The following is a 122,090-nucleotide window of genomic DNA, read 5'->3' on the forward strand; positions in this document are numbered from 1 at the left end:
TAATCATTTATAGTTGTTTTTTTTTTTTGTTGTTAATTTTTTTAGTCAATACCGCCCATCCCGAGTCCCGACATGTTTCAACGATCAACTGCCAGTCCGTCAGAGGAGTGCTGCTGATAGCCTGCTGACCGCCTTTGATGGTTCCTTTGAAGTTTCACTTGACTTCCATATATAGTTCCAGCGAGATTCCTTTTGTCTTCTTTTTGAACAGTATGTTAAGTTGTTTTGTTTTTTCAGGGAATCTTTATTTCCTGACATGTTTTGACTGTCAACTGCCAGTCTTTGTCAGAGGAGTTCTGACTTGAAGTGAAACTAATGGCAACAGCAACAGACGAGAATCAAAACCAACCTGAAAAAATACCTATCTATCTTCAGAAGACATTGAGGCTTGGCAAACATTAACATTAACTCATTATTTTCAAAAGGCACCAAGGGCTGGCTCTGCTCTCAAGGTCATATATGCTGTTCTTACTAAGGCTGAATGATTAATTGCAATTAAAGGAGACTTTCTAATCACAAAGGCTGCGATTTTTTGATTTTTTTATTTTTTCTTGTCCTGTCTTGTACTGTCCAGTTAAGTTCAGAGTGTTTAAGAAGTGCAGTCCACATGTTTACATGTTTCATGATATGTGAAGTTAGTTAGATATGTTGAAGAGGTAAAGCCACAGATTGGTTTGCTTTATTTTTGTAATCTGTGCTTTAAAATGGATATTTTCTATTTATTTAACGTTTAAATAAATCTGAAATAGTATATTATGAAACAGATTGATTTATTGCTTGTGTTCATTGAATAATACATGAAAAGAGGCGCTTGAAAAAATAATCGCAAATTAAATTGCAATATTGAGGAAAAAAAAAAAAAAATCGCAATTAGATTATTTTCCAAAATCATTCAGCCCTAATTCTTACGTGTCTGTTTCCTGACAGTGAAACTCAAGTTAACTGGCCCAATTAAATGAAAGGCTGAGGGTCAAAAGTGTAAAAAAGCTTTGTTAAAGCTCTCGCAAAGTAATCTCACGTGATTTCAGCATGACCGTCTAAAGCATATAAAAGTACAATTCATCTATTAACCCTATTTATCATATTTGATATGAGTTTGATAGCCAGTAAAGTAATCAAAATAGGGAAAGATAATGAAACAAAAACGAAACAGAAAAGTGTAAATTGGCGCTACCGTGACAGGGAAATTGGTAAACTCTGAAACGGAATTGAGGAAATTTTGAAAAGCAAATTATAAGCCCCTAACATTGCTCTGATTCTTTTTATTTAATGAGAAATTACTAGCTTGACATGAATTAATATAATAAAAGTAAGAGGATACAGTAGAATCAGCAATGCAATCATCACGAAAGAGGCAAATTCTTTTGACGTCATTGTAAATGAAGCTTGGCAAAGTTAGGGCACACCAAAACAACAACTTGTAACTGTTAGTTGGTAAAAAAAAAAAAAAAAAAAAGGTGAGCAAGATCCGCAGTAACACTTATTATAATGTACTTTCTATTGTATCTACCTCATCTTCCCTGAGATAGGACGGTGAAGTTTCTAGCGTAACATCTCAGCAGCTCAAATAGAAAATGACAACAATCGATAAAAATATATGAAGTAGAAACAGAATAACTGTTACTCAGTAGTGATGTAACGATTAATCGTAAGGCAGTTAAAAATCGATTCATAGGTACCACGGTTCACATCGATGCTCTGAAAATTGAATCGCAGTACTTTTTTTACCCAGCAGAGGGCGCTATATATTAATCCTTCCAGAAGCGGACGTGACGGGCGGAATCTGCTACTATTTTCTTTCTGGCCGCCATTTACTGTTAAACATGCTCATAAATAATTCTTTACTCCTTTAGCACCAAAAGTATATCTGTAATATCACGTGAATATCTGTAAAAGTCATGTCTTTCTATTAACTCTGTCTGCTAGCATAGCTTCTCTTCTTCACTGGTGGAATAACTGCATGCCAACCGACTACTGGCTTACCAGTGCCCTCTGCTGGTCTAAACAAATATCTGACGTAAATACAGTAAAATGACTTTTTTTTTTTTTTTTTTTTTTTAAAGTCCAATTGTTAAGGCACAAAATACATTTTCAGTGGCACTTTTAAAAAGAAAAAGAACTATTACGCAGTTTTGAATTGTTTATTATAGAACCAGAATTTAAATTAATAGGCTTCTTCATTTGTATTATTCCTTTATTTATTTCATTCAAGATTTATTTTTAGTTAAATTGCATCATTTTGAATAGTTTATCAAGGGATTCTTTTGACAATGAAAAATAAAAGGAAAATAGTATAGTATTTTCCCCAAAAAAATAAAGGAATATTTTTCAGTCATTTGTCAACATTCCCATATTGTAAAATAAATCGTGAGAAAATCGTATCGTGAACCCAGAATCGTGAATCGAATCGTATCGGGAGTTGAGTGAATCGTTACATCCCTATTACTCAGACAAAAAAAATTCACTGGGTACCATAAAAGTTAGTTTGTTTCTCATTTTTTGCTTTATTTATATAATAATGAAACAAAATCTTCTTTGCATTATTTATCAATGCCCTTAACGGAGCTGGAAACAGACGTCCGTCGTTACTAGCTCATCCAGTAACCAAAATCAGCTGCTCCTCACTATGTGCTAGTGATAAATAACTAGGACTGAAACATATAGTCAAGGAAACCAACTAAACCAATAAAGAAAATGAGTTGATGCCAATTATCTATCTATGCCTTGTTTCATTTGTGTTAACGTAAACCTCTAGGTCTGATTTTCGTACCTTACTTCCGCTATAGAAGTGTTGTCATGGTTACATGTACTACGTGGGATGCTCCATGAAACTTGGAGAGTGTGAAAAAGCAGCAAAAATTTAAATGTATCCAAGTAAAAAAAAAAAAAAAAAAAAAGAGTGACTGCACTCGACTGATATGAGATTTTTAGGGCCGATATCCAGTGTATCTGCCGATAACCGATATAATGGGGCAAATAAGTATTTAGTCAGCCACCAATTATGCAAGTGCTCCCACTTAAAAAGATGAGAGAGGCCTGTAATTTTCATCATAAGTATTCCTCAACTATGAGAGACAAAATGAGAAAAAAAAATATCCAGAAAATCACATTTCATTGCCATTCAACAATTTCAAGCTTTAACCCAGGTTTAAGAAAAAGTGCAACAGCAACTTCACAGTAGCTTCAATTTTCTGATTAAGAAATCAGATAACTACATATTCTATAACAGGAGTGTGACAATATCTCGATATGGCGATATATCGCGATATTATTTTTTCGCACGATCAATTGTCGAAATGCTCGCGCTAAGTATCGATTTCTTTTTTTTTTGGGATTTAAGATCTATTTTATTATTTTCAAAACCTTTTTCACTAAAATGTGCAGGTAGGTCTTCACAGAAATGTTGTCACTGTTTGTTGAAGGAACCAATATATTGTTTACTGGAATATTTCACTATAATGGTGTAATAATGGTAAGAAAGACCCTATTTTTTTTTTTGTTTACATAAAGCACTATTGGAGATACTTATTTGTTTACATTGGTATGTTGACACTTATTGACAGAAATGTTGCACTAAAATAGTGTCACTGTTCATAGGACACTTTTTAAATGTATTGTCTTTCACATATATAAAATAAAAATTGTATTTTTTTTTCTTGTTATGTCAGATTATCGTAGATTGATTTCTGACCAATATATCGATAATCGCAGTATTGTCATATTGTGAGATAGTCATTATCGTGTATTGTGTCGTGAGGTACCCAGAGGTTTTCATCTCTATTCTATAACATATAACATTACAGTTAAAAAAATAATAAACTCTTTCCTTAGAATCTCAGCATAGTGTGAATTAAACATTAAACATGTCTGTGGCACACATATAGCCTACTCAAAGCGTAAACACATGTAAACAAAAATGGGGCTGGCTCACATCGGAATGCGAAAATGTCCGAAAAAACTGTGGTGGGGAAATAGAAAAATATATATACATTTTTTTTTTTTTTACTCGAATTTGCAAAATAATAATTATCAACAAATTTGATTAATCGATTAAATCGATTTTTTTTGCAGCCCTAGTTCTTTCTTACTATGGATTCTATTTTTTGTTAAGCACTCTGAGATGACTGTTGTGTAAATAAAGCTGAATTGAACTGAACCCTAAGATGCTTCCAATGATTGATTAGCACCTTGCGTGGCAGCTCAGCCCCATTGGTGTGTGAGTGTGAATGGGTGAATGAGCTGATACTGTAAAGTGCTCTCGGACCTCCTCGGTGGTTATAAAGCACTACATAAATCAAGTCCATTTACCATTAAAAGAATTGTTTACGGCCGCCCTGCAAATAACCTTATACAGCCCTATTAGTCAATGGAAAAAATAAACATACTGTAACTGGGCCAGATTTGGTCCAGAAATCAAAAAGGTTGTGATGGGCTTCCAGTTGCTACTTGGAATATGATTACCCAGACACACCTCCTTCAAAAAATGACAAAGCAGCTAATCGATGATAATAGGAGATCATGTCCCTGCTCTCTATTGAGCTGTTAAACTCTCATCAGCAGCAGTTTACTCTAATCTAATCTGACACTTTCAATTAAATATCCTTAGAAGCATTGATTTTAGTGAGACAATCACCTTATGATCCACTGCAAACAAAACACAGGAAGAAGACTTCCCATCAAAGTCAAGGGCAGACTGGACTTAGCAGGAAAGAGAATTGGGCATCCTCAAGTGGTTAGTAATAGATTAAAGCGGAAAAAGATTAGATTGTTGAAAAAGTGGAAGTAGGAGACAAGTGTCCCAAGCGTTAGTGAATTGATGATGGATCAAAGCTGTGTTTGAGGACAGTGGCAGTGCTAATGGAGTTGAGTGGAAGGACAGAAGCAGGAGATGGAGGGTGAGGGTGAGTCCCTCAGGGTTCTCTGCAGGCTTGACAACCACTCGGCTCCAATGAACTGCACGACCTCAGCGCATACCTGCTCGCTATCTCACCAGCTAAGGGCTCGGGGCTCCTGGGAGTGTAAAATTATCTTTCACTTGAGAAATATTTATACTACTCATGCCAGAAAAGATTTTAGCTTCTAACCGTTTTTCTCCTTCAAAGCGTAACACAGAAAACCAAAATTCTACAACTTCTCAGAATCATCGTGTGGCTCAGTGTTGGAGTCTATTAAACAGATGGAAACATTAAAGTCTAATCCCCAATACTTTTTGGACTGAAAAAAAGTGGTTTGGTGAAAGTCAAGAAACAAAATGCATGAAACTGATGAAACGTGTCACAGACTAAAAAAAAAAGCCATTCTAGAAATAATGATCTTAGTTGAACTTATGAAATGCTATGGCAGCTCCAGAGGAGGTCGAACCAAACCACATCTAAACAGGGTGAAAACAAGTTCAAGGCAGAAACCACAAAAAAATGACATTGAATGGAAAACCAACACAGCAACTCAAAGGAGTTTTCAAAAGTGTGGATTTCATTTTATTCCATTGAATGGAATAAAAAGTCATTCGTCACCAGGACTCACAGCGCCATGCTAGGTGGATTAAAAGTAGAAAACAATGTAACACTGTTAATGCAGTACGAGCCGGTCAATGACAATCCAATAATCTTGGTACTCGACTGGATCGGGTGCCAGCGAAGTAAAGGATGCATGAGAGCATGAGCATCGTTGTGCAGAAAACCTCCATCTAAAGCGTTGAAACGGAACAATTCCTGGTGTTGTTTCCACCAGAGAAACCTGAGGGTCTGAGTCTGTTCTCCTTGCATGATTCTGCTTTACATAATTAAACTATTTGTGTGTTTTTTATTTGTGCAAAAGAAAGAAGATTACATGCATTTATTTATTTATTTATTTATTTAAATGCATAATATAAAATGCACAGGTGGGAAAAAATAAACTTAAACAATTACTGGATGTTGTCTGAAAAATATAACATATTCATATTCTCAAAGTCAAAAGCAGGAACATAATAAAGTTTACAGGAAAACAATTCATTTTGTGCTGCAATACAATGCATTTAAAAAATTGATATATGCAGTTAAAACTTAAAGAAATAGAAGTGTGATTGTGGAGTGAGACAAAACCCGTTCATAGAAAAGAAGCCAAATGTGTTTGTACGAATGAAATTTAGAATGTGCGCACAAAAAATAATGAACCGTGCGGACACCGTTCATATGTACAGCATTGTTGATAAATCCCACCTCTTCTGCATGTTTTGGCTCATTTGCATTAGAGCTGGGCGATATATCGAGATTCAATATATATGGAGTTTTCTATTTTGGAGATATAAAAATGTACAATATTGCCTATTTTATAACTTATTTTTGTTATTCGTGGTTTTGGGAGCCCTCATTTGATAAGCTATGGCAGCAATACAGCCACATAGCCAAACTTACCTCAATCTTGTTAAAAGCTTTAATGGCCCCGACTCAGTAGTCATGCAACCAACAATCTGATCTCCAAAGCAGGACTAAGTAGACTTAATAAGTCCTATTGAGCTAATCAAAGTGCTTACTTAAGCAGGCTCCACCCACCAAATCCACATAAGGTTATTAGTGTTGCCCTGAACCATGGGGAATACTAACGCTGCACACTTGTGTTTGAGGGGGTGACTGAGGAGAACACCTTCATGCAGCTCTGGTCTTTGAGAAAGTACCAGATGATGTGGGATCTCACTGATTACACTATCAAGGAATTAATTCCTGCATCAGACTTGGGTGTGTAATCCAATTAGAGCATCATGGAAGACATGAATGGTAATGAGCACAGTCGGCAGCTTCACAAAAACATACAATTAGATTAAGATTTTGCTGTTGGGTTTCTGAAAACTGTAATTATGTCATGCTGAAGTCCACTTAGATTCCTAGATGTTTACTTGGCATCACCTTATACAGCCTTTTCAGATCAAAATCAGTCCAGTGAATCTGTCCGGACATCTATTATTCATTTCTGATGATCACATGCTGAGAGAGAGATACTAAAGAGACTAAGAGGAGTGAGTTTGATAATGAGTTCTAATGAAAACAAAGCTCTTGCTCAGCAGGGTTGTCCTTTCATAGACTGTCTCAAAGTTCAATGTCCTGAAGAAGATTTTTATAAAGTTGAACCCAAAAAAAGTGCAAAGTCCACTGCATCAGTCATTCAGGAGGAACGAGTGTTCATTTAAATGTCATCATAGTTTGTCGATTTTTTCAAGTGCCAACAAGAATATGACTAATTAAAAAAAATAATAATAATACATGTGAATGAAAATTATATCAAAAATATATTGATATTTCCATTTACTGATAAAAAAAATTAACTATAATTTTGTCACTTGGGACAAAATCCAATCAGAACTCATGTGATCATTTGGCGTTATGCATTGATCACATTAAATCTGCTTGTGTGTATTATTTACAAACATTAAAGGGGACATATCATACTAAATCCACTTTTTTAGCCCTTAAATGCATTTTGATGTATATTTAGAGTGTTTAGAAGTACAGAAAAGTTCAAATTAGTCTCTTCAGGTGCTCCGTTGATATCTTTATATTCTGTTTTGGTCATATTTTTCAATCTGTTTCAATTTTTCTATTCTCTATTACGTTTTTTGAACTATTACATCACAGTATTTGCAGCGGAACTGCCAAATTAGTACATCAACTCCAAGCCCAACACTTCGAGCAATCTGCCATTTTTATTTCTCGCTTTTATTTTGTAGTCCAAGCTCAAGGATGCAGAAGTTACGAGAGGACAAGTCAAAATGTTCGGTTGTTGGATGTAGTAACCCACACGCTTCATTACACATTTAATTTAAGTCTAAAGTTTTCATTAGTCATTTCATTTTGCCGTTTTTGTCTCCGAAAAGACTATTAAAATGCATTTCGTGATGTTAGCTTGGCGCTAGCGTTAGCTTGGCGCTACCGTTAGCTTGGCGCTAGCGTTAGCTCGGCGCTAGCGTTAGCTCGGCGCTTGCGTTAGCTCGGCGCTTGTGTTAGCTCACTTGTTAACATCCATATGAAGACGTTGTTCTGCAGGTTCATCTTCATCTCGCTCCGCCGGGTCAGACTCTGGCTCGAACATGTAAGGCTGGATGGACAAAATGGCCGAGCAGGGTGGAGTTGAACCGAGTGTCACCTGAAGAGGAGGCGGGGTATGAAGTGTCTCATTTGCATTTAAAGAGACCGCACCAAAACGAGTTGCTCTCAGAAGCACATCAGAAAAGGGGTAGAAAAGGGGCCTGTGGAGCTATAATAATGAGGAATTCAGACCCAAGCATTGCAGTTCTGCTTTATATAGACCACAACTGTATGATTTATATGTAAAAAGGAAGGATTTAAAAGCATGATATGTCTCCTTTAATACCATCCCAAATCAGGTTGATAAATGTTTTTTTTTTTGTTGTTTTTTTGATACTTTATTTTTATTTCCCTTTTTTTAATGCAACATATAAACACTGATAAAGATGAGAAAACAAAGCAAAACAAAACAACATCAGAGAAAGAACATGCTGGATTGCCTTGTTTGTACAGTTTGTTCCTGCGATAATGTCAATGTGATAGTCCTTATCCTGTCGTTGATGTGTGGACAGTCCATTTCTCTCTCTTTTTGTTCCTCTTCAGTCCTTATCTTATGGGTCAACTGCTCCATGACATATATTTCATTCACAATTTTCAGCCAGTCATCTGTGTTGGTGGATCTGGTTTGTACCATTTTCTTGTAAACTGCTTTTTTTTTTTTTACAAGCTGCTAACAAAATTTTTTAAAAACATCTTCTTTTAACACAACATTCCCCATCATACTGCCAAAGTAAAGTAATTCACATGACTGAGATATGTCATAATCCAGAATTCTGACAATAACCAGGTGAACATCCTCCCAAAATGTTGTAATTTTAGGGCAAAGCCAAAAGACGTGAGAATGATCTACATTTGTTGCCCCACACTTTCTCTAACATGGCTGTGGTACCGACAGGTATTTGTGCTGGATTTTGGGTGTGATTAAAAAATCTAATTAAGTTCTTCCAACAAAATCATCTCCAAACATGCGATGACGTGGTTGACTGTCGTTGTTCTCCAAATATGCAATCATTCATCTTCAGAAATATTCATGTCAAAGTGGTAATTTTTTTATTTATTTCTTTTTTTAAATGCATAAGCGCGTGAATATTTTAGTCGACTATTCTGTGTAACAGCATTAGTCACCTAAAATCTTAATGTCATTTATTAACTATTTATTTCAATTAGTTCGTACCCTCTCACTTTACTCTATGCCACCATGATTACAATGTATGTTTGTATTTCCATATGTATACATATATATATATATATATATATATATACAGGTATATGTTTTGAGTTTGTATTTCTTTTTTGATTTTCAATTAACATTTTGTTCAATATTTTCATATGTCTTTTAATATAGCTATTTGCATACTTTTCCTCATATATCTAAGTTTAGTTGTGCCTTTTGTCTCATGATTTTACAAGTGTTCAATCCTTTGCCCTTATTCTAAATCGTGTGTTTATTGAAAGGGGTGGAGCTCTTGTACCTTTAATGTGTGCTAAATAAACACATGAAAGGAAAATGTAGTTGACTAAAAGTAGTTTATAACTGAAACAGTCCTGATTTCTACATCTGAACACAAACTAAGTTGCATTGTCAGTAATAAATACAATAAAAACACTGCATCAACATTTTCAGTCAGAATTAATAGATCAAAGTTGTTGCACAGATTGTTTCATGGGAACAAAAGTTGCAGAAAGCATGAGTTGTGAGTTTAATGGTGGACCACCTGAGTGACGTCACACACCCAGCACATGTGCTCTGGTTCTGCCCTGCATCCTCTGTCCTCTCCTGTGCATCTACATTCATCCACACACTGCCTGAGCATTAGCATTACCTCTACATTTCCTCACAAACACACCGTCACCAAGTGGTGCAAACCGCGTCTCCCATTGTAAATGAACTGGGATTGTTTCACCTTACCTTATTAGTGGTGCTGTTTCCACTCCACAGCGCAGCTCCTGTGTTTACATCGCGTTCCCAATGGTGGAGCTTAGTGATGGTGGGGGTGGGGGTGGTGTTTCTCCAGGAGATGTTCTCAGAGGGAGGAGGAGATATAAGTATAGGGCTCCAGGCTGCTGTCTCCAAGCAGGATCACAGAAAGCAGCAGGGTCCTCACCGCGGAGCTCCACGGCCATCAGAGAGCCGCAGTTACAGTGTTGGACACCAGGTGGTGTTGTTGCGTTTTTATCACAGAAATGAAATACTGCTGAACGCTTCGGTCTGGAATTTTTCAATAATGTATGTTCAACCTGTGTAGATGGCATGCTTAAGTTGTTTATGAATATATGCCTATGTTTGTGTATAATGTTGATTAAAAAAAATTTCAGTCTAGAATAAATAATATAGAAACTTATTTCTACCACTGGATAAATAAACACTTTGTTTTTTCCCCCTTTTTTAAGGTCCTGATTACGATATAGCTATGATTGTTATCGTAAGATAGACTTATGGTTAAAAATTAATTTTATTTTAGTCTTTTCACTAAAATTGTTTTAGTCAAAATGTAGTTATAATAATAATAATAATAATAATAATAATAATAATAATAATAATATAATAATGGCTTAGATTTATATAGAGCTTTTTTCGAGGAGACAAAGCGTGTACAGAAGTCATTATTCATTCAGTCGCTCACATCAGTCTTACCGATGGTGGTAAGCTACAATGTAGCCACAGCTGCCCTGGGACATACTGACAGAAGCATGGCTCCCATTTCGCACCTATGGACCCTCTGACCACCACCAACATTAATGCACAATTTAAAAACATAATAAATAAATGCACAATTCCTACCCATTCATACAAGGTAAGGTGCCCTGCCCAAGAACACAATGACAGAGCAGGATTCGAACTCCCAACCATTCGGTTATTGGACGACCCATTCTACTACTGAGCCACGGTCACCCACTAAATCTGCTAGAGATCATTTTTATCTTATTTCATTTGTTCTACTGTAATGTGTGCACTTGTAGTTAATCCTTTTAAAGTACCAGTCTTCTACTTAATTATGTACGGTTTCTTTTTTCTTTTTCTTTCTTTGTTTAGTGTTTATTCTTTTCATTTGTAATATTTCTCAAGCATCTGTGACATGAGTAATTTCCCCCTGGGATAAATAACGTACTTCTGATTCTTATTCTGAAAATATACAGCATAAGAGTTGATGGACTTTTTAAAAAAATATTTAATTAGAATTAATCAACCTGATATGGGATGGTATTAATGTTTGTAAATATACACAAAGACAGATTTAATGTGATCAATCGGTAAGACCACGTGATATGTTCTGATTGGATTCTGTCCCGTGTCATAAAAAAATGATAATAAATAAATAATAATAAGACTGAGCTGAGAGTTTCAACATGGCTGCTGCTTGGTTCAAGGGTGTGCAAAGTCAGATTTGTTTGACGCCCCACCCCACGCCCCACCTCCTGAGTCAAAGGACTCAATGATGATGTCATCAGTCCTAGCTTGATGATGTCAACAGTCCTAGCTCTCGTGATGATGTCATCAGTTAGAACATTGGAACATTGGTACTGCCTAGCCAATCACTGCACACCGTAGCCACGTGAGTGCCAGAGCCAGTCACTAGTATCTTTAAAAAAAAAAAAAAAGAATGCTTGGCCCTACCTCTGCATACTCAAGAAGTACTCAATGTACTTTAAAGTACCTTGTAATAAAAATATGCAATATAGCAGGTAAGTGAGTCATTATCCTCTTTATTTGCCTACTGTATTGTATATTTCTATTACAACAAAAGACAACTTCAAGCTGATATCCGGACTTTCTGAGAAATCTATGTTTTTGTTTATGTCATTCTTTTGAAATGCAAAAAAATACCTAACTCGTATTTTACTATGGTCTACGGCCGGTGGTCATTCATATACGTCAGTGTATATAAGTCCCTCCTCCGTCCTACAGATCCCTTATACAAATATAAAATCATTCCACGATCGCCCAGCCAATAGGCTTCAACTTCCTGTAGCAGAGACTGCCAATCATAATTAAAAACTGTGCACAGAAACAAGGCCGCGTGTCACAACAGCAAACAGGTATTACTCTGAGCAGCAAAGGAGGAGCGCTCCGAAACTCTAAAGCTTCAACTAAAAAAGAAAAGAAAACTCTGGGTGCAAAGCTTGCGGATAAACGTCTTAGTGACCGCAACAGAATTTATCTCTGAGCTGTTTTTCAAAGGTGGAGGGACTTGTTGCTTTTAAAAGGATTCTGAACAAACCCTGATGTTCTAATCACACTACCATATGTGTTTTATTAGTGAAAAACAATACTACATGTGTGTTGGTGTGGTAAACACAATCAGAAATCGCTTCGTTGTTATATTATGCGTGTGCACAAACGTAGAGGCGTGGCTTCTGGTAGATTGGCAGGGGGAAGAAGTGGAGCTGTTTAGGGAGGGACATCGAGACGTACGCTTTTGAATTTTCTCGCTTTAAGGGTGATGGCTCAAACCTGGGTCGGATACCTTTTTTCAGTGGGTCGCAGGCAAAATGAAAAAGAACAACTATTTTTTGAGTTAATCATGATTATCTCTTCAAACTACTGACAATAAAAGTATAAGTTTGATATAATTTAGTTAAATAAAATATACTCTAATTCTCAACTTAGAGTATATTTTTATAATCTATATATATATATATATATATATATATATATATTTATATATATATATATATATATATATATATATATAAACTGTGTATACAGTATACATAATGTACATTTAGGAAAATTAGAGTACTAGAGTAGATTAATATAATAGTGACTATTCCTATTTTTTTGCTGCCCTGCTGTAATATTCTGTATTATCTAAACTTCTTTCTTCATATTTTCTATTATTGGTATTGACGTTGATATTTTTCCTCAGTTTGCCTCGTGTCGCTCATTTGAAGGTGATGTCATTTGAGATTCACTGCATTATAAGGGTATATTTAAGTAAATTGCAAGTATTTTTTGTGTATGAAGGTCGGCATAATTTGAGTGATTGAAAATAATAAAATCATTATTTAAATTTGATAATACCAATAATGATGGCATTACCATTATATATACAATATGGCATAAAAGCATTGTGCAAGTTATCCCACTTAAAAAGATGAGAGAGGTCTGTAATTTTCATCATAGGTACACTTAAACTGTGAGAGACAGAATGTGAAACAAAATCCTGGAAATCAGATTGTATGATTTCTAAATAACTTAATTGTAAATTCTTGTGTATAATAAGTATTTGGTTCCTACAAACAAGCAAGAATTCTGGCTCTCACAGACCTGTTACTGAAGCTTTTCTATCCTCCGTTCGTTACCTGTATTAATGGCACTCTCCAACCTCCACCATGGCCAAAACCACCAGGAACATAATTGTACACCTGCAGAAGCCTGGGATGAGCCAATCTACTATAGGTGAGAATTATTGGAGCTATTATTAGAAAATAGAAGAAATACAAGATCAGTGACAATCTCCCTCAACCTGGGGCTCAATGCAAGATCTAACATTATGGGGTACAAATGATCTTGACTAGTGAGGATTTAGCCCAGAACTACACATGGGGAACTGGTCAATGACCTGAAGAGAGCTGTGGCCACAGTAAAAACTATTAGTAACACACTATGTCGTCATGGATTAAAATCCATGTATAATGTATAATAATTCCACAATGAAATAGAAGTGAATTAAAATAATGGTAACCCTATCCATAAAGTAGGACATCATGGTGTAGAAACCTCACCTCATCCATAGAGTTGTTTATATCTCTACCTGTGTGTGCAGGTGATTTTTGCTCTCTACATAACCATTAGATTCAGGCCTTCACACTGTGTCAGTTAAGTTTAAAATGACTAATAAAGGCTCCCAAAGCCACCATGGCTTCTTATGGCATCCTACTGCGTTTGCGCCACTGAATATGTGGGATGTGGAAAACGCACATTCTGCAAAATCAGCCTGTTCATTATATACTTACTTCTTTCTAAGTTGCACTTGGGAAACTCCTGTGTTAAGTGTGGTGACCAAATTCAGCAGTCCCTGTTAAAAATTGATTTGGTGTAAATAGGAAAGACATTTTCCGCCCTACACCAAGCAGAAATATTCATTCACAATCCATTACCTCTGGCCAAAATGTAAAAAAAAGGGCTTTGATCTCATGTTGTTGCTGCATGTGAGCATGCTCATAAATTCATTGGAGAGGTTTTTCTTGCTGAGAGGAAGTTGGGGGGGGAATGTCAACCTGACTTACCATTCATTATTTAAATTGGTATAAAAAATAGCATCGACGCTGATTAGCTAGCTACCCTTTTAATGTCAGCGTGAGCAACAGGGGCAGACATGACATCATAGCACACTGATGTGGCAGACCTCATTAAACACGAATAAGATCATTGATTGGTCGTGGTGGATGTTTACCGCCAAAATAAAAAGAATGTTTCTTTTCAGTCCAAACATTCTATGAACAAAGATGGTTACTGCCAATATTCTTGATATTTTTAGTCAGAGATAATACACCTGCAACCTTTTAAGAGTTTAAGTTTATCATTTAGTGCAATCGGTACAGTATATAACTGAAAAATGTTGACTGACAATTTCAGTTTTTTTAAAAAGCCCAGTTTTTAATGACGTAATCCTGCATTTTTATGTGGATGACAAGCCAAATCATACCAAAATATATTAGTGTTAGCAGATGTCTGGCTACGTGTGGACAGGGCCTGAGTGTGAATCACTTTCACCTACTCTTGTGCAAATGGAACAGACAACAGGTGTAAATGAGCTGTAATTAACAAGACAACCCCAATAAAGGAACGGTTCACTGAGCATTTCTCTGTCCTCATCCTTTCTGGATGATTTTGGACTGATTATGACTTTTGCATTTTGCCAGAGCCTTCACCACTGGAGGTTTAGCATGATGCAGGCTTTACCACCCATAGACGTTGCTCAGGTGCAGGCCAGTCACTCGCTCGCACTGCCAGGCTAGGCTAACAGCTAATAAGCTAGCAGCACTCTTCTATCGCGGCAAAACTCTTCTCCGCAGGTACTTTCATGACCGCTGTCGCCGTGTTTCATTCTGTTCCATTCACTCGTACAGAATGAAGTTGAACTTTTATTTTACATTGGGTCTGACAACATACATGCTACTGCAAACTGCCCTAGACCCAGTCAGTGTCACACACAAATAGGTCCCCCTAGGAACACAACATCAACATTGCTCTTAACACACAGCTCATCCAGGATGGCTATGTCAGTCAACTTAGGGTCAAGAGCATAGAGGAGATACCAGGAGACATGGAGGGGTCATAGGAGGACAACAACCCAGCAGCAGAACCCCTATCTTTTCCATAGAGGGTTTTTATGGCGCGTCAACAAACCGGAAGTCACCAAATTGGAGGTACACAGCAGGTAAACAAAGCAGATCCCGACGTTGAACGAAAGGAAATTGTGAATTATTGCCCTGTTTTTGGCTGTACCAATCGGTCAAAAACTTTTGGAGTTTTATAGACTGCCAAAAGTTAGAACAAATCAGGGAGAAGAATGTCAAAAGTTATTAGAGTAAAGGAGACGCTGGTGGTTAGCGAAGTTAAACCAGGATCTACGTGGCAAAAATCTGGACAACATCCTAATTTGTTCAACCCATTTCTTATCAGGTAAATTAATTGTTGATAGCAGCGGCTCTTAATTAATTTTCTAGTGTGACAATATAAAATGTAATTCATCTCAAGCTACTGCATGTGGCATTATTGATTTAATAGCCTGCTACAGTAGCAACACAGTTCTTCAAATGTAGAGCTAAAATGTGCTGTATTTGTCATTGTATTCAGGGTGAAAAGTCTGACCTTTATCAAAAGGATGATCCAGATTGGTTTAGGGTAAAAACCAGGTAGTTGATATCAGGATATGCAATAGACCGAAGACTCTCCGGGTCGTCATTGATCCAAGACGAGGGAGCCAACTCGTATGGATCTGCACCACCAATAAACCGTAATTTTCAATCATATTAAATTTATAGAGCACTTTTCATATATACAATATAATTCAAAGTGCTTTACATCATTAAAACCTTACATACAATTAAAAAAAATACCCTTACGCGAACAATCCGCACAATGAAATGCAGCTCAGTATTTTCACAAAGACAACAACAAACAGAACATCCACCCTGTCCACCGCACACAGACACAGATAAAATAAGAACAATGGCACATGGCTGGGTACAGAGGATCTAGGTAAGGAGACATCACAAGGAGCCGTCCGCACCAGGAGCAGGACACAGACCGTGGGCAAAGGCCAATGAGACAGAGCCCCCAGCATAGCAAAATGGCAAAAGCCATTTGCCATCAACTGATGGTCACGAGACAGACAGCCCCACTGCAGCCACGGCCCATCACAGCCCCTAGTGCAGAGGGCTCCCCCGAGGAAACACTGGAACAGTAATCTTAAAAAATAAACCGAAAAACTATAAAAAGAACAATCCAAAAACTATAAAAACAACAGAAATGATAACAACCCTAAAACTTCGGACATTTATCCATCACTGTGTTTACTTCCAAGTGCCTCCAATATGGCCCCCAAAACGTGACATAGGTGAAAACCCTCTATTGTGCACTTAAGAACAGGAGGAGAACTGCCAGAGCCTCCAACAGTCACTAGTCCATGTTTCTGCTCAAACTGTCAAACAGATTATTCCGTGTGGGTGGAGCGAGGGCCTGATGTCCACAAGTGGGACCTGTTCTTACACCCCAACTCTGTGCTGGGTGGAACACAAAGATTAGCAGCTTTGCTATTGCGCACTGTGCCCTTCATATATGACAACAGCAAAGGTAAAAGTAACAGATTACATGTACTCACATTACTGTAATTGAGTTGCTTTTATTGGTACTTGTACATTTCTAAATCAGTCATTTTACTTTTACTTCAGTATATTTTAAAATAAGTAAAGTAATTCATTACATTTCTACACCCAACCATTACTGAGTAAATTATAATTTTTTGTTTTAAAATGATCAACAGACTGTGAAACTACAGAAAATGAAATGACCAGACAACAATCGAATGCATCATATTGAAAGTAATGCACCAAAACCGCATTGAATGGTGGTTATTTTCTCAGTTTCAGAGCTCATAAATAGCTATAATATTTAGAGCCTGAGAATGCATTATTATTATTTTTTTAATTGAATTTGTTGTATTTTAAAAAAATACAATTAAAATTTACATTTTGACAAACCTTTTATTTTGTACAGATGCCTTTGTGTAAAATATATTAAGTTCCAATTGTGCAAGATTTGGTCTCTTCCTTTTTAAGTTTATACATAAGATATTTACTGTATACAAGAGCACAGTGGCAAGATGTATTACCAAAAATAAATGCGGAGGGTGAAAATAACTTTTACTTTGAGTACTATTTATTTGATCTACTTTTTACCTGTACTTATTACTTAGTATTATATGTGTGACATACTTCTACTTGAATAGGATATACTGTATCAGTACTCTTTACACCTCAGGGCAGCAGGTTCACGCTGAGCACAGAAAGATCATTTCCAGACACACCATGGAGAAGACTCTGCAGCCTGCAAACATCCTCCAGGATTAATGGTTTGGTGGTGGAGCAGTGATGGTCTGAAGAGGCATTTCTTTGGAGGGCTGCAAAGCTGTCATTTACCCTTCATTTAAATAGGTTAGTCTCCATCACTGTAGCGCCTGCTATCGCAGCAGGTGAATAAACAGTGTGTGCAAAGATTTGTGTGCAAATAATTGTGCAATGTTTTAGAATATCATCCTCATACTGTAGTGGGGAGGTGTTGTATGTGGGCTTAGTTATCTATTATCATCATTAGACCATTTCTCCTTTGATAAAAGACCTTTGGTATTAAAGAGCAGCTGGAGTTATCGGTCTTCTAGCCCACATGCATAGCCACAGGTTTATGGAGGTATTTAGATTGGTTCCTGAAGCTTTCCAATTCTGAAGTTACAAATAGAGCTTGAGCATTGCTCCTAGAGGACAGACCTATCTCTGGAGACCAGCAGCACTCATGGATTCTGCAACCTGCGATGATAAGTCCAAGTTATTTGTCGGGATAAAATAATTAGTTGGCCTTGCTTAGCCAGAAAGCTTCACAGCATAATGTCTCATAAATTATGGTCTTATGAAAACACACAGTGGCATACTGGAGGATTTATAAGCACATAGTGTTAATACCTGCTCAGCAGTCTGTAAAGACACACTGTGTCTTTGGCATTGTTGTGTCTTTATGGAGCTAGGTAGCTCATGCTAGCTGTGCCTGTGGAACTTACAGCCATGGGAGAGACCCCATAATGCAAAAGACTATCTGGTTATGATTATGAGAAAATTTAAAATCATCATAAATAATGACACCATGCACACTCCACCAACAAAAACAAAGATATACTTTTCTTTGAGTGTGGATGCATATAAATTGTATAATTTCACTGTTGATCTATATTCCAACCCTTGACTTCCAACTAACTTGAAATAAGATAAAGCACAGGCCCTGACTGTATGCTCTTCCCTGGCCCTAAAATATCCTTTACATATTAATATTGAAACATTAAATGTTTCCACAAGTACAGAAGACTTTTTTCTGTGGTTTTATCTTCTTATCTTGCTCCTCCATGAGCCTCTACCACTGCAAAGCAGAATACAAGGCTGTGTTCAAAATGTCGTACTAACGTACTACTCATAATAAATCTGATGTCAAAATCAGTATGTAGTGTGTTCCAATAACCAATTAGATAGTATGAAAAGAGTATGTGAGAAATACCCGGATGTATTCTATATCGGGACATTTTTTTTTAATTATACAATAGTCATACTTAGGGATGTAACGATTAATCGTAAGGCAGTTAAAAATCGATTCATAGGTATCACGGTTGATATCGATTTTCTGAAAAATGGATCGCAGTACTTTTTTTAACCAGCACAAGTGTAGGCGGCGGGCGGAGTCTGCTAATACTTTCTTTCTGGCTGCCTTCTACTCTTAAATATGTTAATAAATGATTCATTACCCCTTTAGCACCGAAAGAATATCTGTAATATCACTTGAATATCTGTAAAAGTCACGTTTTTCTATTAGCTCTGTCTGCTAGCATAGCTTCTCTTCTTCACTGCAAGATATCTGCATGCCAACCGACCACTGGGTTACCAGCGCCCTCTGCTGGTAACACAGCATTTTCAGTTGCACTTTTAAAAGAAAAAGAACTATTATGCAGTTTTGCATTGTTTATTTATAGAACCAGAATTTAAATTAATAGGCTTCATTTTCATTTGTATTATTCCTTTATTTATTTCATTCAAGATTTATTTTTAGTTAAATTGCATTGTTTTGAATAGTTTATCAAGGAATTCTTTTGGCAATGAAAAATAAAAGGAAAATAGTACCATAAAATTGTCTACAGTCCCATTTTGTAAAATAAATCGTGAGAGAATCGTATCAGGAACCCAGTATCGTGAATCGAATCGTATCGGGAGTTGAGTGAATCGTTACATCCCTAGTCATACTCATACTTCCCATGATGCATAAAATCGTCCTGTGACCGGCTTCGAGCTAACAATCAAACATCATATTTTCAAAACAAAACCATCTCTTCACGTCTTCCATTAGTTTTTCACACTTTTGGAAATAGGGCTCTTATTTTGAAGTCAACCGGGAGTTTAGTCAGTAGCACAACGGCGGGCCTCCGAAAATCTCAGAAATGTAGGCATGAAATGGGTTTCTGCGAGTTTTATGGATCAAATGATCACATGTTGATATTCTACTTAAAATGCTTTCAGAACTTTCAAAGGTGGCGAATCAATGGTAAGGCAAGGCAAATGTATTTGTATAGCTCAATGTGCTTTACATGATCAAAATGTGCAACAGAAAACATTCAGCAGCTTAAAATCAACATTTAAAATAATTTCAAATAATCAACAAAAATTTCTGTCTCAATCATACGCAGAAGAGAAAATGAGTGCCTTTAACTTAAAATGCTGACTTCAGCGCTGCAACGGAGATATTAAGCCTCAGTGTGCTTCAGATTTTTGTCGTTGTAGGTTCAAAATGCATCTTGGGAAACTTGGAAGTATACTTCAGTGGGAACGGTCATCAGCCTAATCAAACCAAAATATAAACTGTAAGTACTAACTGAGTGTGTAGTATGTTAGTGTGCGATTTCAAACAAAGCCTAGTCAACCTATAGGTGTAAATTGTAAGCTATCATCACCACCTGGGCACTGGATGTATCCAGAAAACCATTTTCTGCCACAATAGGAAACCACAGGGTGGCCTGAGGCACAGGCTGAAATATAGACAGTATGATTCATCACACCTGTTTATATATCAGAGAGATGCTCTTCATAGATGCCTCTATTGCTTTGAATGAGAATGATTGTGTTTCATACTCTGCAGCACAGGCTGATTGTATTCCACCTACAACACTAGAATAAAACAATTTGGTTCACTTAGGCATGGAGCCGGAGGGCCATCTGCTTGTTACCATCCACATGTGTGATGTATGGTGGGAGTAGAGGCCTGCAGGGGATGGGCTCAGTGAACTGGATCATCATACGAGGCTCTGAGCACACTTCCTCTGTTGGCTCACCATGTGGACTCCCAAAGGCAGCAGTAGTGTGTTGCTTTTTAGCACTCAAGTACTCAGGGTTTTTTGTTGCTGTTATCTAAGAATAATTCTAGCTGATTACTAATACAGCGGGAAAATTAATATGGTTGAAATATTGCTGGTAAATTATAAATGGTTGCTTTTTCCGCCCTTATTTATGTCCTCAAACTGAAAAAAGAACTGATAACTGGGATGGCTGTGTTTCATTGTTTTGTTTTCATATTTTGCCCACCCTCTGAAACTGAAGTGTTTGTGCTCTTACTAATCATTGATCACTGTCTAAAGTAATGCATTTTAATCTTTGAGTATATTAGCGCTACAGCATTTGATATCAGTTTGCTGTGGTAATAAAAAAAGTTGCTTATTGTTTTAAAGCTCCCGTGTCATATCTTATGTTGTATTGCCATCCTGCAAATGTTGATTGTTTTGATTGTTTGGATTGTAATTGTTGATGAGATCAGAAGGGGAGCTCAGTTCTAGAATGCTAACCTTTCAGGCTCATAAATCTTAGCATGAGTCAGGAATAAACCTTCTGTTTGAGGGACTCGTTCAACCACATTGGTAACTATGGACCTTATCAGTGACGATCAGTAACATTGTACAAGAATGGCCACATACAGTGCATACCTGTCAGGTATCCCGTTTTGGCCGGGAAACTAATTAAAAGATGGCTTACTAAACTCCGTCACTAGCCTCGCGAGAACTGCCACCTGAAATGGCCTGAGTGACAGTTCTCACAAGATTAGTGCTGACAGCGGCAACAAACCTGGAAACAACTCAGAAAGAGAGATGATGAATGAAGACGTTCTGGTGAAAAAAAACAAAGAACTTGTGTAAATACCTTTGAAAATGTGACAGAGAGTTTATCTTCCTAAAGAGCAGCAGGATGTGACACAGTTACACGTTCTGTTAGATTAATAACTGAGATTTTAACGTCTACCACAGAGGAAGGAACAACGTAAGTCAGTATTAAAAATCAGCCAATCACAAGCTCCACAAATATACACTGCTTTAAAAAGTGTTAAAGAATGTAGTGTCTGTAATAAATGTGTCTAATAAGTCATTAGTGAATACCAGAGAACCACATGAGTGAGCATGAGAAATTATAAGAAAATATGTAATGAAAATAAAATGTTAATGTCTAACTTAAAGACAAGCAATGTGAAATCAACAATAAATATGCAACGTGTTGACTTGTATATAAACTGTAAGTAAATTAAATAAACACATGCTTCATATACACATTTATGTTTTTATTTAGGCTGTTTTATAATTTAAGAAATAGAGCTGGGCGATTTATCGAGATTCAAGATGTATTGAGTTTTCTATTTTGGCGATATAAAAAACTATAATATTTCATATATCATATGAAACAAAATACTAGTTTTAGGAGTTGCTGCTTTTACTTCTCAGAACAACATGTAAAGCTCAGTTAGATGATTAATGAGTGTCACATAATGATCAGCTGTTTGTTAATAAATGAACCTGTGTAGCATTTAGCATCAGCAAATTCAACCTAGAATTGTATTTCTGGTCAGACTTTATTTAATAAAATTATCTACATTTATATCGTATATCACCATTTTGAGAAAATATATTGAGATATGAGTTTTGGTCCATATTGCCCAGCCCTAGTAGGAATGTTCACAGCATTTCAATGACAACAAAGGTAGGACTACCAGATTCTAATCACATAATTGTATTTAGATAGTGGTTGAAAAGTGGGTATTTTAGATTTCTTGTACACTTGTCTTAAAATATAACGGATACTGGATATGACAGTGTAATCTGTCACTTACAGAAAACCTGGCTTAAGCCCTATTCGCACGGGATTAGTTTTACCTAGGGACCACATGTGATTTGTAATAATTGCGAAGAATGCCTGTGATGTTAATCCCCTGCGAAGTAAAAATTCCCCCGTAAATTACCTACTATATTTTGCTGAATTCCAAGGTCCTGTGATAATACTAATCTATCTCTGTGATTTAGACAGAAATCGGGCGGGATCTGAACCGTGATTAGGCGTTGTTTTGTTTCTGGAGACACGGTCTGTGTTTACCTCGTACTGAGATTGATTATGAGCGTATACTGTATGTGTGTGCATGCAATCCTAATCTTAACCCAAACACTAACCTAATCCAATAAACTAATAAAACATGTCCGTTCACTTTGAAAACAAAAATAAACAAAACTGAATTATTATTATTTAGCAAAAATTAATTTTCCGGTAGTGCGCATGCGCATATATGCTCATAATCAATCTCAGTACGAGGTAAACTCAGACCGTGACACCAGGACGCATGTTTATTTACTTTTGGTGAAGAATGGAGGCTGCATTGGAGTGCTTAGAAAACCTTTTGGGTCCCGGGCCAGCAAAATCTTATCGGCCCGTAACGTATGGCAACAAAAAGAGAAGGAGCAATATCAGAAGCAAATGATAGATCACGTTGTGCTTTGCAGTGTGCGGTAAAAATCTTTTTTTTCTCTGTATGTAGCCTTCTATTTAATACAGCTGGCGAGTGCTAGCTGTTTTAACATAAACTCACATACAGTTTCATGTTTTCAGATGTTCAGATTTTTCAGCAAAATCTCAGGCTTTGGTTATCCCGTGCGAATGCGCCACATAAAAAGCAGACGTTGGGGGGGTCATTTATTTATTACATGTGATCCCTAGGTAAAACTAATCCCGTGCGAATAGGGCTTTAGCCTTAAATATCAGAAAACACCTTACCGGAACAATCCGACTTTGAGGGGCGACCAAGACCCAACTTGACAGGGGCTTTACCGCCTCATATATCCATATACAAGAGCTGCATCTGCAGAACAACACCAGACAGACTGTGTTCTGCTTATCGAGGTCTAGGTTGCGAGGGCAAAATCCTCAGCAAAGAAGCCTAGAATTAGCCGAACCATTTTCATACACCATGCATATTTCCCACACTGCCACCTACTCCCCCACTGGATGACGACTGTGCTGGGTTTGTCCTTTGTTGCGTCGCTACTCAAGTTTTTTCATTAAAATGCCAAAATTTATGTTACTATAAGACGGACATGATAATGAAAAATAATTTGCGGAAGCAATATTTAGGGTGTGTTGTTTCATTTAGCATCAACATGAAAAATGGTGACATACAGACTTTGAATGGATTAAGAATTTTTCAACCTTGTGGGGTCGCCAAGAATTCAAATGGGGTTGTCTGAAATGTCGAGTAAATGATTTGAAAAAAATTGTGATTAAAACTATCATTTTAAAAACGCCAAACTGTATTCTATACTTTTACTTTCTTAATGTAAATCTAGTTCATATACTGTAACAATATCTGAGCTTGTGCATCTTTTCACTTTGTGCACTAATCCTGGCTGCTTGTTACACAATATTACAAACGTGATCAAAAATGTATTCTAGAAAACAAGAATATATCTGGTGTCGTCAGAAATTTGGGATAAAATGGGTCATCCACTGCCACAGAGTTTTGTTTCAGTGTCCCACCTTCCTCCATTGCATGTGTTATTAGCTGATGTCATGTCCAAGGTGTAGACGTGTGAGAATATGACATGTAAATCACATTTTTTTGTTTAACGTTCCACAACTCCCTTCCTAAATTTCAACTATGGCACATATAAAACTTTTCAAACCACTGTATCATTCAGTATAGTTTGAAAACAATCTAAGCCAAACAGTCATGATAATATCCCAGACTTTATGTGATAACCCTTGGGACGCTGTGGCACATTATATTCTGAGTAGAGCAACAAACAAAAATAAACCATGGAAGAGTTAGATTAGGCGCGTATAGGAGCATGCGTGTTTTCTCTAATTCCCTCCATCAACACACCACAGGCCATATTTCATTGTGACCCATATCACAGGATGCTCTCAGCTTCAGTTTGCATTATGAGCTGAGCTTTCTGTAACAAAAAGCTTTCTGGTGCAAAAAAGCAGAGCTCAGTGTTTCTGTGATTTATCACAGCAACATCAGATAAGCTCACCTGGAAGATTAAAGAAGCAGTCTGGAAACACTCTAAAAAACAATATTGGGATACCATCAACCAAATGCATAAGTTTAAGCTCTTTTCTACTTTAAAATGTTTTGGAAAATGTTTTAAACTCTTGCAACCTACATCTCCAGTGACTCAGCATATGACAAATGATGTAGATATTAGGTAGTTCTTAAAGAAAATAGATTTCATCCTAAACTGAATTATGCGGCTTCACTTTTCTTCCATGTCATAAATGATTCAGGTGATATTTTAATATTAAAGCATCATGTCTTTATCTCCATTACCTGTGTATTGTTGTGCTATAAGTATCTTATATGTATATTAAAAACACTCCAACAAAGGAAAATATAATTTGAATTTCGAAAAATCGTGATTTTAAAATTATGAATTGTCAGAATGTTTTGTTCTGTGTGCTACTCAGTGCACACTGTGTATGTGCCTATCAGAATAAGCTTTCTGCTTCCTGGGGACCATCATCACCCAGGACCTCTAGTGGGAGCTGAACATCAGCTCCCTCATCAAAGAAGCTTAGCAGAGGATGTACTTCCTGTGGCAGCTGAAGAAGTTCAGTCTGCCAACAAAGATGATGGTGAACTTCTACAGCTCCATCATCCAGTCCATCCTCTGCTCCTCCATTACCATCTGGTACGCTGCAGCTACGGCCAAGGACAAGGCCAGACTGCAGCGTATCATCCACTCTGCAGAGAAGGTCATTGGCTGCAATCTGCCCTCCCTCCAGGACCTGTACGCCTCCAGGATTCTGAGGCGTGCAGGAAAGATTGTGGCCGACCCCTCCTACCACAGACACAAACTGCTTCAATCTTTCCACTCTGGAAGGGGGTTCCAGTCCATCAGGACCAGAACCTCCAGACACAAAAACTGTTTCTTTCCCTCTGCCAGCAGCCTCATGAACACAGCCCTCGTCCCCCTTACCCATTTGCAAAGAGTTTGTGTTGTGTGTCGTGTGTGTACAATCTAGAATTGTAGCCATTTTAAGGACACCAGATGTGTCAGAGCTAGAAACTCCGGTAACCAAGTTAGTTACCAAAATAAAACAATGCCAGTTGCCTGCGAATAACCAGAAAAACCAGAGCCAACAAACACAGGGAAAGGCAGAGAACATACCCATAAACCACCAAGCACTGGTACACTGGGCTAAAATGGCTTCTATCTGCTGTGTTCAATGTCTTCTAAAATATTACACATTGGTTCCACAGGTACTGGGTTCACTTGGATTGTCCAAGTTGTCCATAAGTGTGAACATTTGTTGTCATGGTGAGAATCTTCAGGCTTTGATAGACAGCCGTTGTCTTCAATAAGCAGGTATGGAGGAGGAACGAAGACAATACCTACAGCTTTCAATGCATCAGGCACAGAAATTCCTGCCAAGTGCAGTAAAGCAATAGAATATTATACTATCATTAATGTTGCATCATCATGCAGCGCTCTGATATTCATATGAGGCTCAGTGATGCCAACGGAGAGACATCATTCCTGATTTCACACCCAAATGCCTCTTAAATCAGATTTCCTCTTCCTCTTCAGCAGGATATCAAATGAATATGTGTGAGTGTTCTTGCCTGTCTTCTCCTCCTCTGTTTTTCATTAATTATTCAAAAGGGGTTTGTCTCAGTCCATTAGCCTACCCAGTGATGCTTTATGGTTGGCAGATGGTGCAGCAGCTCTACTCTGACAGTTAAGGGCATCGTTTTCCTCCAACTGTTTAATGTGTAAATATGATTTCAGTCAGCTTGATGCCAGCTCTTATCATCTAAGATCTGCATTGGTGTTCAAGGAGCTTGGAGGACTGTACTGTGTAAGGCTCATCAGTGTTGTTTACTGCAACTTTACTGCTCACCATGGCGTCCTTTTTAGTGCTTGTATGACTTGCCAACTTCTCAGTCTGTTGGGATTTACAGTTCGCACCGTGTCTGTCCTCAGGGAGCCCTTGTTTTTGCTTTAGGGAACTGAATTGTTGCTTTCTTTGGGCACTCTCACCTATTTTTTATTCACATCACATTCTGAGCAGCGCTTCTGGAGTCCAAGGTGAGTAATTATACAAGGTGTGGACAGAACGTGCGTTCTCCTTAAAGGAGAGGCGGGGTACCTTTGCACTCAGAATTGCGCCCACCTTATTCAGCTGTTTCAAACTCCCTCATTATTCTGTGCTGTAAATCAGTAAGATAAATGTTCCTGAGAGGAGAGTTGGAAAGGCGGCGTTCCTCCGTCACATCTTACTCACCCGTCTTGGAAAGAGAACTGATGCGTGGTGTGCATGCAACTCAGGCGTCTGTGTTTGTCTGGAAGGATGTTGCTGCAGCAAACCCCGAACTATAGCGAAAAGCGAACTGCAGCGAACAACAGCAAACTGCAGTGAACCGCGAACTGTGAACAATAGCAAACTGCAGCAAACTGCAGTGAACCGCGAACTATAGCAAATTGCAGCAAACTATAGCGAAGTGCAGCAAACCACGAACTATCGCAAACTACAGCGAACTGCAGCAAACTATAGCAAACTTCAGCGAACCATGAACTGTGAACAACAGCAAACTGCAGCAAACCGCAAACTGTAGCAAACTGCAGCAAACTATAGCGAAGTGCAGCAAACCACGAACTATAGCAAACTACAGCGAACTGCAGCAAACTATAGCAAACTTCAGCGAACCATGAACTGCGAACAACAGCAAACTGCAGCAAACCGCAAACTGTAGCTAACTGCAGCAAACTATAGCGAAGTGCAGCAAACCACGAACTATAGCAAACTACAGCAAACTGCAGCAAACTATAGCAAACTTCAGCGAACCATGAACTGTGAACAACAGCAAACTGCAGCAAACCGCAAACTGTAGCTAACTGCAGCAAACTATAGCGAAGTGCAGCAAACCACGAACTATAGCAAACTACAGCAAACTGCAGCAAACTATAGCAAACTTCAGCGAACCATGAACTGTGAACAACAGCAAACTGCAGCAAACCGCAAACTATACCGAATTGCAGATTTCTTCTGGTGTCAGCGTAGAGCTTTTAATGCTGGTGTTTCCAATGCCCTGGACTTCAGTCAATGTCTTTCTTTCATCAGATGACTAGACGTATTAACATAATCAATAACCCTGATACATGTCGTAATCAATCACCCTGATACATGTAAAGCTCCAACTTCTGTCTCTGCCTCTGTTGTTCTTGTAGTGCTTTTACACCTACAGTTCAGAGTCCAGAAGTGGGGGTGACTGCATTTCTTCATCATTTGTTGGTCTTGTGATCACTGTTCAGCATTTGCTCATGGAGTGATACGCAACATGACTTCCTGGGCCCTTGTTCTCTTCTGTTTCCTGTTTCAAGAAACATTGTCTTCCCCTCTCTGTCGACCCTCTTTTACGATGCTGTGTGTGCGTGACTGTTTACACATTTACCAAGTGCCCAATAATGATTCTACATATGCATTCTGGTTTATAGAATCTGACACTGGCAAGACTGTTTTGAGAAAAAATATTGGCACTTATATCGTATCGACATTTTGACAAAAAATATTGAGGTATGAATTGTGGTCCATACTGCCCAGCTCGATTGAGAGGCGATTTAGAAGCAGCACATGCAATAGTCTGGAGATACTGTATATAACACTGAAAGATTTACTTTCCCTGAAAGGATTGAAATAAATTTATTTATTTTTAATCTGGCAAAAGTGCATTGATTATAAGTCCCCAATGAGTAACAACATTCTTTAGAATCATTAAGTGAGACACCTGGGTAGGGGTTTTTCTATCTTACATTTCAATTGGTGTCGACACTGTTTTATAAATATGAAGAACATTTCCTTCTGCAAGTCACTATCAAGGACTGTATATATTTTTGTGTTGTTTTGTGTATAAAAATGAAAATCACGAAGAAAAGTAAGTGCGCCACTCACGTAACTTAAACTGGTTTCACAGGTTTAAAACGCACCCGATGGTAGAATAGACTTCCTTGTTTGAAGGTGTTTTCCTTGTTCAGATGGAAGCCATGCATCTGCAGTTATAGATGACTGATAGTAGATTACTGACATCTCTAAAATGTTGATTTCTACATATAGGAAAATAATGTCTATTTGAAGGCTAAAACTTTACATATATATATATATATATATATATATATATATATATATATATATATATATATATATATGACTTTGAAACATATCATTTGGTACCAAAGCTTTAACAGTTTAGACATTTTATGGATAGATTTACCAGTTCTATCCAAAGTAGTGTGTGCCATCTGTGAGTTACAAATGAACTCTGTTTGTTGAAAGGACATGGCAAATAAACAGGAGACAGAAACCGTTCATTCATAGACTTATTACATAGTTTATTTAGCGCTTTATTGGTCTGTTTAATGTGTTGGAAATGCTAAATGGGCTCTGCTTTTATAGCTTTATTTGCACAGGCTATATACCTGACCTAATGCCAGTCATTTCTAGCAAAATGAATCTATATTGTTACATAATGTGTGCTAATGCACTATGATGTTCCTTCTGAGGGTTATAGTTCTGAATGTGCTGTTTTTCTAATAGTACATTTGTGCAGAATATATATATATATATATATATATATATATATATATATATATATATATATATATATATATATATATATATATATATAACTTTTGTATGTGAAGATTATTAAATGGTGAAACCAATTATATTTTGTGGAGCAATATTAATTTTATTACAGTTATTATTACTTAGTTGTATGAAACACTACACTGAAACTAAAATGTGTATTAAAATATTATTTAATTTGATGTATTTTAATAGACATTGTGACTCTTTTCTCTGAGATGTATTATGTTATGGGTTTGCTATTATTTTAGTCATAATTAATGTCCTCCTTTGTGGTGTTATGGAAATGGACGCCCTATTTAGATGGTCTCCATTAAATCCTTTAAACCGTTTTCATTTTGTAGCTTGTCTGTATTACACACAGTTAATTTCACACTCAGCAGTAGATAAAGTTTACCTTTTAGTTTCATCAGATGTTTTGAAGTTTAATCAAACGTTAGCTTGCTAGCTAGATAGCTAGTTTCCTTGCCTACTTTAACAATTCTTGTCTGTCTTTAACAATCATAAAAATATGGCGTCAATAAATATTAGCAGAACATTATGAAATGAAGGTAAATATCACCAAAGTACAGATAAAAGATAATACATTTGAAGAGACAATGATCAAGCAGATGCTGCTGAATAATCACAAGAAACTAAAGTTTGTATTTTACATTTAAATAGAGATGTGACCTACAATAAATATATCGATGGCTGGTAGTTGCTGTGGATTTTTCTCAGGCATTGTAATCATTCACCTTAAGAGAATCTATTTTTATTTCTACAACATCCTTTAGAATCTGGCGCTCTAATATCCTGTCAGATTAAATTCCTACTGTAATACTGTAAACTGGATCAAACACTCAGCAGTGTCACTTACTCCTCTTTAAATGCACAATGAAATGGTTGAATTCCTGCTAATGCAAGGACGACGCTGAATGTGCGTGCATGTGTGTCTCAAGGTGGTTTCCATGGAGACCAAAGGCTTTCCTTTAGACAACATTTTGGAAAATACAAGTAATTAATTAAGTAGGTTTATCCAGTCAAATGGATTTAGACTGAAGTGAAAAAAAAAAACATATTTTAGTCATTTATGCAATTATTTCCAGACAATAATGTTTGTTTGAAGATTATTGAGCCGAAAGAACTGAAAACAAGTCATTTCCATTTTGCAGTCAAAGCAATCATTAATTGTAAATTAAAAATATTTTTCTTTATATATATTAAATTTGCATGATTGACATTGACAGACTCTTGTGTCTTGCCATCCCGATTTGACATGTATTTACTACCTGAGCAATGTTTCAAATGATGTATTCTGTATAGGGAATAGGGAGATTATGAGAACGTTAGTCGTGTACTGCTCCTTTAAAAGTATTTCCCTCTTTTCTGTGTGTTTTTAAAAGTTTGGTGTTGTTTGCATAGAAGGCGGGACTCTGCACCGCCCCCCCCCCCCCCCCCCGCCCCCCCCCCCCCCCCACTCTCTCTCTCCCACTCTCTCGGACACTTTTCCCGCTAAAGGCTTAGGTACATTTAGCGCCACTCACAGGCACAGCACGCTCCGCTCCCTCCCCCTGGCCCCGCCCCCTGGTTCTGCTTCTGCCACAGCTGATTAAAGCCATTCACACACAAAGGAGATTGTGATTAGGCTAGCCAAATAGCATCTTTAACAGCGTTACTATAGACACTGTTGTCACTGTGGGAGAAACAGGGAGGAGCAGTCTTCATTTTGACAGAACATTTTATATTAGTTTTTGTTTTTCAAAATGCAACTTAGTTTTTCGGAAAAATTGTCATCAGGACTATATTTCAGTTAAAATCTAGTTTGAGTCACCTAAATGTTGTGAAGATTTTAATCTGCTAAATCTGTTGCACATATAGTCGACTAAGATATAAAGCTTTTTTTTTTTTTTAATTTACAGATAAAATAAACTTCAAAAAGACAACACAAACAAAAACAAATACTACACATGCTCACTCAAAAATGAATAATAATAATAATAATAATAATAATAATAATAATAATAAAAACAGACAAATGCTCCAATTTTGACACAATAAGGCTTGTTAGTTGTAACCTACGTTGTCCAAATAAGATTGCCACATTTTTAGAAAAGTTTTGTATGACTTCTTCAGGCTGTATGTTATTTTTTCTAATGGCACACAATGGTTCATTTCTGTGTGCCATTTGTTTAAAGGCAGGGGGAATCAGACTTCCATGTAACGGCAACGCATTTTCTAGCCACTGCCAGGCCTATTTTAAAAAAAAGTGTTTGGTATTTGTTCAGAGGTTCCATTTTAACAAAATTTCCAATTAGACATAATTCAGGGTCCAGAGGTGTTGAGATCTTGGTCATGGTAGATAGAGTATTACACAAATTTAGTTTATTAGTCCATGAAAATATAAATATATTTTGATATAGTTTTTGTTACAATGTATTAATCATAGTCTAGTTGTTGTCGCAAAAAAGTAGTAAACTATGTCTACATTTTTAGTCAACATAATGAATAAGCCTGCATCCATTTAGTGGCACTACCACCTCTTACTGCTGTATTTCCCTCTTTTATTTTAAAGCTAGATTTTTCCCTTCAGTCCAGTTGTTCCAAGGAATCCTCTCCACACTCCATCACTAATTTCCTCAAAGACAGGGGTGTCAAACTCATTTTAGTTCAGGGGCCAAATATGGAGCAGTTTGATCTCAAGTAGGCCACAGATTTTGTGCAAGAAGTAATTTCAACATTATTGTGCCCTAGTTTACACTTCTATGTATACATAACATACAAAATATGTAAAAAAAAAACCCCACATTATCCAAGCAATAAGTGACAGATATCAGTCCCAACAGGGTCTTCACTTTAAATTTCCTAGATTTTTTGACCAATTTTTATTTAATTAAGAAAAATATGTCATAATTTGAGGAAAATTGAAGGATTCTGTAAGAAATTTGGGTTTTTTCAGCTGTTTCACATTAAGAAATGACTGCAATCGTCCGATATAGGCACCAGGAAATCTGTGAGCACCTGCAAATATTCTTCTGCAGGCCGAATTGGATGCTTCGAAGGGACGAATTTGGCCCCCGGGCCATGAGTTCGACACATGTGCTCTAAGACCAGCGACTCATCCCCTCTACCATAGCATTTCTCCTTACAGAAGCCAGTGTCGGTCGTTAACAAAGTACATGTATTCTATATATATTGCATTGTATATAAGTATATTGTACTTTTTACTTCTCTACATTTCCATGGATGTCCTCATTACCAAGTACTTTTTTCTAAACTTAGACTTCTTACCTTTATTTGTGTAATGTTGTGATAATTGAACAGCTCTTGGTTCATTCTGTGAATAATGGTGATTTAGTTGGTTTGATGTGATCTTATTAAACACTGACCAAAATGTTATGGTAGTTCATGAAACTCCACACAGTTGTACTACAGTACTATAAACATGGAGGCATTTTAAATTACTTGCTATACTTTAGTAATGTTGTGGGCTTGTAGGATATTATTTAGTATGTGGAAACAGCAGCAGAGTGAGATCTCTGTCATAGTGAGCGCGCCTGTTACCCCGCCAACAGCTCAGCAGGCGTGTTCGCGCGTCCGCCCACCAGGGAGAAGCCCAGGCGCGTTACCGAATCCCTCAGCGTTCATTGGCTGTTTACCTAGTGACCCACCCAGTCATCGAGGCGCTGATTGGCTGGACTCACCCAGCTGACCAAGAGCGCCAGAAAACAAGCTTGAGCGGGTCGATGCAGTGGAGAGTCTCTGCGGGGAAGAGCAGCGCCTCATTGGAGCCCCAGAGGACCAGAGAAGAGAGGTGGACAAACACCTATTACTTCTAAAAAAACAAGTAAAAGAAGGTGTTATGTTGGTTAAAGCGAAGTCCGAGCCGTAACAGCGTGAAGGTGGACTGGTGAACTTCATTGATCTGCGCGTTTGCTGCTATTTCCTGCTGATACTGTGGTAAGCTGAGCTAGCCTTAGCTAGGTGGCTAATTACTACTTTATATTAACTTTTTACAATAATCTACCATCTCTGGTGAGTTGTCAACATGGTACGTGGAGTGGAAACAATTGTTAAAGGTGGTTTTTAAAGTAAAACGTTTCTAATCCCACTGTTTAATGAGATTTAGCGCTGGATGGGATTAGGATTTAATTATTAACACTTAATAAAGCTAAGGGTTGGCTGTGTTGACACTCACTTTATCCTAAAAAGTAGACATTCAGTGTGGTGACACAGCAGTTTCGTCTGAGCTAAGTGCTAGTGCAGCGTTTTTCAACCTAGAGGTCGTGACCCCATGTGGGGTCATCTGAAATATCTAGGAATTGATTAAAAGATTTTACTGATTAAAAATGTATTCAATCATTAAATTTTTCTGATATAGATTCATGGATAAGAATATATAGATTTAATATGTAAAATTTTTACAATAAATTATTTGAACGCTAGAAGATGTGGATTTTATTGGTTTTTTTCCTTAATATTATTATTGTGAATTTTACATTTTAATAGCGCTATATAAAATAAGATTGATTGATAGAAGATGAGTTTTGTTGTAATTAGCTGTATATTATATAAATGAAGTTGAATTGAATTAATATTAAATTATTTTTAAAATGAAAACACAACACACAATTTTAAACAACTGTATTCTAAACTATAACAATCTCAAACATGTAGTTCAAATAAAATGCAGTCGGAAAATAGCTACTTAAATAGCGCACTTCGTCACTAATCTTGGCTACGCCGTATCTTTAACATAGCACAACAACCATGTTCAAAAAGTAATTCTAGAAGCAAAAAAATGTCTTTGGGGTTGCCAGAAATGTGTAAAAATGAGGTCGCGACCCAAAACAGGTTGGGAACCATTGGGCTAGTGTGTTAGCCAATGATCAATGTGTCAAATACTGCTACTGGACCTCTATCACATTCATCAGCTAATCAATACTTTTGCTCTCAATGCAGTTGTCCAACATGGAAGTTAAATGCCTCGCACTCAAAGACCTCACAAGTCCCAGGAAAGGTTTCTCGGTGGTGGATCAGATGGAGGACGGAGGCCACAGTGACCACAAGGTGAACAGGGTTAATAATATCACTGCATGGTGGTTGGTTCTGGTGCATGATGAGCGTGTGATCAGGGTGAAGAAGGGGTTGATAAGCATATTTTGATTTCCAAAAACAGGAAACTTGGGTCGACCTCATCATACTCAATTGACTCAATGTTTTCTACTTTGTAATGGCAAAATACAATATAGTAGATAAATAAGTTGTTATTGCCCACAAGGTTTAAAAAATTATTAAAACTAGGGATGTCCTGATACAACTTTTTCACTTTCAATACGATGCCGATATTGCAGCCTTGCGTATTGGTCGATACTGATAACATTCCGATACGATATTGGCATGAATCATGCATACTTTTATTACTTATTTTGTAGTGTGGAATGTTAGAAAAGGGTTGATCAAGTGATGTCACTCAAACAGAGAACAATAGTCAACATTTCAAGTTCACTTCAGTTATTTTCACGGTCAGTATATGGTGGAAACAACTCAGGGTGGGGACAAAAACAACAAAAACTTATCAAAGTGCTTATATTGGAGGTTTTAGATGCAGTCCGATAAAATCCGATATTCGTTTTTTTGACTGATATCAATATCGGCTCAGGACACCCCTAATTATAACTAAGACTTTAAAAAAATGAATGAATGAGTCACTCACCTTTATTATGCATTATGGAAATCTGTCCTTGTAAAAGCTCCTCTATACCTTCTTACTATATCTCAATCATTGAAACAATGAGAAACTGCTGATATTTCGCACCAATTTCTTCACGTGTGAGTAAAATGACCGTAATTACATAATAATAGCTGCAAAGGACAAATCATTAGCTTTCAGAAACTGCTGGAATTTCTTTGATAAAGCAAATATTAGTGGAGTTACGGTCATTTAAATTAATGTGTTAGCCTAGATTTGTAAAATCCGGCCGGATGTTCCAGACAAGATATCAGAAGTGGACATGTCTGGTAAATGTAGACGTATGGACACCCTAAATAAGGGTGGGGCTGGAGTCCCTGTTTACAGACTTTAAGTTGAACCTTATATTGTCAATAATCAGGTTCAACTTAAAGTGTAATTTCCAACCCTTTGAATGTTCTTCCCACTAGGAAAACATCTATAGCGAGAGAAGAAAGTCTACACCTTTAACGTCTGCTGAGTCCATCATCCCTGCCTTCCTGATGAACAGGAAAGGTTCAACCCCTGATGCAGCTCACATCACTCCAATCAAACACACCTGTGCCACTGAGCCGTGGACGCCCACAGCCAACCTGAAGATGCTGATCAGCGCAGCGAGTCCAGACATCCGTGACCGTGAGATTAAGAAGGTGCTGTTTCGACCAATAGAGAATAATAAAGACAATCCAGCAAGTCCAGAGAACGTGATGGAAGACGCAGACGCAGAGGACCACTGTCAGGTGTGTGGAAAGGAGAATTACTGCCCCTGTATGCGTTCTAAAAACAAAAAGTGCTATAAAAAGGTCTGTACACAGTTTGGTTCTGCAAATTCAGTTTTAGTTTTTAATTTGTATATACTAACAATTTTTTTGAAAGAGTTAATGCAGAGTTTGTCAACCTTGGTGTCTGACCCCATGTGGGGTCGCCTGAAATGTCTAATAAAAAATGTTAAAAAAAAAAGACATTAAAATTATTTTAAATTTTAGGTTTTTTTAATTTTAATTAATCTATTTTGCACAATTAAACAATACATAATATCACAGAAATAGATATAACGCACAGGAAGAGGAAGAAAGCTCATACAGCTTAAATCATTATTCTTATTTTTCAAATGAAAATGCCACATTCAGTCTCAATTGTATTTCTATACTTTCACTTCCTGAAATATATATATATATAAATATATTTTAAAAAAAAACTTTCTCAAATATAAATCTAGTTAAAATAAAATACAGTATAAAAATATATGAGCTGGTGAATATTGTCACTTTATGAGTTAATACTGGCTACTTTGTAATTGTAACACATTATAACAAACGTGATCAAAAGTGAATTTTATAGAAAAACAATTCTGGGGGATGCCAAAAATTAGTGATATAAAAATGGGGGCACAACAATAAAAAGTTTGGGAACCACTGAGCTAATCAATCAATGATAATTATTTGATTTTTTTGAATGCATATTAACATAGAGCTATAAATTCTTTATATATATATAATTATTTTAATTAAAGATCTAATCGGTTAAAAACAACACTTCCTAAAACAGGGACGTCCAGTTTGGGGCTCAAGTGATTAGTTTTGGCCTGCTGCCCATATTTGAAATAATTTTAATTTTTTTGATATTTTTTAAAATAATATGTAATACAGTACAGTGATTTATAAGAACACAATCTAAAGTTCAGTTCCAATTACATAATTTTTCATGAGTTTTAAAGGATTGTTCAAGGCAGGGAAGATGTAGTGTTTTGATCTTATAGGCGGGGCATGTTGTGTCCCTGTTTGTTGAATTTATATTGCATGTCATCTAAATGACAACTAATGTGTCTGAAAACATTTAGAAAGAAAAGTGTTCTTCAATTTCAAAACTGCTGTGTTTATTTTGTACAGTTATGTTATTGGCATATTTACATGAATGTTTAGTCCACCATGATCAATGAAAATAATTTGGGCACCCCTGTCTTAGACTGTTAAATATATATGTTTATATATATATATATATGATGCATTGTGTATTAACTGTTATTCTCCACAGTCTGAGGCTGCAGATGAAGAAGAGGCAGAGAAGAAGCCAAGCAGGAAACAGAAGAGTCTTGGTTTGCTGTGTCAGAAGTTTTTGGCCCTCTACCCTGATTACCCTCCTCTGCACATCCCCATCTGGATCTCTTTGGATGAGGTGGCAACTAGTCTGGGTAGGAATCAACGAGATGAGAGAACAAAGTGTTACATTGGCAAAAATTTTCTGAAAAGATCCAACTGGAGGAATGGTGGTGAGATTGATAAATTTATCTTCCGTGTATTAGGAGTGGAGCGGCGGCGCATCTACGACATTGTCAACGTTCTGGAGTCTCTGATGATCGTGGGCCGGATGGCCAAGAATAGCTACATTTGGCACGGACGCCAGCGGCTGGAGGCCAGGCTGCAGGAGCTGCAGAGGAGGGGCCGAGAGGAGGGCTACCACCGCCTGATGGAGCTGGCCCAGTTCAGCATTAGACCCACTGCACTGGTCCATGAGGACGACAGCGGAGAGGGAGACACTGGCAATGGTAACAAATGAGTTCTCTTACATGTTTAAATATTAACTAGGAAGAAGCCTGTTAGATCTCTGGGTCCTAGAAGAGAGATCAGTATCTGTTTCCGTGGTAACAGCCTGTATTTACACTCTTTACATAACCTGTCACCCTAGATGTGTTTGGGGTTTTTTGACAATGAGTGAGTAATAAAAGTTATGACAAAAGAAGCCGTTTACAGAGTGCTTAGAGCACTTGTGTCAAACTAAAGGCCTGGGGGCCAAATCCGTCCCTTTAGAGCATCTAATTCAGCCCGCAGGAGAAAGAAAACATATTGTGTAAATGACAAATTAATTCAGTTGTCGATATCTCAGTTCCTACAAATACACATGGATACAAATTTACCATGCTTGAGTTATATCACATGATGGCAGTCATTTTTTAAATCTCAAATTGATGAAAAAATCCTGCAAATTTTTAAAATAATTCTACTAAATTAAATGACAATTGTTCATAATATCAAGGAAATGTGAGTGGTCACTTAATGATTGGAAATTGTCAGTCTCTTAAATACTTTATATGTAATTTATACCTGGAAGTGCAAACTAGGGCATATTAAACAATGTTGAAATTGCTCTTCTTTCCACCTAAAATCTGTGGCCCACTTGAGATCAAACTGGTCTGTATTTGGCCCCTGAACTAACATGAGTTTGACAGTCCTGGCTTAGAGTCAGCTGCAAACAACACCATCAGTGTATGCTCTAAGGTCTTCAAACTGTGGAGACTGAGTAAGAAGTTCAGAGGAACATAATGTCATGTGGAGATCATTGGGTTAACCATGAAATATGTTTTCAGTGCTAATCTAAAACAGTTACAATTTCTTATTTGTGTGTGTGTGTGGCCTCCAATTTTCCTTTGATTTGAATAAAACAGACAGGATTTAAAAAAAATTAACTTCCTGTAATGGAAAAGACAATATCTGTCTTCTTTTATTTTTGTGTTTTATAATTATTTATTTAAAAATTAAGTGAAAATTGCAAAATAACACAGGTTATACTCTGCTCTCATATGCTTCATTTTCGACAATGTCATGCTATTACACACAAGTTTTCTCTGTACACAGGCAGGTAAAGTGACAGAAGTGGAAAAATCTTGCTATGAAAGAACTTTACCTCCTGAAATAGAAATGTAAATAGCTTAATGACACAGACTAAACCCTCACCTACATGTTTTGGGACGATGCCACACATTTTCACAATATTTTCCATTGTAAACGGGTGGTCTGAATGTCTAGCAAGTGTAGCATAAACAGAAATCTCACATGATTTAAGTACCTGCTTATGCACTTCAGTGGTGTAGAAATGTAAGATAATAAAAAAAAAAAAAAAAGTTAATTCATTCAACCTTACTGAGCATGTTTGGCACAAATTCAGGAAGTTTAATAGCCTGTAATGGCATCTAATTAGGGGGAAGTTGATGAAACCGAAACAAAATGGAAATGGGTAAACTGAAATGAAACATAAAATCAGGCCGTAGAGATGGATCAATCCATGCTTATCGTAGTGACTTGTGTTTTTCCGCAGGCGGAGGAAACAGGAAAGACAAATCCCTGCGCATAATGAGCCAGAAGTTTGTCATGCTTTTCCTGGTGTCCAAAACTCAGACGGTCACTCTGGACGCAGCAGCAAAGATCCTGATCGAGGAGAGCCAGGACTCATCCAGCCACAGCAAGTACAAAAGTGAGAAGACTATCTCTGTTGTTGTTTGGAGTTATTTCTTGTGGTTTGGTTTTCATTTGTTCTGAAAATAAACCTTGCATCTCGTCTACCCAGCTAAGGTGCGACGTCTGTACGATATTGCCAACGTGCTGACCAGCCTGGGGCTCATAAAGAAAGTCCACGTCAGAGAGGAGCGAGGCAGGAAACCAGCCTTCAAGTGGCTCGGCCCAGTGGAATTCAGCACCTCTGGAAATGCTGGTAAAAATCTTTAGTTTTGCACTCCTTGGTCCTCATTTATGAACCGTTTGCACATTCAGATCTGTGCATTCGGCTATATTCACGCAAGCTTCGGTATTTATCAATTCTGACGTGATCGTATGTTGCGATCAGATCTCACGTCAGGTCTGACCTCGTGTACGCAAATCTGAGTGAGTGGATTTATGGTTCAGCATCAAAATCTGACTGAGTCTGAAAATAAAGTATTAAACAAACCTCAGCTGTCATTTAAGCATAAGCAGACATGCATTCAGAACAGATCAAAACGGATTATTAAAATGAATTAAACAAAATAAAATAATTTTTTTTTAAAGCCACACGTGATTACTGATACCACTTTTTTTGGTTTTCCTTTCTAATTGCTAATAAACTTTGCTACTGTCCCAACAGAAGCGTGTGGTTCATCCAGTGCAAACAGGACAGACACACACACAGTGCTGCTATGTTCCGTCTTGGAGAATAAAGTCCTATTTCCTACGTACAGCACATCACGGGGCTGTACGGAGTAAACAGGACTTCATTCATGCTTTTAAATATAAATAGGTCCTTAAACTTTTACAAATGTGCTGCAGTAATTGGTAATGTGATTAATTATAGGTGAAATTGGCTGAAGGCATAATAAATACAGACAAGGGACAACATTGAGTAATTTCAAGGCTTTTTTTTACAGCGTTCCAATCGTTAATTTCTTTTAATGTGATATTTATTGCCTAAAGCTTGCGGACTGAGGCTGATATAAATGACATATCCATGTGTCTCCAGGATATCTATTGTGAACTTGCTCGCAGTGCACACAGGGGGGCAGACTTCACCTGCTCAGTTAGCTGATCCTTTTTCACAGAGTGTTTAAATGAGCTCCTTTAATTCCAGTTTTCTCACAGTCAAAAAGCACATCTTTGTTTTGCTCCTCAGATGTGAGGATGCCAATTTTCATCTTACAAAAACTTCTTCTCTTGTTTGACCTCAGTGGGCAGGGCCTCAGAAACAGGAAAGCATAACATGACAGTGGAATTCTGCTGACACTGGGATTGGTCAGATACGAATGTTTCATGAATCACATGGTTGTCCTGTCGTACGACAAAATGTGCACTCACATTTGCACCCATTTTCACACAAGGTTGATACATGAGGACCAAAGTGTAGGGACAGATGAATCACTTTTATTGGCCAAATCTGGTATAAAGCTTTGCTGAGGTCACTTTTTACTGTCTTCTCATCCTCTGTAGAAAGCACATTGAATGTAGCAGACATCTCTGCGTCTGACCCCACACAAGCAGCAGACAGACAGCTCCCCAAGAAAAAGATGCCCCGTCACGCCTCCTTTAACATCCTTCCCAAATGTCCTCCTGTCATCCAACGGCAGGTCAACTCTGCACCCTGCAGCCCACGGCAGGAAATGAGCGGTAAGATCCAGTCAGCGGAGCAGAGGTTGACAAATGTGTGTTACAGTTAGAAGCTTGTTGGTATTCCACACTGCTGTCTCACACAGTCTTTTCTAGTCCCAGTGCATGCTTTTCATTTCACACTGAGTGCTCCATTTTCTTCCCGCAGGCTAATAATGTCTCTTAGAGTAAAGAGAGTCACTAAGTTCACTGTAGGAGTGAATGTGTGTCCTTGATTCTCTGTTTGATTGATGCAGGGCTGCAGTAAATCATTCCTTTTTAGTAAGAGATTCATTGTTTTTGAGAAATCATATATTTTGCCATCTTCTTGCTTCTTGATCTTATTTAAATCATTTTGATTTAAATTAAAGTTTCATCCCACAATTTGACAATGAACTGAAAAAGGAAAACACAACAACATAAATTTGACTTTATGATAGTGTGCAATGTTTTAACGCCAATATCTGTCAGGGCAGGGTTTTTTTTCAATCTTAGGGTCGGGACTCCATGTGGGGTCGCCAGGAGTTTAGATGGGGTCGCCTGAAACGTCTAGTAATTGAAACAATAAATAATAATGACAGATTTTTAAAATATTAATTTTTTTTAAAAATAAAACACAATCCTAAACAAATGTATTTTATACTTTCACGTTGCCGAATATAAAATAAAATGCAGAGAAAAAAACATCTGAGCTGGCACAACTTGTCACTAATCCTGGCTATTCTGTAATTGTAATACAGTATAACAAACATGATCAAAAATGAATTCTGGAACCACTGTGTTAGCGGCTTGTCCAAACACACATTAATTCAATAACAAATACGGCTTCCTTTAAACATTATGCAAAAATAACAGGACTTTATTTTTAAGTAATTATTGCATGAAAAACTCTAAGTGTTTTATCAATATTTATAGAATAACGTTTAAGAAACACACCCTTATGTAGAGTGCTTTCAGTCTGTGGTTTTCCTTCAGTTCTGGTAGAAAAAAGACTTCCTAACTGTTTTTCTTTCCTCCTGAAGTACATAAACTAAGTTCTAAAGAGGTGCAGTAGTCCCCCATTTTCTGTCCTCTTCTTTTAAAGCTGTTATCCAGAGTTTCTGAGAAATCTATGTTTATGTATAATTCTTTCATAATGCACAAAAATACCTAACTAGTCTTTTACTATGGTCTACTGCCGGTGGTCATTCATATACATTAATGTATATAAGTCCCTTCTTCGTCCTATAGACCCCTATACAAATAGAAAATCACACCACAATCACCCAGCCAATAGGCTTCGACTTCCTGTTTTTGAGACTCAATCAAAGTGAATGCGGAACTGTGCACAGAAACAAGGCCGTGCGTCACAACAGCAAACATGTAAATATGATTTTGTCTCTTACCTCAAAAATATCCATCGCCAAAAGAATAACGATGACCCATAGACCTAATGTATATCAATGTGACCCGATGCAACCTTGTCATGTTCCGCTATGCGTGTGCACAAAAGTAGAGGCGTGGCTTCTGGTAGATTGGCAGAGGCAGAGGAGAAAGTAAAGCAGTTTAGGGTGGGGCATAGTTCGCTTTTGAATTTTCTCTCTTTCTTTTCATCCTCCGGATATCAGCTTTAAGTTAACTTTTGGTAGTGCTCTGCTAACTACTCCATTCTTCGGGTAACCATGACGACCGTTCCAAAGCAGAAGTAAGTATATCGGTGCTTCATTAAAATCAGTCTGGCTGGAGCGCAGCGCCCCGAAAAGCAAACGTGAGACCCAGCAGCTCCGGTAACACTAATAAACCATGCATCAGCTCATTTTGTGCTGTTGTCAGTCACCTGGTTATATTGTAGAGAATGTCCAGGTTTATGAGACGATAAATGTGTTTCTGCATCATTGTTCCCACCATTAGATAAACAGGCAACATTACACCCCCATCTTGATGAACTGGTGTTTCTCTCACGTTAGGAATGACAATCCAACCTGTGGATTACTCCATGAAGACCCAAAGCAACAAGGCCGTGTTTTGCCTGCAGTTGGGAAACAGTGCAAGGTAAGTGGATAACAAAGCACAGACGATGCATACACACTTACATGTTTACTGAAAATATACAACAAAAACAGCACACAGACAAAAAGAGGAACGAGAATATTTGTATTTCATGAGTAAAACGCAAGTGAGGATGCAGGTGCTTAATAAATAATAATGTAACCTTTATTGATCACCGTAGTGAAAGTCTTCTCTGCATTTTTACCCGTTTTCCCGAGGGGGTAGCAGTGGGCTGCCAATTGCGGGTGCTCGGGGAGCAGATGGATTAGGGATAAGGGATTTGCTCAACATTCCACATTGTTGGAATATTGAGCAAATATGAATGAGACTCGAACCAGCGACCCTCTGATTACAAGCCCGCTGTCCTTAACCACTAGGCCACCACTTAGCATTAGCCTAGCAATACCTTAGCATTAGCGTCAGCCTAACATTAGTATAGTATTAGCATTTAACCTAGCACTGGATTAGCCTTTGCCAAGCATTAGCCCTAATCTAGGATTTGCCTAACAACCTCTGTAAAATAATGTTGAATATGTGATGAAATTTGCTGAAATAAGTTGAAGGATCTGAAACAATCTACTGTACCTAAAGTTTAAAAAAATAAAAGTGAGTTGAAAACTGTTAAGGGTTGAATGGTAATCCGTGTACCCTTCACCAGTTTATCTGGATACTATTTGGACCATAACACTGTTTGGTAAAGTTCGCAGATATTCACAAATTCGGACTTCCAGCATCAATAACTCTTTAACGAACATGAACATGGTAGAGGGGTTGTCCTCTGATTGAGAGGTTGGGGGTTCGATCCCAGTCGAGTGTCCTTGGGCAAGACACTGAACCCCTAGTTGCTCCCAGTTGTTGACTAGAGCCTTGCATCGCAGCTCTGTCCCATTGGTGTGTGAATGTGAGTGTGAATGAGCTGATATGTAAAGCACTTTGTGACCTCTGTCTGTGAAAGGTGCTATAGAAATAAACATTACTTACTTACAGAGTAAAAGTCCATCTGTGTGGTGACATTAAAACATGAAGCTCTCGTCAAAGTTTCCTTGTAAATATCCAAATATCACACAAACAGAACCAGATTTAATTTTAAAACAGAAAAAAGCTGCGTGTTTGGTTTTTGTTTTTTTCTGTTTTCCTATTTTTGGTTTTAAATTCCAATTTTTAAAATCCATTTTTTAATTCGGTTTCTGAAACCAAATAACCAAATAACGAAGGGTACACGGGTTAATGGTTTAAATCGGTTGAAGAATGGCTGATGTGGATGAGGAAAATGTAAAATTTTAAAAGTTGAATAGTTAAGCCCATGCATAGCAGAATGGCCAGAAATTATCTGCCCGTTTTGACACCAAACTTGTTTAAATTGGTTGAAAAATGTGGAAGAAGTTTGAGTAAGACAGCAGCAGATTAATAACGATAATAAAGTATACAAACAACAATAGTGAGGGTGCCTCTCTCTCTCTTTTCATTTCCCGAATATCAGCTTTAAGTAAACTTTTGGTAGTGCTCATCTAACTATTCCATTCTTTGAGTAACCATGGCGACCGTTCCAAAGCAGAAGTAAGCTTCATTAAAATCAGTCTTGTTGGAGCCCAGCGCTCCAAAGAGCCAAAGTGAGACCCAGTAGCTCCGGTAACACTAATAAACCATGCATCAACTCATTTTGTGATGTCAGTCACCTGGTTATATTGTAGAGAATTTCCAGGTTTATGAGATGATGAAAGTGTTTCCTGCATCTTCTCTAATTAAAGATGGTTCATAATCTTCAAGCACGTGTTCCACATTCACACATCTTTATTCTTAGGCGTCAAAAATGGTATTTCTTGTCTATTTAAAGTTATTACACGTTGTGGCCACCCGTGTTTTATTCCTGCCTGATCCACAGTGGTTCACACTGTTTGCATTGGCTGGCGTGTAGAGGTGCTGAACGCTGTGATCCAACTAATTTCTGTGTACAGCACAGGAGTCTCTGCCTTTATCCCATGGTTGGTCTGTGGCCAAACCACAGCTGCTTAGTGCCTGACGGCTTTTGAAAGACGTAGGTCGGGGAAAGACGTGAGAACTTGTAAGCGAATATTAGACCTAAAGAGCAGCCAAAAGTGCAGAAAAGGCAGCGGTAGGCCACAACTTTAAGGATGGAGCGTTATGCCTGAAGGGGAATCTGCATATCAGCACACACCACCACAAATAATCCATTTAATATGTCAGCTGTGTGTGGCTATGGTTTGGGAGGTTTTACACCACTTTTCAATCCAAATGCTCAAATTGCATTGAAAAATGAGTTTTTGGAAAAAATATTAGGCAACACAGACGTTTTTTTATAGCATTAAAACACATGAAGTTGTATTAAGTAAGGGTGATAACGTCGATTTGGTGATAAACATTGTGATATTTCATCGTGCGATTATAGCATCGATCTAAAAAATAATCCAAATCAATGTTTTTTAACAGAAAAACCATTAAATTGCGCTAAAATAGGCATAGCACATAAAAATGCCTGGTCACTAGGTGTCAGTAAACCACATCAGACCGTGTTAAACTATCAGAAGTTTATTGCACTTGTTTTTATAAAACATACTGGACACTTTTATAGATGTATGAGGTTACTTTTTTTTTTTTTTTTTTTTAAGAATTTAAGAACATAACAAATTCCGAATCTGTTGTAGAAGCAAAAGTTTGTTTATTTGATAAATGTAACATTTTGATAAACATACCATTTGTTTTTGATATTTGTACTTGAATTATAGTAACTTAGCATTTGATTGTTCTTGCAAGTTTAAAAAAAAAAAGGAAAAAAATGTATTTCATTCCATTTTGTACTTGTAAAAGTGAAATTTTTAATTATTGATATTGCGTTATATCGCTATCTATATTTGTGTTATTTAGTATGGGGACATCTCATATTGTTACATGCAAATCATATCGTCAGATTCATGGCAATGTATTAACAGGTTTGGCCCAAATTAGCCCTATTTAGCACATTGCTTAATCTGATCTCCTTTTCTATTGCAGCATTTCCAGTCAGCCTCATCAGAATTCCATCATTCCCAGCAACAGCTCCAGTGTCCCATCCTCCAACCACCCCGCCCCCCTGACACCCCACCTCTACACCCCAGCCCCTGCTTCCCACTGCTTGGCCTACATGCCCAGCTTTTCCCAGCCGTCTGTGGTGATGCTCTACAGGGCACCAGACAAGCCCAGTGAGAGCCCTGATGGTCGGGCGTCGCCCAGCACAGAGTCTGTGGAGTTGAGGAAGAGGAGAATGGAAGATGATGATCAGGAGGAGAGGCTGCTGGCAAAGAAGGGAAACTGTGGTTTGGAGGAAAGTGATGAGGTAAGGTCAAGCAATAGTAGATATAATTAACTCTTCTTCCTCTAAAATACACATTATTATGTATCTGCACAACGCTGGCGGATTGAGTGACCTCTGTGTGACCTTGAGATCACAATCACAGGGATCTATTAAGTTTAATAAAAAACTGAAAATGAGTAGTGACACTGACTATTGAGAAATGTGTCGCTGGTAATATCCCAGAATCCAGCATTCTTGATCAGTCATACTCTAGGACCCCCATCAGCCCCCTGTGACCATAAACTAGTAAATACTGTTTAAAATTAAGCCATTTCTAGTTGTAGATTTGACATCATTATTAGTTATTATAGTTCCCAAGGTTGTGCCACACATGCTTAATACGATTACTGTACCTGAACTAGTTTTTGTGCCAATGGCCTACATAGTGCAAGATTTTGCATGTTTTAAGGCAAAACAATATGGTGGAAATGCAGGATATTGTCCTAAACATGTAGGTTTCATGCGTCATTTAGCTATTTCCATTTCAGGAGGTGAAGTCTGTCATATCGTGAGATTTCGTAGCAAGATGTTTGGCAAGATTTGACATTTCTGTCTCTGTGGCCACGCGTTTTCAGTGGTAATTATGTGTAAACACGTTAAATTGTGTCAAAACATGCATGTGAGGGTATGTTGTGTTTCATATGGTAATTTCCTCTTGATTTGGTAAAAACAAAACAAACTATAATAGCAATATTGCTGATTCTGTTTCAGGAAAGGAAATCCATAATATATGAAACATGGCTCCTCGCAATTACCCAAAAAACCCGAATGAATACAAACATCTATAATATATTACTTGAAAATGCTTCCATTTTAGGAACTTTAAATTAACAAGCTCTCTAAAAATCAAACAAAAGCTGCAATAAGGAAGATTGCTTTCTTTTAATTACTTTATATGCAGGTAAATAGAAATTCTATTATTAGTAATGGATCAGATTATTGCCTCTTGCTCAATTAACCATTCTATACTTCCTTATTTTATTCATATTTAATGTTTTTTTTTTTTTTTTTTACTTTTTAACTGTGTTACGATTTCTGCCTTTTATAATCTTTTCTTAAATCCTAAACCTTTTAAACCCCCCATGGATGCACAGGTGATGTAAAGTGAGCGTTTTGCTATCGGCACTAATTGTGTTCGTGTTAATTATATAAATAGAAAGATCCCACAGCTGTTAGATCAGTGATGCACATGTTTGAGAGTCATAAACGCTGAGTGCTGACTCTTGTTTCTATAGTTCAGTGTAGATTATTGTTTGCTTCTTCGTTCCAGGTGAGAGCCAGAGCTCAGCGTGAAGCTAACCAGGCTACAGAGACCTCCCTCCCACATGGACTAGCAGGTGTCCCTACCGAGCAGCAGGCCACCAGCCCCAGTAAACAAGCCCAGCCCACCCAGTACCTCTATGTGCCCAATAGTGCAGGTAGGGTTCAAATGTTCAAACAAATTAAAGGTAGATTACAGCAGGTTTGCATTAATGTCACCATAGTGTAACAATGATATTATGTGTTAGCATAGTATTGGAATAAACGGTCAAATCTTTTCATGTCGACACTGAGTCAATAATCACAGCAGAAGTGATTTATAACAGTGTTGTTTACAATTTCAAAATGTTTAAACTGGTAAATGTCTCTGCTTTATGTTGTTGTTTTTAATTTATAAAGTCCTTTGTTCTTCAGGGCTGGACAACTTCAACTTCCTCCTATCAGCCTCTCATCCAGCAGCAGGTTCAGCCCTCCCTCTGGCCCTGCCTTACGTCCTGGTGCCTTCCTCAGCCTTACACCACTACCCCCTGGCAGGCTCTGACGCTCACACCAAACTTAGCTTAAACTTGATGGTGGGGGCGGGGCCTTACAGCCTGCCGTCGTACCTGAGCAGCTCACCTGTTCCTCTGCCGTCCTCTCCAGAGAAGCTTTACAGACCAGCAGGAGGCATCCCACCCTCTCCCTGTGCACTGCAGCACAAGGTCTGCATGAGCACAGCAGAACCTCTGGTAAGAAACACAGCCCAACATTATCAGCCTCTGTGACAACTTGTAGACATGAGTCATCTAAAAGCTGCTGTTATAGTGTGGCCTCATAGATCATTTACTCCAGAAAGAAAGGAAAATGGTTGAAATTGTCATTTAAAAGATGTTTTTACTGTATCTCCAATGTAAACACTCCATTTGTTGACATTTTCTTTCATTTTTATTGTGATCACAAGAAAAGAAGGACAGTGATTCACTTCACTGCATCTCCACATCCCACAATGCAATTACATCTTTTTGGGGAAAATTATCTTAATTTTATTTTGAGTGTTTTTTCGAATATCACGTGTTTCCATTACTAGTTTTTATTAGGCTATTTAGATTTTACGTATTTCCAAGGGTCATGGAAACCCAGCTAATGAAGACCATATATATATATATATATATATATATATGTATAATTTTTTTTGATCAACCTTTGTGTGTGTCTGTTCACAGACTCCTCTCACACCAAAGGAATCTCCAGCTTCTTCTAAGGCTTTCTTCCAGACTCCACGTTCTCTGGCAGGTGCAGCTCCAGTTGCTCGGAAAAGAGGTTCTGCACAGAGAAGGCTGGACATCAGCCACCCTCTACCCAGTTAGACACCGGCAGAAGAACAAGCTCTAATTAACTTTGGTAACTTGAAAAAAAATGCTTTACTCAATATATATTTACTTGCATGTAATAAATGATTAATTTCACTTAAAATCTGTCTGTACACCTTAATACAAACATTAAAACACCACTTTTTAACCTCTGTTATGAGTTTAAATGTGCGTCAGGGTTCATTCATACACACCTTATTTCTGTGGGTAGAAATGGAGCAGTGTAACAGCGCCCTCCTGTGGTAGGAGTGTGCCATGCTCTTAAGTTTAACCACACTTTGATACCCATGCACTGCTGTTCTCTGATTAATCACTATATTTGAGCTTATATAAGTTACTTCCAAGAGCTGTAATGATAGAAAAATGTGGCACAAAATGTGTTGTATGACTGTAGTTGTTAGTTTGTCCCTGGTAAGGTCAGAGAGTTTCTGATCAGCGTTTACAGGAACACGCAGACAATCCTTCTTTTTTAAACATTTCTGAGGAGGAAACGACATGCAGCCTTTGTTTACATCCAGCTCAGTGACTCAGAGGAACAGTTGTGACAATGTGAGACTCTGTTCTGTGCCACTGAAAGACTGGTAACCCTCGGGTACATGTGGCCGTGCCAGGCATGGATGTTGGAGACGTTTCAGAGTACTGTAAGGTTATTTATCTGGAGAAAGTGGACTGTGTATGGAGAATTCTCTCAAACCTGTGTGTGTGCGTGCGTGTGTGTGTGTTCACTAATGTACAGCTTTATGTGTGCACGTCTTTTTTTTAATGTTTCCAAATTGTGATTGTTTTTATCGACATTGTTAAAGCTGCTTTCCAGTTCATGTAATAATGTTACATGAGTGCTACATGTTAAGTAGTTTGCCTAAAGAAAACTTGAAGATGTTCATTGCATTGCAATAACATTTGTTCTGTTTCAATATTAAAATATATTTCTCAATATGTTTTTTATGCATCTTTGGCTCTTTTTAATTCCTCTAGTAATGTCATTAATATGATCAGAATAGTCAGACCTACATACTTCTTTACCTTGACACTTTTCTGGTTAAAATCAAATGTATTCATAATTAATGATCATTCATGTTCTTATTCGTATTACTTCCATATCCATTCATTGTAAATAATAATCTTCAAATACACTTGTCCATTGTGATAGTTTTTTGGCGACATCTGTATAGCTTCAACCTCAGCACATAGGATCATTCAAATTTAATAAACTCAGTTCAATCAATGTTGCCTAAATCGCCCGTTAACTGATTTACAATCGCACACGATGACAAATATAGAATACAACCAATATTTTATTCAATAGTGGCAATAATGCATAAAACAATGAAAAACGTATTAAAAAGGATCCTCAAAGACCATGAATGGAGGTTAAAGAAATCCATATGATTGAAGCGTGTGACTTTAGTCAAATCCAGAATGTACACCCAGTTAGTTATCCTTCACATCTTCACAAACTAAACTCATACCTGTGGTGGTAAGCTACAATGTCGCCACAGCTGCCTTGGGGCATACTGACCAAAGCGTGGCTGCCATTTCGCACCTACGGCCCCTCTGATTGCCACCAACATTAATGCATAATTCACACGAGGCAATGTAGATAAAGTGCCTTGCCCAAGGACACAATGACTTGGATGGAGCGGGATTTGAACCCCCAATCCTTGAGTAATTGGACGATCCACTCAACCACTGAGCCATGATCGAATGCAAAAGCCCAAATTAACAACGAAATCACACAAAAACACAAAATTTGAAATGAATACTCTTTTATTAATACCAAGAGGGGAAATAAACACGTTGCAGCAACACAATAGAATAGCAGACGTAAGAACAAAACTAAATCCCAACATAGGATAACAGTGCAAAATGTACGACTGTAGGACAGACAAATTAGAAGAAAAAAACAGCAGGAAAAACAACTAATGTGCAAATGACAATTGAAGGAATATGTTCTTTTTATTTGGGGTATGAAATGACTCCAAACGCACACTAACTGACAGAACAATACACTAAAAACCTCAGCTGGCTCCTCTCAGCCCTGTGAGGAAAAAGGCATGTACTGTCTATACTACTGGTCATATTTGAACTGGGAACCAGGATAGTTCTCAATAACAAAAAACAAACATTCTAGTTAATCAAGCTCTGCAGATTCTGGCACCGTGTTAATTTTGTCACAGTTACTAATGATGAAACAGGTTTTTTAAAAGAGAGCTCAAACAACGTGGCTGCTGCAACACCAACACGGCTTGAACGTAGTGTGTGTGCACAGCGGGACCAGAAGCCTCCTGCCTGTGGCCCCTCAGCAGAGCTAGAGTTGGTCCCAGCCTGCAGCTCCAAAGGTTCACCTGAGGGAACATGTGCATGTTCATGCTCACATCCATCCTTTGTCACTGGGACATTGTCTTCAGGAGGCTGTTCTTCAGGGTTCTTCATCCTTTGTTCCACATCACTCAGTTGCTGGTGGAGACTTTGAATCTCTAAATCCTTTCCACGCATCTGATCTTTAATTTCCTTGATCTCAGCAACAAGTGAATTGTTTCCTTGAACTAGAACATTGTGATCCTCTTGCAGCTGCTCAATTCCTGAATTAAAGGTTCCCCTCGTGGAGCTTTGCATCAAACGGAGCTCATCCTGAGCTTTTTCATACAGCTCCAATGCAGCTTGTAGTTTTTGCTTTTCTACTTCAAGTTCCAACTCCAATTCTTTATTTTGCCAGTAAAGTTTGTTGAACTCTTTCCTGGTTTTCTCATGTTGGATCTCTAGAGGAAAGGGATTGGTTTGTTCATCCATTTCACTCTGAAGATCATACAGTTCCTTCTTTAGATTTTTAATCACAAAATGTTTTTCGTTGACCTGATCTTTCATTTTCTCCATCACAGCAACAAGTGATGCATTTTCTTCAATTAAATTATTTCTATCTTCTTGTAGCTGCTGATTTATCTCTTCAAAGTTTTCACTCATAGAAGTCAGCACGCTTTCATTTTCTCGGAGCATTTCCACTTGCTTTTTGGAGGCTTCCCCTGCTTTCTTTTCCTCCTTCAGTTCCAACTCCAGATCTCTTATTCGCTCCTGAAGTTTCACAATCTCTTCATTACGTTGCTTCTCAGTTCCAGGCTGTGATGAGACGCTAACGTTTGTAGCATCCGACTGATGCTGGAGATTATACAACTCTTCTCTACAACTCTGGTTCTCATTTTTCAGCATCATCATCTCAACTTTGAATTCAGAAGTTAAATTCTCATACTCTTCTTCATACCAGAGCTTTAAACAAGTTTCGTTTACCAACGCTATCTGAATTTGCATCACTGTATTGTGTACGTTTGGATCCATGTCTGTAGTTTTAACGACTGACTGTACTGACGCTGTCTGAATAAGTTCACTCACTTGTGTGTCGCCTTCCTGCTTTGATATGTGGGACCAAAACTTGCTCCTTTGAAGTTAACTGCTCAGATGTCCTCATCCTCCGATGGAATCCAGGACGTGTAACCACGGCAATTTAATAAGTTATTAAATCATTGAAAACAAAGTTTATATAATTTCATTTTTATATTAAAAACCCTTTAAAACCTGAATCTTTAAATCAGTTGTAAAATACACTAAATCTACTATCTACTTTGTTCTCATCTATTGGTTTCCTTGTTAGGGCTATGGTGTAATTGATAAAAATCTGTTGCTCTTATAATCGTTATCAAATTGTAATTGAGTTTAGATCAATGACTTTGTAATTCCAATTGCCCTAAGAATTGTATAGAAATTATATAATATAATTTAATGCTTAACTGGGGAACCATGTTACAGTTTTATGTCCAGTTCTACACATATGTAGTTAACAGTTATTAAAATGTTTCATATCAGGCTTTCAAACATTTTATCGCTAAAAGAATTTGAAATCTAGATGTAGACAAACACAAAAATGGCTCATTTTTTTATTGATTAGGAAGCTTAATAAGGTAACCAAGGGGGTGTTCCATAAAGTGGGTTAGGTTCAAACTCTGAGTATGAGGGAAACTCTGAGTATCCCATTTTTAAACGCGAGACATGTTCTTCTGAGTATGTTACCATGGCAACATTGTCCGTGAACTAAACCTTGTCACTGGCAGGTTTTATCAAAGAAATCCTGGGTTTCTACCTGGCTCCGCCCACCTGAACACCGTTTCTTAACACTTTATTAAACCTTAACACTTTTCTCTGAAACACATTAGTAACATCACACACCACAGACGTGCTCACATCATTACTAATGTCGTGTTGCTTAATGTTTGTTTTTTTTGTGCAAACAGTTTTTTTTCTAACATTGTGGATACAGATCATTTAGTGAAAGTCACTGAGAGGTTGATTTGCATTAAAAAATCTACTGACGTCTGTAGTAAAGTTCTCTGAATACAAACCTGTGGATAATATAAAGGAGGAGATGATAATTTAAATGAATCCACTTTTAAGGCTCGATTGTTGTTTTATGTTCTTATACAGTTAAATCTGTAGATCACGCTTCTTTGAAGGTATGATGGTGCAGTGAATTGTGACGCTGCTCTTGGAAGTGATGGGTCGCGGGTTTGCGTCCCGCTTTTCTTATGGCATTTTTTAGGACGTCAATATGACTCTGGCGACAATATTACATTCAAAATCAATATAATTGATTCGATATCAAGCGGCAGTCACTGTCTTTATATCCAGTGTAACAGGAGGGCTCTCTATGCAGCCATCCTATGCTGCTTGCCACGTCTCCTCAGACACATTTTATTCATATTATTCACCGCTCGTCACGCCACTAAAGTGATGAAGGGACCAAAAAGTGACTAATTACAGGTGATTTAGGCCACTATTGTCACTGAAGACTGAACGCACATTTAGAACAGGCTCATATTCCTCAAACACCGGCTTATTTCACCATCAGGGTGAATAAATCAATCTCTTCCGTTTGGTTGTCATGGCAGTTTGAGTATTCTCTGATCCATAGATGATGGCTTTTTATCGGGCGCGTGCACGTAAGTAACCCAAGGTTTGCATACTCAGGGTTTATTGACCCACTTCATACCAGCTGTAATGGAATCAGATACCCAGAGTTTCCCATCGCGGGGTATGTTGACCCAGAGTTCATGGATAGCCTCAGAGTTTAACCCTCCTTTATGGAATACCCCTCAAGCGATAGGAAATAAGATCATATTTTTGTTCTCCTTTTTGTATATTCTTGTCATTTGATGTATATTTGCTGTTTCTGTGTATTTCTGCTGTTTTTTGTGTATTCATGTGCTTTTGTATATTTTGTAGTACCTTTGTGTATTTTTCTGTGATTTTGCGTATATTTGCTATTTAGTGTATTTTGGAGTCATTTAGTGCAGTGGTTCCGAATTCAGGGGTCCCGACCCCCTGGGGGTAGTAAGTTGCCGAGTGGGGGTCGCAAGATGATTTCAAGAGTGCTCCTCAAAAGGCGATAACGACAGATTTCCAGTACTCACATTTGCGTTTTTACGAAATCTGGGAGGACCTTAAGGAGTAAGTGTTGGACGGATTGATAATCAATAATATTGATATGGATATATTGATCGATACCAGTGTAAAAAGGTTGATCCTCTAGTTCAGTTTTCTTTTCTGCATTTACTGACTGCTGCACTCTGGGTCAACCCACATGTTTTGTTATAACACGTGTTGTGGCGTGAGGTTTTCGTACACTTTTTATTGAATAAAAATGTGTTTGACAAAGATTATAAGTAAACAGAATGTGTTTCTTTGCTCTTTTCCTTTATGAAAAAGTTTCGTTTACATTTGCTATTAAGTGACTTTTTTTGTTTTGTTACTGGTCTATTGTTTCTGAGCAAAAAGGCTTATTGTGAAAATAAAGTTTTTGGTACTTGTCTCTTAAATATCTGACCCTGTCTTGTTTACTTTAAAACATACATTTATTTTTATTAACTGAATCTTTTTTGAGAATGTATGATTTCAAGTGAAAATTTCCCATTTATTTTGACAGCCAACTCTAACAAGGTACAAAGTCTCAAAAGTCAAAAAGTTTTTTTTTTTTTTTTTTTGAATTCTTTATTCAAAAAGTCATGTCCAGCTTTCCAAAATGAATCCAGTTTGTGACAGTCCCAAAAAGACTGAAGTGGAAGAGACACCTTCTGATCAACAGGATCAAAAACACTGAAGCAGAAATCGTTCCCAATGATGCTTTGATGCTATTTCACTAGCAATCAAAGCGTAATGCGAAGCATTTCCCCTCTTACCAATTCTTTTTAACCTCTTCAGCCCCAACGGACCCTCTCTATGTAAAGAGCAATTAAATACCTGAATAAAAATAAAATACGTGTGCTTACAAGTAGGCAACAAACAATGAACGAAGTCCTTGTAGAATACAAAATAAGTAATTTTATTTACACAAAGTAAAATAGATGTACAAAACAAGTCAAAATATATTAACATTGACTTAAAAAAGGATTGTGGGTTTTCTATTAGAAAGGGCCAAAGCCTGCTGTCTGCTCCATAACCAACACCAGTCCAACCAGTGCTGAGGAGTTCATAATGAGCTGGAGGTTATGGACCATGGACGTAGTCCTGGTCTATGAAGTGAGTCCCTGACTGATCAAGGAAGAAAATCTGCATTAACATCTTCCTCCTTTTTTTCCTGCATAGAAGCATTAAAAATATTTGAATTTATTATTTAATTTGGCAGTCTCCACAATAAGAAAATACAAAAACAAACAATTGTGTAATCCTTAAGCCAAAGTGTGTAGGTTGAAGCAAAGCTTATGCAAACCTACCTTATCACAATAAAACTAAACAAGGCTCTCTAGATAATCACATAAAATATTTAGCTTGTATTACTATTTTAACATATAATCTACACAAGCGTTATATACAGTTTATACATTCACATCAAACATATATACATGAATGTATATATGACATGTTTTTGGTCAAATTGTTACTCTTCTTTCTTATATTTACTAACAATATATGATTTAAAAAGCTTTTTAAACTGGTTTATGTTTTATTTCATCACTTACGCAGTTCCATAATTTAACCCCTGACATTGTTATATTTATCCTTTTGACTGTTGTTCTAGCATTTTTAATCTTGAAATGTAGTTCTTTTAAATTATATTCCCCTTCTCTCTAAAAAAAAAAAAAAAAAAAAAAAAAAACTTTTCTGCAACGCTTTTGGAAATAAACCTTTACTTGTTTTATAAATCATTTGGACAGTTTTGAGTTTGATGAGATCTGGTGTTTTTAACAATAATCCATGTGTGTGTTCTCTTTATCCTGCGTTATGTATCAGTCTGATGGATCTTTTTTACATTATGAATAACGGTTGGATGTTCGTCATGTATGTATTTCCCCAAACTTCTAGATAGTAAATCAAATATGGTAAAACAAGTGTATAATAGTGTGTGCAATGATTTTTGATTAAGTGTGAGCCTTGTTTTGTCCAGGAATAGAAAATATTAATTGTTAATAATAGTTTCATTTATTTATAAACAAATATAAATTCAAGTAAATGGTGTATAATGATATTTCAGGATGGACCAACAGATAATATTGTACATGTTGATGTTTGCATAGAATGAATGAATTGTTACCACATAGTTCAATAGTATTATTACTAGTGTTGTGTTCAAGACCACACTATCCGAGACCAAGACTTGCCCGAGACCAGAATGCACCGAGACCAAGACAAGACCAAGACTTTTGGGAGTCGAGACCGAGTCAAGACCAAGACCGAGACAAGCCGAGACCAAGACCAAGACCAAGACCATAAACATTTTTTTTTCAATTTAAAAAAATATATAAATAAATAAAATTATGGCAAGGTTCAACAGTTAAATAACATCTCTCTTTAATTTTAGTTTATTTTAAATACATTTGACGGACAAAAAAAAAAGGTGCCTGCAAAAAATTAACTAAAATATTAAAACTACTACTGATAAATTCACAATTATTCTACATATTTGAAAACTAGATTTTTATGTCAGCTGAATGTACAGCAAGTGTTTAAAAGCATTTCTGCCAAGAAATAATGATTCTTGATTCTGATTCTTTCAGTTGTTCAGGTTTAACAGGTCACAGATTTCATAAGATATTTTTTTAGTTTGAAAAAGCCTTTACACAGGTTATTTTATTAATTCACTTAGTTGATATAGTTTAATTTGGTTACTGTAATATAACTGGATATTCAATTAACAAAGGTTTCCAACTGTAACTGTAAAAGTGAAACTTTCTGAAATAAAACTACAAACAAGTTGTCATCAGTGTAAAAAACATAGATCTACAGGTAGATGTGAAACTAAATAAAACAAACTCAAACCCCTGGAACAGTCATGTAACAAATTAATCAATAGTTCTTGTTGAGAATTATTATTATTCTGGATACAGTGGAAACAGAAACTATAAAAATAATTATATTGTGAACCTGTTTATATTGTGGGGAACATATTATATACATAATTGGAGTCTAAAGACACACAAAAAAACACCACTTTAAAAAGATAATAGACTAATATAAGACCTCTTTACAGTTATTTGAGTCATTCTGGCTTGTGCAACTCTGCGGCGATGACGCGCTGGTGACGACATAAACCAAGATGGCGGCGGCCCGGACTACAGCCGACATTATGTAATAAAGCCTTAAAAGACATGGATATAATGAAAAGAGAGGATGGACAGAGGCATAAACATGCGGACTTTCACACAGACACACACGGACCTCAGTACACACGGTAAACGGAACAGGCTTCACCGCTCGGCTGGCACTAGGACCCAGAAGCAGAGTAAGTGCGTCCCCTATCCAGCCTTCACAGGCTGTAATATCATCAGTTTATCATTTTACCAGTTATTAGAGCTACTGTCTTTACCAGGGAGATAATATTTATTACTGGTGATTGTTTTCAGGAGTTTTACTGGGATTTTTACCGGTGATTAGTTCATATCTCCCTTGCGCTCCGCGGTCCAAACTGACACCGTAGCCACACACACGTCACTCAGTGACATTTAGGAAGGTTGTGGTCATTATACGGGGTGGATTAAATAATGAATAAAGGATTGTTTTATCCCGTTCTTCTCCGTGTTATCACATTATAAAAAAGTTTAAAAATAGCAGGAATTAGTGCTGGTCTCGAACGATCTTGACGGAAAATCCCGAGTCCGAGACAAGACCAAGTCAAAATGCTTCAGAGTCTGAGACAAGACCAAGACCTTTAAAATTTGGTCTCGAGACCAAGACCGGTCTTGACCACCACAACACTAATTATTACATGATCATTGTGTAACAATAAGTTCTGAATACAGATCAATGAAATATTATTGCTGCTTTCAGGAATATTAAAGTATTGTTATGGTTTCCTAGCTAACCAGCGGCTAACTGGCTAGCCTGCACCACGTTAGACGTAACATTCATAATATGAATGAGGGAATATTGCAGCAAGCGAATATTGTTAGTAGTTTAACAACAGGGTGAAATAAAACTTACCATTATTAACAGTTCTTCAGGGCGAGTTCCTCCGTGGCTGTAGTTCTGTTCGGTCCGTGGGGCTCCGTCCACTTTCCCCTGAATCTCTTCAGACACTCACAGTACCAGGAAACAGTGTTCTCCTCCTCTGACCACTGCTCTGTCTTCTTTCACTCACTTTGGACTCACTTTTAAATGTTTTTTTGTCAGATTTGCGCTAACGTGACCAGCCGCTCGCCAGCTTAGAAAAATGGCTGCTTTTCATTTTTGGAGAACCGTCGATAACCCTGCCTAACACCCACCCACTTCAGAGCTGAGCTGTAGCCCAGAAGCTATGTGGGGCCAGCGTAGCTCTGGTTTTTGGCTCTTGAGAGCTGGAGCTATGTTGGTGGAAACAGAATGGCTTGGAGCCAAAACACGCGCTAGCTTTAAGTTAGCTCCAGCTCCTGCCCGGTGGAAAAGCCCTATCAGTGTTTGATATCACCAATTTCTACAGGCTCTCAGCCTTCCAACGCTGTGTAAAACGTCCTGATTGGTCAAAGCATTGCTGAATAACAACCGTGCATAATGGCTTCAAAGAGTGGAACCAAAAACAGCATTGCGAAGGGCACAGCAGAAACATGAATAAAAAAACGGATGGTGTTTATTTCAAGCCAAATTGCAACATCTCGTGGTCAAACACAAGTCTAACAATGATTAAATAAATTTGACTGACACATTTCAGTTACAAACTTGTTTCTCAACTTGTGGAAGACTTTGGCGCAGTTGTGGCAAAGTGGGCTTCCGCCTGAACTTTTTCGTACAAAAACACGTGTATCTAATGTTTATTATCATCAAACCTGCTGCAGTTGATGTCCATACATTAGTTCAATTATTTCTGCTTGTATAGCCTTTGATAATGAGAATTGACTTTATATTTGATGTAAATCTCTCAGGATTATTTTGGGCGGACTATAGATTTCTGTATTTAAAACATTAATCATTGTCACTCAGTATCACTGAGGGTCCTACTTCAATCTGAACAAAAATTAGCCATGTGGGTCATGTAGAATTATTTATGAGTATGTGATTTTTGGAGAAAAGTGGTTTTTATTTATTTATTTATGCGCTTCCATTGGATGGGAGCGCAGACCCTGTTATGCATGCTTTATTGGTCCCATATTATGAAAAACACATTTTTTCTGATCTCTACATCTATAAACTGGTCCTCCCCGAGCCTGCCAACTCCCACATTGAGGAAAACAAGCAATTCCTGCATGGTCTCTGCAGCCCACCCACTGGTAAATCGGTGCTCCTACAGGCTGTTGAGATTCAGTTCCTGTCCTGACGTAACCAAAGGAGTCATTTTCATAGGCTGTCCTCCTCTGAGTGGTGATAGGAGTCTTTGTGACACAATGCAGTGCAGCGGTTGGACAAAACAGTGGACTATCACCTTGAATGGACTATTGCTGTAATCACTAGATGAGATGACAAGAAAGCGACCTAGCAGCTCCGGTAAGTGTTTGAACTGTTTGAACTCTTCTGCTTTTGCTGTTGCTGCTTCGGCTCTGCAGACATGCTGCTGGTGCACGGCGCACACACTTCATGAGACAGTGTTGTTCTGACACAATCACAGTAGCCGCTTAAATAGCCATGTGTTTTACTGTAATATGCATTTTTTGGGCTGAAAACATAAAGTGTGTCAATAGGAAAAAAAAAAAATTGCTAGTGATCAACTGTTGTGTGGAGTCCGCGTCTATAGACACGCCCACTCAAACAGCCTGGTTTTAGAATTGGTCAGAAAGTAACTTTTCAGAGGGCTAAAACTCCAGAAAACAGGCAAGTTTGTTAAAATAAACCTCAAATACTAGGTTGAGGTTTTTAGAACAAATGAAGATGGATGAAATATAGCATAATATGGGACCTTTAACAACAAATACGAGACAATGACAAGCTGAAAATAGATCTTGGGTAATAAAAACACATCAAAATGTATCTTTGTCTTTATTAACAAGATGGAACTGAAATCTTGGACTAAAATGTTCCAAGATTTCAATTCTGTTCCATCTCTATCTTTAGGTCCGTCACTTCGTACCTCTTCAGTGGTTTTTATTGTGTGATGCCTGGGGAGCATTTACTGTAGGTAGGGTCAAAGGTCAATCTGAAGGAGCCACAGTGGTGATTATGCTCACTCTCTCTGGGTTAAAACCCAGATCCTCTATACCGCTCTGATCACTGGGTCACACATTTCAATAAAACACCAAAATTTTCCAAAGTGCAGAATACACGATTTACACGTGATGCATTTTCATTCTTGAATAATAATCAGAGGAAAATGTGAACCAGACAGTGTGTAGAGTTGAATAATTTCACACAAAATTCTAAATCAAAAGGTCATTTTTCATTTATTTTCTATTTGTGGTTGAACTTTCCTCTTTTGTGCCTTGGCCTCCCTTTGGGTTCCCCTCCCTCTGATGTACTCATGACCAGCAGCTCAACCTGCTATGGTCTGTTTCTTATTATCACTGCTTCTTTTCTGCTACAATAAATTCTTTCTGAATGACACAATAAACTTTCACTGCAGATTCATACTTTTCCACAATATGAAATCTAAGAGCTCTTTCAGCACTGATAGTTTCTTTTCTCTCTGTGTGAAGCATTAGAGCTTTGGAATCCACTGGTGGCTGCAGAGCTGTACACATCTCTTCACACAGAAGCTTTAAACAATGCTAAAACTCTTAGTTTTAGGTTGTAATATAATATACTTTGGTTTTTCATAAAATTCATATTCATAAATTATTTTTGTTTTATAAACACACTTAATTGAAATTGTTCCGCTTCTTCTGACATAATCCTAGTTTCCATGCACAAATTATTACCAAATTTTGCACTAAAGTCCAGTCACATGCCAGATGACCTCAGCTGCAAAAACAATTCAATCATCCTAAAGGTGCCTCGCATTTTTCCTCACCTTTCATTCTTTTGCCCACCTGTTCCAGCCTTTCATACTCTTCTTCACTTCTTTTACTACACACTTTGTTGTTTTTGACTGTTGACCGTAAGTATTTAAAGCTGCAGTATGTAAGTTTTTTTTTTGGTATCATTTGGTCAAAAATCTACCAACAGAACGATCCATTGGCTGTTTTGGGCATTACTATTGGTTGCTGGAGCTGCTCGTCAAAAGTCAATGCGAGTTCACCATCTGAGAGTAGGGAAAGTGCAATGGTGGACATTCCAGCAGAAATCTCTAATGCGGCTTTTGGCACAGCGGTTACCTGGCAAAGCAAGAAGAAAAAGGGAGATCGAGGTGGAGAAGCAACAGAATAAAGGCACAAACGAGTTCAGAAGGAACAGACTCTGTGGAGGTCCCTCTGACCTCGGTATGTACGGTGCACTGCGCACAATCCGCTTTCAGTCTGTGCGCAGTCTGTCAAGGAAAAAAAATGTAATCAATAACAATTGCTTTCTTAGACCAAGCAGAGGGAAAACAATTACATAATCACTCAATTCTGTGGAAAAAATTATGGAGTCATGAAAACAGACAAAAAAAAACACACCATTAGTACTTTGTTGCACCTTGCAGTCTTTAAGGCATGGACTTAACCAGCGACAAACAGTCTTCATAAATCCAGCTCCAACTTCCTCTGATTGCTGTTACTAGATCAGCTTTGCAGGATGGAACCTTGTCATGGACCATTTTCTTCAATTTCCACCACAAATTTTCAATTGGATTGAGAACCGGATTATTGGCAGGCCATGGTAACGACCCTATGTGTCTTTCTTAAAGGAAAATTTTCACAGTTTTTGCTCTATGGAGAGATACATTATCATGTTGATGAATTATGACATCATCCTTAAACATCCTTTCAATTGAGGGAATAAGAAAAGTGTCCAAAATGTTAACATAAACTTGTGCATTTATTGAAGATGTAATGACTGCTATAGTGCCTTTACCTGACATGCAGCCCCATATCATCAGTGACTGTGGAAATGTACTGTACATGTTTTCTTCAGGCAGTCATCTTCATAAATCTCATTGGAACGGCACCAAACAAAAGTTCAAGCATCATCACCTTGCCCAATGCAGATTTGCGATTAATCACTGAATATTACTTTCATCCAGTCATTCATCGTCCATGATTGCTTTTCCTAAGCCCATTGTAACTTTGTTCTAGATGTTAATGATGTTTAGCTTTTCTATATGTGAATTCCATTACCTTTAGGCGGTTTCTTACATTTCGGTCACAGACAATGACTCCAGTTTCCGACCATTTGTTCCTCATTTGTTTTGCTCTGCATTTTCTGTTTACAAGACATATTGCTTTAAGTTTTCTGTCTTGACGCTTTGATGTCTTCCTTGGTCTACCAGTATGCTTGCCTTTTACAACCTTCCCATGTTGTTTGTACTTGGTCCAGATTTTAGACACTGTTGACTGTGAACAACCAGCAACTTTTGCGACATTCCGTGATAATTTACCTTCTTTCAGAAGTTTGATAATCCTCTCCTTTGTTTCAACTGACATCTCTCGTGTTGGAGCCATGGTTCATGTCAATCTGCTTTGTGCAGCAGCTCTCCAAGGTGTGAGCACTCTTTTTAACTGCAGACTAGTGAGCAGATTTAATCTGATGCAGGTGTTAGTTTTGGAAATGGAAATTTACAGGGTGATTCCATCATTTTTTCCTCAGAACTGAATGATTCTATAATTTTTTCCCTCTGCTTGATCTAAGAAAGTAATCGTTAACTCCCACAATTTTTTTTTTTCTTGATTTCTTTTAGTCTTTCTTAAAGCCAGAACGTTGCCATTTTAAATGACTTTAGTTTTGTGGCATGTCTGTGATCTACTTATTTTCTGCAAAATGAAACCACTGAAGGAACATCCTCCAAGACTGGTGATTCCATAACTTTTTACCAGGGGTTGTATAGCTTCACAGGTATTTACAGCAATGTGAATTTCACTCTCATACAAACAGTTGGAGACAATACTAAAAATTACTATTTTTAAACATCAGATTTTCACTTTGGGAGACAAAATCATTGTTGAAAACGAATGATCGACATCTCAATACGGCCTAGAAGCAATTTGTATATTTTTGTGTTAGTAACTGGATTTTTGCCTTTTAGTCAACTAGTCAGTTTAGTCATTTATTGAAGCTACATTGTAATATTTCCATTTGCTAATTAGCTCAGTAAGATAAAGGATGTTTCTTAGTGTTTGAGTTCAAGGCTCATCTTAAAATAAAGAAATACAAAAAGACTTAATCTATCTTTACATTTATTTTAATTATATTTCTCTCTAACTCCTCTTAACTCCACAGAATCAACTTTTTTTTCTGAATAAAGTATATTTTAGGAAATTATTCTCACCATTCACTGAAAAATTGGTTACTTGCCCTTTGGGATTTGTATTTTCATATTTAAGAATTGAATTTTTTTTATAATTGTCCGTTGAAGCACTGAGACTTTTCTGTGTTGCCCTCTATCACTATGTCATGACTCATGACTGGCCCTAAAGTCCAGCTGTTATCACATCATGGGATGAATCGAAACAAGCAGGACAGTGACTCTAAGCAACAGGAACAATGGGCTTTTGAATACATAATACAAACACATGAAACATTTTTCTGCAAACAAATACAAACCCCATTCCAAGGAAGGCAGTATTCAGGGTTAATTTGGTGTTTAAGTATTTCTGTGTTATTGTACATTTGTATTATATTTTACTCGAGGTATGCACTGTACATTTTCTGTTTCTTTTCTATGTTGTAGTGTTTCTTCTTTTCATTCGAAATGTTTCTGGAGCATCTGTAAAAAAGCAATTCCTCCTGGGATCAATAAAGTATGCATTATGGTGCATTATACTAAGATTTATTGTTTTCTTAAGCATGGTCAGGCAAGCAGGGATTCGGCACATAGGTGGTCAGTCCAGGGAGGAAAAGCAAAACCAAGAACAACGGAGCAAGGGTAAACAAGAACAATGTCCAAAAGCAAAAAAAAAACTTGTCGATCCAGGAATTACTGGCATGAAACCGAGCCCAGGTCATAAGTGAATGACGTAGTAAATGTCCCAACACATTTATACACAGCAGTTAATCAATTGCAGCTGGTGACCAATCACCAGCAGCTGAGTCCGAATATATGCTCGGTTTTTGGATAGAGTCCGAAATGGGCCCGTTGGAGGTCCCAGAAGGTCGGTGCTTCCCCCCTTGAACACGTATTTTATTTTGAAAATAATTTGGATATTTTATTTTGTCTATGTACTACTTCCTGTCCCACACGGGCTTATTTTTGTTAACTTGCTGCAGCACAGCTCCAGCATCCAGGAAAAATAGAAGTGCTGCGTATTTGCTGCAGAGGGCTGCAGCATCACTCGGCAGTTATGCAGTGGAAATCCAAGGTAAGTCCGGCGACCTCCCATGAGGCGGCGCAGACGAGGCCGAGGAGCCGGACTCTAGTGGCCGCCCATGAGGCGGTGCAGGCAGGTACAAGGAACTGGGCTCTGGTGGCTTCTCCTGAGGCAGGCCAGATTGGGATGAGGAACTGAGTTCTCACTGAGTGCAGACCAGGGCAGACCCTGAGGAAAGTTCTTGAGTTCTGTTAGCCTCTCCCGAGGAAGACCAGGCAAGACCATAGGACTGGGTTCTGGCGGCCTTCCATGAGGCGGCGCAGATGAAGAGGGCTCTGGCGAGACAGACGGTGACACCTCCGGCGGGCCAAACAAAGGAGACTCCCCTGGCGAGACAGACGGGACCACCTCTGTCGAGACAGATGAAGAAGACTCCGGCAAGCCGGACAAAGGCAGGCCTGGTGCAGGGAGCCGGAATTGGATGACGATGTTGGCGCCCTGGTGCTGGCAGCCGGAACTGGCGGCGACGTTGGCTTAACCTGGAAACTAGGAGATTCAGGAACGCTAGCCTGGAAGCTAAGGGACACAGGGATGCTAGCCTGAAAGCTAGGGGACACAGGGACACTAGCCTGAAAGCTAGGGGACTCAGGGATGCTAGCCTGGAAGCTAGTAGACTCAGGAACGCTAGTCTGGAAAATAGTCGACATGAATTAAGTGAATATTCACTCATACAAATTTCACGGTGGAACGAGACGGAAAACGAGCAAATAAAACTAGTTTCATTCAATGTTCAGTGGAGGTATTAATTGTTGAGGTGGACATGCAGGAGAGCATAATTTGGTGCCACGTTATGAATGACAGAAAGGCAGATCCTGTCTCTCGCAGGTCTTTGAAGATCCTCTCCCTCCGGTGTATCCCGTACATCACATCCTCCAGCAGTGCCAAATAAGCCATTGTGTGTCTTTACGCATTGGAGTGTGTTCCTTTTTATAACAGCTACAGGTGTTGCAGCCAATTGATCAGCAGTTTTGCACAATGATCATGTGATTTTGATTACAATTATTAATATAAAACTGTATTTGTAGGTGCGCGCACGTCACTCACTCCCTGCAGGTGTCAGTATAATTTTTTGCAAATGCATCCTTCAAATAATGTGTTTTGAAATGTTCAACGTGTTCAATTACTTCACACAAATTCTATTAATTTCACAGAGCTGTCATTAATTTCATCCTTCTCCTGTTGGGGGCGGAGTTTCCTGTTTCTTATGATTTTGTGTGTACGGCAGGGTCAGAGCTGCCGTGGAGGTGTGCACATTATCTCACCAGCGTTTATAAATGAGGCCCCGGGTCACAAGTGAATAACGAAGTAAATGTCCCAGCACTAAACTGAACCAAAGCCCCCCTATTGATACACAGCAGTTAATCAGCTGGTGACCGATCACCAGCAGCTGGTGCCCAGCAGAAGAACGCTGCTGGGAGGGAGGCCAAGAGTTCCTGCCTGCCCTCCAAAATAAAACCCCATCCTGACAAGTTTATTGAAGACTTGTGGTTCACCTATTACATCCCATCTCAGGGTTCAAATTCAACTAGTAATGGTTAAGGAAGCTGGCTTGTAATTGGGGGGTCACCGGTTCAAATCCAACTTGGGCCATCACTGTGGGATGTTGAGCAAGTCCTTTAACCCTAACTGCTCATGCTGTACTTCGCTTTGGATAAAAGCATCTGCTCAATGATATTATAAAATTGTAGTAGCAAAAACATATTTTTGAGTTAAAGTCGAACATCCTGTCACTAGATACAAACTTAGAGAAAGAAACCAAAAACATGACACAGGATGGACTGTTTATTCCAGTCTATTGTCCCTTTTCCTGGAATCTTTGACAGGAAGCCTGAGTTCCTTTTTCCTACAGAATTTCATCAGTTTAGCACAAAATCTTTCTCCCGCACACAGATGTGAGCTTGTGTTTTTAAATGAGGTGTAAATACAGTATCTTGTTTTATTGTTAATAATAAAAGAACATGTCATGTTGAAAAAAAAAAAAATCCAAACAGTATGTTAAGATGTCAAAACATAAATTAGACGCATCTTTGGTACAGAGATGTACAGAGAGTTTGAGAGATGGAGTTTTGAACATATATACTGTACATACAATATAAATGTGTGTGTGTGTGTGTATAGTATCTATAGCTATATCCAGTGTTGTGGAGTATCAGATTACACGTAACATTACGTAATCAGATTACAAATTATGCATAACTGTAATCTGTTAAAATTACAGTTTAAATATTTAAATAATTGGATTACAGCTACATTGTTGAAATCAATGAATTACATGACATTACTTCTCTGTTTCACAATGTATTCACTCTCAACATGGCAACGTGATGTATTTCCCAGAAGCCCAAATGTAACTGAAATATTTGCATTTCCTGATGAAAATGCAACATTAGCATTGGTAACCATTAGCATTGATTAGCATAGCTTAGCAATAGAACTAACCTAGCATTAGTACTAACCTAGCATTAGCACTAACCTAGCATTAGCTGAAAATTAGCAATACTGTTGAAAAAAGTTGAAATGGGTTTAAAAAAAAAAAGTTGAAATGAGATTAAAAGGTTCAAATAGTTGAAAAAGGTGGAAATTTGTTAAAAAAAAAGTTGAAAAGGATTGATAAAGTTGAAATAGGTTGAAGGTAGGAGCTGAACATGTTAAAGGTTAAATGGTCAAAATTGGTTGAAGAATGGCTGGGGATGAAGGGCTTGAAATTTCCAATAGAAATGAATGGAAAAGACAAAATGTAATAAGTTCAAAAAGTTTAAAAGTTACAAATTATAAAAGCGAACTTTCTGAATTTATTGATCGCTTATTTGTCAAAATGGGATAAACGGTGTAAGAGGAGTTAATGCAGACGGAAGAAAAATGTATAACAATTTTAGTTTAGATGCTTCTGGCATCCACACTAAATATTACAATGAAAGAAAAAAAAAATCTATTTGCATCACTTAATGTCAATGATGCCGTAAAACCAGCCGTGGGACTCAGACAGACGTGGAACGGGAAGCAGAGCTGAAGCCAAAACTGGTAAGAATGCGTTTGTTGAGAGGATGCATTGAGATAACGACTAAAAAAACTTGCTCTGTCTGGAAATCATTTCCGCTGAAGAGTGAAGTTTTACAAACTTTCTGGATATTTCAACCAGGCAGAACCTCACTGATCACTGTTAGCATGCTAACATTAGCTTTGATACTATGTTGGGTAGCAATGTAATGGTCAGGGCAGAGAATAATTTATCTGTGTTACACGACCGAAGGATGAATCACAACCATGGAATATGTAAGTTACAATATTTAATTAACGAATTGTCTATTGATACATATCAATAAATCCTGGGACTACGGGTATGTTTTCCAGACCTTTTCCACGTACCCATAATGTGCCTGTTTTTTACAATGTGATAGAATGTGCCTGACTCAAGAATCCTTCCTTCTGCTGTTGTGGGTTCGAATCCCACTTTTGTCATATATATGTTTTCATTTTAACATATTTAACACGGCAAATTCCACCTTTTAAAATAAAGTCTTTCAATAAACATTTTAGGGTATTTCCTGGGTTAGGGCTAATATAAAAGGGTTAGCGGGGTAGCTAAAAATAAATGTAAGCTAAAATAAAACTGACGGAAGTTGAAGTCATGTGGTGCACATATGTCACCTAACTTGGCCATTGGGGGGCGTAGCTATAACTATCAATAGCTACGGCCTTTATTTAAATGACAGCTAAATAAACAATTATATTTACAATAGTTCTCTTTATTCTTCTTAACTATGGTCCCATTCATACACTTTAAAAATCCAATTCAATGTGGAAGTAATCCAATCAGATTAGTACTCAGATTGAGTAATGTAAGGGATTACACATTACATTTTTGGGCATTTCATTTGTTATTTTTATCTGATTACATTTTGAAAGTAACCTTCCCAACACGGTTTTTTCTTTACTATAAATACAATAAAAGACAACGAGTAAAACTAAATTAAAATGACATAGCCTGTACTGAGTAGAACTGAGAACAGGTGAAAAAAGGTGGATAATAATAGTTGTTTTTTATAAATACAGGCTGAAGAAGGAGCATTTTTCTCTGAATGCACGCAAACGCAGCAGTGTTTAGTTCACGCCCCCTGGGAAAACACACACACACACACACACACACACACAGTGCAGTAGTCCAGTAGCTGCTCATGTAGCTCTTCTCTCTCTCTCTCTCTGAACCCCGTATTGGATTTAAAACCTTTTCAAACACAACTTAAGGTAACTATGTTTTTTTTCCTGAACCATTTCATCGTGGATACAACTTTACAATAGCGTTTATTTCACTCTTTATGTCGTTATCTTTATATTTCAGTGTGCACACTGTGAAATAACATACATGTTATAACCTGCACGGATAACACACGGTTTGTTTGTGCTGCTCTTTGTAACATTAGTTATTAATCTCCTACCTAATTATAAAACACGTTTATATAGTATTATTATTCATTATAAAGTGTCTTTCTTCATTTAAACACAACAATGTGTGTATGAGTGAAATAAAGTATATATAAGTATTGCATTATTTGAAAAAACAACTCAAATGTACTTGTTGAATGAACTCTTGCGTTTCTTTTGTGTGTAATATTTGAGAAAGGTAACTTTAAGTAATAGGGCTGCACGATTATGGTCAAAATGCTAATCACGTTTGTTTTTTGTTTTTTGTCAATATTGTAATCACAGTTATAATCACAATTAATTATCATGTTAGGAAAACAATCTGTGCTTTTATCACACTACTTTTAAACAAACATGTGTACAGTTCACAGTGCAAAATTAAGTTTTAGCATAATAAAGCTTCAAAAGTATAATGCCTAAAAATAATAACCCAAGAACTTAAAATGTTCCAAAGACTAACAGAATAAATACATTATTACAGAGTGCAGAGCCCGTATTTTAAATATAAATATTGCCAACAATCGGATTCATTTATTCGTGGCAACCAAAATCGTGATCACGATTAAAATTCGATGAATGTGTGCAGCTTTATTTGATTTATGTTGGGCATATAAGCATTTTTGTTTCAGTCTTGTTACATATATTTAAGTTGTGATTGATGTTTTTTTTTAGACTGAAACAAATAAACTGAACATGAAACATTGGCATGTTGTGGTGTAAAGTCTCTGTACATATATTACTTTGCTGTATAATATTTAAGACAAAAAGTAAAATTCCAAGACTGAAAAGTAATAACCAGTTGTGCTCACACAACTGGTTTGTTGTCTACCGTCTGTCCTTAAACACTTGTATCTTTAATCTTGCTTTGCTGACGTCATCTGTGTTGACTGGTATCAGCTGTGAGTGTAAACTATAGTAGGAGTGTGTGAGACAGGGAGAGGCTGGAGCTGTGGTTTATGTGCTAACGTTGTTGACCTCATCCTCACAGTTTGCAGTAGTTTGGGTTAATACTGTAGGGCTGGGTGCCACACATTCACATTCCTCTGGGTATTAGTGACTGTTGCTGAAGCTGACCTTGTTCTGACTGCTCTTTGTGTGTGTGTGGAAGTTCTTTCCTGAAGTCATGCTTTTCATTCTTTCATCTTAGTGGACTTGACGATTAAAAACATCATCTGATGTTCTGTAGAAGAAAAGAACCCAGACTACAGTAGTGATTACATCTTCATGTGAAGAAGGAACATCTTAACAGTTGTCTTTCCTCAGGCTTTACTGGTCTTTATCTATTTCTTCTCAGAAACACACAATGCCAAACTGGGGAGGAGGCAACAAGTGCGCGGCGTGCCGTGGAACAGTTTACCACGCTGAGGAGGTGCAGTGTGATGGAAAGAGCTTCCACAAAAGCTGCTTTCTCTGCAGTGAGTACTTCTGCTCTGGTTGGTCACATGTCACATAAGAAAGATTAGATTTAACACATTTACAAGGATGGACGTTAGAAAGACATGACAAATGGATCTATGTGAATACTATGTTTATGTTTATTTATTGTGGATCCCCATTAGCGCAGTCAAGCTGACGCTATTCTTCCTGGGGTCCAATAAAATAGTTTTGTTAAAATACAGAAAAAGTATCTTTCTCCTATACAATAATTTTACATTTACATCATCAAAACAAAAATCAGTTCATTTTACTAGTAATAAGTAGGGATGGGAATCGAAAACCGGTTCTTTCTGAGAACTGGTTTCCAGTAATCCAATTCCTAGGAATTGTTTGTTTGCTTGTATTTCAATTCCGCTTAGCGGTTTCTCTTATGTTGCAAATACGTAACGATAAACTCCTCCAGGTCCTGTATATTGTGTTTATGCTAGCACCAAGTGAAGCTCCTTCCACCATATGGTTATTTGCTGTCCACCTCAGAGAATCCACCTCCTCCACCCACAGCTGTGCTGTCCTCCGTGCCGTGTCTGTAGTGCCTCTGTTGCTACACTACTCACTTCTGGGTTCTGTACACTCGCGCAAAAGTTGCTTTTTGCACACACCTCGGCGACAGTTTACGTCCTCATAACAAGTAATCAGACATGGGAGACGGACTGGTACTGATCGATGTCTTTAGTTTGCTCTTTCACACTGGTTCACTCACACACACATACACACACACGCACACACACACACACACGACTGATGATGTCACATGTAACAACGGGGACGGCGTCTCTGAAGGTCCATTTATAGAAATGTAAACAAAGGCTAACTAAAGCTTTACCGTTTAAAAACATAACAATAAGTGCAGCTGTACTTTTGGTTAATATGTTCTTTTTACAGAAGAAATCTTTGTTTTCTTGGCAATTCCCATCCCTAGTAATAAGTTTTCTAAAAATCATAAAACATTTTCCCAATGCAAATTCATCAAACACAAACTCCATTTCATTTCCATTTTCAACCATAATACAATACAATACGTTATACATTCTCAAATCGCTGCTATTTTCATAGTTCAGATAGGTTCCTAAAAGCTGATATCAGGAGTTTCTGAGAAATCTATCTTAATGTATCATTTTTTTAAAATGAGAAAATATACCTAACTAGTCTTCAGTGACGTGCCGTGACCACTAGTGTTGGGTAGGCACGTTGCAAATCGAGACCACTAATGACAATTTCATATGTTTCTGCTGGCAAGTGTTAATTCAATTCAATTCAACTTTATTTGTATAAAGCAATTTCCAACAAAGTCATCTCAATGTGCTTATCAAAATATAAAATTCATAATAATAAAGAAAAAACCCAACAAGATCCACATGAACAAGTATTAAGCCATCTAACAAAATCAACATTGTACAACACCATTAAAGAAACAAACAATTATTTATTATAACCTCCATACTCTCCCAACAAGATCTATCTCATGACACGGCAGCGCATCCGTTGTTTGTGTTGGAAACACAGAGAAAATGACAACAACAACTTAGAACATCCTCAGTGAGGAGCATCCACAAAGCCAATCCTTCCTTTTGTACCATTCACTATGGAAAATACCAACAATGTTCTGACCTTACCTTTGCTGAAGGTCTGGTAGCTCAGGTGTTGGTCTCCCATCTTTTAAAAGCTGTCGTTTTTCCTCAAAAATAGTTTATTTATCGTCACTACCGCTGTCATCCTGCCTGTAGTGTAATCCCGCCCAGTAGCTAGATAAAGTAGCAGCAGCGGTCTTGTAATATCAATTCACTAATGCACTGTGAACTTACGTATAGCATTTAGCATCGCGCGGTTATGTCCAAAGGTAGCTCTCTACACTGCCTTTGGACTTAAATGGTTGTCATCTTGGGGACCTGACTGCGCATGCGCAAACATGTAAAACCACGCAATGGGAACAGAGGCAGAGCAGCAATGTGCCTTTGGGAGGGTGGTGTGGCCTCCCTCTGCCTTACAGCGGAGTGAGACTGTGCAGCTGTTCCAGGAAATAGCGCCGTTTAGTAATTTGGGCTATGAAATGCACAAAATGCAGACATTTTCAAACTTATAGGTACTGTAGGCTATTGGAAATGGAAAAATAAATAATTTATAATTATATTATAATTAAAACAAATAATCAAAATATCAATTCACCCTTGGGTAGGCACTGCCTACCTTGCCTACCCTGACGGCACGTCACTGCTAGTCTTTTACTATGGTCTACTGCGGGTGGTCTATCATATACGTCAATGTATATAAGTCCCTCCTTCGTCCTATAGACCCCTATACAAATGGAAACGATCGCCGTGATCACCCAGCCAATAGGCTTTGACTTCATCTTTTCAAGACTGTCAATCAAAGTGAACTGTGCACGGAAACAAGGCCGCGCATCACATCAGCAAATGGGTAAATATGATTTAGGCTCTTGCCTGACCCATAGACCTATATCAATGCGACCTTGTTATGTTCCGCGATGCGCATGCAGAAAAGTAGAGGCGTGGCTTCTGATAGATAGGGAGAGGCAGTGGGAGGAAGTGAGGCTGTTTGGGGGGGGCATCGAGACGTTTCTCAGAAACTCTGGATAGCAGCTTTAATGACACAAATAGAACACTTTCATACATGTATGCCTAGAAGGAACTGTTTTAATAATATTTTAAATACCTTTACATTTTCCACCTGTAATAGTTCCTTTGGCAGTGTGTTCCATGCATGAGTCACTCTATAAGTGAACGTTGGTTGTAGTAGGCATTTCGATTTGGCTTTTGGTAGAATAAACTCCCCTACAGAGGCGTGCCTCGTACTATATACTCATTGCTACATAGCAGGTTTTGATAGAGGATTTGTGGACATTCATAATGTATTTTTAAAGAATGAGAGTAATGAATACATTACTTATTTTTATTTCCGTGGATGTAAGACAGCTTTTGGATATTGTATGTAATCAGGTCTGGTAGCAAAGATAAAGTGAGTGTGAAATAGAAACGAGTAAACATAATACCAGGACTACAGCTTATGAGAATCAAATATAGGACGATTACAGAACGGAGTATCACATTCTCTGAGGACACTTTTCTATACCGCAGCTCAGGACTTCAGAAACACGAATGGAGACTTTCTTTCAGGTATGTGAAACTTTAAACCAGTATCAGACACTGACACAGGCAGGACCATTGTATGAAGAAGCCCAGGGGCACCTCAGACTAAAAAACAGCCTCTGTGTTTAACATGGTCCTCAAAGAAAAAGTGCTTGTATCTTTATTTTTATTTCATTTGTTTTTTTGTTTCCTGCTTAATAACTGGAATCCAGGAAAAGGCAGAAGTTGCAAAAAAGTACTTGTCTTCAGTACTCAAGTAAAAGTATAGATACTTAAATAAAAAATGACTCTGGTAAAAGTATTGAAGTTGCTCCTTTACTTGAGTAAAAGTAAAGAAGTTTGTGCTACTAAATGTACTAAAGGTAAAAAGTAAGACAGGGTTTTTAAACCATCAAATTCCATATTTTATTTATTGAAGAACTTGTAGAAAACTGGGACATGAAAACAAGTTAAGTCTGTTACATTTGAACACCTGGAGAACTTAGCACTCATTATGAATAAAATGTGTTAAGAAAAAAAAAATCAAGTGCAAACACTCAATAAAACTCAGAGCAGCTTTGAGTTTAACATTTTTTAAAACTTGAAAATAGGGCTGGGCGATATATCGAATATACTCGATATATCGCAGCTTGTAGTCTGTGCGGTGTTGAAAATGACCATACCGTTAAACTCGCGGATTTTTTTTTTTTTTTTTTTGATTTTTTTTTTTGATTTTTTTTTTTTTTATAAATATCTTAGTGGCATTATGCACAAAAGGTGCACTTAAATTTAGTGTTGTTTTGAAATGTCATCTTAATGACAACATGCACAAAAGGGCACTATTTGTTTTAAAATATTGTAGTGGCATTATGTACAAAAAGTGCACTTTAATTTTGTGTTTTGAAATGCCATGTGAGTTGCATCCTGCACTAATGTCTTGTTTTGAAATGTCTCTGTGACAATTTTGCACAGAACGTGTTGACAATTTTATGTTTGAGCCACTCACTGTTTAATAAATACAGTTATGTCAACTTTGACTTAGTTGTGACATCCCCTTTTTTGCATGAAAGTTTAAAATTGGCATATATTAATGCAGTATGATCAAGAATGTTTTAATGTAGACATATAGAATCATCATACTGGTGTGATTTTGTGCATCAAAGTGTTAATTCAAGGGTAATGCAAAATATCGAGATATATATCATGTATCGTGACATGGCCTAAAAATATCGCGGTATTTATAAAAGGCCATATCGCCCAGCCCTACTTGAAAATGTTAACGATTAAACTAAAGGACAGAAAAAAACTCAAACTACCAACATTTTGCATATTTTTTACGTTGTGACATAATCTTCGAAGGTCTTCAAAGTAACAAGCTCATTTTTAAAATGTAAGGAGTAGAAAGTACAGATATTTGTTTAAAAAAGTAAGGAGTAAAAGTAGGGCTGGGCAAAAAAAAAAAAAGATTTATCAAATTTGTAGATAAAAACAATTTTTATTTTGCAAAATCGAGTTTAAAAAATAAATTAAACTTTTTCCACAACAGTTTTCTGACTTTTTCGCGTTCTGTCCTTGTGGGTTACCGTAGCGTGATGTGAGCCAGCCCCCTCTTTGTTTACATGTGTTTACCCTTTGAGTAGCTATATGTGTGCCACAGGCATGTTTAATGTTTAATTCACACTATGCTGAGATGCTAAGGGAAGAGTTTATTATTTTTTTAATTGTAATGTTATATGTTATAAAATATGTACTGTGAAGGTGCTGTTGCACTTTTGCTTAAACCTGGGTTAAAGCTTGAAATTGTTGAATGACAGAGCCTCATTTACTTTTTATTTTGGGATTGTTCTATTCATTTTAACTCTTGACGACAATCACAGCAATAAAGTTGCACTTTTGACAATATATCTGATGTCTGCAGTTATTTTTAAGTGCATTGAAATCGAATCGAAACTCATTTTTTTCTTTAAAAAACTGGAGATTTTTTTCTTAGGCAAAATCGTCCAGCCCTAAGTAAAAGTAAAAAGTGAAATGAAAATACTCAAGTAAAGTACAAATAGCAGAAAAACTTAGTCACCTCTGGGAAAAGAATGCTCCTCAAGATGAACATATTAAGGAAAAAGCTGTACTTATTTTTATCTTTAACATAAATGAATAGATAAAATAAATGAAGAATGAGAACTTTTAATGTGAAAGAGGATTTAAACAAATCCTTAGGTTTTGTCATTTAAAACACTTCCAAATTGAATGCGGTGTGTTGTTTTTCTTGGCTCAGAACATTTATTTTTCTTGCTCTCACTGACCACCTCCATGTGTTTTCTCAGTGGTCTGCAGGAAGAGTTTAGACAGCACCACCCTGGCCAGTCACGACCAAGAGATCTACTGCAAGTCATGCTATGGGAAGAAATACGGCCCTAAAGGCTACGGCTACGGCCAGGGGGCCGGTGCTCTCAACATGGACCGTGGAGAGCGACTGGGGATCAAACCTGAAGAGTAAGACCCACTGCTCACAGTAATACAATGAATCCACACAATGACAAGTACAATGAGCTGCACACAACCAGGGGACTGTCACCAACTGTTCCCGCTGACATCACTGCTGTGATGGGATGATGTATGTAGGTCTGAACTGGTGCTGCAGTGCCTCGTGCATCCATTCGTTTAATTCAGGATCATTCATCAGAGGTCGTTACGCAACTGTGTCTGTGAGGTTGGAGAGGTCACTGCTCACTGCTTCATTATCACTAATGATGTTTACTAGTGGTGGCAGCCCACTGTGACAGCATACATTCACCTACCTGAATGTCAAGACCACTCCAATACAGAAATCAAAGTTAACCAGTTCACCATAGCGACATTTTCAAAAGAGAACTAAAGTTAAACACAGGAACTAATTAAAGAAAGTGAGAAAAGATTTGAAATAATCTAATGAGAGTTGTCTCCACAATCATAGAATTGCATTTATATACAAAAACGTAGCCTTAACCCTCACCCTAGCTAATTTCCTAATCCAAGTCCCGGTACGCTCTGTCCGGCTACAACATTTTGCTCAGAATACTATGAAAAAACCACTATAGAGCATAATGATGGTATGAGTCAGTGATAACACACATTTTAAAGAATCTCATTTTGTAAATACGTGGAATGAAACAGTATTTAGTGCCTCCTGAATAGATTTATTACTATGCAGGGTTCCCGTGGATCCTTAAAAGGTCTTACAGGGATCCTCTACTGTTTTTACAAATATGGCCTAAAATCTTTGAAATGTCCTTATTAGAAGATCTATGCCTAACAAAATGCATTATTTTGCACCATATTTTTTTTATTAACTTTTAAAACTGGGATTACTTTATCCTTACTCCGCCATGTTGAAATGACATCATCGGTGATGTGATCAGCTCATTTTAGTCCATTAAGTTCTATAGGAGTTGAAACATTCAGCATCATTTAGCAGCTTTTTCAGTCAAAATGACAACTTGTGCTGCTTTGGGTTGCTCTAAAAATCAGTAAAAGTTTGAAAAAAAGTTGATGTAAACCTCTTTTATTTTTTTTTATGATAAATTAAAACCGTGACCCGAAAAAATCTGTGGCCACAGGGGGCGACAATTCCCACTCTGTTGTTTCATAGATGCCATGAAGAAGAGAAGAAGAGCGCTGTGTGCATGTGAATAAAGGATCCACTGCTGCTCAACGCAGCAGTAGGATCCTGGTTGCCACCATACAAACAACTCAATTACAGTAACACGAGTACTTGTAATCCATTACTTTCACCTCTGCTTTTGTACCGCATAGTTTCAAGTGTAACTACAGTAAACCCTGAGGGTTTGGCTGATGCTGATTTGGGCTGGAAAATCCTAAATGCCTTGCTTATAGGGGGTGCTCCAGTTAAGACACGCCCAGTCACTCTCTAACAGCAGCTCCCGTCAATCAATCGACAGATGCTAGATTTTTTAGGAGGGGCGGGGCCAACAGCTGTGGTTAGTGACGTGAGAAGCCACCAAAACATCACAAACTACCATTGTCAACCAAAAAAATACATTTTTACTACAAAATAAACCCAATTGAAATACTTTGACTAAAATATCAAGAACTGGACGAGTTTAGTTACTGTTTAAGCTTCTACGTCAACCAATTTTAGTTCATAGGTTTCTGCAGGAGTGGGAATATCAGGTGAATGTGGTTTAACACTTAAAAATGAATAAAGTCATTAATGTTACCACGTTGTTTCATTACACACACTGCAAAGACATTGTCCATGAGCTAAAGGGGGGCTGTTAAAAACACATTTAAACAGTATTGAAATGAATTAGATGTGTTTGATTAGCATACAATGTCTAAAATCTGTAAATGTAGATTTGAATGTTACCACTTGGCTATCACTGTCTGACCCAACAGCCTGCAGACTTTTTATAGATCTTTGCCATGCGTTTGCAGTGATTCAGTCTAGCCAGATTAGTTCCCATCTGCTACATCCAAAATCATCCTGTATTTATGATTTGTACTTTATTGGAGTTTTAAACAAGGATAAAACATCCTGTATTTATATGTAAAGCTGGAAAAGTATAACCTCACACTCAGGTGTTCATCTGTACTTGTGTAATAAATAGTTAGGGTCGCAAAGGGACGGAGAGTTTCCGGTAAATATCCATGGGACCAAAAGCTCGGGAATTTTGGGAATATTAAAATATATGGACTTTTCATTGGAATTATTTATTGGAATGAAGTGGAAATATTGAGTAATTTTAAGTAACTCTATCATATCCAAAACTGAAACATTAGCATCCGCACAAAAATAATACCATTCAAAACACATTTCAACACATTTATTTTTGTGTAGATCTTTATCATTATTCATCTCTCTTGTTTTTTATAACTTGCTGGAAGTAATATGATCTTCAACGTAAAAAATATTATTTCAACACCTCAATACCTTTTATGGAACAGAACTTATCATTGGCCAAAACAGCGGCACTGGTACCAATAACTGCTCTTTAAGCAGTTAGTTTTAACTTCATGTATTTGATTGAACGATCACGTGTGTCACGACAAATAAAATGAATATTGAGAAAAATATTTAATATGACTTTAATATGACCTTATTAGATTAAATAACATGACACAACACCCCCTCTAAAACAACAAAAGCGTCCTTTTATTTCTGATATTCTCAAGTGTACGTGCATGAAATCTGGTTGTTTTAAATCAGTGGTTCTCAAACTTTTTTAGCTCTCGTACCCCCATTCTCTTATTTCTGAATCCAAGTACACCCTTATGTCTGACTACAAAATTTTGCTCAGAAAACTGTTTTAAAACAACTACAGAGCATAATGATGGAATGAACGAGTGATAACACACATTTTAAAGAATCTCATTTTGTAAATAAGTGGAAAGAAACAGTATTTTGTGAAGTGGTTCCCAACCTTTTATGGACCGTGACCCCATTTTCTGGTGACCCCAAAGACAGAATTAGTTTTTGATTATGTTTGAGCTCAGATATTTATACTTTTTTTTTTTTTTTTTTACTGTTTTTTAGTTGAACTAGAATTATATTTCACAAAGTGAAATACAGTTATTTAAGTTTGTGTGTTGTTTTAATAATTAAAAAAAATAATAATATTTACAAAAATTCAAGAAATCTATTTGAATTTTTCAGAAATTTCAGGCGACCACATTTAAACTCCAGACGGGGTCCCGATTCCAAGATTGAAAAACACTGATTTAGTGGCTCCTGATTTATTTATAGATTTATTTTTATAGTTTTTATCATTTCTGTTCATCTTGCGCCTGCAGGGTGGAACCAAGACTGACACTTTATTTCTTAATTTTCCTCTCTCTCTCCCTCATGTACCCCCTGTAGTGCCATCGCGTACCCCCATTTGAGAAACAAGTCAAGTTGATGCTGATCATACATTTCATAAAATCCCTGTTTTTCCCCCACTGATAATTCCCATTAATTCCTGATAAATCCCATGAAAAGTTTTCAAGTTTGAAAATTCCCAGACTATAGCAACCATTAGTAATAGTACATGTTAATGCAGAACATATAAACAGGAAAAACCATGTCCTCACACACCTACCAGGATGTTTACTTCCTACCACAGACACCCAGTCAGGTGGGTCTAAATATAAAGGAGTTTTTTTCTGTAAGCAGAAGGATGGAGCTCACCCTGCTCACTGTTGTCCATCATAAAGGCTTTGATCCATGGGCCCCCCTTTGATAAACACTGCTTTGGGGCCTCTGGGTGTCCTGCTTGGGCTGACACAGAAAGAAAGTGACTGAGTTTTGTGTCTATGAGTATATTTTTTTGTTGCATGAGATAATGTCATGGGACATTTTCTTCAAATCTCGGCAACAAGTTAGCTGAAAACTGTTTAATCCAGCGTGTCCGTTTTCATTACTGTGGATGGCAGTGTGCAGTCATGCATTTTTAAAGTTAGTGAATGATTTCTAAACAGAGTCCAGAGGTAAAGGCTGCTTTCCAACTGAATACTTATAAAACGGTTTTTTATCTTATTGTCTGTAACACAAACTTTGAGGTTCAACACAGACAGGATATGATCAACTAAGCTTGACGGCTTTGCCAAACAGTTGATTATATGCTCCATTTGCCCCTTCATCCTCTTTAAAGGACTCCCACTCACAGACCCACCACCAACCCCAACCCATCCAAGTTTGCTCAGAAGTTTGGAGGCTCAGAGAAGTGTGGCCGATGTGGGGACTCCGTCTACGCAGCAGAGAAGATCATGGGAGCGGGCAAGGTGAGATACACCTCAAACTCACACAGCAGATAGTGTCTATGTTGGTTTGTACTAGGACACACTTATCTGCAAACCTTCTAACTTATTTCATACCTACCTATTCTAGACAGTGTATAAAGTCAGTGCTCTACCTGTGCTCTAATGCAGTGGTTCCCAATCTTTGTTGTCCCATGTACCCCCTTTGCATTTTTGTCAAACCCCCTCTTTATATCATAAGTATCGTCTCCATAATTTCAGATGCTTTTTTATATGTGGAACAGCGGGCTCTCATTAACTCCTAAATGTGTCTCAAACATTGGTTTCCTAAGGCTTCATCTACAAATTCAAAACGATGTGCAAAGTGTAATATATTCAAAAAGAATATATCATGCAACTTATATGTCATTACTTCAATAGTAGATAAATAGGGTATTCTTTGTAAAATGTTGGTAATTATTGTCTCCTATTGCCACAAGTGTGATAAAATGACCTCTACAGCGTAAAATAATCCTGTTTAAATAAATTACAAGAAAATATAGTAATTTATTGAGCAATTATACTGGTAGTTTGTGGTAAATTTGTTCCAAAAAAAGCCTAAAAAGGAACTAGGAACATTTCCCAACAGTTTTTAATCATTTGTTAAATCTGTCCGAGTACTGTCTCATGTACCCCGAGGGATACACATACCCCAGTTTGGGAACCACTGCTCTAATGCACAAAAAACGTTACTATAAACAACATTTCTGTTAGTACTACTTTTTTTGCTGGTCTGTGGCCATAAATAGCGTCCATGTGGTCGAACCAATTCCACTTCTGGCAGTTTGCTCCACTCCGACCGTTGTGGTCCGTAATGGAGCGATAGTCTTTCTTGAGTTTTGTCAACTTCTCCCGGCACTGCGGTGGAAGCCGTGATCATCCATTTGTGCAGAAAGCTGCTGGTGTACTCGCTCGTTATGAACACAGCCATCCAGCTCATTCACGGAGTGAACTTTCTTGCTTGCAAACAAAAATAACAATGGCGTCCAGATTCTTCCTCTCTCTGCGTGTGTTGATGATGCAACTAAGAGGATTCTCTGAACCAATCAGTGTCGGCTTTGTGCCTACGTCACATTTTCCCACCCAGGTGGATTTTTCTGGAACGACTGGGAAGCAGGTACTGAAAAAAAGCAGCACCAGGTACCACGGAGCAGATACTGTTTCACAGTTGAAACGGGCCAGAACAAAGTTGAGTAGAGCTGATACCGCTAGTGGAAACATGCCATGAAAGTGTTGTCACAGTTACCTTGAAAAAGTAATCTGACAACTGACTACAGTCTACTATTTTTAAAGAGTAACTTAGATACTTATAATCTTCTAAAAGTAACTAAGTTAGATTACTAAGTTAGTTACATTCAGCAGCTGTGGACAACACCTCTACGCCTCAACATAAAAATGAAAACCGGGTTTGCCAAAACTCACTTTAATGGAAGTGCATTTTTAACAATAACGTCATTAATGTAGCTACCTGACAAACAATTACCGGTACTTGAAAAAAATACATGTTTTTATAAAAAGTAAAATAAAGACAGTCTTATTGACTCACTTAAAGGAGAGACATATCATGCTTTTAAATCCTTCTTTTTTACATATAACTCATACAGTTGTGGTCTATATAAAGTGTAACTGCAATGCTTGGGTCTGAATTCCTCATTATTATAGCTCCACAGGCCCCTTTTCTACCCTTTTCTGATGTGCTTCTGAGAGCAACTTGTTTTAGTGCGGTCTCTTTAAATGCAAATGAGACACTCCATACCCCGCCCCCTCTTCAGGTTGCAGAGGTGACACTCGGTTCAACTCCACCCTGTTCGGCCATTTTTGTAGTTTGATAGAAGAGATACGGCTATGTAGCAGCGCAGAAACTTTTTATTCACACGTTATTTACAAAATGTCAACAACAGAAGACTTGTCCATCCAGCCTTACATGTTCGAGCCAGAGTCTGACCCGGCGGATCGAGATGAAGATGAACCTGCAGAACAACGTCTTCATATGGATGTTAACAAGTGAGCTAACACAAGAGCCGAGCTAACGCTAGCCCAAGCTACCATCACGAATATTGCATTTGAATACAGTCTTTTCAGAGACAAAAACGGCAAAATGAAATGACTAATGAAAACTTTAGACTTAAATTAAATCACGTAGGCCATATCATCAAGGATCTAAAACGAGCACACAGCGCTAACATATGAAGTCTGAAGACGGTGCAACTGCTAATGCTAACAAAACAATGACAGGGACGTCTTATCATCACACTTTTTAGCATTATTTACAGCTTACCGAAGTGCTCTGTTCGTGTCTCCAAAGATAGAAGGAATTGAAACCCTCAATCAGACAAAGTCTTTTGGCAAATCCTTCTTATACTGGTGAAGCCAGTCATCCTTGAAGTGCTTCGCGCACACAAAAATGATCTTACCCACAGATGTGGGTCACATTTTCTGTGAAAAAATAAACAAAACCAGGCACTTTGAAAAGGTTCTGATATAAAAGGTTCTGAAAATACAAATGGCGGATTGCTCGAAGTGTTGGAATGGAGTCGATGTACTAATTTGGCAGTTCCGCTGCAAATACTGTGACGTAATTGTTCAAAAAACGTAATAGAGAAACAATCGAAACAGATTGAAAAAATATGACAAAACAGAATATAAAGATATCAACGGAGCACCTGAAGAGACTAATTTGAACTTTTCTGTGCTTCTGAACACTCTAAATATACAACAAATGCATTTAAGGGCTAAAAAAGTGGATTTAGTATGATATGTAAAGGTGTGTTTTCACACATGCCTCTTTGCTCCGCAACATGCTTCGCTCCTCGGATTCTCCGTCTTTTTGTGATATGTGAAAGGTCACTGGAACTCTGGTGCGGAGCAAACAAGCAAACTCTGGTCCTCTGAAAAATGTAGGTCTCGGTTCGGCTCAAGCGAAGCATGGTGAGGTCTTTATCCATGTGAGAAAGCAACCAGGACCAAACCAGGACTTTACATTGAAGTGCAATTGTATCGGAGCAACCCCGTCAGTGACAGCGTGCTGCTGTGTGCCTGCCGTCACGGTAACAGGCACAAGCACACACTCACAACCCAGTGCTCCAGCAGCAACACACAAATATCCTTCCATCCATTTTCAGAGTCGCTTTGTCAGCACACACAAACACGTCACATTTCCTCACGCTCCTTATGTATATCTCCCACATCATTGATTTATTTCACTCATCTCTGTTTTTCCCAAACTGTTCACATGATCATTGATGGCTGTACATATGACTGCTCTGTTTTATCTGCGTATATATTCTCGTATCTTCACATATTACACATCCTTAGTGCAGGTTGTGGCATCGTGTGATTATGGGTTATTTTTAATTATTATTATTATTATATGTGTGAAAACACTCAAATACTCTTTTTTAAAGAAATTGTAAAATAAAATTAAGAATATGTAACACATGGGTTGTCCTCTTGCTGAAAACGTGACTTGTTGCATTCGTGAGGAAAATAACAAATAGTAACTCAGTGATTTGGATGAAGAACTTAAATCTGTTTAGTGGTTTGTAAATAGTAACACATGAGAATACTCTTTATCTAAAAAAATGTTAGCGGCATCTATGGCTGCTGGTAAACTCAAAATATCTCCCTAGTAGAGCTGGCAGACTGTTTTTAGTGTACTAGTAGTGCTAATAAAACCAAAAGATTTACTAATACTACTAATAGATCTAATGCAAATGAAGTAGGAGGGATTATAACCAAAGCCAGCACTCTGATTGGTTTTAATATTTTTGAAATAGTATTAGTAAACATTTTTAAACATACTAGTTGTACTAGTAAACCAAAAAAACAACTAGTGACACTTTTTGCTACACTAGTAAAGTTTAAAACCACACACAATCAATGATGAATGCAGTGCGGCAGCGCCACCTGTTGTTAAACTACATATAAACACTTAATGTTGAAAACGTCTTATTACATCACATTACAGATTGTCACAAACACATTTAAGCTGAATACTAGTCATTGTACATGAACTTGTAGAAAGGTTGGAGCATAAATCAACATGTGTAATGTGCCGCTGACCTACACCTAACACTGCATGTCATGGTTGAATAATGACCTACAGCTTGTATAGGTTCGCCCTGGTTACTGCAGCTTCCTCCCATGGCTCAAATATGTGTGTTGGGTTAATAATAAAACCTGTGAAGTGCCATGGAGAGTAAATGTGCTGGTGTTAGCTTAGCTGTTAGCTTAACGTCCTGTTCAGGGTGAAGCCCTCACTGCAAAGATAGTTACCCTTACTTTTTCATCTTTAGATCAAGTTAGCCAACAGTTGTGAAGTTTTATCATGTGGCTAAGTTTAGCAAGGAATATATTATGAAGGTAGACATATTGCAAAATGGGAGAGCTTGTAGAATGTGATGTGAGAACTTGAAGGAAAAAAATGAATCCGTGCTGCATCACATTTTGCGAGACGTTGCAGAACAGATTTGTACCTGTAGAAATTTTTTCATACAAGTTCACATTTTTTTCCTTCAAGTTCTCACATCACATTCGACAAGCTCTCCCATACTGCAACATATCTACCTTCATAATATAATGTCCTGGATTTCTGCACTGGATTATTGGAAGGATATTAGTTTTGGGAATTTGGAGTTCAAACTACATATGCACTGTTCTAAGTAACTAACATCCCTAGCAGAAATCAGCTCTTAAACTTTGGAGGTAAAATCACCAGTAACTGGCCTTGATCACATAAGGCTGTGCAGGCAGATGCTGCACACACACTCTGATTGATGGTGGATGATCATTGAAGATTTTATTAAGAAAATGATTGTAGTCGAAGTCATCAGTGAAGCTGTGAGAATTCTGTCTATTTTTATTTGAGATGTTGGGATACGACATGTAAGAAACATCTGCAGGCAACAGCTGTAAAGGGTTCACTGGTTTACAGTGTAAACCCAATACCCTGAACGTCATTTTGCTACTGAGGTTTTAAATGATTCAACTTCTGTTGTCAGCCTTGGCACAAAAACTGCTTCCGCTGTGCGAAATGTGGCAGGAGCCTGGAGTCCACTACACAGACCGAGAAGGATGGAGAGATCTACTGCAAATGTAAGACGCAAACAGAACAACATTCAGCATTACAACAGGACGTCCTCATAGTGAGAGATTACATCAGGCCAAATGCTGGAATTTAGCACACATACTAAGAAATATCAGCTGGCACTCAGAGCCAGAGAGGATTCTCACAATTTATTTACTTAAAGCTGATATCCAGAGTTTCTAAGAAATCTATGTTTATGTATGATTCATTTGAAGTACGAAAAAATACCTAACTTGTTTTTTACTATGGTCTACTGCGGGTGGTCATTCATCCAGACCCCCACGGCTCCAGGAGCCGTGGGGGTCTAAGGGTGGGGGTGGCTACTGCTCGGGGGCGGCGCCTACATCCTGGGTCGCTGGGTGGCGGGGTGCTGCTGTGGGTCGCTACGCCCGCCTGTCTGGGTACCTCGGCTTTGTTCCCTTGGATATCACTAGCACGGTGCCATCCCCCCCCCCCCCCCCCCTTCCCTTTTTGGCTCACTTGGGGGGCCGTGTGGGCCTATATGCGGCGCGTGACCGAGGAGGGGTGGGGCCTTGCCTGTGCGGGGGCCCCCCTGGAGTTGTGCTGGGTGGGTGTGTGGGGGCGCGGCCTGTGGTTCTTGCCCTGGCGGATCCGCGCCGGGGGTGGCTGGTCTGCTGGTAGGGTGCGCCGGGCCCCGTGGGCGCTGTGCCGGGGCGGGGGTTCCCAGGGGGTGGGTCTTTGGTTGGGGCGTCATGGGGCGCGTTCCCCTGCCGTCCGCCCGGGAACTGGCTGCCGTTTGGTGTGGCGCCGCGCTGCCTTTGGCGGGGTGGGGCGGGAGGCCTGGGGCCCGCCGTCCTCCGGGCTGTGCTGGCGTTGGGGAGGGTGTCTCGTGCCGGCGCGTGTGTGGACGGGGGTGGCCTCCGTGGGGAGGGGGGGCTCTGCTGGTGGCACTTGGTGTGGGTTGGAGGAACCTGGCTGGGGGTGCTTGGGTTCGCCCACTTGTCGGTTGGTGGGTGGCGGGATGGCCCTGCTTGGACGGCTGATGGCGTCCTCTCTTGCCGGGGGGGCCGGGGCCGCCTCCCTGTAGAGGGCATTGTATCATGGTGCCCGGCGGGCCTGTGCTGGCCCTGATGCGGGCGCAGGCTTCTCTCCTGCTCAGCCGCTCCCTGTTGCGGCGGGGGGGGGGCGCTTCGAGCTGGTGTGCGGCGGGGGTCGCTTCCTGGACTGCTGGGGGGTGTGACTGGTGCCTGGCCGTGTCTGGGGGGTGGGGGTGCCTGGGGGGGCCGCGGGGCGGGTCTTCGGCCGTGCTGCTCGGCGCATCCCTGGGGTACGCTGTGCCGCGTGCCTGTCTGCGCCATCTACCCTCTCCGGTGGACGGGCCGGGCTCGCACCAGACAGGCCTCCTAAAATAAACACCTCACTTCACTCCCAGCTGGTCTGGCTCACTCACTTGGTGCACCACACACCCATACCCAACCCTTGGGGGGCTGGATGGTGGGGCTGAGGGTGGAGGGTGCCGCCGCCTGTGCTACTGAGTAGTGGCGCGGGGGCGGCATTCCCACCTAAAATTGCCCTACCAATCCCTCCAAATTTAATCGCACCTCTCTGGGCCCTCCCCTTGTGGGGGTGGTGGGGTGGATTTCGGTGGGGGGCCTTGAGGTTGGGGGTTAGGGGCGGTGGCGGAGTGCACTGGCTCCTCGGCTTCTGGCTGCTTTCTCGGGTGTGTATGTGGGGGGCGGTGGCTGCCTCTCGGCTTGGTGTCTTGGTGGCGTCTGCTCGGCCGGGGAGGTTGCCTGGCCTCCCTGGCCCCCGCTCTTTCTGCTATTCTGGCTGCGTCCTCGAGTCCGGGGCGGCGCTTGGGTTTGCAGTGGCAGTTTCTTGCACATACGTCGGTCTACGATGCACTAGCATGCCTTGGAATGTGGGAGAAAACTTGTAGTGGGCTTAACTTTAGACACGTTGATCCAAAATGCCTGATTCAGGTATTACCACTCACACCTTCCCTCTGCCCACAGCCACCACCATTATAGTTAAGCCTCACGTCTACAACTTCACATCTCACTTTACAGTAATCAACTCTTCCCCACCCTTCCATTTCTTTACCTTGAATCGCTCCTCCCTGCTCTCTTCTCCCTTCCCCCCACCCCCTCACCTAGGTGTAACACTGCCCTCTCTTTTTATATTCTCCCTTTAATGAAGTGTTTCTTACCCTTCCTTAGGGAGGGCTGGTGATGGTCACAATTATGCAATAAAATAATGCAATTTATTTAATTACAATAACAAAAAATAAAATAAAAATGCATTGCTGTCTAAAAAAGATTGCACTTGTAGTGTTGACCTTTGACAGCATGTGCAGACAAGAAAAAAAGAAGAAAAAAACTGAAATTCCGGATAGCAGCTTTAACACAAAAACAACTTTAAATGGACAAACTTACCTTAAGTCAGGAAGGGGAGAATAATTTGAGAAAAGTCAAACTATTAATTAATATAAATGGCAGACGTGACACACACAGTTTTAAAATAAACCTGGCATATCACCTTATTCATGTGGTTCCTACATTGACATTATTGCTGCTACTATCTGATGAATGCAGAGTTAATTTTAATGACTAAAATGTTTCACCATAGTTTTTGATGACTAAATTTTTTTATGCGACAATAACTTGATTATGACTAATTAAAAAATACATGTGAACAAAAACTATACAAAAATATATTGATATTTTTGTTAACTAATAAAAACTAAACTATGATTATGTCACATGTAACAAAATCTAATCCAAACTCATGTGGTCTATCTGTCACTGATTTAGTTGACTAAAATCTTAATGTCATTTAGTAGACTACAACAAAACTTAATTTGGTTCCGATGAACAACTTAAGACTAAAACTAAGTCAAAATGTGATGTCCAATGTTCGAAACACAAAATAAACTTTAGCTTCTAACTTTTCACAGTAAGATACAGGTTTTATACTTGTAATGTGATTTGTACTGTTTGATTGTATAAATCAAAACAAGTTAAAAAAAAAATATATATAGATTTTTCGTATTTAATTTTCTTTATCGGCAAAATAGAAAACTGGTTATATCTTGAATCATGATATATTGCCCAGCCCTACAGCACAGTGTGGAAAATGACATACGCAAACCTGAGACATCACATTCCAAACCTCGTGTTACCACAAACAGTGGGTTGATTTCATTTGGAACATCTAGATGTCAACAGTCAGTCACTGCCAGGTGTAGATTCAGGTATAACGAGTGAGAAGTTCAAATGTTGAGGCAAAATAGGTTGTTTTTAACATTTCTTTAGACACAAGCATGTTATGTTAGCATAAACATTAATATGTGTGTGTAACGCATGTTAATAATCTGTCTCTGCAGCATGTTACGCCAAGAACTTTGGACCCAAAGGTTTTGGTTACGGCCAAGGAGCCGGCGCTCTGGTTCACGCTCAGTGATGACTCAGCAGAAACTCAGCCTTCGTTCCAACGTTGTGTTGGACACTGTGCTAGGTGCTCTGAATACAAATAAAACCAACCAAGAACCCACGTGTTGACATTTGACTGCATTTTATTATTAAAGCCATTAAAACTGAACCATGCCCATATGTTTACATCTGAAGCGGAGTTATATGGTGTCTGGAGGTGGGCGGAGAGGCACTGGAGATGATTATGTGCTTTCTTTTTTATTTTCTCTTCCTTGAACTGTCCCACATAGCTGTGAGGTGGGATATTTAGGGTGTGTGTGTGGGGGGGGAGGGGGGGGGGGGGGGGGTTGTGTTTCAGCTTCTGGAAGAACTAGTGACGACAGGGATGGCTTTGAAATCACTGAATCTCATCCTGGATGAGTCTTATGTTCTGTACAAACAGAAAGAATCTCCTGACCAGCACGAGGCATCAGCGTTGGAGAACAACAGGTGACCTCATGGCGCTGAAATGATGCGTAGAGCTGCTGCTGTGGTGGTGGGGATGTCAGTGCTTGGTTACAAAGAGAAACGTAGGATGACATTGTCCTCATGTGATGATGCAAACATGGGATGGGATGGAATGATCCCCCTCCCCCCAATCTTTACAGCTATTGCCTAATGAGATTACAGAATAGAAACTAAAAGGTTGGCATCAGCCTTGGTTCATGTAGTGTCTCTGCTTTACAATTTGTACATCCAGTGCTTCAAACAAACACAGCCATAATATGTTGTAGAAATCAAATGGAATCAAATACAATTTTCCAGGGTGATGAGAACTACAGAATCCACAAGCATGAAACATTGAAAGTTTTTTTTTTTTTTACACACTTGTACAACTGAAGAGTTCATGGCAAGTTTCTCCCACAACACACTTGGATCCCAGAGGAAGTCGACAGAAACAAAGCAACAAAAAAAAAGGACAAAGAAAGGTAACGCAGTAAAGTACTTGCAAATACTTCACATATTTCACTATATACAGAAACGTGGCTGGCCCGGCTCTTCCTGAGCTGGGTACATGCAGTGGGCTTTGCGTTGATGCTTATAGACAGCAGCAGGGACAGTGGGATGTCACTACAAGCTACGCCTCTGTGCCACGCCCTCCACAGCACCTCGGATTAACACTGACCAAAAGAGTACAAAAACATAAGGGCTGAAGGAGGGGGCGTTTATGTACAGATGCACATTCTTTACATTGCAGTCAGTCCCGTGAGTAAGTGATGGGAGTCGTTTCCTCTTCCTCCTTTTTTTTGTATTATTAGGCAGGAGCAAAGCGGTGCTGCTGGGCTTCCTGTTCAGTAAAAAAAAAATGGTAAATGGACTTGATTTATATAGCGCTTTGATGCCTACAATGAGGTAGTCCCAAAGCGCTTTACATATCAGCTCATTCACCCATTCACACACCAATGGGACAGAGCTGCCATGCAAGGCGCCGGTCGACCACTGGGAGCAAGTTAGGGTTCAGTGTCTTGCCCAAGGACACTTCGACACATAGACAGGTATAAACTGGGATTGAACTCCCAGCCTCTCGATCAGAGGACAACCCCTCTACCACCTGAGCCACGGTCGCCCCAAAAACTCAAAAATCAGTGCAATGTTGGAGGCAGACAAAAGACACAGAACACAAATAAGACTTTTCAAGCTCCTACCTACACACACGGATGGAATGAGGCTTTCTTTATAAACTGTTATGGAGCCGCTCTCTGTTAGACTCTGCTCTGAATAAATAGATGCTCGCTGCGCCTGCTTTACAACTGAAAATCTCCAGGCTGAAACAGCTACAGCTACTTCTTTAATATTTGTTTTTTTTATTCCACGTAAAATCCTACTCAACTAAAATGATGTAAAATTTGAAAACCTCTGAAATCCTCGGTGCTAAACATACTTTTATCTATAAATAGTTTTAAAATAAATACACCTGTCATCACATTGTCGGTAGGACACTTTCCATCATTCAAAAGGAGTCCTGAAATGTTTGTTTCCAAGCTTCCTGTGGGGTCAGTAGAGGTGACACTCCACTCCTCAGCGACTCCACCAAAAACTCCTCTTAGCTCCACAAATTCACAGCGGGGCAAAATCAAGACCTTATAACACATTCCCTTATCTCTATTGTACAAACAAGGCTGTGTTTAACAAAAAACAACAACAACGCTGCCACGAGTTCATCTACAGGGCACATCGACGGGGAAACCAATGATTGGATGGAGATGGGAGGGAAGCAGGAAAATTTTTTAAAAAAGAAGAAAAGAAAGGGTGCTGCAGTAACTGCCAGCTTTGTGTGACGGTAACTGTGCAGCGATTGGTCATCTCTCCTGTCCTCTGAGCCAGGCAGCCTCACACCGTCCAATGGGCCGGGAGCAGGAGAGAAGAAGAGGAGATGATACAGCATGATTCTGTAGTGGGGATAACATTAGTAGTAGTAGTAGTAATAGCAGTAGTACGGTGTGGTGTGGCCCTGTGAACAGCATGCTAGTCCCAGCTGATTTGCTCATGTTTGTTTGTTCTAAAGTCATTTGATCAGTGAGGGAGAGGATGGTCCATGATGCACAGCGCTCCCCAACAGCATCACTCAGATGTGGACTTTAGAATGAGGGAGAGGGGGTGGGTGGGTGGGGGCGTTCATCCATCAGCCCACCCACACGCTGCTTCTCTTCAAAAATCCTCCTCCTCCTCTTACACCAGCTGGTAGCCTGAGCCCGACGTCTGGTCGTATTCTATTGTGTACTGCGTGGTCCAGTCTACGCTCACAGGCCGCATCAGGCCACAGCAGCGGATTTCAAAGAAATCTATGAGGTTTCTGAAGCAGCCGTGACTAGAAGAGCAGGAGGAGATGGAGAGAGAGAGAGACGTTAGTCTGACAACACACTCACTGTGCCTTGCTCACATCTTATCATAGTGTGGGTGAATGAAATGATAAGCTAATCTAAATTCCCATTTCCAAAATGTTTGCAAGACTAATTTAGATTAAACTATTTTTAGGTTACTGCACAAAATATTCATTCAATCTAATCATTGCCACTTTTGCCTAATCACTGTGTCGTTTTTTGTTCATTTGACCTACATACAGCATCTTTGGTCTGGTATTAATACTGCGTTCAATTGCATTCGGACACAAGAAAGGTCAGCAATTTTGACCTCTGAGGTAAACATGATTGGCTACAGCAAGCTGATGTTTGTTTTGATATTTTTCGAGGGGCAAAAATGCCTGCTGGGAAAATATATATATGAGCTACTTGAGGGTAAGAAATAGAGAAAAACGTCATATACTGTAGGCATGAATTGAACGCATCAGCGAGGGGAATTCTGCATGTGTCACTGAACCATAGACTGTAGAAAGAATGCATTAAACTATACAGGCAGAGCGCTGTTCAAATGAACAGTGTGGGAATGTAAATGCCACTACAGAATACCAAATGAGACGGCACATTAAAGTAAAAGTTGAGGAGAAAGTGACTGTTATGGCTTGTTCAAAGCAAGGCAGCAATACTTTTCTGAAATTATTGCCAAAAATGTCAACAACTCTCACACGTTGTTTTCTGTAATTGAAAAGCTCACAACCCCCCCCAGATCAGATAGCCCCTGAATTACTGTCAGCTGGAAAATGCAATGAATTTGCTGTATATTTCAATGAAAAAATACAATCAATAAGGTCAAACATCAGAACAAACCAGCAAAATAACAAAAAGCTTGAACAGCTTCAACCACTGAGGGATGACTCAACTACAATGTTAGAGTTTATTACAGTGAACCCAAAAACAATAGAGACTGTTCAGCAGCTGAATCCATCAACGTGTTGCCTTGACACAATACCCTCAAACTTCTTTAAAACTGTTGTAAAGTCAATTGTCACTGATTTGTGTCAGATAATTAACTGCTCATTCCAATCAGGCACCGTACCAAAATCCCTGAAAGTAGCTGCTGTGAAACCGCTGTTAAAAAAGAGAACACTGGATGCCTCTATACTGGCTAACTATAGACCAATCAGCAACCTTCCATTCATGGCCAAGATCATTGAGAAGGTGGTCTTCAACCAACTGAGTCAATTCTTAACATTCTGTCCCATGTGAACATATGTAATTTATTATTTTTTTTAATTAGTTATTCTAGTTTTTGACAATAGAAATGACTAATTTCTAGTCACTACTGTCAAAATGAACATGTTACATTTGGACTGTGATATTATTTGATGTACATGAATCTATGTTGGTTTGCATATTCATGAAATGAATTAACAAATATTTAAATAACTCACGTGTAATTTTTTTGTTTTTTTTAAATTGGTCATTCCAGTTTTTGTCACTATAAAAATTTTTCGTCAACTGTATTTTTTGTCAACAAAATGAACACTGGTGAGGAAGATGTTGTGATGAACAAGTGTGACATTGCTGTTAGAAGGTGACTCACTTAAAGGGGCTCTCGATGGACGTGGCTGTGACTTTAAAGTGCTTGTATCTCCGTGCATTCATCCTCTCGTTGGTGGTGATTCCCAGAGCAGCGATCTGCAGCACACAGTTCAGCTGACAGTTCACAAGCGTTCTGACACAGGTGGAACTTACTCTGATGAAGGCTGAAGGAATACCTGGTAGAGCTGACACATGATGAGCACGGCCACCCACATGAAGTGGAAAATGCTGTTGAGGAACATCCAAAACATCCAGGGGGAGCAGGAGGCGATCTGGGTCAGGTAGAGCCAGAAGCCATCCTTGGCGTAGCTGGTGGCACAGTGGATCCTCCAGTCTGAGAGAGGAGGGACAATAAATACCATGAAACACTCAACTCATGAAAGATGTTTGAAGATTTAAAAAATGTAGAAGGATGAAGAGTTTGTCTTACAGGAGATGCAGCCATAAATCATCCAGCAGATCATGCAGAGTAAGAAGAACAGGTAACCCATGAAGTAACGGTGATTGCCACTTCCTGCAGAGAGGGACCGGGTTGGGGGTCAATTACATTTTTTAATTAGAATTCTGTCTTCAATTATCCATGTACAATTATAAGTTGGCGACCAGCATTTTTTCCAATGACAATTAAAATATAAAAATAATTCTCCTGGAAGTCAATTACAATTACTTTCTCAATTAATCCCAATTACTGAGCTTTTAATAAATAACCGCATAAAACGTAAGCTTCCTCTTGTGTTAACTTTCTGTTAGCATCTCTTATGATAACAGGTTGGTTTGACCCATGTCTTAGTCAGCTGTAAAATCAATATTAAGCCTTTTTTTGTCTGTATACCCCTCGATTTCACTTGATATGAAGCATATTTTAATAACTACATGTGTGTAATGCTGCGTTTACACCGGATGCATCACAAAATGTCCGTACGTCCAGATTACATACAAAGTCAATGGATAGATGCGTCCCAGATGCAAAATCTTTCCTGTGCGACGGTGCGGTGCGATCCGCACGTCAAGTGCGTTGGCCGTACGAGCGCGCTCCTGATTTTCCGCATGAACTGTTTCGCATGACGAAAGCCAATCAGAGTCGTTGACGATGACGTCAGGCCATCAACACGGACACCGGTCTGTTCACCCATTCGACCATGGAGTAGAAGCTTTGTGTGACCACCTGGAGCTGTATGACACGGCCTTTATAACTGGGACCAGACTAGGAAGGATTTAGCGTGGAGGAGAATCAGCGAGGAGGTGGTAGTAGCAGGTAAAAGTTCTCTCTGTAGTTTTCATATTTGAAAGTCAGCACTGAGCTGGCATAGCATGAGCTGCTAATCACACCGGCTTTTTTCACTGATGGTTTATGTTTATGAGAGCAGAAAAAGGAGCGCAGCTCCTCACTTCAGCAGGCAGTGAAACTCACCAAGTTGGATGTGTCGCTGGTGGGTGGGGCTTCGCTTCAGACGTGCGTATGAAGCGAATGGGGACATTTTTGGAACCAGCGGGCCCTGCGGTATGTTTCATGCAGCAGATGCGCCCGGTGCCGCATAAGACACATTCGGTGTGAACGCAGCATAAGCCATAGACCTGTAGCATGGTTCCCCAGTTTTGCATTAACTGTAATTGACAGTTTTTATCAAAATTTAATTTTTACATGAACTCAATTACAGTTCAATTATGATTACAACAGCAACAGATTTTAAAATTACAATTATATTTACATAATAATTGTAATTAATTACAAATTCCGCAATTACAATTATAATTGACCCCAACCCTGGAGAGAGGTCGCATCTTTGAACGCACCTTATTCTACCAAACAACCTTTAATAATGAATGTTCAATAGTGTTTCAATCAAGATTAATAATAGTTTGAATACATGAGTCATAATATTCATATTATTCTGAATTTCTAAATTAGTAAATTGAGTTATCTTTCAGATCTGCATTTTACAGTGTCTGAATAAATCACCTGACACTTGTCAACAGTCTACAGTTAATGTACACATTTAAAGTTTCTACTCCAACTGATGGGAATTTATTTACCAAACTCTAAACAGACAACAGGGTGAGGAAGTCTTTCAACAAATGCAACAATAATCAAACTATCACAAGACAAACCCTACCACAACATTTTAAATGTACATCTAGCACAGTGTTAATTTTTACAGCTAATTTTGATTTAGTTTTAAATCAGTCTTTTGACTGAAATGCAAACTTAGACATCAGGACTATTTCAATTAGTCTAGTTTTTGTCAACTAAATGACATTAAGATTTTAGTCGACTTAATTTGTTGCAGATATAGTCGTATAAAACATCATGCATAAGAGTTTGTGCATTTTTAAAGACTCAATGACCATTGATCAACCTGATATTGGATATTCATGTTTGTAAATACACAGTGTACACAGACCACATGAGTTCTGATAGATTTTGTCTCATGTGACAAAATTATTGTTTAGTTTCTAATTACTAACAATAATATCAACATATTTTGATATAGTTTTTGTTCACATGTATTAGTCAATCTCGTTATTGTCATCTAAGAAAATGTTGATTAAAATGTTAGGTAACAAAATGAAGAGTGATCTTGTGTCTACGGCCATGTGACTCAGCTGTATGTCAGAGCAGGCTCTCGATGAGCGTCATCTACGTACCCACACAGTTTCCCACCCATGGGCAGTGGTGGTCAAACTTAGCAATGCAGCGGTTGCACACAGCGCAGTGTTTAGATCTGATGGGTTTCCGTATCTGAGGACAGCACACAGTGACCAACAAATGTTAGTTTAGTTTGGTTTTGCTTCAAGTAAGAATGAATTGTGAGTACAGGTTTTACCAAGCAGGTGCTGCAGAATATGCTCAGATCCAGGCTGCCGGTCTCTGCCAGCTCCACAATGGTCTGGAGGGAAAAGAAGAGACGTTTTAAGATTCCAAAGGAAGCATGGCTGCCAGTTTTTACATACATAGAAAACATCTTTAATATGTAAACCAGGAGTGGCTTCATTAGATAGTGAGAAGGTTACCTTTTTCTTCTGCTCCTCGGAGGCTTTGATGATTCCAGGATCTGACTTCCAGGACTTGCCAAAGTTGTAGAACAGAGCCAGAGTGTTGGCAAGGAAGGGGAGGTGGACGGTGGCAAAGGGCAGATGTGCAGTGAGGTTAAGGAAAAGGGAGATTGTTTATAGTGGAGATCAAAACTCACTTTTAAGCAGCAATTTACACCCGCTACATTTGTTTGTGAGTAGATGATAATGGATTTATTGATCTCTGAGACCAACATGGTATCTTTGTCTCATGGTTTACTTTGTGATGCCACTGAAGTAAACTAACAGCATCAAACACTCCTGTCTCCTAACCCAGCAAGCTACCAATGCAACAAGGGAAAGGATATCATTCCAGAACCAGTAGAACCAAGTGGCGTACATCCAGAACTTGGTTGCCAGGTAGATTCCTAAAGGCAGGGCGCTGTGCATGGAGTGGTCGAAAAAAGCCCTGCAAGGATAAAAAGAGGAAGAATTAGCTTTCAATCATCATCTGGGATATTCACAAGTATAAAAAAAACACCACAGCTTTTAAATGTCTCGAGTATTTAAAGCAGCAGTTTTTCAATCACAATTTTCTTCATTAATCAAAAATTTCAAAAAACATTTTCTCACTTAAAGGGTTTTTTGTAATAGATAGACAAAATGTGTCAGATACAGTGATTCCATCAACTTTAAGGACAGGGTCTTTAATACTCTTTACGACTGCAGTCATTTAACATCATATAAAAAGTTTGTGCAGACACGCCACATTTAAAAGCTTTTTAGAAACTTTACTTTAAACCACTGCCACACAACAGAAACACACTTTTACTGTCCGACTGCTAATGCACAACAACAACAACTTAAAGAAACCTGCTGCAGCCGGGCAGCAAATAAACAACAGACGCCTGCTTTACAGCTTCACTACACAAGGCTCAAAATGATTATTGCTATTTTTTTTGTGTGAACATTCCAGGAACATCAGTACGTACAAAGCTAACAGGCGCCGATCATAGAAATTAGGGCAGAGATAGGCCACAAAAATCTGTTTGTCTGAGTCCAGGGCCACATTATCAACATTTATGTCGACATTTAGAATAATAACCCATCTGAGTGTTGATACAGGAAAGAACAAAGGGTTTGTGTTACGTGTTTTTGTTGTCTTTTCCATCCATTTTCTGACCCAATAGCTCGTTTTTAGGATGACGGGGCTCTGCTGTTCCCCATCTCCAGCTCTCATTGGGCGCTAGGCGCAAATACAGCCTGGACAGGGCACCAGGTCATCGCAGTGTTTTTTTGTTGTCATTTTGTCTGTTTTTGGAGATATTTTGTGAATTTTTCTCAGTTTTTGTTGTTTTATGTGTTTTTGGAGTCATTTTGTAAAAGTTTCTTCAAATTATCTGTGTTTATTTTATGTTGTTGATTTGTGTGTTTAAGTCATTTTGTAAAATATTCTCTAATTTTGTGTATTTTTTGTTGTCATTTTGTGTTTTTGGAGTCATTTTTAAAATTATTTTTCTATTTTTGTTGGGGGGGGAAGTCATTTTTGGTGTACTTTTGGCCTCATCAAAGTTGCCTTATAACATTGAAGTTGCTGATGGAAATCTCTTGTCAAAAAAATTAATCAATCAGCATGTATACATGTAAAATCTCTTTTAGCAATAGTTCAATAGCTAACAACATTTAGCATGCGTGCGTGCGTGCGAGAGAGAGAGAGAGAGAGAGAGAGAGAGAGAGAGAGAGAGAGAGAGAGAGAGAGAGAGAGAGAGAGAGAGAGAGAGAGAGAGAGAGAGAGAGAGAGAGAGAGAGAGACGGAGACATACTTGGAGAGGAACTGCACAGCAATCCAGACGCCAGCGTACATTAGGCCTTTGATCAGCCAGGAGTCAATGTCCAGGTCGGCAATGAACCCCACAAGCCAGATGACCACAAAGGGTGTTCCCAGCATCACCTTCTGCCTGAACTCCTGCAGGAGGAGGAGGAGAGAGGGGACATTATGGTACATGTGAGTGAAAGGGGCAGACGCTCAGAGATGGGAGACAATAAAAGTCTATCATAAAGCAAACTACATTGCTGACAGGAAACTACTTCAACAGTCCTATACTACCAACAGCGTACATTTACATTCAAATATTACACACAAAGACAATAAGGCTGTTTTTCTCCTTCCTAACCAAAGCACAGCAAATGTAAAAAAAACAGAATATAATGAAAACATCATCTTAAGCAACAACAATATTCTGCAGGTCATCCCAACCTTTTGGCTCTCCTTTTGATACCAGATTCAACCAAAAGACAAAAGTTACAGATTAGTCTACACCAGGGATATTCAACTGCATTTTCACTTTGGACACATTTTAAAATAAACAATTCCAGCTGAGCCAGATGTTTCCTTCTGCCATTAAAGCAAAAATCAGGTGTAAATGTATGTAATAAAATACGCAGGAATTTATTTTCAGAATCAATCATAGAAACACAATCTAAAAAGATTTTAAAGAGAAAAGTCTGTAGAATATTATAATTTGCACAATGTGACTAAAAGTCATTGGAATATTTAGGGAAAAAAGGGACAATAGAAAGTGAACTTTAAAATATCTGGCATTAAATGTTATAGTAAATATACTTTAACCTTATTTGCAAAACTACATAAACATCGTTCTGGTTTATTTATTTATTTTCATGAATACGTATTATTTATTTTCAGAATTATGTTTCAGCATTCTGGTTAAACTAACTGTTTGCTTATTTATTAAAAAGGTTTTAAGTTAAAAAGGACGGTTTCGGTTAAACAACATTCAGCATCATATTTGCACATGAACACCACACACAGAGTGGCCTTCATGTCTGTTGAATATACTAGTAACATTTTTAACAGTCATGATTAAATGTGTTTCTAATCTTTTAATAGACACTGGGCAGGGCCACAACTGGGTTAACAATGGGCCATATGTGTCCTGTGTGCCTCCAGTTGAATATCTGTGGTCTACACTAGAACTACATTTACGGCTTCTACAGTTACAGACATTCATCTGGTTTACCTTCAATAACTAAGAACATCCCAGGAGATGAAGAAGCATGAAGGCACCATCAGAGAATGTTAAACAAGGATACAGAAATATTCAGTAAAACTACTGAAAGGTTTGTCTTGCCTTTTCACAAACAGAAATGTGATAAATGATCAACTTGGAAAAACGTCCACAAAAATCATCCAAAATTCATTACTTTAACTTTAAAATGTAACCAAGTTAAGAGCTTGAAAGGAGATTAAAAAACCAAAATAAAAAAACAGGATTCCAGGTAATTGCGTGCTGTGGTTAGACAAACATAGCTTTGTTCTGTTTTATTGTTGGAAACATGTAGTCTCTGAACAGTCTACTTCCTGTAATAAGGTAACAACCGGCTGCAGAGGGCAAATCACATCATGTTTACTACAGGAAGGCTGAGGAAGTCCACAGAGTGACTCATGAAGTGTCACTGCAGATAACTGTGAATTCATGGATGGTGCTGAAAGATGATTATTGTGGCTGCAGAACGTGTATAAATGCAGCATGTGTCTGCTCTATGATTGTGACCATGTTGCATTGTGCCTGAGCTCAGAGGACAAACTGCTCTGTGACGCACTGAGGAGACGCGAGTGAGGGACTCAATGACATACTGAAAAATATCCACACTAGTGCTGCAGAGATGTTGTCAACGTCCTTGACCAATAACTCATTGGCTGCCAGCCATTTTCAGAACAGAAACCCCCCTCACTGCCAGCCCTTTTAGAGCACTTTAACTGATGTTTAAAGGCCCACAGAATATTTTGTACTACAACAATCTAAAATCTGAAAGAATAGACTACTTTCATCAGAAATTTGCTGAGAAAAAAGAATTTTCTGAAAAAACCTGTCAGTGCCTTTGAAACATTTTTTTTGCTTTAGGGACACCTCAACATTAGTTTCCTCCTATAAAACAACAAAAACAACATTGTGATCGGGCTTTTGATGGCTAAATTAGAGTTGAATGGTTTTCTTAATGTATTTTGGCTGTCCTGTCCTGAACAAGCCCTAATTCTTTAAATGTTTGTTTGTATAAAACTGAAAAATCTTTAAATAAAGTGTTCAAAAAAAAAAAAAAAAAAGATTAGTAATGAAACGGCGAGTGTTTTTAACCCCTCCATGGACGTAGTTGTGTGCCTACCTGCTTTCAGCACAGGCACGTTGTTTGTGCGTCAATATGTTGAATGGGTACACTTATCTTGTGTGTGTGTTTGTATGTGTGTATATTCATGTTTCTGTGTGCGTACCTTGTCCATCTTCAGTTTCTTCAGGTGGGACGGACTGTCATATCCTTTGGCCTGTCGTGCCTCCTGTAAGTGATTGATCATCCACACGTTCTTCCTTTGCTTGGCGAGGTCCAGCGGCGTTTCACCCTAAGAACAACATGCAAACATGCGTCAGACAACTTCTTTGTGCTTATGTACTGGAAACAGTTAACAACATTCATTGTGTCACAGTTTTAACAGCTATTTACCTTAATACCAACATATACAGGTTGTCCTTTTTATATTAATAAATTCCGTGAGTGTTACCTTGATGTTCTGTGCATCTACATTAGCATTAGCGTCGAGCAGCAGGCTGATAACTGTAGTGTTTCCAGCCAGCACAGCCCAGTGCAGCGCTGTGTTCTTGTGGTATTTGTCGCCCAGGTTGACAGAGACGTTGAAGGTGAGAAGCAGCCGAGTGGGATCCACACTGTCCCACAGAGGAAAACACAAAGAGTAGTTAAAAGATATGCTCATAAAACAGTTGGTGTGATCCATTTACAGATTTGTGTCTGTAGATCAATATGCTTTCCTGTGTTAGCACATTGCTGGCTACATGACAGCTCATTTAAATATGTGTGTCTGAATAACAATGTGTGCTGCCTTTGCACTGCTCCAAGGCAGCAGACCGCTGATTTCAGGTGTGCGTTACACTAGAAGAGCCTTAAATAATTAGCCTAACAATATGTAAGTTGTTGACCAAACACACGAAGGTCCTTGATAATCACAAACTATATGTTCCACTTCGAGACAAGCTGTAGATTGCTGACTTGAGTTGAGGAGACACACACCTGTGTGTTCTGTAAGCAGCCCACATCAGGGGAGTCATGCCGTTCTGATCCATCATGTCCACATCCTGGAGAAAAAAAGCAGAAACTGCCAAATGAGAAAAAAACAGGAGACTGTTTTCTACCACCCCTAGTGGCTAAAACAGGTAAGACGATAAGGCTGTTTTTAAAAAACTCCATAGACTGTTTACTGCAGATACTTTTCAGTTACAACAAAATTAGTCTACATTTGTGTCTTACAGCACATAATGGCCACAAATCACATTCACCCCCAAAGTAACTGCACAAAATAAATACAAAAACATATTGAATGACAGGAAAATACACATGACAAAACTAAGCAATAGTATACAAAAATAAAAGGAAAAACACAACTCAAATTGGTCATTATTCTAAATGCTGACATGAATGTTGATAATGTGGCCATCACATTTTTGTGGCCGCCACTGTGATAAAAGTTGACCGTCTTTGCTTCTGATTAAATTTTTTCAAAAGTTAAAACAAAAAAGTGGTTATGATAGGGATGGGCGATAAGAACCAAAACTCATATCTCAATCGTTTTTCTCAGATATATAGAGATATACAATAGAAATCTCGATAATTTTATTTCAAACGAAGTCTGACCAGGAAGACAATTTTGGGTTAAATTTGATGATCAAAATGCCACACAGTCACATTTATTAACAAACAGCTGCACAATATGTGCCACTTTAGTCTTTTTCTATTCTAAAGAACAGCATGCGTGAGTGAGTTCTGTGGTGTGGCTTGTTTAGGGGAAGGTGAGCCATCAAACTGCGCTTTCTATGCTGTTCTGAGTAGTAGTGAAAACAGTGACTCCTAAGAGAAGTATTTCAAAACAAAATAAACTATTAAAAAAAAAATATATATATATATAGACATAGACAATATTGTAATTTTTAAAATTCCCAAAATAGAAAACTCGATATATCTTGAATCTCGATATATTGCCTAGCTTTAGGTTATGGCGTGACTGATTTGTGCCTTTGTTCTAACCAATAAGCTGTATATCCTGAGCTTCTTACCTGTCCTTTAGCAATGAGGTAAGCCACGATGGAGGTGTGGCCGAACTGGGCAGCCAAGTGCACACAGCTGCATCCCTCACCGTCAATCAAAGATGGGTCAGCACCATACTTCATGAGCTGTACCACCATGGATAGATGGCCTTGCCTGGAATAGAGATAAACAAGTGTTGCACAATTTATTGACTTTGCAAAAACTTCAGGAAAAATACAGAAAACACACAAGAGTCATTTTTGTGGTTTATCATAGTCAGAGAGTGGCTGAGGTCCAAGAACCCCAACATACTTTCTATTGAACTGCTATCATGTACGCATTCTCCTCGCTCCACCTTATTCCTGACCAGATACTTTCTAAATATGGGAGCAACCTAAGTAATAAGCATTGCCAGTTTAAAGTGCATTAGCTTCTCGCTTTCAATGACAAGAGCCTTGATCACAGGCTATACATGAAATAGATGTCCCATCTTCCTGATACAACCAGTTAAAATAGCTTCCTTAGTTTTTAAAAAGCATTAACACAACCCAACATGTTTCACAATAAGACATATTGATGAACTGCTACCTATTCTATAGGACAGGAAGCTGTGTCCATAAGGTCATACTAAAAGGTCATGGGTGGGGGTGAGGGTGGTGGATAGACACCAGACTCCTGTGCAACAGCTGTAGTGTTGATACCGTCTGTCAATTCTATGAATAATTCAGCAGCAGAAAGTATCTTGGGACCTTGTCTGAGGGTGTAAAGGTTAAAAAGGGAGGATTTCATCTAATCTGGTATTTTCTAACAGATATCAGCTAATGGTCTCTCATACGACGAAGAACATAATGTGTCATTTTCCCAATAATGATTGTTCAAACACGTGTGATAATAAATAACTTCTAACTGGTGACTAATTTCTGCCTTTTTTGGTGATAAAAATAAGAATAGGTATTCTCTAAATATGACTATCCTCAGAGACGTGGCTATACTTTATTGTGTCCCTTGGTAGGTGTCTGAAATAAAATTCAGGTGGTCATGTGACCACATGACATGACAGCAGTGGTTTCACGATTGTATTAGTGTAAATATCTGATGTGTGTGAAGCAGGAACTAGTGACGCTGTTAAAAGCCAGTCACCAGTTAAAACACTACCCAGTTCAACCAAAACAGCAGAAGTCTTTGGTGGCTTATAGCAATAAACCAACTGACCATGATTTATACATCATTTTCCCAAATTTTGGAGGATTTGTATTTATTTGTGCGTGTGTGTGTGTGTGTGTGTGTGTTACCTGGTGGCCCAATGCAAAGGTGTGGAGTTGAGGTCTCCTCCTAGCTGGTCAACTATGGCTCCCTTCGATATGTAGTATCTGCACAGAAACGATGAGCGTTTAGTTACATCTAAAGATGACTGACCAATGCCATTTAACAATGAGCTAAGCTGAATTACCTCCCAAGATAAGTCATTTCTTTCATGTTAGCATTACATTGTTGTAAATAGAAACTAGTATCATTAGGTGACACCAACTATAACCTAAATAATCTTTTAATATGTCCCTATTCAAAAAAAAAAAAAAAAAAAAAAAAAAAAAAAAACAGGCATTGATTTAGAATTGAAGTCTGTTCCTTATTTAAAACAATTGTTTCCTCTTATTATTAAACACCTTAATAAACAACAATCACTATTTTTTGTGCAATTGATCGTTTGACTATGTTTAAAAAATAAAAATGATCAAATTAATATTTTTCTTTAACTAAGTTCACAAAGGCATGGCTCCCTTTTTAGATCTGTAATCAGGTCTTAAAAGTTCAACCTCACATGGCCCGAACCCGTCTGAACCAGAATAAAGACAATTGTTTTTAAGCCCAAAGCGCTCTAGCCCGACACTATTCAAGTCTGTTCACGCACACAGCTCAAGAATGATTCAAGAACGAGTTCCTGAGGGAATAATTTATTCATTTTCCCAGGCCAGCCTTTGATTCACCTCCTCAACATCCATTTGTATTTTTCTCCTGACCGTTCATTTATCATTTACCAGCATCCGAGCCCAGCCTGAGCATATATAGAAATGAAGACTCATTGACACATCTTTTTTTAATAAGTTATACTCTCGTTATATTCGCTTAAAAAATGTGGTGAATGAAAAGGAAGACAAAAATGATTGATCAGCCAAATTAACACTGACAGCAATTCAGTTGTATGGATGATGCAGCATTTTACAAACCTAAAAAACAATGTCCCTATATATATATATATATATATATATATATATATATATATATATATATAGGGACATCAAAGAGGATGTCTTTATTTACCATATATATATATGGAAAATAAAGACAACCTCTTTGAACTAATTCACTCTTATCTTTTGTACGTTTACCAACAAATTGTAATCTGAAACAAAAATTTAGCTTTCAGATTTTAGACCAACTACTCAGATCAAATTGTCTTATTTGAATTGAACCCACCCATCTAAACCCAAACCTGCAGTCTAGAGTTGTCACCATACCAAAATGAGTAACCACGATACTATACAAGACAAAGTATCACGGTTCCGGGTAATATCGCGACACTGAAGCCTTTTTTATTGTTATTATTTTATGAACGGCAATGTATTTGTACAAGTTAGAAATACTTATTACTTTTAGTGTTGTTTGGTGCATGATAAGAGTACATGAACAAAAGCATATAAGCAATAAAAAACTAATACATTAAGTTAGAATTTACATGGTTGAAATTTAAAAAAATTATTCAGTTTCCTTTGCACATCAATTTGTTTAAATAATATAAATAATCAACTTAGGATAACAAATTCATTGTCTTTAAAAAAAAAAAAAATCTATTTGACAACAATGCTTCTTCTCCAACATAATAAACCATAGAGGATTAAATACAATAAACAGGAACTGATTCCATGAGAAAACTATATTTGTATATCCATTTTCTGGATGACATCACTGGTGATTTATGAGATTGGATGTGATCCCTCCTTTGTATGTATATCATTTGTAAATATTGTTTGTACATTGTAAATATCTTTGTAAATAAAAATAAAAAAAGATTGCTCTGAATCCGTGTGGAAAAACAAACAAAAAAAGTGTTCCCTCCTTTGGCTCCAATAGCTGGTGACAGCGCCTGCACAGTGGATCTCCTATTGCTTTACCGTCTCTGCCTCGTTTAAAGCCAAAATAGTTCCAAATGGGACTTTTGGAGTTTGATTTTTTGAGCAAAATTAGTGATGCCACTGATGACAATGACGACGCAGCAGACTCGCCACTCGGGCCCGGTGCTTCTGCCATGTGTTGTCTCGTGTTTGTGACTGTAAGCCATGCACGCTTCCAGAACTTTAGCTTGTTGTTTGTTTTGAAGCGAGTTTCTGTAGAAGCGGAGCTGTCTTCAGTTCCTTCATGTCGGCAGAAACACGTGAACAGCTAATCAACTAAAGACGGGCGGACCCAGCGTGCAGAAACAGCCTATCATATCTCCGGACGTCACCAGTAACAGGCAAACAGCCAATCATTCAGCAGCTGTGGAGTTCGATTGCCATGTTGGTTTGTTTTCAAGTGAGTAGAGTGCAGTGAGCTTAGAATGTGCAGTGAGAAGCCGGAAGGAGAGTAGAGGCAGCCGCTATGTAGCGGAAACTGACACAGGTAGTATCGTAATCCACGGTAGTACCGTCGTGTAGAATTTCTAGTATAGTAGGAACCGTTACAATTTGGCACCGCAGGGTACCGTGGGTATTGTGCAACTATACTGCAGTCTATGCTTTTTTAGTTGAAATAAATCTAATTAAAGCAGACTCACTTGACCAAGTCTATCCTGTTGTTGATGGCAGCCCAGTGGAGGAGGGTCACGTTTTCCTTGTCTGGTTGCCGGACATCATAGCCCGCCTCCACCAGCTCCCTGCAGCGCTCGAAGATCCCGTACCTGGCAGAGAAGAACATTAGTCTTTTAATACTTAAAAAAACACCAGCCTTTCAAAGTGACAAAGTCTAAATTTGTTCATTCTATGTCGTTTTGAATGAAGGAAAACCAAACTTACAATTAGGAACAAAAACTTATCCTGCAAAGCTAACAAACTCTCCAACTTGGTAACCAACCACTCCTTTGATTCATCACTGAGGAGATACGTTGATGTTGAGCCGTGTTCAGCTGGTTATCTGTCTAACAGTGTGCACAACTCAGCAGTATTTCTACAAATAACTTGGTTTTCAGATAGTTATTAAATGCACAAAAATTGTAAAAATGATGTTTTTCCCTCGTAGAGTATTTTGTGCTTAATTTGAAATGTTTTAGAAAAACCTTGTGTTATAGACTCATTGATGCGGAAACAGTCGTGTCGGAAAATAGTCGGTTGGCAACATTCCTAGTGTTTAAAAAGTCTGTTTATGTTTTCCAAACACTTACTACACATTTACCCACTGTTTAATGGAGAAATACATTGTAAAATGCATGATTTTCTTGCAAAACGTGTGTAGTGATATACCGTAATTTCCCGGCTATAAAGCACACTGTTTTATTAGTTGCATTACAATAATTTAGCAATTTTCTAAGAAAAATCCACACAAATGCCGCAGCCTAACATAGGCCGCACCCTATTGGCTGATGAGGGCTGATACCCTTCAGACAACTCGGCCAATCAGAACGGGCAGGTAGGCGGGCTGCTGTACTCAGGTCACCTTTTACTGGAACCAGACTGATACACCGCTTCGTCCGCTCTTCTTACCGTAAACTACCACGGAGCGATCAGAGCGAGTCAGACTCTGAGTCAGAATACAGACGCGATCACTTCTGAACAAATCCAACGTGGTGATTTGGCAACTTCATGCTGTAATGCTACTATTACAAACTGGCTAACTTTTACTGTAGATGGAACAGAGATCAGAACAGCCTGGATACAGCCTGTATCTAGTCTGTTCTGATCTCTGCTCCGTCTGTCCGTCCTCTTTACAGAAGCTTCTCCATCAGCCTCAGAGTCCAGAGCACCAATTAATCCTGAACAAACCTAACGCGGTGATTTAACAACTGTATGCTGTTTATCTTCCTAATACAAACTGGCTGACTTTTGCTTCATCCACTCACTTGCACTCTCTTTCTCTCTCTCTCTCCGTTGTTATGATGGGGCAGTGTGCATCATGACAAAATGAGTGATCAGAATGATTCAGTGCCAGCCAGAACAATTTAATATTAACAATTTCATTGTTCCACCTGGTCTAATGTGAGACAGCTCAATTTTGTGGCGGCATGAAGCTTATAAAACTAGGATAATTTAGCCATGTTATTGTTTAAGCCGCAGGGGTCAAAGCATGAGAAAAAGGTAGCGGCTTATAGTCTAGAAATTACTGTATTCTGTGTCATAGACATTTCTGTGATTTCCGTCCGTTTTCCATAATTACAGAAAATCTGAGACCATACACAAACACACACTGAGTAAATAAACTAAATATTGGATTCCACTAGTTTATTGAATCTTCTTGTTGAGTTTTCTGAATCTCCTTTCTAAAAGTGGTTCATGTTTTTTATGACGAGCAAATGCGCAGAGACAAACACTCTTGATCCACTCACTGTGTGGCTTTGACAATATCCCAAGTGCTGTAATCGTCCACGTGGCTTTTGCGGCTGACATTCTCGCTGTAACCATGGTTGTAGTGACTCTGGGGTTTGATTTCCTGAGAGAAGATGAGAAATAAGAACACAGAGATACAGATACATTAGTAGAAGAGCTGATTTATTAAATAAACATAAGCAACAAACATGTCTATAAATCTGTATCATGCTGAAAGAGAAGAATCATTTTAAGATGACAGATATTAGCTTCATTAGCTATAGCTTTAAAGCAACTGCAACTGCCTTCTGAACAACAGGAAGTTGAGTCAACAGTAGCACAGATGCGTACCATAGGACCACTTCTGTATCCATTCAAACATCTACTTAAGGGGAATTGAAAATCGAAAGAGAAAAAAACGAGTTCTGGAACAACTGAAGGTCTCCTCTGCGACTTCCATAATGACTGTCTGCTTAGCTTTGAAAAAATGTCACGGAAACCACAATTGGTCTCTATGGTTCACAAAGTGGGGGTCAATCTGATGAACACACGACAAAGCACAATTCAGCCATTTTGATTCTGAGAATTGTCACAGAGCTATGAAGACCAACACGAACAAAGATAGAGGAGGAGGACAACACTGACTACAGATGAGAATACACAAAAAAGGACGGTTCAGAAGAAATCAAGAATGTTTTGACCAGAGAGACATGTAAACCCATGTAAATTTGCGATGGTAAAACAGGGGACGGGACCCGGATAAGCAAACTGCTTCTCTCGTCTCCTTTTTCGGCATGTACAAAAAAGAAAAAAAAAAATGTAAAAAAAAAAAAAAAAAAAAAAGTGAATGTAACCATGTCGGAAATAAACTGAATAAATAAATAAAAAATAAAATAAAAATAAGATCCAATTTTAGACTTCATATATGGCCTTCACAGAACGTACTCTAAATACTTTCTTTGTGTTCACTGACCTTACAAACAGATTATCAGATAAAGTCGTGTTTGATTGCCAAAATAAATTAATGAAAATGAACAAAAGAGACTATTACACAAAATAAAGTATGACCTGATAATCATATTTGGACTATAAGATAGTGGTGCATCTCTACAGAGAACTACCAGGGATGCTGCAATAGTGTATAGTACCAAAACACAATCACTACAGGAGTTCTGTGGAGCATATGCAAATCACATGGATAATATTCAAATGTTAACAACAAAGGGAGGGATTGGGCTTGGAGAAAGATTTAGGGGTCAAGTTAACTCCATTCTCCATAATAGGGGGAAATGCTTTGTCCACATTGTTCACAAAAAAAAGACGACAGATGATCCAGACTTAAATATAGGTAAAGGTTTATAGATAAATATAGGTTTGGAAAGAAGTGGCTATTGCAAATATTGCTATATTTCAGCTGGCATTTTTTTAAACATTATTCTTTCAAATTCAAATCCTTGCCTAATCAATCATTCTAGACATAGACGGTATAGAAATAAAGTGTAAAGACTGAAGACATTCAGAAGGTAAGAACCACATACAAGATGACGTTATGTTCCTCTCACCATATTCTGCAACCCCCACCCAGTGCAAAATAGATATTTCTAATCAGAGGAGAAGGATTAAGCTAAACAATAGAGGACATTTGGAGATGTGAAAGCTTTCTAAACACCCTGTAATTATGTGTACATTTCACTGACCCCATTTGTCAGTTAGTCAGTAGAAAAACTTGTATATGAAGACAGACATTGACGAGTGTTGCCAAAGGACACTTGAAGGTGAAAAGCTTGCATACACTTTAAAACCATTTGTACATGTTGTTGATCTTGTTCACAGACCTGGTGGTCAGTCTACATAGTGTGGTGTTCCGGATGGCTGAGCAGCTGAAATAAAGATTACAGGGGGTTTGGGCCGCTTGACTGAGCTGGTCAGAACCATCATCACCTAATAACCTAGTACCTAGTACCTTCGCCAGTCTACGAGTCCTTAAGTAGAGATAACCTCTGACGCACCGCCCCTTCCTACTAAAACCTTCTCACAGCATTTGTAAATCCAGTAGGGATGTAACGATTCACTCAACTCCCGATACGATTGGATTCACGATACGATTCTCTCACGATTTATTTTACAAAATGGGAATGTAAACAAATATTCCTTTATTCTGTTGGGGGAAAAAAAACTATAAAATAATGTACTATTTTCCTTTTATATTAAATTGTCAAAAGAATCCCTTGATAAACTATTCAAAACAATGCAGTTTAACTAAAATAAAATAAAATAAATATTGAATGAAATAAATAAAGGGATAATATAAATGAAGAAGAAGCCTATTAATTTAAATTCTGGTTCTATAGTAAACAATGCAAAACTACATAATTCCTTTTCTTTTTAAAAGCGCAACTGAAAACGTATTTTGTGTATTTTGTGCAGACGGCGCTGGTACCCCAGTGGTCGGTTGGCATGCAGATATCCTTGCAGTGAAGAAGAGAAGCTATGCTAGCAGACAGAGCTAATAGAAAAACGTGACTTTTACAGATATTCACGTAATATTACAGATATTCTTTCGGTGCTAAAGGGGTAAGGAATCATTTATGAACATGTTTAAGAGTTGATGGTGGCCAGAAAGAAAGTAGTAGCAGATTCCGCCCGCCGCCTACACTTTTAGACGAGAAGGATATATGCTGTTTAAAAAAAGTACTGCGATTCAATTTTCAGAGCATTGATGTGAACTGTGATACCTATGAATCAATTTTTAACTGCCTTACAATTAATCCTTACATCCCTAAAATCCAGTGATAATTATAACCTGTGGCCTCTTGACAATAATGTACCTGCTGACTGGTAAAGACTGGTGGTGGGGGAGGGGCAGTTGTGATGATATTAAACATCTCCATTTTAGGCTGCTCACTGGTTTTTGGTTAGAACATTATCTTGGCTCTCATCACCAGGGCTCTTCAATTGGCCAAATAGCAAATAGCAATGAGGGATGAGTAGAGGTCATGTGTTCTGTGCCAAACAGACTAATGACACTGCTGATTCTCAGTTTCTACCAACTGACAAATCAATTTTTATCATGAAACCAAGCATATAATTCTTCATCCGCTGTGTGTGTGTCAGAAGGCTTTTTGGTTCCTCTGTGCACAGGAAGCTGCGCTGGTCATTTCCTGGCTTGCTCAAGTTGTGGCTCACAATTAGATCAACTTTTAAATTAGAGCCAATTCTGAGGAGCTCATTCAATACAAAAGGCCGAATGGAAATCCACATTAGGAGAAGCAGCTCGGGAGAAATATTAGTTTTATGGAGAGATTAAAAAAAAAGAAGAGTTTAGAAACAACACTAGTGGTGACACTTTAAAATAAGTATCTAATTCTGTGAAGGACAACACTGTCTGCCAGCGTTTTATGCTCTCATGTAATATGTGATTGAAAGCCAAGACATTTATTTCTAAAAATTTTGAGATGGTCAGAAATATTTCTATGTGTCAAGATGGGCCACTCTAGGAGGACACCACCAACTCAGGAAGAGCAACAAAATTACCTGTACTGTTAACGCACACTAAAAAAGTCCTACTCGCACGTATTCCTATTTTCCTAAAGTCAACTCAAAGACTAACAAATAGGCTTTACACCGTTTTGATTGGCTGTATCGAATCGGCCAATATTTTGCATTTTATGTAATTAATGTGATTGGCTGTAATGTCTTGATTTGCCGAACCGATCAATGACTCATTTACGCCGAAGAGTTGTTTGCTTTACGTGACACGGCTTTATTTCACACACATTTGTGCACAAAGTTGAAAACCTATGCACGAACGGCAAAATTGTCTCTCGGAGCAGCTGGGTGCCGGACTTTTTCCCCAGTTTTCTGGCTCTGAAAGCGGGACAGCGACTGCTGTTGGTGTGTTTGTCTGTGTTTGTATGCGTGTGCGCAGTTATTAAAATTGAGAGTCAGAGAGCGGAGCGCTTCCATACCGGACACTTGTGTCCATTTCAGGGCGGTGGTGGACACAGAAGCGTGTGTTTGCGCGCCCCACCTCCACTGTACACCTGAGAGTCTAACTTCGCTCCGGGGGCTGAAGCTATCCTCAGCTTCGGGGTTAACTCTTGCTTCACAGCAGTCATTGAGTATGACATGGGACTCCGGTTTAATTCAACAGCTGCAACGTTTATTTAGCCAATCATTCAACACAGTATACAGCTTAAAATCGATCTGCTCCATTCATAGATGCTCCCTCATTCCGCACATGGTCATGCGACTAGGGCATTCATTCGCATTTAAAGGGCCACGCACCCACACACACACACTGACTACAAATTTTTAAGTCCTGCATGAGAAGTCTTTAACTCTTCCACTCCCTCACAGTCACAAGGCTGCATTTAGGTCCAGAAACAAGGTACCGTTTGATTTTCCGTGAATCTGTATCAGGTAGTACCAAAGGAATTCGGTCGGTACGCAAAAAAACAACAACCTGAATTTATATGATCGGAACGGTGATCGTTATTTTTTAAACTCCCTGATCGTCAAAAAAATCCTGATCGTCTAAAGCCCACTAACGAACTCACTAACCAACACCCCTAAAGCAACACTTGATTGAATCTAGGAGCAACTTCCTTTGATAGAAACGAATGATACCTAACATAATAATTAAACAACACAAAAGCTGTATTAAGTGAACACACACTGTTACTGTATGACAGTCAAGTGCTGCACACACTACACTAACATCTACTGTGTGTCAGCTCTATTCCATTTGCACGCTCATAATATAAGGGACAGCACGTCTGAGCAGTGTTTATTTTGACAGTAAATTTTCATTAAATGCAACTTAAGCTTTAGTCAAAATTGAATCACCAGGACTATTTCAGTTATTTTATTTCAGAATTAAAATGAAACCAGCACACAGAAATCATCCACGCCACAATCAAAGCACACGGAGCACATGCTCAGTGTGTGTCTCCAAGAACATGCTTGGATAATAAATAAAGCTAAGAAGCTGATTTTCATCAAGAACTTCAATGCACTTTGTGTTTTAATGAGAGAACATACTGTATTTAATTTGACTCTCTTCCAGCAACTCAGTCTGTTATATACGGTGGCTGGGAAGTGTCAGGTGAATGCATTTACAGAAACGAACACAAATGCAAACAGGTCACAACACGAATGCAAACCGGCCACAACGGAAGTGTTTCCGACAGACCGGTATTACAGACGGACACGTTTCTGGCAGATGTTTTTAACCCACCAGAACAGTTAAGAACAAGAAGAAGACATCGAAACGCGTAGGAAAGTAAGTGAAAGTTGATTAGGATACTCTGTCCTTCTGTAATACCGGTCCGTCGGAAACACTTCCGTTGTGGCCGGTTTGCATTCGTGTTGTGACCTGTTTGCATTTGTGTTCGTTTCTGTAAATGCATTCACCCGACACTTCCCAGCCACCGTAGTTATAGGCATGTACAACATTATTCAATGTATGAGTGGAGACAAGTTAAACATTTTATTCTTTTATTTTATATTGTGCATTGTTGGAATGTCAGTGCTAAATAAATAGTTAATTTTTTTTATTGGTTTATTCTTTGAAGTATTAATGTTAATTTACACAAATACAATGTTTTAATTTTAGGGAGGTTAGTATATATTCAGTGCCATAAATGCAATGGAACAATGGCAAAGCAAGGCAAGGCAAATTTATTTGTATAGCACATATCATACTCAAGGCAACTCAATGTGCTTTACATGATCAAAACATTCAATTGTTTAAAATCAATAACAACATTTAAAATCATCAGTAAAATCAATTAAAATCATCAGTAAAATCATCATGACATCAACAACATGACTAAAAAATCTCTCTCTCAATCATATGCAGTAGAGAAAAAAAGTGCCTTTAACTTTGATTTAAAAATGTTCACATTGGATGCTGACTTCAGCTCTGCTGGCAGTTTGTTCCACTTCTTTGCAGCATAACAACTAAAAGCAGCATCACCATGTTTACTGTGAGCTCTGGGCTCCACTATCTGACCTGTGTCCATAGATCTGAGAGACCTGCTGGGTTCGTACCTGACTAACATGTCACTGATGTATTCTGGACCAAACCCATTCACAGATTTATAGACCAGCAGCAGAACTTTAAAGTCTATTCTGAGGCTGACTGGGAGCCAGTGTAAAGACTTTAAAACTGGAGTATGGAACAATTTATTTTGGTGATTCGATTTTCGGCCTTAGTTTTCAGTTTCGGCCAATAATTTTCATTTTGAGGGATTCCTAAATTAATGCATTATTTTTTACAGATTTAATTACTGTTTATTAACCGGATAGCGGATGGTATTATTGTTTGTAAATACACAGACAAATATGAAGTGATCAATGCATAAGACCGCATGATCACATGGGTTCTGATTGGATTTTGTTTCACAAAATTTAATTTTTATTAGTTGAGGAAAATATCAATATATTTTGATATGGTTTTGTTCAGATGTATTTTATCTTAGTTAGTCATAGAAAAAAAAATGTAGTCTACAAAAACTATGACAATAAAAAATTAACACTGCGTCTGAGTATGTTCTATAGCGTGGCTTGTTTGGAAGGCGGAGCCTGAATGGACTTTCTGGTCCACCCCTAGTGACTCTCAATTCAAAAAGTTTGACCATCCGTGATTAATACTTAATTTAACGACAGAAATCTGGTATGGCATTATTGTTTTGCATCATTATTGATTAGCAATTCTAATACTTTACTGTCAGACTGAACATTTTTCCCATAATATAATCAGGACTTGGGTGGATATGTATCTAGGCTTTTCAGAATAAAAACAGTTGGTGTTTAAAACCTAACAACACACACACAAGATTTGAATGCTACACTTCTAGCAAAGAAGCAGCATTGATAACCTGTGTGTCACTCAGTAACTTTAAATGCATCCTTAGTAAGTTCACTGTAGAAACATGACCCAGATTCCCAGCAGCATCAAGCTGGATGTGATGTGACTTAAAGCTGCAGTACGTAGAATCCTCTCTCCTCTCCATTTTGAAACAAAACTGAACTTGCCTTACCGGTATATTTTCTGAATGCTCTTAGCAACTTTTTTCTCAATATAGACTATTGACAAGTCTATGGACTTTATAATCACTCTGCTTCCAGACTATAGAATTAATTCACCTTGAATAAGCTTTTCTTGGTTTACATGGGTCCGTTATCACTCTCTCTCTGACACCTGTGCGTGCGTGCGTGTGTGTGTGGTGGTGGTGACACGCAGACATGCACACACACCCTGCACAGTCACGGGGATCCATGAGGACACAAAGCGGTCTGTTCTATCTCGGTCTGCCTTTTTCCTCTTGATTTGCTGTGTAACTGTTGTGTCTAACTCTGTTTTGGAAACGTTTGCTGGGACGTCCGTTACACTTTTACTACCGAGGGTACCTGAAAGCCTCTCGACTTCAGTCAAGCAGCCAATAATAACGCCAAAAACAGCTCATGGAGCATGCGTGTTTGTAAAAAGATCTCTGATTGGCTGAAGTCCAGCGTCACGCTCCTGGACTTATAAACTTGTCCACTCAGAACACTTTGATTACAACATGCTCAAAGATGATTATGGATTTTTGACCAAATGATGCCAAAAAAAAAGTTGCATACTGCAGCTATAAGTGACAGCGATGTGATAAATTCCTCAGGTGTGGCTGCAGCAGAACAATGGTGTTATGTACACTGCAAGACATTAATGACAAGCATTGGCACAGCACTAGCTGAATAACATGATTGCAAAGTGTGGGAACAAAGTATGAGAACCAATCCGACTTCAGTGTGTATATAGTACTGTAGACAAATATAATTATTGATACCTTGTAATTAACAATCCCAATCACATGAGAAAACCAGCATTAAAGCACGCCTCCAATATTCAAACAATGTCTCAGCTCTAACTCACACGACCATAGAAAACATGACACTTTTTATTTTATTCTTCTACTAGAGCAAACAATGATGACCCATTTGTCCCTCATTTATTTTCTACTTGTGTGCACAGCACCCTGACTCATTACTAAAGCAAAATTCACCCTCAGCTAAAGCTGCAAAATACACATTGATTACATATTACTGTGCACAATATTAGGCAGCAGTTTACAGTTTTATGGTTAATCAAAGGCCCTATGCAAGGTTGAGAAAAAAGGGATGTTCCACAAAGTTGTATAAACATACCAAGAGTTTCTAAAACTTCATCTTTCAATAACTGAGCAGCTACAGTTTTCCTTTCAGCATCTGAGGCGAGCTCATGTCACTGCATTTGTTTGCAGCATACCAAGGATTCCTGACCTGACGTGGAGGACAATTCAGAAACATACGGCTGCTCATTTTTTCAAAAAGTTTTATTTTCAGACAAAAAAACATAGAAAGAAACTTACCGTTAATGAGTTTTTGTGCTTTAAACTAAAGCTGCATGCTGTTATAGCGTCTACAAACAATGGAACCTCAACCAGTTCAGAAAAACTGGGAAGTGAAAGAGGATCTGTATATTGTAAACTAAACAAAACAAAATAAACACCATTTACTACATTTAAAAGACAAAGCCTCTATCATTGTGTCGTTATGTACTATAACCTGAAACAGAATTTGGGACAAATCAGAGGCCCTACATCTGTAAGCATAAGACATATACTGACAAGCAATCAAGATTCATGTTTACCAGACTAACCCAAGACTTCCTACTTGATTGACAAATTATTAAATGTGCACTTTAAATATTTACAACAATTTATATTTTGTAATAATCCCCTTGAGAAATTTGTATCTCAGCAAATACCGTAGTAAAACAGAAAATGTACCGTAACATCTGATCACTACAGGAACAGAAAAGGTCTTCAGTGATTTAGTCTGGACATATTTAATAATATTAAGATCAGCAAGAACTCATTTGTTGAGTAGTTTTATCATTAAAATGTTTAAACCAATGGTTAACAGTAGATGAAAATTTGTCAATGTTTTAGGGCAGCGATTCTCAACTGGTGGGTCAGGACCTGTACGCGGACCTGTACTGGGCGGGTGGCAGAAAGCTGGCCAAAAAATATATAAATAAATACTTAATGTCATGTTGGACTTGTCTTTTATTTTGAAAGAAACTTTTCTTTGACAGGCATGCTGTGAAATGCATGTTGCACAGGAAAATATATAGATTTATGTTTTTAAAAAAATGTTATAGATGCGTGTTTTCAACAGATATCTTTGAAAAAAATTCAATTTGGTTGTTTGAATTCTAAAGAAAAAAAGTGGGTCGCAATTTGATGACCGTGGCAAAATGTTGGTCCCAGGGTGAGACCAGCTGAGAACCCCTGCTTTAGGGTATACACAAACACGCAAACCTATGTAGCTTCACTTCTACTTGAAACAAAGGGAACTATTAGCTTTAATGATAATGCTTTGAAGGTAGATTTTAATCTTCTACACATATAAGGCAAAACAAACAACTTTAAAAGCTAACACTAATCTCATAAAAACATTAGGGATTCAACTAACTAGATTCTTTTTGACACTAAATACTTATAGGTCAGGTTATCATAAATAGAATCACAATCAATATAAAATATAAAAAGTAATAATACTCTAGTACAGTGTTTCTCAAACTTTCCACAGTCCAGTACCCCTTCAGACATTTAACCTGAAGCCATGTACCTCCGACCACTGTGCACACTTACTGTAATAATGAAATGCAGTGTTTTTCAACCTTGGGGTCGTGACCCCTTGTGGGGTTGCCTGGAATTCAAATGAGGTCCCATGAGATGTCTAATTATTTATAATGAAAAAATACTGAATAAAAATGTATTTGTAAAATGTTATTATTTTTCAAATCATAACACCACACACAAATCAATATTAAACAACTGTATTCTATCATTTCACTCTTTCAAATATTAATGTAGTTCAAATAAAAGGCAGGATAAACATATCTGAGCTGGCACATCTTGTCACTTGAAAAAAGTTTCTGGAAGGCCGCAAACATTTGTGATATAAAAAAATGGGGCCATGCTAATCTGTCCTTCATCAGCTAATGTGTAATTTGTGTCAATGCATAGAGGCTCCTGACTGCTGGTCTATTTATATTCGAGTTTCCCATTTTAATTTTTTATTCATGTACCCCCTAATAGTGATGATAAAAAGGAGATTTGACATGCACAGTACTGTTTAAAGCCACGTTTTATTTAATGTTCAAAAAAAATAATGCAAAAAACAGATTATTTGAGACAATGTTCATTATTGGTAATAATATAGCATTTATGTTTTATTGTTAGTTTTGTGGTTTGTTTGGTCATGAATGCTAGCCTTTTGAAAACAGTGGTTTTGAGCCTACAATCTGCCATTTTCTTTATTTCTTGTGTGCAATCACAGGTTGGAGCAGATATCTTTGTGTGTCTGTAAACAATCATAACAATATGGCCAGCAACGTGCGGAGAAATACTTGAGTGTACACCGCAAAAGGGGCAGCAGGCATTAATATCCACTGAGGGAATCATTTTTACATCACATTTTCACATGTATATTATGTACAGTTTGCACAGAAAGCAGATTGTTGATAATCACAGTGCAATTAGGCCAAAATAGTGGAATAGTATAATGGGTTACATGCAGAAGTGAATTACAAATCTTTTCTTCCTGAAACAGAAACAGCAATATTGTTATGAATTAGGGCTGAAGGATTTTGGAAAATAATCTAATTGCGATTTTTATTCCTCAATATTGCGATTGCAATCTAATATGCAATTATTTTTTCAAGGGCCTCTTGTCATGCATTTTTCAATGAACACAGCAATAAATCAATCTGTTTCATAATAAACAATTTCAGATTCATTAAAACTTTAAATAAATATGAAATATAAAATGTAAAGCACAGATTACAACAATAGAGCAAACAAATCTGTGGCTTCAACATATCTAACTAACTTTACGTTTCATGAAACATGTAAACGTGGACTGCACTTCTTAAACACCCTCTGAACTTAACAGGACAGTTCAAGACAGGACAAGAAAAAAAATTTTTAAAAATAATTTGCGATTAGAAAATCGTGTTTTATGATATCACGATATCGCAAATGCAATTAATCGTTCAGCTCTATTATGAATAATATTATTTAAGTCATATTTATTCTTTTAAACAAAATCAATTTCTCTCCGTAAACGAGTAATAAGAGAAACAGAAATGTCGATACTCGTGCAAAATATGACATAATTTGACTCAATATGACAAACTTCACCTACTGAAATAGAAATAGCTACTGTATATGACACAGACAAAACCCCTACCGATAGCTTTTGGGACAAGCGTGATCTCCTGCTCACTTCAGCAAATTTCTACTGTGTATAAATATAAAAGTATTGACAATAGTTAACTCAGTTAGCCGTATTAAGCATCTGTAATGACATTTGATTAGCGACAGGAGATGAAACCGAAATTAAATGGTAAACTGACACGAATATGATTCTAAAATGAGTCAACTCTGAAACGTACTTGGGGTTACTTTGAAACCAAAAATCTGAGGCTGTACCAACAGTCCTGCCCTGTTCAATGGAAATCATCATCATTTGAAATAGACTTTTTCGTGAGAAATTTTTATGACCAATACCATTTTATTGGTGCAAAGTCAGTAACTCCAGACTACTCTCATTTACAAGACAAAAACTACCTCTGGCTAGACAAAAAGAAAATCCATTGACCTGCAGTGCTGCCTTAGCACTTAATCAGCCAGTCTGCTTATGTAGTAAGGTTAATGTACTATGACCTTTAACCTTTACCCAGGACCCTCAACAGCTGACAACCTAATATTTGAAATAGTATTAGACCGATACATCAACTGGTCAATATTATCGGCTGATTTTTGCGTTATTTACGTGCATCGGCATTGGTCGATGTGGACTGCTGCGTTTGCCGATCCGCATTATTTACAGAGAGCAGAAATCTACTTGTTCTTGTTCTACATCACCTGTTTTTTAATATTTGTTAAATATTTTTTACTTGGTGTCGTTCTACCTCACATTTGTTAATTTCAATAAATGTTCCTTCTTTAAAAGTTTACACTCGTAACATTTGTTATCATTATTGTGTCATTTTTATGATGTGAATTGAGGGAGTGAAAGTAGTATCGGCTCCAAATATCGGCTCAAGGAAATCGGCAGTCGTATCGGTCATCGGCTAAGGCCGATGGGGAAAAAAAATCGGTATGGGCATCGGCTCAAAAAAATTCCATATCGGTCTATCCCTAATTTGAAAACATTTAGCTGAAGTCTAAAAATAATAAAATTGTTTACCACAGTGAACTGTTTAACTAGTATTAGTCTATGATGATCTTGAATATACAGCAGGCAATGTTTGATACATCTCAGTGTTTTAGCAGACTTATCTACAGCAGGACGGAAGTACATTCTAACTACTATGTGGTAAATGGTGATTTAAAAAATACTACATCACAATATGAATCTAATGAACCACTGGTAAAACGATGAGATGCTTCAGTTAAATCACTGTGCATAACAGTAGAATGCATTCATCTCGGATGTATCTGTGTATTCGTGATGTTCTGCAGAGATTCAGACTGAGCACAGACGAAACACACCAGCTGGATGTCTACACACACACCTCAGATCTCCATCATCGCAGGTAAAGCCAAGCAGCAGTCATGTTAGCTCATAAGCTAACGCACTACCCTAACGCTACTTCGTTTACTACATACTCACACACACAGCTAATGACAGTATCAACAGAGTTAACGGTGCTACCATAGCATAAAGCAGAACCGCGCCGGGTGTTATGGTGAACATCATAAAGCTTTTACAGGATTTGCAGAAGCTGCAGCACGGGGCTAGCTGCGTTAGCATCTTTAGCAGGCAACCGCCCCCCCTCCCTCTCCCACCTCCGGAGCTACTGCAGGGGGCATCCGAGTTTTCTGCCCCATTTACGGCAAGGTAAACTGTCACACCCACAAACAATCCGTGAGATGTGTGGTTATGTGTCAGAACGATGGCGTGAAATGCAAAGACCGTACCTCAGGATGGAGAATAGGGACGCAGCCAGCCTCTTTCTCATACTCCTCAATCGCGTCAGCCATCTTGGTGGTGGTGCACGCTGAGGATTGTGGGAAACGGGAGGCTGAGGGGACGCAAACAGAGGAGTAGGAGGAGGAACTGTATTAAACAGAAATGACGGAGATAATACATCAGATCCATTCAGTCCACATTACAGCTACATTCAGTCCACATTACATCCAGTAAATCAACATCACATTCACAATCAGTCTACATCATACCTGTCAAGTTTTGGATTTGAAAATAAGGGACATTTTCTGGCGCCCACTACGAGCCGTCCCACCCGCCCAACCAAGCTCCAGTATCCCTTATATTTTAAGACAAGTGTACAAGAAATCTAAAATACCCACTTGTCAACCACTTACTAAATATAATTATGTCATTATATCACATAATGATGATATAAGAAGAAAGAAAATATTACATATTTTCTTTCTTCTAACATCTCATATTTTCTCAAAATGGTGATATATGATATAAATCTTAGATAATTTTATCAAATAAAGTCTGGCCAGAAAGACAATTCTGGGTTAAATTTTCTGATGCTAAATGCTACACAGGTTCATTTATTAACAAACAGCTGATCAATATGTGACACTCATTAATCATCTAACTGAGCTTTACATGTTGTTCTGAGAAGTAAAAGACTCCTAAAACTAGTATTTGATACATAATAAGCTATAATATATATATATATATATATATATGTAAATGAAATATAGTTTTCTATATCGCCAAAATAGAAAAACTAATTTCTGAATTATAAAACAGCCTAAATTAAAACATAAATGTGTATATGAACCACGTGTTTATTTAATATACTTACAGTTTAAATACAAGTCAACACGTTGCATATTTACTGTTAATTTCACGTTGCTTGTCTTTAAATTAGACATTTACTTTTTTTTTTATTACATATTTTCTTATAATTTCTCATGCTCACTCATGTGGTTCTCTGGTATTCACTAATGACTTATTAGACACATTTATTACAGACTTTACATCCTTTAACACTTTTTAAAGCAGTGTATATTTGTGGAGTTTGTGATTGGCTGAT

At 38.2% G+C, this 122,090-nt stretch overlaps 3 protein-coding genes across 5 annotated transcripts; 2 read left to right on the plus strand and 1 right to left on the minus strand.

The window, feature by feature from the left end:
• The first annotated feature begins 32,991 nt into the window (after positions 1-32,991).
• e2f7 (E2F transcription factor 7) lies at positions 32,992-49,568 on the plus strand. Its single transcript, XM_028450520.1, has 13 exons — positions 32,992-33,206; positions 34,209-34,316; positions 35,409-35,717; positions 37,012-37,168; positions 37,280-37,522; positions 39,070-39,225; positions 39,319-39,462; positions 40,707-40,883; positions 42,809-42,893; positions 45,900-46,221; positions 47,510-47,657; positions 47,914-48,227; positions 48,702-49,568. The coding sequence occupies exons 2-13, from the start codon at positions 34,218-34,220 to the stop codon at positions 48,843-48,845; spliced, it is 2,298 nt and encodes a 765-aa protein (XP_028306321.1). The 5' UTR covers positions 32,992-33,206; positions 34,209-34,217; the 3' UTR covers positions 48,846-49,568.
• A 10,074-nt stretch (positions 49,569-59,642) lies between these two features.
• csrp2 (cysteine and glycine-rich protein 2) lies at positions 59,643-89,029 on the plus strand. 3 transcript variants are annotated; one of them, XM_028449220.1, is made up of 6 exons: positions 59,643-59,780; positions 70,386-70,506; positions 75,933-76,101; positions 80,238-80,367; positions 85,383-85,476; positions 88,815-88,983. In XM_028449220.1, exons 2-6 carry the CDS (start codon positions 70,395-70,397, stop codon positions 88,889-88,891), a joined length of 582 nt encoding a protein of 193 aa, XP_028305021.1. In that variant the 5' UTR covers positions 59,643-59,780; positions 70,386-70,394; the 3' UTR covers positions 88,892-88,983. The 3 variants fall into 3 exon arrangements, with proteins under 3 accessions (XP_028305021.1, XP_028305020.1, XP_028305022.1); XM_028449219.1 differs by lacking the exon at positions 59,643-59,780 and adding an exon at positions 68,769-68,914; XM_028449221.1 differs by lacking the exons at positions 59,643-59,780; positions 85,383-85,476 and adding an exon at positions 68,769-68,914 and having other exon boundaries at positions 88,815-89,029.
• Positions 88,986-121,079, minus strand: zdhhc17 (zDHHC palmitoyltransferase 17). The gene is made up of 17 exons (XM_028449218.1): positions 120,994-121,079; positions 107,992-108,095; positions 106,231-106,353; positions 103,712-103,789; positions 102,449-102,593; positions 101,409-101,473; positions 100,885-101,047; positions 100,600-100,725; positions 98,135-98,277; positions 96,680-96,780; positions 96,312-96,436; positions 96,125-96,187; positions 95,946-96,039; positions 93,730-93,813; positions 93,476-93,633; positions 93,301-93,395; positions 88,986-91,708 (listed from the first exon to the last, which is right to left on the minus strand). Exons 1-17 carry the CDS (start codon positions 121,054-121,056, stop codon positions 91,570-91,572), a joined length of 1,869 nt encoding a protein of 622 aa, XP_028305019.1. The 5' UTR covers positions 121,057-121,079; the 3' UTR covers positions 88,986-91,569.
• Between the last annotated feature and the right edge of the window lie 1,011 nt (positions 121,080-122,090).

The sequence above is a fragment of the Gouania willdenowi genome, chromosome 6 (assembly GCF_900634775.1).
Source record: "Gouania willdenowi chromosome 6, fGouWil2.1, whole genome shotgun sequence".
NCBI classification, from domain to species: domain Eukaryota; kingdom Metazoa; phylum Chordata; class Actinopteri; order Blenniiformes; family Gobiesocidae; genus Gouania; species Gouania willdenowi.

Bases quoted from the DNA above. Each gene is read 5' to 3' on its own strand.
- e2f7 (XM_028450520.1), top strand. From the start codon at position 34,218: ATGGAAGTTAAATGCCTCGCACTCAAAGACCTCACAAGTCCCAGGAAA. The intron at 35,718-37,011 runs GTGTGTGGAAAG...TATTCTCCACAG, and splicing joins ACGCAGAGGACCACTGTCAG to TCTGAGGCTGCAGATGAAGA. The intron at 42,894-45,899 runs GTAAGTGGATAA...TTTCTATTGCAG, and splicing joins CAGTTGGGAAACAGTGCAAG to CATTTCCAGTCAGCCTCATC.
- csrp2 (XM_028449220.1), top strand. From the start codon at position 70,395: ATGCCAAACTGGGGAGGAGGCAACAAGTGCGCGGCGTGCCGTGGAACA. The intron at 76,102-80,237 runs GTAAGACCCACT...TCCTCTTTAAAG, and splicing joins CTGGGGATCAAACCTGAAGA to GACTCCCACTCACAGACCCA. The intron at 85,477-88,814 runs GTAAGACGCAAA...CTGTCTCTGCAG, and splicing joins TGGAGAGATCTACTGCAAAT to CATGTTACGCCAAGAACTTT.
- zdhhc17 (XM_028449218.1), bottom strand. From the start codon at position 121,056: ATGGCTGACGCGATTGAGGAGTATGAGAAAGAGGCTGGCTGCGTCCCT. The intron at 96,437-96,679 runs ATATCCTTTCCC...ACCTCACTGCAC, and splicing joins GTTCTACTGGTTCTGGAATG to ATCTGCCCTTTGCCACCGTC. The intron at 93,814-95,945 runs GTACGTAGATGA...CCCTCTCTGCAG, and splicing joins ATGGGTGGGAAACTGTGTGG to GAAGTGGCAATCACCGTTAC.